Source organism: Trachypithecus francoisi, unplaced genomic scaffold, assembly GCF_009764315.1.
Source record: "Trachypithecus francoisi isolate TF-2019V2 unplaced genomic scaffold, Tfra_2.0 Lachesis_group1, whole genome shotgun sequence".
NCBI classification, from domain to species: Eukaryota; Metazoa; Chordata; class Mammalia; order Primates; family Cercopithecidae; genus Trachypithecus; species Trachypithecus francoisi.
Genome location: NW_022681454.1, coordinates 82,031,535 through 82,175,713, shown reverse-complemented (window position 1 = coordinate 82,175,713; position 144,179 = coordinate 82,031,535). Strand labels below are relative to the sequence as shown.

Here is a 144,179-nt window from a genome sequence, read left to right as displayed (position 1 = left end):
CGCCCGCCACCTCACCCGGCTAGTTTTTGTATCTTTAGTAGAGACGGAGTTTCACCGTGTTAGCCAGGATGGTCTCGATCTCCTGACCTCGTGATCCGCCCGTCTCGGCCTCCCAAAGTGTTGGGATTACAGGCTTGAGCCACCGCGCCCGGCCATACCCTCTTTATTAATAGAGGTATTTGTATGGTGCCTTTTGTCATCCCCTGTACTGTTTAACTCTTGTATTATTTACCATTTGGCATGTGAATGAATTATCCATTATCAAAGCAGATTGTAAACTCCTTGAGAAAAGAAGTCATACTTACACCAATTGCTGTTTTTTTAAAGATCACCTAATGATCACTAAAGATTACCTAACAGTTCAATTAAAAACAAGTACAAACTAGTGAAGGAATCTCCATAGACTTTAAGCATGGTTTCTCAAGCAAAAAGGAAAAAAATCAGCCAGGAGCAGTGGTGCATGCCTGTAATCTCTGCACTTTGGGAAACCAAGAAAGGAAGATCACTTGAGCCTAGGAGTTCAAGACCAGCCTGGGGAACATGGTAAAATCCCATCTCGAGTATAAAAAAAGAAATGCAAAAGTAATGACCTGGCATGGTGTCATGCATTTGTAGTTCCATCTGCTAGAGAGGCTGAGGTGGAAGGATCATTTGAGCCTGGGGAGGTTGAGGCTGTAGTGGGCCATGATCGCACCACTATACTCCAGCCTGGGTGACAGAGCAAGACACTCTCACAGAAATCAAACAAACACAAACAAACAAAAAACAAAACAAAAAAAGGAAGTAGTTTTTTAAAAAGCACAGCCCCTACTTATTTTTTCATTTCAAAAATGATGTTACATATCTTTTTTAAAATTATATTTTAAGTAATTAAAGATAATTACTTATAATCTTACTACCCTAATATTTGTTTAGATTGACACTTTATTGTGTATCCAATTTTTAATATATATTTCTTTATTTAAAATAAAATGCAGATCATTCAGTACAAACTATTCATAACTTGCTCTTTGTACGTGCAAGGAAACATTCCTTAATATCCTTACATATTTTAAGACTCTCTTTTATAATGGTGCATATGGCCTTTTATCCTAGTGCTGTATTTTTAAAATCAATTGTAAGTGGAACTTCATTGGAACATGGTTAATAATTTTAATTCTTCTCAAATATATTTTCATAAAAATTGTGCCGATTTTTATGAAAAGACTGCTTTCATTACAGTGTAGGGCATCCTCATACAGCAAGGGGAGGAGCACCCCTACCTCCCCCTACCTCCCCCTACCTCCCCCTACCTCCCCCTACCTCCCCGTATAAGAGAGTGTTTGTTTCATCCACTTATCACCAATATTCTTTAAGCCTTTGCCAATTTGGTAGGTGAAAAATAGTACATAATTATAATTCCAAATTATTTAGCAGGTCATTTGAATTTTATCATATTTTCATATTTAATACAAATATGTTTCTCTTATGTAGAATTCAGGATTATGTTATTTGTGTATTTTTATTTATGTTTTCTCATTGATTTGTAAGAGATGTTTCTATAACAAGGACATTCATATTTTACATTCTGTAAATATTTGGAAATTTTCTTTTGGAGATGTTAAACATTATTCATTTTTACTGTAAAAAAAAAGCACAGACCCATTGAAATATAATTTATATGCCATAAAATTCACCTTAAACTTTACATTTCAGTGTTTCTTTTTTTTTTTATTATATTCACAAAGTAGTGCACCCATCAACACTAGTTCTAGAATATTTTCATCACCCCCCGAAGACACCATATACCCGTTAGCAGTATTGTCCCCATGGATGTTCCTATTCTGGCCTATTCTACATACATTTAACTTCAGTAGAATCATGCAACATGTGGCCTTTTGTGACTGGCTTCTTTCACTTAGTGTGATTTTTTTGAGGTTTGTTCATCTTGTAGCATATATTCGGAAAGCATTTTTTCAAAAACCACTTATCTTCTTCGTTTGAAAAAATACAGCTTCTAGCTAGCTCCTGACAGGCACAGCAACCATGCATTCCTCCCAGAAAAGTACCTTTTCTCAGCCTTGCTTTATGGGGTAAATTCTGGCTTCTTTTCTTAGCTACCCTTCTGTCCTCTCCTCTCTCCTCCCTTCCCCTCCCCTTCTCTGCTCTCTCTTCTTTCTTTCTTATGGAAAATAACTATCTTCCTTTTCTTCATTGTTCTCCAGGTCTCAGTGTTACTGAAAAAGGGGTCTCATCCCAGACCTCAAGAGTGGGTTCTTGGATCTTGCGTAGGAAAGAGTTCAGGGTGAATCACAGAACGTAGTGAAGTTAAGAGTTTACTCTTTTATTACAGAGTAAGGCGTGCTCATAAAGCAAGGAGAGGAGCACCCCTACCTCAAACATAATGTTTGCTTACATAAGATATTAAGGTTAAGAATAATGTGCTTTATTATAAAGGCTTGTGATCAGCTTGTGACAGGCTATTAGGATTGTTCGTCTGTTGTGTCACTATTGATTTCAGCAAGAATTTATGGGTGTACTATTATTTTTAAAGCAAAAGTTATTCTTAAACTAAGAATGCTATTTATTCTTAAAATGTCAGGACATTTCCTTAAGTTCTGGGTCTTACTTAGTGAGCATTGTTAACTCATTCCCTCAACCACAACCATCTTGTAACCAAGAGTGCCTGACTTCCTGGGAATGTCACTCAGTAGGTTTGGCTTTATTTGGCCTTTATCCAGATGAAGTCATTCTGGTTAGGATACCTCTGACATTAGTACATCTTAACTATCATGTCCTTTACCTCATTCCCCTTTTTTGCTCCAGGCCTCATTTCTTCCAGGCTAATTAAAACTCTCTCTCACACACACACACACACACACACACACACACACAATCTCTCTTTTAGCAGAAAGCTTTCTCTTCTGTGTCTGCTGACTAATCATAGGGATACTTACCTTTTCTGGGCATAACAGTGAAGAGTTTCCTCTCTGGATAATGTTATGTGAAGGGCAGGTAAGCACTTTCAGTGCAAAAAGCCAGAATTTTCTTTTCTTTTCTTTTCCCTTTTATTTTCTTTATTTTCTTTCTTTCTTTTCATTCTTTTCCTTCCTTTCTCCTTCCTCCTTCCTCTTCCTTCCTTCCTTCTTCTTTTTTGAGACAAAGTCTCACTCTGTTGCCTAAGCTGGAGTGTAGTTGCTCAATCTTGGCTCTACCACCTGGGTTCAGGTGATCCTCCTGCCCCAGCCTCCCGAGTAGCTGGGACTATAGGCATGCGCCATCACACCTGGCTATTTTTTGTATTTTTAGTAGAGATGAGGTTTTACCATGTTGGCCAGGCTGGTCTCAAACGCCTGACCTCAAGTGATCCACCCACTGTGGCCTCCCAAAGTGCAGGAATTGCAGGTGTGAGCCACTGAGTGCAGCCAAAAGCCAGAATTTCTTAAATAATCTTGAAATATGCATTTATCCAGTCATGGATCTATACAATACTCTGTGGAATATAAACATGAATAAAACCAAAGACCTGCTTTGCTGGATTATATTCTAACAAGGGATCTCAAACATTCTCACGTATTTCTTCATAGCTGTTTATTGGACTACACTCCTAGATAGCAAACTCCTCAAAGGCTGGAACCATCTGTTAACCTTCCCAATGCCTACAATACTTTGCATAAAATGGCCATATTTTTTAGGATGTCCTATAGGAAGTGCACATAACGTGCTGAGGAAAGTCACAGGAGGGATGGGTTTCTTTTGGCTGGAGAAATCCAAGAAGGTTTCATGGAGAGCATGGTTTCTGTGTCAGGCTATGAAGGATGAGTAAGATCCAGGCATGAAGAGCTGGAAAGAGAATTATAGGAAAAAAGAAAATGTACAGACATGAAATAATGTGAGGCATGGAAAGGGAACCTTGAGTAAAGTTAATGACGAGTTTGAAACAGAGTTTGAAATAGAATGAGGAACATTGAAAAGGATCTCATCAGGTGGCCTTACCTTCTGAGTAAGGAAAGAAACAAGGTTGTCTTCAAACAAGGAAAGGAATAGGAGTGGAATGTGGGTCTAAAGGAGTGTGGAGAAGGTTTGGCTGTAGGATGCAGTTAGACACTCAAAGACATTAAGATATGAGGTCTTGCAGGCCTGGCGTGGTGGCTCATGCTTGTAATCCCAGCACTTTGGGAGGCCGAGGCAGGCAGATCACCTGAGGTCAGGAGTTTGAGACCTGGGGACTCGAACATGGGGAAACCCCATGTCTACTAAAAATACAAAAATTAACCAGGCATGATGGCAGGTGCCTGTAATCCAAGCTACTTGGAAGGCTGAAGCAGGAGAATCGCTTAAACCCAGGAGGCAGAAGTTGCAGCGAGCCAAGATCATGCCACTGCACTCTAGCCTGGGCAACAAGAGTGAGACTACATTTCAAAAAAAAAAAAAAAAAAAGGTCTTGATGTGTTAGTTGGTCATACAAATGGAGATGTCTACAAATAGTAGACATTCAGTTATAATTCAACTAATTTATTTGGTAGAGTGTTATGTACAATGTTTTACATTTTCATAATTTATATTCTATTAAAAATTAAAATATAGTATACATTCATTTCTTCATCTTCCAGCTGACAAATCTTATTTAAGCATTATTTTAAACTCTAGGGACACAACAGTGAATACAGTAGACAAGATTCCTGCATTTTTGAACATATCCATTCTAGTCGGGGGAGACAGAAAAAAAGTAACAGAAACAGAAGTGTGTGTAATAGTGGCAGAAACAAGTATAATTAAACATCATTAATGCAAAACTATTCAAAATAATACATGAACATAAATAATGACTATTTTCTAGCTAACTAGAAATCAGCAATTGTTTTCAAAAATTTGACACAGATATTCAAAAATTTGAATATACTGAATTTAAAGCCTAGCTTCTCTAGAAGAGAAGTCAAATTAATAAGGTTTTATTGTTATCAAGGTGTCAGAGGCATGTGAACCAGAGCAACTCCATCTTAAACAGGAACTGGGTAAAATGAGGCGGAAATCTATTGGGCTGCATTCCCAGGTGATTAAGGCATTCTAAGTCACAGGATGAGGTAGGAGTCAACACAAAATACAAAACCTGATAAAACAGCACAAAATATAAAACCCGATAAAACAGGTTGCAGTAAAGGAGACAGCCAAAACCCACCAAAACCAAAATGGCGACGAGAGTGACTTCTGGTCATCCTCACTGTTACACTCCCACCAGCGCCACGACAGTTCATAAATGCCACAGCAATGTCAGGAAGTTACCCTATATGATCTCAAAAAGGGAGACATGAATAATCCCCTCCTTGTTTAGTATATCATCAAGAAACAACCATAAAAATGGGTAACCAGCTGCCCTCGGGTTTGCTCTGTTTATGGAGTAGCCATTCTTTTATTCCTTTACTTTCTTAATAAACTTGCTTTCACTTTGCACTGTGGACTCACCTTGAATTCTTTCCTGCATGAGATCCAAGAACTCTCTCTTGGGGTATGGATCTGGACCCCTTTCCTGTAACAAAGGCAGAAAGTTTTTTTTTTTTTTTTTTTGAGGCGGAGTCTCGCTCTGTCGCCCAGACTGGAGTGCAGTGGCGCAACCTCGGCTCACTGCAAGCTCCGCCTCCCGGGTTCACGCCATTCTCCTGCCTCAGCCTCCCGAGTAGCTGGGACTACAGGCGCCCGCCACCTCGCCCGGCTAGTTTTTTGTATTTTTAGTAGAGACGGGGTTTCACCATGTTAGCCAGGATGGTCTCGATCTCCTGACCTCGTGATCCGCCCGTCTCGGCCTCCCAAAGTGCTGGGATTACAGGCTTGAGCCACCGCGCCGGCAGAAAGTTATTTAGCAAAATATGAAAGGCAATTTGAAAATGTCTGGGACACTTAAACCCAAAACATATTTATAATTAATTTCCAGATAATCATGCTGGGTCAGAAAGTCTTGGTAACAATAGATAACACTGTAATTTTTTCCTCTTCAGTGTATCTATGTGCATATTTAGATGCGTAAGATGCGAAGATATATGAGACTACTGTTACTTTTTTATTTTTACTTGCAAAGAGCCTATAGGAGGAAACAGATACATCAGAAAGGTAACAAAATACACTACGTGGTACTGGTTCCAACTACTGAGGAGAGTGTGTGGAGCCTTGCCTTGAGGGCTGGGAGAGGCTTCACCAATGTCACAAATAACTTTTGAACTTGGCTTTGAAGTGGGCTTCTTCTGCTCGGGTAAGAAAGAACCACATTGACAAAGGTGAGGAGGAAGTAGACATAGAGAAAATGAACTGATATTTGAAGAGTTTTTTTTTTTTTTTTTTTTTTTTTTGAGATGGAGTCTCGCTCTGCCTCCTGGGCTGGAGTGCAGTGGCCGGATCTCAGCTCACTTCAGCTCACTGCAAGCTCCGCCTCCCGGGTTCACACCATTCTCCTGCCTCAGCCTCCCGAGTAGCTGGGACTACAGGCGCCCGCCACCACGCCCGGCTAGTTTTTTGTATTTTTTTTTTTTTTAAGTAGAGACGGGGTTTCACTGTGTTAGCCAGGATAGTCTCGATCTCCTGACCTCGTGATCCACCCGTCTCGGCCTCCCAAAGTGCTGGGATTACAGGCTTGAGCCACCGCGTCCAGCCTGATGTTTGAAGAGTTCTAAACACACTATTTGGTACACAGTAGATACATATTTGTTCAGTGACTAGTCATCTTTGTTAGGAAAATGTCATTGTAGCCATTTTGCAGATGAAGAAACTGAGGCACAGAGAGATTGTCCAAAGTCACGTAGCTAGAAGTTGTGGAGTTAAATATTGACTCCTAAGTTGCCTGCCTAACAAGCTTATGTTCTTTCCCTTGTCCAGATGTGTGGTGAAAGTGCTCACATGTGGTTTAAAGTATCAGATGCTTAGGTGAGGGAGTGAAAGGGGATTTTATGGCCAGAGGTGAACTTAGAAACACAAGTCAGAATGGACTATAGCAGTTCTTAAGATGACATTGTAGGGAACATGGAAAGTCATTTAAGGAAGCTACCAAAGATCTTAAAGTAGGGGAATGATGTCATCAGTCTGTCTTTCAGGAAGATGAGTGTAACAGGATGGAACCTGCAGGCAGGGGTAGATGCAGGAGTGACGAGCGTAGGCTGTTGGAGGAGTTAGGAAACGCTATTGCTCAGAGCTAATATGGATGAATATGAGACTGAGTGAGGATAGTGGCAGTGGAAATGGAGAAGAAGAGGCATGAGGGCTGAAAACGTATCAGAGGAAGATGCACCACCAGTCATTGACCAAATGGATTTGAAGGAAGGGAAGGGGTGCAAGATGGTGCTGGCATTGACAGCCTTGTTGAATGATGATGGCCTTAGCTGAAACAAAGGATGGAAGAAAATGCAGTCAGTGGGCGGAAGATAATATTTTGGACATTTTGAGTGAGACATCTAAAGTGAGATGTATAAAGAACAGGGGGAGCTATAAGATGAAAACATAGAAGAGCAACTGGAATAAGAGAATGCCGGGAATCATCAGCCTCTAAGGGACAGCTGAGGCTGGAAGGATGAGAGGACCAGGGAAAGGTGTAGGAGAGAAGAGAATGGGGCGAGAAAAGGAGGGGAAGGAGGGCAAGGCATGGGTAGAGGAAAAAGAATCAGCAAATGAGACAAAGGAAGAAAGGACAGAGATGTAGGAGGAGAACCAGAGGGAGATGGGTCATGGATGCCAAGGGAAGGGCCTAGAAGAGGTGGGTTTGGCTGACTGAAGGTTCTTGGTGGCCTTGCTGAGATCACCTTCCCAGGAGTAGAAGAGGCAAAAGCTGGGTTGAGGGCTGAAGAGACAGTGGATGATTCAGTGGTAGGGAAAGTGAATTCATTCTATTCTTTCGAAGAATATAAGAGTCAGAAAAGTAGAGACTCTGGATAACCTGAGGGACGAGTGGAATAAGACATCTTTGTGAGATTCATGTGGAGTTGTAAAGCTGGCAGCTGTCTTGGTCAGTCACTACAAGAGAAAAGTGAGTGAAGCTGAGTTCTTTCTCCTCCAGTCTTGTACAATGAATACAGTATTCTTAGCATGAAGGAATCAAACTTAATAGCCACATCCCTTTTATCATTGTAAAAAGACTAGAATATTGCAATATTGCTGTTCTTGGGGTGTGTCCTACTCATTGTTTTATAAAGATGTTCTCTTGGGAAAGGAGAAAATAGGACTGAATTTGTAGCAAAATACATAGCACGGTGGTGAATTGCCCTAGTTCTTGAGCCTGGCTGCCTAGATCCAAAGCCCAGCTCTGTTACTTACTGTGTGACTTTAGGTAAGTTATTTAACTTATTTGTGGTCCAGTTTTCTCATCTGAAAGCAGCAATAATAATAGTGCCACCTCACAGGATTGAGTACTATTTTTTTTTTTTTTTGAGATGGAGTTTTGCTCTTGTTGCCCAGGCTGGAGTGCAATGGTGCGATCTCGGCTCACTGCAACCTCTGCCTCCCGGGTTTAGGCGATTTTCCTGCCTCAGCCTTCTGAGTAGCTGGGATTACAGGCATGTGGTACCATGCCTGGGTAATTTTGTATTTTTAGTAGAGACAGGGTTTCTCCATGTTGGTCAGGCTGGTCTTGAACTTCCGACCTCAGGTGATCAGCCCGCCTTGGTCTTCCAGAGAGGTGGGATTACAGGCATAAGCCAATGCGCCCAGCCAAGTACTATTAAGGTTAATAAAATAATATGTAGAATTTGGAACTATGCCTAGTTCTACATAGCCCTACATGGCCCTGTGACTGTATTCACTCTTATTACTAATAGTTATTGCAAGGATCTTGAGTATCAGCATTGGAGAGTACCCTGGGTTTGATTGATCATAATCTTTGTACCAGCCACTGGCCCTAGTTGTTGTTATGATCACGTTGGTTGTTCTTTATCAGCATGAAATTCTTTTAGTTTTGCATGTAACAGACCCTGCAAACTAATATTTGTTTTTCAAGATTTAAAGAGGCTCTTCACACATCTGGACTCTTTTGTATTATAGGATTTTTCTTGTTCTGAATATCTTGAGGTTACAGCTGTCAAAAGCAAAAACTGCTATTGTAGATTTGTTTTCTGACATCTCTTAAGCTAAAAGTCACAGGCAAGAATTGACTTCGCAGCTACTAATGTTGACACCTTTTAGATCTGTATAAAAGGGTGTTGTGTTGAAGCAAGTAATCAGTGAGTGCTGCATTTTGGATATTTAGTTTTATCTTTAGTTAAACACCATCCTGGTGTATTCATTTATACCATCTAATATATGACATACTGTGGTAGTATGTATAATTTTGTGATCTTTATTTCCCTCTGTATTCATTTTAAGCATCTGAATAAATTGCTGTATTGTGCTTAAAAGAAAAGAAGAGACTCTTCTTAGATGGAGAAATAATGGCTTATCCCACAGAAAAACAAGGCAGAAAACACCTTTTTGGAGTAAACTCTGAAGCATGGTTTCATGATGGTGTAAACTAGAAAGCATTAGACAAGTCTCAACCAATTTAAAAGTGAAGTGACATCATTCATCTGAGGTAATACCTGAGGTCATCTCACATCAAGGAAATCAAGGAGGCAGACACATAAGGAGTGAGGTTAAGAGTGGAGGTTTAATAGGTGAAAGAAAAAGAGGAGCTCTGTCCTGCAGAGACAGAGGTCCCAAGTGGGTTTTCTGGTCTGCAGTGAAATGGGAGAGGTTTTATAATGAGCCTGAGGAGACGATGTCTGATTTACATTGAGCACAAAATATTGGTTGGACCAGGTGTGCCATTTGCATAAGGCACAAAAAACTGTTTAGGCCTAGGTGTGCCATTTGCACAGCACACAAAAATCTGGCTGCCCCCACCCTAATCTTGTATTTTGCAGATGGGTTCTCTGCCTGGCCATGTTGCCTGTTTCTTTATTGTACACACGGTGAAATAGAAAAGGGGAGATGGAGCCTCCATGTTGAATATACCTGGCCCTTGGATAGCCCTTTTCTATTGGAACAGCTGCTGGCATTTACCTGTGCAAACTTCCACCTTGCTTTTCTATGTCTGCAGCTTTATTTTTCAGGCTGCTCTTTGTTAGAAAAGAATGATTTTGGGGCTGCTTTTTGTTAAAAGGGAAATTCCATCAAGGACTCTTTTACTCTCACTATCTGCCTAAATAATTTCTTTCTATCTCTTGTATCAGAAGTTTATTTTGCCTAGGTTAAGGATGTGCCCATTACCCAGCCTCAGGAGTCCTTGATGACATGTGCCTAAGGTGGTCAGGTTACAGCTTCATTTTGTACATTTTAGGGGGACATAATGTATCAGTCAATACATGTCAGATGTACATTGGCTTGGTCTGGAAAGATGAGACAACTGGAAGTTGGTGGGTGGGGGTGCTTTTAGGTCATAGGCTGATAGGTTGATTCAAAGATTTTCTGATTGGTAATTGCTTTAAAGAGTTTATCTAAATACCTAGAATCCATAGAAAAGAGTGTCTGGGTTAAGGTAAGGGGTTTTGAAGACCAAGGTTCTTATTATGCAGATGAAACTTCTAGGTAGCAGGCTTCAGAGAAAATAGATTGTAAATGTTCCTTATCAGACTTAAAAAGGTAACAGAACCTTAATTAGTTCTCTCTTGGATCAGGGAAAATACCTGGAAAGGGAAAGGGATTCTCTACAGAATGTAGATTTTCCCCATAAGATACAGCTTTGCAGGACCATTTCAAACTATGTCAAAGAAATACATATTAGGGTAAAATACTTTTATTTCTTTCAGGGCCTGCTATCTGTCATGTATGCTATACTAGAGTCAGGCTGGAATTTGGTGTCTTATTGCTACAAAAAGTCTTAAGATCTCTGTTTTAATGTTAATGCTTGTCAGTTGTGCCTGAATTCTGAAGGGAAGAGGAGATAATGAGGCATGTCTGACTCCCCCTTCCGTCATGACCTGAACTAGGGTTTTTTTTTTTTTTTTTGAGATGGAGTCTAACTCTGTCACCCAGGCTGGAGTGCAGTGGTACGAGCTCAGCTCACTGCAGCCTTAACCTCTCGGGTTCAAGTGATTCTCCTGCCTCAGACTTTCCAGTTGCTGGGACTACAGGTGTGCACCACCAGGCCTGGCTAGTTTTTGCATTTTTGGTAAAGATGGAGTTTCACTTTATTGGCTAGGCTATATTCGAACTCCTAACCAAGATCCCATCTTGGCCTCCCAAAGTGCCAGGATTACAGGCATGAGCGCATCTGACCCTGAACTAGTTTTTCAGGTTAACTTTGGAATGCCCTTGGCTGAGAGGAGAGGTCCCTTCAGATGAATGAGGTGGGAGGGGGGCGCTTAGAATTTTATTTTTAGTTTACAGTAGTAAAACCAATTAATTAAAATATGGGTAAAGACTGATATACTAGGGGCGGAGCAAGATGGCCGAATAGGAAGAGCTCCAGTCTCCAACTCCCAGCGCGAGCGACACAGAAGACCGGTGATTTCTGCATTTTCAACTGAGGTACTGGGGTCATCTCACTGGGGAGTGCCGGACAATTGGTGCTGGTCAGCTGCTGCAGCCCGACCAGCGAGAGCTGAAGCAGGGCGAGGCATTGCCTCACCTGGGAAGCGCAAGGGGGAAGGGAATCCCTTTTCCTAGCCAGGGGAACTGAGACACACAACACCTGGAAAATCGGGTAATTCCCACCCCAATACTGCGCTTTAAGCAAATGGGCACACCAGGAGATTATACCCACACCTGGCCGGGAGGGTCCCACGGCCACGGAGCCTCCCTCATTGCTAGCACAGCAGTCTGCGATCTAACACAAAAGGCAGCAGCGAGGCTGGGGGAGGGGCACCCACCATTGCTGAGGCTTAAGTAGGTAAACAAAGCCGCTGGGAAGCTCAAACTGGGTGGAGCTCACAGCAGCTCAAGGAAACCTGCCTGTCTCTGTAGACTCCACCTCTGGGGACAGGGCACAGCTAAAAAACAACAGGGGAAGCAGCAGAGGCCTGTGCAGATGCGAACGACTCTGTCTGACAGCTTTGGAGAGAGCAATGGATCTCCCAACACGGAGGCTGAGATCTGAGAACGGACAGACTGTGTGCTCAAGTGGGTCCCTGACCCTGGAGTAGCCTAACTGGGAGACATCCCCCACTAGGGGCAGTCTGACACCCCACACCTCACAGGGTGGAGTACACCCCTGAGAGGAAGCTTCCAAAGGAAGAATCAGACAGATACACTCGCTGTTCAGCAATATTCTATCTTCTGCAACCTCTGCTGCTGATACCCAGGCAAACAGGGTCTGGAGTGGACCTCAAGCAATCTCCAACAGACCTACAGCTGACGGTCCTGACTATTAGAAGGAAAACTATCAAACAGGAAGGACACCTATACCAAAACCCCATCAGTACATCACCATCATCAAAGACCAGAGACAGATAAAACCACAAAGATGGGGAAGAAGCAGGGCAGAAAAGCTGGAAATTCAAGAAATAAGAGTGCATCTCCCCCTGTAAAGGAGCGCAGCTCATCGCCAGCAACGGATCAAAGCTGGTCAGAGAATGACTTTGACGAAATGAGAGAAGAAGGCTTCAGTCCATCAAACTTCTCAGAGCTAAAGGAGGAATTATGTACCCAGCGCAAAGAAACTAAAAATCTTGAAAAAAGAGTGGAAAAATTGACAGCTAGAATAATTAATGCAGAGAAGGTCATAAATGAAATGACAGAAATGAAAACCATGACACGAGAAATACGTGACAAATGCACAAGCATCAGTAACCGACTCCATCAACTGGAAGAAAGAGTATCAGCGATTGAGGATCAAATGAATGAAATGAAGCGAGAAGAGAAACCAAAAGAAAAACGAAGAAAAAGAACTGAACAAAGCCTGCAAGAAGTATGGGATTATGTAAAAAGACCAAATCCATGTCTGATTGGGGTGCCTGAAAGTGAGGGGGAAAATGGAACCAACTTGGAAAACACACTTCAGGATATCATCCAGGAGAACTTCCCCAACCTAGTAGGGCAGGCCAACATTCAAATTCAGGAAATACAGAGAACACCACAAAGATACTCCTCGAGAAGAGCAACTCCAAGACACATAATTGCCAGATTCACCAAAATTGAAATGAAGGAAAAAATCTTAAGGGCAGCCAGAGAGAAAGGTTGGGTTACCCACAAAGGGAAGCCCATCAGACTAACAGCAGACCTCTCGGCAGAAACTCTACAAGCCAGAAGAGAGTGGGGGCCAATATTCAATGTTCTTCAAGAAAAGAATTTTAAACTCAGAATTTCATATCCAGCCAAACTAAGTTTCATAAGTGAAGGAGAAATAAAATCCTTTACAGATCAGCAAATGCTTAGAGATTTTGTCACCACCAGGCCTGCCTTACAAGAGACCCTGAAGGAAGCCCTAAACATGGAAAGGAACAACCGGTACCAGCCATTGCAAATACATGCCAAAATGTAAAGCCCATCGAGGCTAGGAAGAAACTGCATCAACTAACGAGCAAAATAACCAGGTAATATCATAATGGCAGGATCAAGTTCACACATAACCATATTAACCTTAAATGTTAATGGACTAAATGCTCCAATTAAAAGACACAGACTGGCAAACTGGATAAAGAGTCTACACCCATTAGTCTGCTGTATTCAGGAGACCCATCTCACATGCAGAGACATACATAGGCTCAAAATAAAGGGATGGAGGAAGATCTACCAAGCAAATGGAGAACAAGAAAAAGCAGGGACTGCAATCCTAGTCTCTGATAAAACAGACTTTAAACCATCAAAGATCAAAAGAGACAAAGAAGGCCATTACATAATGGTAAAGGGATCAATTCAACAGGGAGAGCTAACTATCCTAAATATATATCCACCCAATACAGGAGCACCCAAATTCATAAAGCAAGTCCTGAGAGACTTACAAAGAGACTTAGACTCCCATACAATAATAATGTTGGGAGACTTCAACACTCCACTGTCAACATTAGACAGATCAACGAGACAGAAAGTTAACAAGAATATCCAGGAATTGAACTCATCTCTGCATCAGGCAGACCTAATAGACATCTACAGAACTCTCCACTCCAAATCAACAGAATATACATTCTTCTCAGCACCACATTGCACTTATTCCAAAATTGACCACATAATTGGAAGTAAAGCACTCCTTAACAAATGTAAAAGACCAGAAATTATAACAAACTGTCTCTCAGACCACAGTGCAATCAAACGAGAACTCAGGACTAAGAAACTCAATCCAAACCGCTCAACTACATGGAAACTGAACAACCTGCTCCTGAATGACTACTGGGTACATAACGAAATGAAGGCAGAAATAAAGATGTTCTTTGAAACCAGTGAGAACAAAGAGACAACATACCGGAATCTCTGGGACACATTTAAAGCAGTGTGTAGAGGAAAATTTGTAGCACTAAATGCCCACAAGAGAAAGCTGGAAAGATCTAAAATTGACACTCTAACATGACAATTAAAAGAACTAGAGAGGCAAGAGCAAACACATTCAAAAGCTAGCAGAAGGCAAGAAATAACTAAGATCAGAGGAGAACTGAAGGAGACAGAGACACAAAAAACCCTCCAAAAAATCAATGAATCCAGGAGTTGGTTTTTTGAAAAAATCAACAAAATTGACAGACCGCTAGGAAGACTAATAAAGAAGAAAAGAGAGAAGAATCAAAGAGACACAATAAAAAAGGATAAAGGGGGTATCACCACGGGCCCCACAGAAATACAAACTACCATCAGAGAATACTATAAACGCCTCTACGCAAATCAACTAGAAAATCTAGAAGAAATGGATAATTTCCTGGACACTTACACTCTCCCAAGACTAAACCAGGAAGAAGTTGAATCCCTGAATAGACCAATAGCAGGCTCTGAAATTGAGGCAACAATTAATAGCCTACCCACCAAAAAAAGTCCAGGACCAGATGGATTCACAGCTGAATTCTACCAGAGGTACAAGGAGGAGCTGGTACCATTCCTTCTGAAACTATTCCAATCAATAGAAAAAGAGGGAATCCTCCCTAACTCTTTTTATGAGGCCAACATCATCCTGATACCAAAGCCTGGCAGAGACACAACAAAAAAAGAGAATTTTAGACCACTATCCCTGATGAACATCGATGCAAAAATCCTCAATAAAATACTGGCAAACCGGATTCAGCAGCACATCAAAAAGCTTATCCACCATGATCAAGTGGGCTTCATCCCTGGGATGCAAGGCTGGTTCAACATTCGCAAATCAATAAACGTAATCCAGCATATAAACAGAACCAAAGACAAGAACCACATGATTATCTCAATAGATGCAGAAAAGGCTTTTGACAAAATTCAACAGCCCTTCATGCTAAAAACGCTCAATAAATTTGGTATTGATGGAACGTACCTCAAAATAATAAGAGCTATTTATGACAAACCCACAGCCAATATCATACTGAATGGGCAAAAACTGGAAAAATTCCCTTTGAAAACTGGCACAAGACAGGGATGCCCTCTCTCACCACTCCTATTCCACATAGTGTTGGAAGTTCTGGCTAGGGCAATCAGGCAAGAGAAGAAATCAAGGGTATCCAGTTAGGAAAAGAAGAAGTCAAATTGTCCCTGTTTGCAGATGACATGATTGTATATTTAGAAAACCCCATTGTCTCAGCCCAAAATCTCCTTAAGCTGATAAGCAACTTCAGCAAAGTCTCAGGATACAAAATTAATGTGCAAAAATCACAAGCATTCTTATACACCAGTAACAGACAAACAGAGAGCCAAATCATGAATGAACTTCCATTCACAATTGCTTCAAAGAAAATAAAATACCCAGGAATCCAACTTACAAGGGATGTAAAGGACCTCTTCAAGGAGAACTACAAACCACTGCTCAGTGAAATCAAAGAGGACACAAACAAATGGAAGAACATACCATGCTCATGGATAGGAAGAATCAATATCATGAAAATGGCCATACTGCCCAAGGTGATTTATAGATTCAATGCCATCCTCATCAAGCTACCAATGAGTTTCTTCACAGAATTGGAAAAAACTGCTTTAAAGTTCATATGGAACCAAAAAAGAGCCCGCATTGCCAAGACAATCCTAAGTCATAAGAACAAAGCTGGAGGCATCACGTTACCTGACTTCAAACTATACTACAAGGCTACAGTAACCAAAACAGCATGGTACTGGTACCAAAACAGAGATATAGACCAATGGAACAGAACAGAGTCCTCAGAAATAATACCACACATCTACAGCCATCTGATCTTTGACACACCTGAGAGAATCAAGCAATGGGGAAAGGATTCCCTATTTAATAAATGGTGCTGGGAAAATTGGCTAGCCATAAGTAGAAAGCTGAAACTGGATCCTTTCCTTACTCCTTATACGAAGATTAATTCAAGATGGATTAGAGACTTAAATGTTAGACCTAATACCATAAAAACCCTAGAGGAAAACCTCGGTAGTACCATTCAGGACATAGGCATGGGCAAGGACCTCATGTCTAAAACACCAAAAGCAATGGCAGCAAAAGCCAAAATTGACAAATGGGATCTCATTAAACTAAAGAGCTTCTGCACAGCAAAAGAAACTACCATCAGAGTGAACAGGCAACCTACAGAATGGGAGAAAAGTTTTGCAATCTACTCATCTGACAAAGGGCTAATATCCAGAATCTACAAAGAACTCAAACAAATTTACAAGAAAAAAACAAACAACCCCATCAAAAAGTGGGGAAAGGATATGAACAGACATTTCTCAAAAGAAGACATTCATACAGCCAACAGACACATGAAAAAATGCTCATCATCACTGGCCATCAGAGAGATGCAAATCAAAACCACAATGAGATACCATCTCACACCAGTTAGAATGGCAATCATTAAAAAGTCAGGAAACAACAGGTGCTGGAGAGGATGTGGAGAAATAGGAACACTTTTACACTGTTGGTGGGATTGTAAACTAGTTCAACCATTATGTAAAACAGTTTGGCGATTCCTCAAGGATCTAGAACTAGATGTACCATATGACCCAGCCATCCCACTACTGGGTATATACCCAAAGGTTTATAAATTGTGCTGCTATAAAGACACATGCACACGTATGTTTATTGCAGCACTATTCACAACAGCAAAGACTTGGAATCAACCCAAATGTCCATCTGTGACAGACTGGATTAAGAAAATGTGTCACATATACACCATGGAATATTATGCAGCCATAAAAAAGGATGAGTTTGCATCCTTTGTAGGGACATGGATGCAGCTGGAAACCATCATTCTTAGCAAACTATCACAAGAACAGAAAACCAAACACCGCATATTCTTACTCATAGGTGGGAACTGAACAATGACATCACTTGGACTCGGGAAAGGGAACATCACACATCGGGGCCTATCATGGGGAGGGGGGTGGGGGGAGGGATTGCATTGGGAGTTATACCTGATATAAATGACGAATTGATGGGTGCTGACGAGTTGATGGGTGCAGCACACCAACATGGCACAAGTATACATATGTAACAAACCTGCACGTTATGAACATGTACCCTAGAACTTAAAGTATAATAATAATAATAAAAAAAATTAAGATTGATGTACTATTAAACGTAAAACTCCTTTGGTACATTTCAACTCTATAGGGAAGCTATATTTATGGTTCATGTCTTTCCTGTAACATTCTTCTAAAATAATCCAAAGCACCAAAGTGAAACATCTGGTACCAAGCAGAATACAAAAATAATCTTTTATTTTGCTGGTATTTTTGATGGCAAACGTAGGCATTGTTTTGAATTGCTCTACCTCACTGCCGCCTGCTGGTCATGGTGCAGTATAACTAACGTTCTGGTGGCCATACTGGTCAGCATCTGAATGAATGCCTCCTCCATGTTGCAAAAACAGGCCCCAATTTCTTCCTATTAAGTAAATACATTGCCTTTTAACTTACATCCAGAGACAGGTCCAAGTTTTTGTGGGAACTGTAGCATATTCAATTTTAGGACTCCTCTTTAAAATGAAAAAATATAAAATTACAAACATAATATCAAGTATGGAAGAGAATATGAATTTCAGAATGAGAAACAAAATTACAACAAGTTACAAATTTCAAAAAGGTGACAATTACCACGCACATCACACAAGACAGAAAAATAAATGTGTTTTGTAGATTAACTGTTTCACACACATCTTTCCTTTTTTTTTTTTTTGAGACGGAGTCTTGCTCTGTCGCCCGGGCTGGAGTGCAGTGGCCGGATCTCAGCTCACTGCAAGCTCCGCCTCCCGGGTTTACGCCATTCTCCTGTCTCAGCCTCCGGAGTAGCTGGGACTACAGGCGCCCGCCACCTCGCCCGGCTAGTTTTTTGTATTTTTAGTAGAGACGGGGTTTCACCGTGTTAGCCAGGATGGTCTCGATCGCCTGACCTCGTGATCCGCCCGTCTCGGCCTCCCAAAGTGCTGGGATTATAGGCTTGAGCCACCGCGCCCGGCCACATCTTTCCTTTAAACTTAAAAAAATTCTTTGTCTTTGTCTCATCATAAAAATGATTTTGCAATTTTTTTTTTTTTTTTTTTTGATACTGGAGTCTCGCTCTGTCTCCCAGGCTGGAGTGCAGTGGCGTGATCTTGGCTCACTGCAACCTCTGCCTCCTGGGTTCAAGTGATTCTGCCTCAGCCTCTTGAGTAGCTGGGACTCCAGTTACATGCCATCACGCCGGGCTAATTTTTTTGTATTTTTAGTAGAGAAGGGGTTTTGCCATATTGGTCAGGCTGGTCTCAAACTCCAGACCTCAAGTGATCTGCCCGCCTCAGCCTCCCAACTTGTTGGGATTACAGATGTGAGCCACCATACCCAGTCAGGCAATATTTTTTATAGTTAGAATAGAAAGACCATTTGGCTTTTCCTCTATCATGGTTCATCAAAATTTGTTTACTGTTGATAGTTGAGAAGAGTTTCCTTGAGCTTCACAATTCACAGGTAATGTCATGTACATTCTGAGGCTTGTGGTCAAATTTGGGGAACTCTGTAATTCCCTTATGAGCCATAGGATCTCAGGACGTTTTCTAGTTTTCTTATGCAGTGTCTAATATTGAATTCTGTTTGCATTGACAGCATTCATTTCCCAGTTTGTTTCCCTATCCTCCTTGTAGTGGAATACTATGATTTCTATCTTTTAAGATGGCAGTATCATGTCAAATTAGCAAGAAATTTAAATATTTTCCCAGTGTGTTCATATTGTTTGCTCTTTTTCATTAATGGGATTATCAAACAATCCAAAAACCTATTTATTATTTCTATTTGAAATGTATCTCCTCCTCTGTGCTATGATCTGAAATTTTTTGGTCATAATTTCCTTCTCAATGTTAGACTTTCTCTTGATTCCATTCTTTATTGTAACCATTTTGCTTCACATGCCATTTTTTTTTTCCCTGAATTTTCTTCCATTTCTTTAATAAGCAGATGACAAAGTTGGGCATGGTGGCTCATACCTATAATCCTAGCACTTTGGGAGGTTGAGGCAGGAGGATTGCTTGAGGCAGGAGGGAGTTTGAGACCAACCTGGGCAACACAGTGAGACCACACCTCTACAAAAAATAAAAAGCCAGGCGTGGTGGCACATCCCTGTAGTCCTAGCTACTTGGGAGGCTGCAGTGGGCAGGTTGTTTGAGCCCAGGAGTTTGAGGCTGCAGTGAGCTGTGATTGCTCTAGTGCACTCCAGCCTGGGTGACAGCAAGACCCTATCTCTAAAACAAAACAAAACAAAACAAAACAAAATTAAAAAGTCAAAAATCCAATAAATAAATAATAAGTCAAATGATGTCTGTCACTTTTCACTTGGTGAAATCAATCAATAAATAAACCAATAAACAAATAATAAGAAGTCAAATGATGTCTGTCACTTTTCACTTGGTTTACTGGAACTTTCCAAAGCAACTTTCCAAATTTCTACTAAAATGGCACATTCCCCCGTCCATTTCTCCTTAGCAGGATCCCAAAACTGCTTGCAGCCATTCTAATGCCAGAGACATCAGGCAAATGTGAAAGACAGGAAATTCTAGTGAAAGGAGACAGTTGTCTGAACCAATTGTGGTTAAATATCTTACTTTTGAAAATTTTATGTAAACATATGACCAGGTGAGCACATTGCTGGGACCCCTTGAAATGGTCATTAGCTCCACAGGAAACCTGCCACATCTCACTGTAATTCTTCTGTTCCCCAGGAAGTGCCAGAATTTGAGGATAATTTTGTATGACTTACTGGTTCCATTCTGCTGTTCTTGTCTGTACAAAAAAATTATTTTAATTTAGATCAGGTGGATAGAAAGTCAGTCTAAATAGAAAAAATTCAGAATTAGATTTTTTAAAAAATATACTCTTTTTTTTTTTTTTTTTTTGAGACGGAGTCTCGCTCTGTCACCCAGGCTGGAGTGCAGTGGCCGGACCTTGGGTAAATCACATACTAATTTATAAAATCAGAGGACTGGAGTATCTACTGAAGTAAACAAGTAGATAATTTCTAAGATCCCTTCTAACTCTAAATCTTATAAACCAAAAATAAAATTTTAAGTCACCCCGTCATTTTAATTCACGCATCGTCTGGGCCAAGAGCATTCCAAAGTTAACCTGAAAAACTTGTTCAGGCCGTGATGGGAAGGGGAAGCCAGACATGCCTCATTATACTTGCCTCACTTTTTAGAAGTATTGATAGAACAGACTCTTTAAGTCTGGAAAGAAACATTTACAATCTATTCTCTGAAGCTTGCTACCTGGAGGCTTCCCCTTATATGATAAAACCGTGGTCTCCACACCCTCTTATCTTAACCCAGACATTCCTTTCTATCGCTTCTAAGTCTTTAGACAATAACTTAACAAATCTTTCAACAAATTGCTAATCAGAAAATGTTTGAACCTACCTGTGATCTGGAAGCCCCTCTGCTTCTAGTTGCCCTGCCTTTCCTGAACAAACCAATGTATATCTTACTTGTATTGATTTACGTCATTTGCCTCCCTAAAATGTATCAAATCAAATTGTAGCCTGATCACCTTGAACACATGTTCTCAGGAGCTCCTGAGGGCTGTGTCACGGGTCACTCATATTTGGCTCAGTATAAATCTCTTAAAATATTTTACAGAGTTTGAATTTTTTCATCAACAAACTCTATGAACTTAGTATTTGTGTAGAATACACATTAGGCTGTTTCCAAGAAGACAGCACATCAAGCCTCTTTAAAATTTAAAAATGAACTTGCAGTAATTATTTGTAATTAGTGTAATTATCTTTTATAAGTGTGCTACTAGGTTGGAATATTTTGGTTTTAGTAAATAGACTAAATGTTTGAACTAGTCACTATGTCATGCATATTATTAATTGGCCTAAAACCTCACATACATCTATTATACTATGCAATTTTCATATAGTCCTATTTGTGGTGATTACTACAGATTCAGTATTGTCAAATTAATATGTGTATATGTATACATATACAGTATTTGGCAAAAGCATCCTTTGAATTAATAGACTTTCTTTTCTATTGTTGAAAATTTGGCACCTTCTAGGAAATGTATGTTTTTAAAAATAAATAAAAGATAAAAGTCATTTGCTGTCATCTACTTTGTATTGCAAAGTTTTATTGTTTCCTGGGAAAGATTGACGCTATTGTCACCATGGTATGGCAACCAGCCAGTTTCTAAGTTTTCGGATCTGTGAAAGCAGATGTTGGGCCCCATTCTTTCTTTCCCCAAAGGCTCTTATGCAAATTGACACCATCCACCGCCACCCCCCCCCCCCCCCCGCCCCGCCCAGTGACCTGCTTTGCATTCCAGAGATCTCCAAGAGGAACAGTGCTGGGATTCTTTTGTACACCTTTTATCATCCTCCAATGCCTCCTGGACAACACACTTCATAACCAAGAGGAGCTGATCAAATGATTCTTCCTGGGACAAGAAGATGTGCTGCAGCCTTCATCTGCAGAGAGTAGATCAGCTGGAATAACTGAACACCTTCTCTCAATAGGCGCCTTGTTTGAAGTTGGCCTCAGTAAGTTCCCCATTACATAGACAATGAAGCAGATGTATGGCTAGTGATGCCACACATTGGGGGAAACTCTTAGCCCCTAAGGACACTCACTAGGGTAACACTTCTGGCCTATCATACCAACTGGCTTAAGTCTCCCTTAGGAGGTATTGGTGGTTTGGGAAAAAGTTGCTGGCCTCCTGCTTCATTCAGGCCTTTCCTCTCCCTTTCTTTTTTTGGGATTGGCCTGCCCCAGAGCACACACTCTGTTCTGCAGTAGGTTATGAAATACAGGCTCTGCACCTGTGGGTGAGACCTGTGGTTTTTCCAGGGCTGCCTGTGGCTGCTTGGGTGAGTCTGCCTAATTCTTGGGTTCAGTTATCAGGACACCCATTGTTGTTGCATACCTAAGCCACATACTCCCTTTCAGCTTTTATGAGCAGTTAAGCTGCTGATTTTTACATCTTTATCTGCTTGATTCCTTTATATCTTTCAGTTTGTTCAGAGATTGAGTGGGGAAGAAGGGTGTTATGTGTATGGACACTCTCAAACCTCCACACTATGTGCTAGCCACAGGAAGCTAAATTAGCCAAGACACAGTTTTTTCGCAAGGTGAATGGACTATTTGGCAACTATGAAGACCCCAAAATGACAAACTTGCAAGGATAGCGCACACCCAAAACTGGGGAGTCACAACTCTCTACCCCTTTATTCACCCAGCACAAGTTACTCCACCCTTTGGATGAGCCATTACACAGGACTACTTGTGGACTTAACTACACATATTGAAGCTAGTGTTGAGAGTGGTATTGCAACATTTTTTTTTTTTTTTTTCTGTATGTGTGTTGGAATGGGAGAGATTAGACAGGGAGGTGAGGAAAGGGGAGGAGCAAGCAGACTGGAAATACTTCAAGGCAGACTCTGGTGCTAACTCGTTGTAACCTGCCAGGGCTCAGTGGAGTGCATTATCTCATCTGCCTGGTCCTGCTCATTTAATTCAACAAATTCCGTTTGAGCATGTGCTAAATGGCAGGTACATTTCACATTCTTTGTCCTTGGTTTCAAGGTCCCTTCATTAGGCTGTGCTGGCATGCTTGGTTAAACTTCTGATTTAGACCAACTGATTAATCCTTGAACCCCAAATACAACTTTCCTTTTCTTTACTTTGTTCCTTTTCTCGGCGTCACTCTGTTCAGCTGGAAAGGGCTTCTACCAATCCCTGCCCTTTGTGATCCTCTCCATCCTTCCAAGCCATCTGCCTTGATTGCCTGAGTAGATGTGAGCTTTTACTTTGCAGGGACCCTTCTTCTGCTATTCTTGAATCTGTTTCTTTAATGAGCATTCTGCTGAAATTCATTTTCTTCTCCAGATTCTCTCTGGTGGGGCCCCTGAATTGGTTTTTCATAGTTCTGTCATGTCAGGCATCTGATATAAAATGACTTCACAGACACAGAAGCAATCTCATACTTCTCAAAATACACATACGTATATCTATTTGATTTATAGTTTTAGATATCTTGTTTCAACTCAGATTATACACTTTTGGAAAGATGTATGTTTTGTATCTTTTAAGATACTTAACAACTGATATTTAATTAATAGCAACAAAGAATGCACAAGTTTCCCCTCAAATTCTGGAAGACACATATCAGAGAAGTCTATTATGAACTCAAAATGCTTTATCCTAAAACTTCATATGCATTTCGCATTCTTCTCTGTAGTATATCCATGCTTGTTTTAACATAAAAATGTTATGAATTGCTTACCCTGGGTAAACCTAATGCTGCAAGAAGATCTGCAATGTTGAATTGCTGAGTTGATACCATCTGATACACTGCCACCTACTCCTGTCATGTATTCCAGTTTCAGAAGCATGGATAGTAGATGCTCAAGAAATGTTTATTGAATGAAGAAATGAATGAGAAATCTGATAATACTAATGGAATTCTTGTATTTAGGTAACTCCTTCTAGAAATTTATACATCGAGTCACAGTTTTCCAAGGGAGCTAACTCACAGCATGATGTAAGTTGCACTTGGTCTGTGGTTTCTTTCAAGTCAGACCAGTTAGTGCACTGATGCAATCGTTCTCTAATTGACTTCAATTTGCAGGTGGGAAAATGGAGGCTCAGGAAGGTAAATGAGCACCACAATACACCATTCATAAGTAGACCATCGCAGCTCTGCTTCTGGGGCCCCCAGGCACACTCTGTCCTCCACGCCCTCAGATCCTCAGCTCATGCCCCCAACCCCTTCTGAAGGCAGCTCTTATCCTGATGGACTGTGATCACCTGAGCTGACTCCACTTCTGGGTCATGAGCTCCTCCTGGCTGGGACTATGTCTTGCTCATCTCTATGCACTCAGGGATGATGGCGGCTCCTCACCCACAGAGGGCTCTCAGGTAATGTTCAGGGGACGACTAAGTCAAAATATATCTATCCAAGAAACTGTTGAATGACCCACACATTTTTTTTTTAATGTAAATTTTTGATTTCCTAGACATGCCTTCTAAGTAAACCTTAAAAGAATCTGCTAGGATGGTGCTCTTGATGATAAGTCTAAGTGAAAGAAAACCTAATGTTCACATTAGGATATGAACTCAATGTTTCTTAAAACTTTCTTATTTTATTTTTACTACATTGAAAATGTTTGTTCAGGCAGACCTTCTTTACTTTAGGGGCGCCAAAGTGATTGATGCCCTTTAATTTCATTGAGAAACCCTCTTGGCTCTGGCCACAGGGATAAATTTTGTTGGCACTTCTGGCTCTGCTGCTATAGGAACATGGCTTGTCTGATCCTCTGTGGGGATATTAATGGCCATTACCACTCCTTTTTTAGGAACCGTGTTTAAATCTGCTGCAGGACAAATGGCTTTTCATATTTCCACAGAGTTGTATATTTATCATCACTTTTGGAACATTTTCATCATCCCCCAAAGAAAATCCATACCCTTTTGCCATCACTCCCTAACCTCCCCTACCGTCCCATCCTCTGCCCTCATCACCCCCTGCAACACACACTTGCATGGGAAACTAGCCATGTGCACAATAAGAAAGCTCTGTTGCAAATACAATAAGCAACTTTGAATATGAATGTCAGGATTATTATTATTATTTTAATTTTTTTTTTTTTTTTTTTTTTTTTTAGAGACAAGGTCTCACTATGTTACCCAGGCTGGTCCTGAACTCCTGGGCCCAGGCAATCCTCCAGCCTTGGCATCCCAAAGTGCTGGGATTACAGGTTTGAGCTACCACACCCGACTGCAAGGATTATTTTGTTTTCAAGTGACTAAAACCCAGACTAAATGGTCTTGGATTAAAAGGGAGAATTTTCTGACTGTAATGGTTAAGTTTATTTGTCAACTGGGCCTTGGAGGGCTCAGATATTTGGTTACATATTATTTCTGGGTTTGTGTGTAAGGGTGATTTTGGGTGAGATTAACATCTGAATCAGTAGACTGAGTAAAGCAGATTGCCTTCCCAAATGTGAGTAGCCCTCTTCCAACCAGTTGAAGGCCTGAATAGAACAAAAAGGCTGGCCCTCCCCAGTCAGATAAAAAGGGGAACTTTTCCTGACTGACCACTTTGAGCTGGCAGTCAGTCTTTTTCTGTCTTCTGATGCAAGCCAAAATATCTGGCCGTCTTGGGTCTTGAGCCTCCTGGCTCTTGGACTGGAACTACACCATTGGCTCTTTTGGGTCTCCAGCTTAGCAACTGCAGATCTTGGGGCTTCTCAGCTTCCATAATCATATGAGCCAATTTCATATAATAAATATCTCTCTCCACCCCCGTCTCCCACCACACAGACACTCACATATCACAGACACATCCTATTGGTTCTGTTGGTCTGGGGAACCCTGACTCACACATTGACTAATAGGATCCATGGAGCTATTGAACAACCAAACCATGGGAAGAGCACAGATGCAGCTGGATCGTAAAACAGAATGAGGGGCTCGAATGCTGCTGAGAGTCTTCTTCCTCCCCGCTTTTTCTTTATTTTTTATTTTTATTTTTTGAGATTGGGTGTCATTTTCTCACTCAGGTTAGAGTGCAGTGGTGAAGTCTCAACTCACTGCAACCTCAGCCTCCCAGGCTCAAGTGACACTGCCACCTCAGCCTCCTGAGTAGCTGGGACCACAGGTGCATACCATGACTCCTGGCTAATTTTCTGTATTTTTGGTAGAGACAGGTGGTCTTGAATTCCTGGGATTAGGTGATCCACTTGCCTTGGTCTTCAAAGTACTGAAATTACAGGAATAAGCCACCTTGCCTGGTCCTTTATTTTTAATTGACAAGTAAAAATTGTGTAAAGTTTTGGTGGTGCACACGTGATAGTTTTTTCTCTTCTTCTTTTTTTTTTTTTTTTTTTTTTTTTGAGATGGAGTCTCACTCTGTTGTCTAGGCTGAAGTGCAGCAGTATGATCTCAGCTCACTGCAACCTCCACCTCCTGGGTTCAAGCAATTCTCCTGCCTCAACTTTCTGAGTAGCTGGGATTAAAGCACACACCACCATGCCCAGATAATTTTTGTATTTTTTTTTTTTTTTTTTTTTTTTTTTTGAGACGGAGTCTCGCGCTGTCACCCAGGCTGGAGTGCTGTGGCCGGATCTCAGCTCACTGCAAGCTCCGCCTCCCGGGTTCACGCCATTCTCCTGCCTCAGCCTCCCGAGTAGCTGGGACTACAGGCGCCGCCACCTCGCCCGGCTAGATTTTTGTAGTTTTTAGTAGAGACGGGGTTTCACCGTGTTAGTCAGGATGGTCTCGATCTCCTGACCTCGTGATCCGCCCATCTCGACCTCCCAAAGTGCTAGGATTACAGGCTTGAGCCACCGCGCCCGGCCAATTTTTGTATTTTTAGTAGAGATGAGGTTTCACCATGTTGGACAGGCTGGTCTTGAACTCCTGACCTCAAGTGATCTGCCCGCCTTGGCCTCCCAAAGTGCTGGGATTACAGGTGAGCCACCATGCCAGGCTGATATTTTGATATATGTATACATTTTGGAATGACTAAATCAATCTAATCCAGGAAACTTCTTTCTTCTCTGCCCTTTTATTAATGTAGAATTTATTTTCTCTTGATGCAAACCACCTTACTCTGCATGGTAGGAAACACAAAACACTTCCCCTGCTTTACATTACATGACCTCCCCACCAAAAAAGATAAAAATAGTTCTGAAGCCTAAAGCTGCCAATATTGGCCAGGTGTGGTGACTTATGCCTGTAATCCCAACACTTTGGGAGGCTGAGGTGGGAGAGTCACTTGAGCCCAGGAATTCCAGGTTACAGTGAAGTATGATTGCACCACTGCCTGGGCAATATAGCAAGGCCCTGATATGGTCTGACTCTGTGTTCCCACTCAGATCTCATCTTGAAAGGTAATACCCATGTGTCAAGGGAGGAACCTGATGGGAGGTGATTCGATCATGTAGGTGGTTTCCCCCATGTCGTTTTCATGATAGTGAGTGGATTCTCATGAGATCTGATTGTTTAAAGGTGTGGCACTTGCATCTGCTCCTCCTGCCGCCATGTAAGAGGTGCCTTGCTTTCCCTTTACCTTCCATCCTGAGGACTCCTAGCCATGCAGAACAGAACTGTGAGTCAATTAAACCTCATTTCCTTAGAGATTACCCAGTCTCAGGTAGCATCTTTCTAGCAGTGTGAAAACAGACTAATACAAACCCCATCTCTACACAAAATTTTAAAAAATTATTTGGATGTAGTGGTGTATACCTGTAGTCCTAGCTACTTGGGAGGCTGAAGTGGGAGGATCACTTGAGCCTGAGCCCAGGAGTTCAAGACTACAGTGGGCTATAGATTGTGCCACTGTACTCCAGCCTCAGTAACAAAGGGAAATCCTGTCTCTAAATACATACATACATACATACATACATAAATTACCAATATGGACAAAGTTCCCTAGGAAGACAATCAGGCTAACCTTCAAAAATTATTAATGATTTGTGGAGTGAACTTTCTTCTGGGGGAGTATGATAATATTGCATTTCAAACTTAATATAGCCTACAAAACAGAAGTAATGGTTAGTGGCACCCAACATCTGGATTACTAAGTGAAGATATAATAAAAATTAATTTACATCACACCATATGTTTAAAATCTAATAATAGTAATGATACAGACATATAGGTACAATAAAATCTGTGGGAGGTGTCATTAAAGTAAGGTTAAACACAAGGGTAAAAGAAGGATGAACTGTTCATGCAATCAGATGAGTGCATTCTGGTCAATGGGTTGGAAGTAGAAGTCAGGTATGCAACTTTTAGGGAATGTCCCAAAAGGGTGGTCCCTGTCCTTGTCCTTCCTTTTTCTTATTCTTGTAAGTTAGACTGCGAATGTGAAGCTGGAAGCTGAAGTACCTATCCTGAACCATGAAACGAAGGATGCTTGTTGAGGATGGTGAGCACCCGGATAGAAAGAGCTCAGGCTCCTGACGCCTGTGGAGCAAGCACACCAGCCCTGGATTACTTATGGCAACTTTGTGTGACAGAGGTAAAACCTCAATTTCGTTCAAGTCACTGTTATTTTGGAATTCCTGTCGCACATGGCCAGACCTGGGGATGAATAATTGCAATATGGTGTTTCCTGTTCTAATAATTTTTCAATCTCAATGGATTGTACAAACATGCACAGTGTAGAATTATGACATTTGCAGCCATGAAAGGCCTCAAACAACAACAACAACAACAACTTACTTCCCATGCACTGTTTTTCAGGAAGCTGCTGGAGTAAACCAGTTAAGAGGAAGACATGGGACCCTATAAAGAGGGAGTCCAGTATAGGACAGAGATGAAGCAATGTTTCCAATGAGGCTGAAGGGAAGTTCAGGACAACACCTCTGCAGCAAGCTTGGAAAGCAGATTGCTCAGATTGGAGTAGAAGAGCAGAGAACAGCAGGAGTGATGACTCCAGGGAAAAAGGGAGCTGATAGAATACCTCATGGGCTTGACTGTCCTGAGGTTTTACAGGGCTGGAGGATAGTTTGGGAATGAGTTTGAGGTTGTCACAGTTAAGTAAACAAACAAACAAACAAACAAATAAAAAATCAATTATAAACTGAAGAGAATACAATAATTAGATGAGAAATAAAATATAATACAGCATTCTGCATGATTAGCAGTGATGCAATCTTAATATGATAAACACATTATTGATTTAATCAAAATTTGTGAAATAGTTGATACAACTATATTGAATGGGAGAAGGGGTGCGTGTGTGTGGGGGGCATGTGTGCATGTTATGTATCTGTGTGCATGTGTTTGTAGGAGAGAAGCACTATGAGAGATTTAGCCCTTCATCTTCTACAATAAAAACAATGATGTCAAAATTTTTAAAAATCAGGAAAAAGCAATATGGAAGTAAACACTGAAAAAGTAGCTACGGAGATGGTTGGCCCTGAAGAATAGGAATTAGGGATGGGAGGGGTAGGATCAGGAGAAAGAATTTTTGTCCTTACTGTGTGACTCTTAGAACTATTTTAATAAAATTAAAAATTTCACTGTGATAAAAATAATGAAATAAAATAAACTTTTTGACTATGTAATCTTTAAGCTCCTTGAAGTGATTGGATGGAATGCAAGAAAAAGAAATGAAGGGGAAAGGAGAATATTATTAGAAAGAACCAGTCTGCAGAACAAAAATCCCAGCTTAGAATGATTTATGCAACTTTGTCTTTGTTATCTATCAACAAGAAACAATGTTCATTCATTCACTCATTCAGTCATTCGCACCCACCAAATATCTGCTAAGCACCTGGTATATGCCATGCTCTGCTACTGATTATCAGAACATCAAAGATGAAGCCAGACACAGTGGCTCACACCTGTAAACCCAGTACTTTGAGAGGCTGAGGCATATGGATCACCTGAGGTCAGGAGTTCGAGAACTGCCTGGCCCACATGATGAAACCCTGTGTCTACTAAAAAAAATACAAAAATTTAGCCAGGCATGGTGGTGAGCACCTGTAGTCCCAGCTACTCAGGAGGCAGAAGAATCACTTAAACCCAGGAGGTGGATGTTGCAGTGAGCCGAGATTGTGCCACTGCACTCCAGCCTGGGTGACAGAGTGGGACTTCGTCTCAAAAAAAAAAAAAAAAAAATCAAAGATGAATGTGGTGCAGTTGCAGTACCCACCCCCGACAGAGTTTTCACTCTAATCTTGATGCTCCATACTCTGCTCACCACCAAGTAACTTTAGCACTGTTATCTTCTCAGAGCCTACTTTGGGTCAATCATTTGATGCATGACTCAAATCCTCACAACTCTGCAAAGGAGGCTTTACAGATACGGAAACAGGCTCGGAAAGGTTAAGTAGCTTGTCTGACTTCACTGGAAGGCTGGAGTCCAGATGTGAACCCAGGAGAGATTGATGCAACAACCCATATTCCTTCCATCACTCTCCCTGCTCCTCAGTGTGGTTAGTGAGGATGGCAGCTTCCATTGATCCAGCTGTCTGTTGTATGCCAGGCACAGGGCTCAGTGATTTACATCCTATAGTGGACACTCGTTTGTTTTGACCTTTTCTCCTTTGGTGCTGAAAATGCCAGTCACTTGCTTTTCTAGGCTTTCTTGCAGCAAGGACACGTGGTCTAATCTCCATCAGTTAGACTTCAACCCAGGACCTATTGATGCCAAGCTTTCCTTTGGCAGCATGGAGCTGTGCCACTCAGATATGCCTTCAAGATAACCTGCTGTGAAGAGTGTAATTAACTGACAACCTTTCGCATCTGCTGCAGCATTCATTCCATGAGTCTCTATTCTATCTAGGCAGCTCCAGTCAATGAATGGGCACAGAGAGGATACTGGAGCTGGGCCATTCCTCCCCAGTGCTAGATACTCTAATAGGCTCCCTTGCTGCCTGGCAGAGATGTTTGTAGAGGTCATTACAGTCTGAGTCTCTTCTTACCCAGTCCTCTCCTTCCCCTGCTCCTTTCTAAGGTGCTAGATCTGTACCACAGCTGAAGGTTATCCCTTCCAACTCCTGTTCCCTCCCTCTTTGTCTTTCACGGGCATTTCCCTCTTAATTCCTTCCACTTCTAATTCCAGCCTTGCAGTCTGGTCTGCTTCCTAAAGGACCAGTATTGACCCACACTCTCTGGAAGTGATGACAGAAACAGTAGCTGAAAAGGCAAGGTCGAGGGGCAGTGGTGGCTTTGGTGCTGATGGCTGGAGTAGTTTCAGGGTAGCTGAGTTCCTAGCACTGACATGGCAGTGGGGCAACTGGGGAATCTGGTGTTCAGTTCAGCCAGTGGAGATCTTTTCAGATCAGTTATGCAGCATGGTTTTTGGCCATTGTTCCTGAAAGTTAAAGCTGGGATTCAAACACAGGTTGGTTTATCTCTGAGGTCCCATTACTCATAATTGTGTCATTTCCCCCATTTTCCCACCACGTTCACCCCCATTGAAGAACGTGGTGATTTCACATGTGATCTCTGTTTAAAAATCCAACAGAGCATTCTGGGAGTGGGAAGACTGGACCCCTGCCTGTAGTAATTGTCCTGGATGGTGTTTACTGAGCAAATAGTCATCTCAGGCAGCATAACAATTCCTAGAGGAGAAATTAGTTGAAACATTAAACTCCCATTTTGTAACTTGATCCTCTTTCTCTCTTTCCTGTGCCTAGAGGGGCATAGGATGAATACTCTAAGGGATTCCCTTTAATTTTTATACCTTCTTAACCCTCTGGGGGGAAAAAGGAGGCTGGGAGTGTCGCAGTCTGGGCAATGCTAGTTCTGTAATAAGTAAACTCCATCATTTTGGTGGTCTAAGACAATCACACATGACAGCTCAAAGTCAGTGTTCCCAGCAAGGGCTCCCTTCCTCTTGCGGCTCAGCCTTTCCCTAGGGCCTTATTATCACAAGCAGAAGAGGAAACAATTTTAAATCTTCTTCTCTGGAAATGACACAATTCAGTGACTCTGGTCACATTCAGTTGGTGAGAACTAATCATACAAGACCCTGAAGACGCCAGGGGAGCTGAGAAATGTAGACCCTGGCTGGCAGTTCCTCTCCAGGAACTACTGTATAGATGATGGAGGATAAGCATGACGTTTGGTTGATAGTTAACCTCCTCTGCCATAGGGGGCTTCCACTTTCTTTCCATTCAAGGAAAGAAACCCACCTGTCTCAGTGGAGAGAGGCACACAAAGTGCATGCCTTCATTTCTTTACAGTTAGAATGGAAGTCTGCTGATTTTTTTTTTCTTTTTTTTTTAGACAGAGTCTTGCTCTGTCACCAGGCTAGTGTGCAATGGTACAATCTCGGCTCACTGCAACCTTCGCCTCCCAAGTTCAAGTGATTCTCCTGCCTCAGCCTCCTGAGTAGCTGGGGTTACAGGCACCCACCATCACGCCCGGCTAATTTTTGTATTTTTGGTAGAGATAGGGTTTCACCATGTTGGCCAGGCTGGTCTCGAGCTCCTGACCTTGTGATCTGCCCACCTCGGCCTCCCAAAGTGCTGGGATTACAGGCATGAGACACCAAGCTCGACATTTTTTTTTTTTGAGACAGTCTCATTTTATCACCCAGGCTGGAGTGCTGTGGTGTGTTCTTGGCTCACAGTAACCTCTGCCTCCTGGGTTCAAGCAATTCTCCTGTCTAAGCCTCCTGAGTAGCTGGGATTATATGCACATGTCACCACTCCTGGCTAATTTTTGTATGTTTAGTGGAGATGGGGATTTCACTATGTTGGCCAGGCTGGTCTTTAAACTCTTGGCCTCAAGTGACCCGCCCAGCTCAGTCTCCCAAAGTGCTGAGATTACAGGCATTAGTAATGTAAACTCAGATAGCATTGGGTGAGTAAACTCGGACAACACCTGGGGTCTGAGTCTGCTGATCTTAAGCAAAACCCAGGGCCCTGGAGATTCTAGCTAAAAGAGAGCCAAGGACCATCAGCTCCTTAGAGAATTTCACTACTTTTTGTTGGAGACACGTAAACTCTCTGTTTAAAATAAACTGTGTGTTCATGTTTTCTAGGTGGGCAGTCTGTTCTTTGACTATTCCCACAAACAAAACAACCTAAATAGCCCTCAAAGTGGGAATGGTTAAGTAAATTATATAATCATGCTATGAAATAATGTTACTATTAATATTTATAAGTCACATTGCAGCCAGGTACTTTGGCTCATTCCTGTAATCCTAACACTTTGGGAAGCAAAGGTAGGAGGATTGCTTGAAACTAGGAATTGAGATCAGTCTGGGCAAACATAGTGAGACCCTGTCTCTACAAAAATTTTAAAAGCCCACATGTGGTGGTGCACACCTACTTGGATTGCTTGAGTCTAGGAGTTCGAGGCTGCAGTGAGCTATGATCATGCTACTGTACTCCAGTCAAGGCAACAGAGTGAGACCCTGTCTCTAAAAAAAGTCACATTGCAGAAGAATATTTATTGACATGAGAAAATATTCTTAATGTATTAGACAAAAAAAAAAAAAAAAAGCAGGTAACAAAAGATGATCATTATTGCTTGAGCCCTGGAGGTCAAGGTTGAATTGAGCTGAGATCACACCACTGTACTCCAGCCTGGGTAACAGAGGGAGACTGTCTAAAAAAAAAAAAAGAAAGAGAAAAGAAAAAGAAAAGAACCTAGCAAAAGTAATGAACTAGATATACTCACAATGAATAATTTCTGTTATAGCCTCCTATATATCTGATCAGATATTTATAAATGGAAATCTGTGTGCTTTGTAATATGTTCTTCAGTAGAACATGAGATACAGTTTTTTAACTCAAAAAACCTCCAAAACAAAGATGATCATTAAATAACTACTAATCAATTACAAACTAACATGAAAAGAACAGAGCTATACATTCTTATTAAAAAAGAGGGCAGCAATAGATTGCCTTAATTGTTCAAAACACTTCCTGCCTCTTTTGCATAGATGCTGCCCCAATGAGGTTGTCTTGGCCACTGTATTTGCTGAGTGTGAGAGAAAGAGATGTGGTCTTCTATGAGACCTGCAAGTGGAGCCTGCCCCTTCAGCCCGAGTTCTGGATCATGATGGAGTGCAGTTGCAGGGATACAAGGGAGAAATAGACCTTTGTAACTGAACTTAGCTTCAGTGGAGCTGAAGTGCCACTGCATTCCAGCCTGGCGACAGAGTGAGACTCCATCTTAAAAAAAAGGAAAAAAAAGTATGCGAATGGTAACTTGAGGTCCAAGAAGAGATTCCAACAACAATGACAAGACAGTGGCCTTCAAAATTAAATTAAAACCAGGCAGACTCTAAATATGAAAATTGACATGGCAACAGTAAACTTACATATAATCGATATACTCACAAGACAAGTCAAACTGAATGATGCTGTTATGTCATCAGTCATATGATAACTCATATCCTGTATGTTCTAGGTAATAATTATGTAATATCAGACTGGGCATGCTGGCTTACACCTGTAATCCCAGCACTTTAGGAGGCCAAGGGAGGCAGATCACTTGAGGTAAAGAATTTGAGATCAGCCTGGCCAACATGATGAAACCCCATCTCTACTAAAAATACAAAAATTAGCTGGGCATGGTGGCACATGCCTGTAATCCCAGCTACTTGGGAGGCTGAGGAACAAGAATTATTTGAACCCAGGAGGCAGAGGTTTCAGTGAGCCAAGATCACGCCACTGCACTCCAGCCTACTAATATATAATATTAGTAGTTAAACAGCAGCGAAACTTATGGAGAGCAAGAAGTTTATATGAACATTCTATTCGACTTTATGAGTATCCTATTTGACTTATGATATTTAGGAATGAAATTATAAAGCAACTTCATAAGTAACCTGTTATAGGAACAATAATTCAAACTATACTTAAAAATTACATAGGAAAGTGCTAGAAATCATGAGAAACTTTCCCATAATGTGCCACTGAGGGACAAACTGTCAAATCTGAACAACGATTGCAAACACAGCGGAAGCATCTTGATTCCTTTGTAGAAGGGTGGGGGGTCTTTTGACTAAATTTTTCCTGGCATACTCAGTGCCATTCTTGTCTCTGCAGTTGGAAAAAAGCCAGAATGAGTTGTAGAAAGCTAGAGAAGGCAATTAAAGTGAGTGCAGGATGGAGATGCTGTTGTTATAATTACCAATTGTGTTCTGAAGACCTACCATGTGCTTGGCACAAGGCGAAACATTAGGGGTGGGGGCATACTTGTAATAATACAAGTACTATTTCCTGAATACTATGAATACCAAAGGTGCTGTGCTGAGTGCCTTAAAACTTTCTCTGGTGTGGTGGCATATATATATATATATATATATATGTGCTGGGCACAGTGGCTCATGCCTATAATCCCAGCACTTTGGGAGGCTGAGGCAACCTGAGGTCAGGAGTTCAAGACCAGCCACTCCATGGTGAAACCTCACCTCTAGTAAAAATACAAACACTAGCTGGGTGTGGTGGCAGATGCCTGTAATCCCACCTACTCCGGAGGCTGAGGCAGGAGAATCACTTGAATCCAGGAGGTGGAGGGAGCCACTGCACTCCAGTCTGGGCAACAAGAGCAAATATCCATCTCTAAATAAATAAATAAATAAAATTTAAAACAATCCTATATATAAAGCAGTTTTTGTAGCAGAGACAGATAGCTGCTCACTAAAACTTGATTTCTTTCTCTCTCTGGGACCACAGCTAGACTGCATTTTCCAGACTTCCTTGTGGTTAACTGTGATCAAAAGGTTAATGAGGCAAAAAATAAAACTAAAAACACTAAAACCAAAAATTGAGCTCTGAGTGGAGAAGAAGGCATATCGCATCCTTAGTAGAAGTAAAGTTTTTCCTAGCACTTAGCTTTGTAAAGGAACACACTTTACAAGGCACCTGCTAGGCACACACAGCACTGAGCTAGATGCTTTCTATAGGTGCATGGAAAATAAACATAAGGGCATCAGAGAAGGAAAATGCAGTGTCTGATGTCTGTAGTCACTGAAGTCCTTCACATGTTGGGGAACACTTGACACGAAAATGACTGAAATCCCAACCAAAGCATTTGAAAACTATTTAACTAGAAAGAATTGCATTTAAAAAATAGCCTTATTGAGATATAATTCAAACAGTATTTAACATATACAACACAAAGTTTTTCATGTATTCATAGAGTTGTGCAACCATTGTGCGACCATTGTCGTGATCTAATTTTAGAACATTTTCATCTCCCTCTAAAAGAAACTCTGTACTCATTAGTCGCCTTTCCTATCCCACATGTCCCCACAGCCCTAAGCAACCACTAATCTACCCTCCATCACTATCAATTCGTCTGTTCCAAACATTTCATATAAACAGAGTCATACAATAGGTAGTTTCTTTCACTTAGCACAATGTTTTCAAGGTTCATCCATGTTGGCATATATATCAGTACCTCAGCCCTCTCATTGCTGAATCATATTCGATTCCATGGATACTCCACATTTTGTTTATTCATCAATCAGTTGATGCACATTCAGGTTGCTTCCATTTTTTTAGCTATTAGTAATCAAAAAGCTTATCCACCATGATCAAGTGGGCTTCATCCCTGGGATGCAAGGCTGGTTCAACATTCGCAAATCAATAAACGTAATCCAGCATATAAACAGAACCAAAGACAAGAACCACATGATTATCTCAATAGATGCAGAAAAGGCTTTTGACAAAATTCAACAGCCCTTCATGCTAAAAACGCTCAATCAATTCGGTATAGATGGAACGTACCTCAAAATAATAAGAGCTATTTATGACAAACCCACAGCCAATATCATACTGAATGGGCAAAAACTGGAAAAATTCCCTTTGAAAACTGGCATGAGACAGGGATGCCCTCTCTCACCACTCCTATTCAACATAGTATTGGAAGTTCTGGCTAGGGCAATCAGGCAAGAGAAAGAAATCAAGGGTATCCAGTTAGGAAAAGAAGAAGTCAAATTGTCCCTGTTTACAGATGACATGATTATATATTTAGAAAACCCCATTGTCTCAGCCCAAAATCTCCTTAAGCTGATAAGCAATTTCAGCAAAGTCTCAGGATACAAAATTAATGTGCAAAAATCACAAGCATTCTTATACACCAGTAACAGACAAACAGAGAGCCAAATCATGAATGAACTTCCATTCACAATTGCTTCAAAGAGAATAAAATACCTAGGAATCCAACTTACAAGGGATGTAAAGGACCTCTTCAAGGAGAACTACAAACCACTGCTCAGTGAAATAAAAGAGGACACTCACAAATGGAAGAACATACCTTGCTCATGGATAGGAAGAATCAATATCGTGAAAATGGCCATACTGCCCAAGGTTATTTATAGATTCAATGCCATCCCCATCAAGTTACCAATGAATTTCTTCACAGAATTGGAAAAAACTGCCTTAAAGTTCATATGGAACCAAAAAAGAGCTCGCATTGCCAAGACAATCCTAAGTCAAAAGGACAAAGCTGGAAGCGTCAGGCTACCTGACTTCAAACTATACTACAAGGCTACAGTAACCAAAACAGCATGGTACTGGTACCAAAACAGAGATATAGACCAATGGAACAGAACAGAGTCCTCAGAAATAATACCACACATCTACAGCCATCTGATCTTTGACAAACCTGAGAGAAACAAGCAATGGGGAAAGGATTCCCTATTTAATAAATGGTGCTGGGAAAATTGGCTAGCCATAAGTAGAAAGCTGAAACTGGATCCTTTCCTTACTCCTTATACGAAGATTAATTCAAAATGGATTAGAGACTTAAATGTTAGACCTAATACCATAAAAACCCTAGAAGAAAACCTAGCTATTATTAATAATGCTGCTATGAACAATTGTTTCTTCCTTTAAAAATTGACGTCCCATGAAACTCACCCTTTTATTTTTATTTTTGTTTATTTATTTATTTTTGAGAGGGAGTCTAGCTCTGTCCATAAGACTAGAGTGCAGTGGCACGATCTTGGATCACTGCAGCCTCCACCTCCTGGGTTCAAGAGATTCTTCCGCCTCAGCCTTCCAAGTAGCTGAGATTACAGGCGCCCGCCACCAGGCCGGACTAATTTTTTTTTGTATTTTAGTAGAGAAGGGGTTTTACTATGTTGGTCAGGCTGGCCTGGAACTCCTGACCTCAAATGATCCACCCGCCTCGACCTCCCCAAATGCTGGGATTACAGGCGTGAGCCACCACTCCCGGGCCACTCTTTTAAAGTGTACGATAGAATGGCTTTGGCATATTCCCAGAATGATGCATCTATCACCACAATCTAATTCCAGCACATCTCATCACTCCCAAAAAGAAACCCCTTAAGCAATCACTTTTCATTCCGCCCTCCCCTGATCCCCTGGTGACTGCCAATGCTCTTTCTGCCTCTATGGATTTACCTATTCTAGACATTTCACATAGATAGAGTGACACAACATGCAAACTTTGGTGTTTGGCTTCTTTCACTTAGCATAATGTATTCAAGATAACATATAACATATATTCTATATGTTATAGCATATATCAGTACTTTGCTCCTTTTTATGGCTGAATAATACTCCATTGAATGGGCATACAACATTTTGTTTATCCAGAAGGATTATTATTATTCCAAGAAGGATTATTTCCGAGAAGGATTTTGAGGTCATCTGTGAGGGAAGCAGGGAAGAGAGCTGTGGCTGTGGATATCTGCAAGGTGCGGGGTGAGACAGTACTGTGGGGCCTCCCATGTGCTACAAATTTTCCAACCTGATAACAGAAGAATGATGCATTTGAGACTACATTCAAGTGTGACTTGAGATGTTTGGCAAATGTGTAAAATTGTAAAATTGTATACTGAGGAAAGTGGTACTTAATAGCTAAAATGTTTTCTAAGAGACCTTCAGATATGTGTAGGATCCCAAGAAGTCAGAGATACAATGGAAGGGTGGGAAGAGATGATCTGATTCTTCCTCTTTGTTTTCTCATTAAAAAAGCAATTAATGCCACCATAAATTATAACATTTCTAAAATTACATTAAAAAATTATCCAGGGACTTCTGAACACTGGGAGACATTTTCAACAGATCAAGGGAGAATGCCAAGAAAGCCCTACTTCAAATAGAGATCAAAATAAATGTGGTGGGACAGATGTGATTTAAAAATATTATCTCCTAATTCAAATAAAAACCACAATGAGATACCATCTCACACCAGTTAAAATGGTGATCACTAAAAAGTCAGGAAACAACAGATGCTGGAGAGAATGTGGAGAAATAGGAACACTTTTACACTGTTGATGGGAGTGTAAATTAGTTCAACCATTGTGGAAGACAGTGGTTCAGTTTCACAAGGATCTAGAACCAGAAATATCATTTGACCCAGCAATCTCATCACTGGGTGTATACTCAAAGGATTATAAATCATTCTACTATAAAACACATGTGCACGTATGTTTATTGCAGCACTATTAACAATAGCAAAGACTTGGAACAACACAAATACCCATCAGTGATAGACTGGATAAAGAAAATGTGGCACATGTACACCATAGAATACTATGCAGCCATGAAAAAGAATGAGTTCATGTCCTTTGCAGGGACATAAATGAAGCTGGAAACCATCATTCTCAGCAAACTAACACAAGAACAGAAAACCAAACCCCCTATGTTCTCACTCATAAGTGGGTGTTGAACAATGAGAACACATGGCCACAGGGAGGGGAACATCACACACCTGGGCCTGTCGTGGTGGGGGTTGGGGGTTAGGGGAGGGATAGCATTAAAAGGAATACCTAATGTAGATGACAGGTTGATGGGTGCAGCAAACCACCATGGCACATGTATACCTACATAACAAACCTGAACGTTCTGCACATGTATCCCAGATATTAAGGTATATTAATAATAAAAATAATCTCCCATTGTGTACATTGTTTTTTCACTTTCTTGATGGAGTCTTTTGAAGCAAAAAGCTTTTAATTTTAATGACATCCAAGTTATCTATTATTTCTTTTGTCGCTTGTGCTTTGGCGTTTTATATATAATTGGAATCCATTGCCTAATTCAAGATCACAAAGATTCACTTTGATGTTTTCTTCCAAGAGTGTTACAGTTTTATCTCTTACATTTAGGTCTTTGATCCATTTCGAGTTCATTTTTGTGTATGGTGTGAAATATGGATCCAACTTTATTCTTTTGCATACAGATAGTAGTCATAGAATCATTTTTTGAAAAGACTCTTCCCCATGGAATTGTCTTGGCAAGTTTGTGAAACTCATTTGACCCTAAAAGGGGGTTTATCTCCAGTCTCTCACTTCTGTTCCATTAATCTATATATCTATCCTTGAGATTGAGAGTACTAGCTAGTAATTAACTGATTAAGAACTCTTTACTTGGCCGGGCACGGTGGCTCACTCTGGTAATCCCAGCACTTTGGGCGGCCAAGGTGGGTGGATCACGAGGTCAGGAGTTCGAGACCAGCCTGACCAATAAGGTGAAATTCCATCTCTACTAAAAACACAAAAATTAGCTGGGCGTGGTGGCGCGTGCCTGTAGTCCCAGCTGCTCAGGAGGCTCAGGCGGGAGAATGGCTTGAACTCAGGAGGCGGAGGTTGCAATGAACCGAGATTATGTTACTGCACTCCAGCCTGGGCGACAGAGCAAGACTCCTTCTCAAACAAAACAAAACCTCTTTGCTCAATACTCCTATTTAATAGCAATGATTGCTGCTAATGTGATTCTAATACTTTTTGGGCATGCCATTATTGCTTAATTTCAGAGCAAACTTTCTGGAACTGATAAACAATAAGCTCTTCTTAAGAAATTAAAGTACATTAAAATAACTTGCTTTCAGGGGTTCTTAAACAAGTTCAAGACCTCCTGGGTGTGATACATTTGAGGGAGAAATAGCTGGCCTAGTTCATTCGCCACATTAATCAGAAAGTCTCCCACCTTCTCTTTAGGGATAAGCACTCTCAAATATCATTACTCATAAACTGGGGGAGGGCTGGGTTTCCACTCGCATCAGTTACTTTCTCTCCTCCGAGAAAATCTTGCAGCCGCTAGAATTTTGGGCCCCTTTGCTAGGAGGCAATTAACAAATTGCATTTTTACTCTCAAAGTTGAGAAAGAGTGGCCCATGCCCTGCCGGCACGCTTCCAACACGTCGCCCTGGCCTGAAGATGTCCACGGTCGGGTTCGCGCCCCGTGGTCACCTAAGGCTTCCAGAGCGCCGGAGCCGGTGTACAGGACCTGCTCCTCGAGGGTCCCCATCTGGGTCTCCAGCGGTCCTTCCTGTCTACTTTCTTCTCGCGGCGCACCCCTTTGGGCCTCGTCTAAACGAGGGTACTGCTGGTCCGGAGTTGCACTTGTTCGCTCCCTCCTGGGTTCTGGCAGCGCTACATCCCCGGGGCTGCCCCGGGTTCTGGCCAGATAGCAGAGTCAGAGTCGAGACGCAAGTCCCCTGCGCCGGCCAAGGGTGCCGCTGGGACTCGCGCCGAGTGGGCGAAGGCGGGGACCAGAGGCTCCCGAGGTGGCGCAACGCGCACAGGTGGCGCCAGGCCAGGCCAGGCTCGGGCAGGTGAGGCTAGGTGTGGTCGGGAAGGGGCGGGCGGACCGGCCCCACCTCGCCTTGGTTCAGCAAGTGGGACAGCTTGTTGGGGCTCGCTTGGCAAGGGGACGCGGGGACAAGGTGCGCGGACGCAGGTACGGGAGGACGCGGCTGCGGGGACCTGGGGGCGCAGGACTAGGGCAGCAGGCCCGGCCCGCACGGCTTTCCCGGAAAGCGCTGCCCAGAGCCGCGGCGATGCCCTCGCTGTGGAGAGAAATCCTCTTGGAGTCGCTGCTGGGTAAGCCGAAGCGCCTCGCCGCACGTTTGCTGGTGCCAGCTCTCCGGGCCCTGTCCAGAGCCGCGGTGCTAGGCCAGGTTGGCTGAGTTCGGGTAGGAGGAAAAGGGCGCTCCGTGCCCAGAGTGGAGATGCTTATCGTCCCCTGGGAACTTTTCCTACTAAAGGGAATAAAGGAAAAGACCTAGATGGAAGTCCTCAAACAGAGTCTGCGAGGCGCCCGCAGAAGACGCCGTCGCCCGAGTTCCCAGCAGCTCTGGGACTGTGCCCAAGGAGCGCTAATTCCCCTCCTGTCGGCCTTGACCCGGCGAGGCCGGTATCGTCCCCAAAGACCCCCACTCGTGGCCTTTAAGTTTAACTTAATACAATTCAGTGCTGAACTTTAAAATTCAGAAGGAAAGGGGCACCCGTTTTCCCCAGGAGCTGTAGGTGAACACCCGGCGGCAGCTGCTGCCATGGGCTGGGCCCAGGACAAGTGGCCCCGGTGTCGGCTGCACACTTGGGCATTTGGCGAAAAACATCGGACTCGAGTCTCATGTGCTCTCTCACCAGCTTTACAAAATCCCAAGGACAATTTTATTGGTGTAATTCTGTCGGAGCTGTGTGAGTAATAAAATCAAAGTTCCCAGACAAACATTTGGGATATTGCTGGAATCCCAGATTCGTTACAAAACAAAGATCCCTCTGGTCTGGGTGGGGCGCCTTCCTGAGAACTTGATTTTCTGGGAGCTAGTAATTCTCAGGAGGGCTTCAGATTATTATTATTTTTTTCTGGCTCAGCCTGTATCTATAAGTTGGGAGATTTATAGTGCCTAGCATTCAGTAAGTACCTCAGGTGCTAGTACTCAGTGCACTTGATCTCAGTTAATCCTCCCAACAACTCTGTAGGGGTTGAAAGTTTTGCAGACTAAGAAGCGGAGTTGGAAAGTCAGTTGGTAGAAAGTTCCCACACCTAGTAGTTAGAGGGGCTACCTTTGGACCCAGGCTGCTCAGAGTTATGGCAACTCTGACATTTGCTACTTGTGTAACCTTAGGTACTCATTTATCTTTCTGAGTCTCAGGGTTTTGCTTGTTGTTTTGTTCTTGCTTAGTTAGTTTTTGCATTTATAAGAGGCGAGTGGAAATACTAGCCATCTCATAGCATAGGGGGCTGTATAAGGAATGAGACAGATGCTCCGTGTTTAATACTTAGCACCAATCCTAGTGCGTGGCAAGTGCCCATAGCATTAATTATCATCATTGCTCAAGATTATACAGCGGTTGTTGGCAGAAGTGCAACTTACTTCAGATCTGGGTATTCCACTACCCTGCACTGCCTCCTAAGGATTGGACTGAAAATGGTCTACTCAAGGGAATGATTGCTGCCTCACTCAAGTGCTTTGGGTGTAGTCTGGGGTTGCAGGAGGGAGTCCTGCTGCTTGCTGCCCTTTTGGACTCTCACAATATTTTTCATTATACAGGGGACAATGTAGGTAAGAATATTTTGTCAGTCAGGGTCCTGACGGGAAGCCAAATTCAACTCAGATGGTCCAAATGAATAGGACTTAATAAAGAGATTGTCTACAGCCATATAGGCAAGGAAAAGGAACAAGCAAGGGATGCTGAGAGACTCATGGCAGCAGGAAGCCATCCTCTACCAGGGCCTGATGTGAGGAGGGGGGGAATACGTACGTTTCACCAGAAATTTCACTTCTGGGAATATATCGTACGGATATACTCAGAGTCATGCATTACATAGTGACATTTCACTAGGAAATTGCCATCACTTTTCTGTCCGTCGGTCTCTTAAGGCACAACACAGTCAGTGCAGCGAGTTCTGCGAATCCCTACACAGGTGTAGTGCTCTTGTTTTGTTTCCTGTCAGTGGAAACAACTGGAACCCAGTTCAGGCCAGAGTCATAAAGAAGAATGGCCAGCCTGAGTGGCTGGAGTGGAGGGATAGGGCTATTGTTAGAAACGATGCCGAAGTTACACTTTCTCTCTTTCACTTTTTTTTTTTTTTTTGTAGGATATATTTCTTGGTCTCTCTACCATGACCTGGGACCGATGATCTATTACTTTCCTTTGCAAACACTAGAACTCACTGGGCTTGAAGGTTTTAGTATAGCGTTCCTTTCTCCAATATTCCTAACAATTACTCCTTTCTGGAAATTGGTTAACAAGAAGTGGATGCTAACCCTGCTGAGGATAATCACTGTTGGTAAGATTTAAAAGAGTTTCTTTAAGATTTTTTGTTTTAGTTAAAAATCAAGTGAGATTATGTAGACTGTTCTTTGAAAGCTAAATGTTTGAATTTAAAAAACCAAATATTTCTCTTTCCCTTACCACTACCTTAGAAGAGCTTTAGTAATTGGAAGACTAGACTGAAAGTCAATGTGTTTTACATTTACAATGTTTTTGCCAGATTAGAAGGACCTAAAAATTATTGAAATGAGTAGGGGAAAGATACCTTAAAGAACTGATCAACTCTTGAATATATTGTGTTTTTCTTTCCATCTGTGACATAACATTCAGGAGCCATTTAAAAAAGTTTGTTAAATAATAATTCACAAGAAATGTGAAGATTATGATGACAAACACCACAGTAAGCAGTCAAACAAGAAACTAGGAAAAATACTTGCAACTCTTCCAAAGGGCTAATTTCTGTAATATATAGAGTTCCCACAAACCAATAATAAAAAGAGACCAGCAACTCAATAGAAAAGGGGGCACAGGATCTGATCAATTCACTGGAAAGGAAATACAATGATTTGATTAAAAATGGAATCAAATGTATAGATCATAAATTATATACATACAGATATGCTTATCTATAGTTTGACAAGTAGATCAGCAAAGAATAGTCTGACTGCACTGTGCAGTCAGGGTGGGGAAACAGGCACTCATACATTGCTGGTGCGTGTCCATTGGCACAACCTCTATGGAGAATAATTTAGTAGTATTATCAAAATTACAAATAAGCACATTTCACCAGAAATTCTACTTCTAGAAATATATCCTGCAGATATACTCACAGTCATGTGTTGCATAGTGACATTTCACTACGACACTGCCATCGCTTTTCTGAAGGCACAACACAGTCAGTGCATTGACTTCTGTGGATCCCCACAAAGGTATAGAGCTCTTGTTTTGTTTTGTGTCAGTAAAGATGAAGTCTCGCTATGTTGCTCAGCTGGTCTCGATCTCCTGAGCTCAAGCCATTCTCCCTGGCCTCCCACAGTGCTGAGATTATAGGTGTGAGCCACTGCTCATGGCCTAGAGCTCTTGTTTTTAAAACAACTCAGACTCAGAAGGATAGTGGTAAAAACTCCTGAAAAGTGTGCCCTTTACAAAGTTGGTGTCCATAGGAATTGAAAGACGTGTCAAATGGTCTTGAACTTTTCAGCTCCAGAAATAACAAATTAAGTTTCCTATCCTGAACTGAGTATATAGTAATTGATTTCAACTGGCATTGGCTTACAGTATCCTTCCATGACCCACCATAGCTCTGAGTCTTGCAAGATTCATTTTCTTATCACACTTCAGGTTGATTTTATGGGAGTGATCTCATAGGTGATACTTTCTTGTCACCTTTGGTGCTGCCTATGTGGACCTTACCTATACATCCACAGACTGAGTGGAAACTGGGACAGTTTCCATTACTTTAATCCATTTTTGGCCCAGTAACTTCTGGTGATTGTAAGGGATGTGATATAAAATAAGTTTGGGGTAGATATTCTATTTTATTTCTATGCTTCCTGTTCCATTTTCACTTTCTTCCTCCATGAAAACCTATCACCTTGAGCAGAAGTAGAATTATATTTGGAAATATGAAATAGGTAGGGAACATTACTCAGAGTTGAGGAGGAAGTGGCCAATCTCTGCTAAATGCTGCTCCAGGTGACCATTGAGCTTTGTTTTTGCTAAACAGAGGCTGAAGTAAGCCATGACTTGCTTTAAAACTCCCTTCAAATGCTTCTTTTTTTTTTTTTTTTTTTGAGGCGGAGTCTCGCTCTGTCGCCCGGACTGGAGTGCAGTGGCCAGATCTCAGCTCACTGCAAGCTCCGCCTCCCGGGTTTACGCCATTCTCCTGCCTCAGCCTCCCAAGTAGCTGGGACTACAGGCGCCCGCCACCTCGCCCAGCTAGTTTTTGTATTTTTAGTAGAGACGGGGTTTCACCGTATTAGCCAGGATGGTCTCGATCTCCTGACCTCGTGATCCGCCCGTCTCGGCCTCCCAAAGTGCTGGGATTACAGGCTTGAGCCACCGCGCCTGGCCCAAATGCTTCTTAAGGACATGAAACAGCTTTGTTTTTAGAGTCCTGAGATATTTTTATATAAATACAGAGAGGGTCTGAGCGTTACATGCCATCTCACTTCTGGCACCTCAGATACTCTAGGTTAATTAAATCAGTTCATACTCCTATCAATTTAGATTATTTTTGACCCACCAGGATGGCTATAATCAAAAAAGACAGACAATAATAAGTGTTGGCAAGGATGTGGAGAAATGGGAACCTTCACACATTACTGGTAGAAATGTAAGAAATGTAAAATGGCACAGCTGCTTTGGCAAAGTATAACAGAAACAGTTATCATATCATCTAACAACTCTATTCCTTGGTATATACCCAAGAAAAACAGAAGCATCTGTTCACACATAAACTTATAGACAAATCTTCATAGCAGCATTATTCATGAGAGCCACAAAATGGAAACAACCTAAATGCCCATCAACTGCATCAACTGATACATGGATAAACAAAATGTAGTATATACATGCAATGGAATATTATGTAGCTATGAGAAGTAATGAAACACTGATACATGCTACAACCTGGATGCACCCTGAAAACATTATGGTAAGAGAAAGAAGGCAGTCACAAAAGGCCACATATTGTACACTTTAATATGAAATGTCCAGAACAGGAAAAATTCGTAGAGACAGAAAATAGATTAGTGGTTGCCAGAGGCTAGGGGATGTGGAGAGAAGGGAATGAGAAGTGACCTGCTAATGGGGATGTGGCTTCTTCTTGGGGTGATGAAATTTTTCTGGAATTTGATAGTGGTGATTGTTGCACAACTTTATGAGTATACTAAAAATCATTGAATTGTATATTTTAACATGGTGACTTTTATGATATGTGAATTGTATTTCAATTAAAAATTTAAATACATATTTAAAATTATACATCAACTATGTCTTCTTGAGTATAAAGATGGTATCAGATAACATTCATCAAATGCAGATTATGGAGTTCCAATCCATGCTTGCCAGAACTGCTTAGCTCTCCCTATTTTGTTTGTAGGCAGCATAGCCTCATTCCAGGCTCCAAATGCCAAACTTCGACTGATGATTCTTGCACTTGGGGTGTCTTCCTCACTGATAGTGCAAGCTGTGACTTGGTGGTCAGGAAGTCGTTTGCAAAGGTATGGTTTCATGTACTTATAGACAAACAAGTATAGTCAGTTACTAAAGGGAAACCTGGGGCCAGGAGTTCCAGGTTATAGTTTTCACCTTCCATATGGCCTTGTTGAAGTCTCCTTTTTTTCCTTTTCCCAAAACAAGGACATGAACACTTGCCATCAATCTCAATAAGGTTTTGAAAATTAAAGAATTATAGCAAGTTGCTTAAGTTGCTATATAGAGGCTAAGTCACGTTCATTATTGCAGATTACCAACAAGACTATTTCAGCTACTTATTCTATGAAACTGTGAATTCATGATGGACATAGTACATTGAGTCCACATAAAAAGTGTTTAAGAATACTTTTGCACTTACAGGTACCTCAGAATTTGGGGATTCATTTTAGGACAGATTGTTCTTGTTGTTCTACGCATATGGTACACTTCACTAAACCCAATCTGGAGTTATCAGATGTCCAACAAAGTGATACTGACATTAAGTGCCATAGCCACACTCGATCGTATTGGCACAGGTAATATAGTAACTTTGGAATTTTCTCTTTTGCAGAGCTTACATTTCCTATGTGAATGTTCCACATCTTGGAAAGAAAATCTATAAAAGTAATCTTTCTGCATTATATCTATATTTCAGCTTTTTCTTCCTCTGAAATAATAATTGGTGCAACCAGTGGGCTATTTGCTAAGCAGGAGGCATATTTTCCTTGCCTGTACAGACAGAGGGTGAAAATAAAATACCATCACTGGTGTGTAGCACCGTGGCAGTGGGAGACGGGAACCAGGCCTTATACCCCAGCTCTCATTCGGCTCTGTCTTCCTCCTGCTTCCCCCTGGTCAGGGCTCTCTAGGATGGGATTCTCCATCCTCCACCTCCACACTGACCCCAGCACATCTGTAACACTAAGGAAAGTTTCTGTGACCTATAGCTGTCCCTGGAACTTCCTGTGTTTTTTTCTTCCAGAGTTCTGAAGCTCCAAATCTAAGACTTGAAAAGAAAGGAAACCTTGCATATGCATACCAACTTTCCAATCACCTGTATCTCCCAGGGGCCAGCTTTCTCTGACACAGAAACATGCCCAGCTTGGAGTTTGTTTTATAAACCAACCCGAGACTCTTCTAAAAAGAAGGGAGAAGTATTAGTGGATTCTAGTTAACTTGCTCCTAGCTTTTTGTGTAACTCTCAGTGAGTCACTATTCTGTAACTACAAGGTGAAATATCACAGATTAATGGAAGTTTAGAGGGTATCGGCTCACCACAAACAAAGTGCTTGTATAATTTCCCCTGTGCCCCCTAGTTTGGCATGAAATGAGAATAGAGGGAAATTATGTCAGTAAATTGGCCACATGATATTAATAGCAGAAGACTTAGAACTCAGTCTGGTCCCCTAACATATGTTTTACATTCATATCTAGAGGCGGAGACTCGGGCAGCCCATTTCACAGGTACAGCTTGATAAAGATCTGAACTTCAGGGTACTGTTCACATTTCCTGACTTTTCTTCTATCTGGCCTCTGTTTTAAATGTATGTGACCCAGTTCCTGGCTGGCAGTCCCTCCCTCCATTTCTGCTCTGTGCCTTTCTTTATAAAACTGACTGTTCATCATGCACCTTCTCAGCCTATCTGAGCATACCAAGTATTTTTTGTAGTTTCCTTTGAAGATTTGTTGGGTCCTGTGTGGGGGTGGGGTCACCCACTGTCATACACTGCATTTCACTCAGCAAATTCAGTTTAGATGGCTCTTTTTCCTCAAAACTCTCTGCTGAGCCCCCATACCCCTGGCCTCCCTTCTGTCACTACCGCCCTCTCCCACTCCATCCCATCCCCACTGCTCTCAGCTCTGCCCCTCCTCCCTCTGATCCTGTTAATGTCAGAGAAGCTTTCTTGGGAAATTAGACTGCCAGTCATACAGTCAGACCCTAAGACCTTCCTTCCATCCTGTAGAGGGCAGATGGGGGTCACAAAGTGTCTGCCCAATACGCTCTCTCTATTTCTATGAAGGAGTCCTCCTGCTGGCATCTTCTCCAGTTGTTACAGTTTTGTGTGTAAAGTCATTACTGTGATGAATTGGACCTCTTGGCTAAATAGTACCAAGGAGCTACAATGCCTAAGCTCCAATCCCAGGTTCCTAGGTTCTCTTTATTAGCTGTGTGAACTTGGAAAGGCTACCTGATCTCTCTGGGTCTGTTTTCTTGTTTTTGAGACTGAGTTTCACTCTTGTTGCCTGGGCTGGAGTGCAGTGTTGCAATCTCGGCTTACTGCAACCCCCACCTCCCAGGTTCCAGTGATTTTCCTGACTCTGCCTCCCGAGTAGCTGGGATTACAGGTGTCTGCTACCGTGCCTGGCTAATTTTTTTTTTTTTTTTTTTTTTTTTTGTATTTTTAGTACAGACAGGTTTCACCATGTTGACCAGGCTGGTTTCAAACTCCTGACCTCAGGTGATCCACCCGTCTCGGCCTCCCAAAGTACAGGGATTACAGGCACGAGCCACTGCATCCTGCCCTGTTTTCTAATCTGTAAAATAGGATTAATAGTAGAGCCTACCTCATAAAGTTGTTGTGAAAGTTAAATGAGTTAATATAAAGTCAATATACAGGGCTCGGAAGAGGGGTTGGTGCACAGTGACTGCTCAATCAATGCACTGCATCCACAGAGGGTTAGATGACAGCCCTGTTCTTTGGGAGGAAGCAGCCTGTGTACTGGAAATGTTCCACTCAATTTGTACATTTGTTCTTGGACACTTTTTCTGCAATGCCTTAACTTCACATGAAGCAAATAATTTTCTGCATTTTCACCTGTTGAATTCCAAAATGCCTTTTCTCCCTTAAACCATTCCTTATCTGGCCTGCATGGAATTATCTCTCCCACTAAATAGCTGTCAGCATGTTTAGCTTCGTAGTTTAGTTGCATGTCTCATCTCCTCTTCTGAAGTAAGCTTCTTGAAGCCAAATACCATTTCTTCCTTAATGTCTGCTAAATATAGAGTGCAAATTTCCATATAACTAAACTTTTTCCATATATGTATTTTTAAATTCTAGATGGTGACTGCAGTAAACCTGAAGAAAAGAAGACTGGCGAGGCAGCCACGGGGATGGCCTCTAGACCCAACTGGCTGCTGGCAGGGGCTGCCTTTGGTAGCCTTGTGTTCCTCACCCACTGGGTTTTTGGAGAAGTCTCTCTTGTTTCCAGATGGGCAGTGAGTGGGCATCCACATCCAGGGCCAGATCCTAACCCATTTGGGTGAGTTTGGATTTGAAAGCAATCACAAAATTGGCAGTTATACCTGGAGAAAGCAATGCCTCCTTTGTCAGACAGCTAGGTCTGTGCTAGCCAGATATTTCATACCCACTCTCCCTAGATATCAGAATATGGCATGAAATTATTGTGTGCTCTGGAGAGAAAGGCACTGGAAGGGTCTTTTCCCCTGTGCAGAAGGATTGCTGAAAAGTAGATGTGGGAGGCCCAATGGTTGCTCACAGCTAAATAAGAGGTTTCCAGAGCTTCAGCATAGACATCCTGAGGAATGCTTGCACAGAGAAACATTCTCAGTGGCGGGAGAGGAACAGCACTCCCTGGCCATTTCCTCCAGACCCTCTGGTTATGGTTATGGGCATTTAGTAGGACAAGACCACAGTCCCCTGAGGAGACTAGGTTGACTGCCTGGGGCATAGATCTCTATTCTCAGCGAAGGAGGGCAGCCACAGGATATCCCTGCATCTTCTGGTACTTTCTTGTTCCAGCCGTGGGACACACAGGGAGTTAGTAGTCTGGAGTCAAGTGCTGGTCCTTGTGTTTTGTCCTTATTAACCCTCTCTCTACTCTTCCTGACACATCTTTCTCTTGTAACTGGCTCCATCTCTTCTTGCAATAAAATTGGAGCAACTCTTAAAAGATCTGCCTCCAATATCTTTTCTCTCTTGTAGTGCTCAATTCTTACAATTGAAGGCATGCAGCTGCCTACTGGATCTTTCCCCAGCAGGGATCTGGGCATATCCCACAGGCTTGTCAACCTCAGCCTGTCCAAATCTGAACTCAGTATTTCCCAGTCCTCCACGCATGTTCTTCTTCCCCCATGCCCAGGTCCACTTTGTCTGTCCACCTCATTATCCAAACCTGAAACCAAGAGTTCGCCCAGAATTCTCCATCTTCCTCATTTTCTCCAACTCAGTTCTGTGACTTCTTTTAGATTAAACCCTTCCTCTCTATCCCTAAGCACATCTGCCTTAGTGGAGTCCTCACCATTTTTTCATTCAGGCTATTACTGTTGTCTCCTAATTGTCTCTCTTTAGCAGAATCTTCTCCACATGGCTCCAGAATGATCTCTGTAAAATGCAAATCTGATTCCACCACTCCTTTACTCATAAGCTCTCAGCAGTTTCCCCCACAATACACTGGGAAAATACTGCCCCCAATTCTCCCACATGAGGCAGGATCTGGTCCCCCTACTTACCTTTCCAAATGCGTTCTAATCTTATCCTCCTGCTTCACCTGGGCCGAACCCACTTGCGGTTCTCTGGAAGTGCCAGATTCTTCCAGTCCCCCCACTGCCTGGGCTTGCTTTACTGTCTTGATGTCCTGGTAAGCCCTACTCCCTTCAAAACCCAGCTCAAACGTTTTCTCTGTGAATTCTTCTCTTATTATCACAGGGGATCCCTTCTTTATGCCACATACTATAATACTTTGAATCAATCAATTTTTGTATATGTGTTATATATGTGTGTACACACACACATATATATGTATCTGTTAGAAACTTTATTATTCTGTATTACAGATTTTAAAAAATGTCTTTCTTCCTGTCCAGATACTAAGCCCCTTGAGGGCAGGGAATGGGAAAATGAATGAATATTGATTGCTTACTCTGTGTCAAGTACTGAACAAGGACGTTTGAAAATATTATTTCATTTAGAGTCTGTATCTTCCTGGGAGGAAGGCAGAGAAGAAAGAAAGGAACAAAAGGACAGAGGGGAAGGAAGAAGTTTATTCCTACGTGTTAAAGCTTAGTTTCCAGAGTTACTTGTGAGAACAAGCATATGTTTTGTGGCAGAGTAAAGGAAGAATTTTAATTGTAAATGGTGAGTCCTGGTAGCCAGGAGAAACTCACCATTCAACTCTGGGCCAATCATGTTACATCCCTGGCCTTGCCTTTCTCACAAGAAGAATGTAACTAAACTTAAGGGGGAAACTTTCTCACATATATAAAATGAGGGTTTGCTTTTCAGACATTTCCTAATCCTGTATGTTAGAGTGAGACATTGAAGATGGAAATGCAACTCACAAGACCAGCATTTCCCAAACTATGCTGGTTTGGGAAGACACAGTGTCTTCCCTGTGAGATGCTGGTTTCTTGAGATGTTAATGAGAAAAAGAAAATGCTTCTACATCAAATAAGTTGAGGAAATAGTACATTTCAATCTTCCTTTCTTTGTACTTCACAGTGCATATCAGCATATTAGAGACGTTTGGAGGTTTCCCAAAGTTATTTGAACATGGAATTCTCCTTTAGAACGTCTATTAATACCTGACAGAGTAGGCGTGTTTCTCAGAACCAGCTTGAGAAATGTTGCGTTAGACCATCATCGCTCACCCTCATCATAGTAGGAATTGCTTTCTGAAATTCACCAGATTATACTTAAGGAAATGGTTCATAGGTATGTTTGATGGGGAAAAGGTGAGAGGGAGGCTCCGAAGGTGCTGAAAGGCCTTGGGAAACCAAAGGAGCAGTGTCATCTGTGGCCCTGGGAGGACAAACTGTGTTTTGGTCACATGTTCTGGCTTCTCCTTAGCCCACGCCAACACTAGTGACCCCATCACTCTTAGTGTTCTGTAGCACTTTCTGCCTTCTGATAATCTTCATTATTATTAGGTCTCACTATTTTGTCCAGGCTGGTCTCAAACTCCTGACCTCAAACGGTCCTCCCACCTCTGCCTCCCAAAGTGCTGGTATTACCATCATGAGTCGCTCTGCCTGGCCCTATCTGCATTATTTATTAATGGTGTTTATTATAAGTCTCCCCCACCGGAATGTGAGCTCTATGGGAGAAAGGGATCGTTGTTCATTGATGCATCCCAAACACCTAGAACAGAGCCTGGCACATGGTGGGCACTCAAAAATATTTGTTGTTGATTTGGCAGTAGAAAAATACCCACACTGTCCTTCATGGCCTCTTCTCACATCTGGTCTTCTGTAGCCCCAGGGTCATTCTTACACAGGTAGGAGCAGGTAGTAATATGGCTACGAGCCTCACCTCAGAGCCTGAGGACCATTTCAGATTCTTAGTCCTATGTGGGCTACTGTGTTTGACCTCAAGCAGGTTACTTACATGCTCTTTCCCCCAGTATTCTCCTCTGCAAAATGGGGATAATATTAGCATTTACCTTACAGGTGCATGAGAATTAAATGAATAATAATTACAGGGGAAAATCTTTAAATAGTGCCTAGTATATAGTGTATGCTATGTTTTTGAACCTAATTTATGTGACAGCTACTTAAATGAGTCCTATGTTCTAGCTATTATTATTTCTGGGTTTCCTTCTAAAGTTTAGTTAAATTTCTTTTTTCCTCCTTTTGCAACTTTTTGCCAAAATAGCAAAATAATAAAATCATTTGTGGTTGTTTTAAAAGACACACAGCTATCAGTTATTTATCAAACTGACACTGGTCTTGGGAAGGCAGAGACTCTAGGCAAGAGCAGTATTGAGGTAGAGGAAAGAAAGAAAAAAAAGCAAACTAAATAGAAACCATTCCAATGAGCTTTTCTTTTTGTTCTTGGCAGAGTCATTTAAAATGTTACATGACCAACATGGACTGTACTTTAATAGTCTGAGAAAGCTTGGTTACTGCGTTTACATGATAAGTTGGCAGATAGCATTGATCTCATGGCGGAGTTTTTATTTCTTCTCTGTTCTGAATGTGTATAATATTGGCTCCCAGTGGGCTCTCATGATCTCACCGGTTGTTCCACACACATTATTTCTTATATGTAACCAGAGGTGGGAGGTATATTTCTATTTTATATTCGGGACGATGAAATATTACTAACGTCACATGTCTTAGAGCATGTCCTTTTTCACAGAGGTGCAGTACTGCTGTGCTTGGCAAGTGGATTAATGCTTCCAGCTTGTTCATGGTTTCGTGGTGCTGGTTTGATCTGGTGGGTTACAGGTATGTGGAATTTACCTGCAGATAGACCATCACTGAGCTTGGTTATCCAGTTTGTTTACAAGCATGCACAACTCAACTGAAAGTAGATACAACCATATAAATATGTACTGTGGCCAAATGGGCTGTTGCAACCAGCAGCAGCAACTATAACGCAGATGTCACCAAGGTCACTGGTGACTGCTTGCTCTGAGTTCCTGCTTCCTTCTACCTCCGCCTCCCCTTCCTCCTGTGGCTGTGCTGCTTTCCTGGACTACACTACCATAATACTACCTACTCTTAAAAATACATAAACAAGGCACATGTGTTAAGTAGCAGATTCATACAAATTCTTGATTTTTAATTAAAAAAATTTTATTTGTATAAATTTATGGGGTACAAGTGAGATTGATTGATAATTTTTAAGTTCAGGGGTACATATGTAGGTTTGTTATATAAGTAAACTTGTGCAATGGGGGCTTGTTGTACAGATTATTTTGTTACCCAGGTAATAAGCCTAGTACCCGTTATTCTTCCTGATCTTCTCTCTCCTTCTACTCTCCTCTGGTAGACCCCAGTGTCTGTTGTTCCCCTCTTTGTGTCCATGTGTTCTCATCATTCAGCTCCCACTTAATGAGAACATGCAGCATTTGGTTTTCTGTTCCTCCATTAGTTTGCTAAGGATAATGGCCTCCAGCTCCATCCATGTTCCTGCAAAGGGTATGATCTCATTCTTTTTTATAACTGCGTAGTATTCCATGGTGTATATTACCACATTTTCTTTATCCATTTTACCATTGATGGGCATTTAGGTTGATTCCATGTCTTTGCTACTGTGAATAGCGCTGCAATGAACATATGCGTGCATGTGTCTTTATGGTAGAACAATTTATATTCCTTTGGGTACGTACCCAGTAATGGGATTGCTAGGTCAAATGGTGATTCTGTTTTGGGGAATTTTCACACTGTTTTCCAAAATTGTTAGACTAATTTCCACTCTCACTAGCAGTGTATAGGTGCATAGATTGGGTAGTGGTCAAGTCAGAGTTCTTAGGCGATCCCTCACCTGATGGATAGAGTGGACCCATTAAGTAATTCTCAAGAATAGCAGATTTTACTGAGGAGATGAGGGCCGTGCATTGCCATGTTGCTAGTTGCCAGACTTCTTTCACTCTTCAAGATTCCTTGCTTTTCTGTGTTTCAAAAATGCCCTTTAGAATTCCATGATGAAGCTCCATTTCCCTTTCTCCTTTACATGTAACAGTGGAGCTCCCAGCCTTCCACCCAGTTTTAGGGTCCATGTCTGCTTACTCAAAGACCTGACCCATCTTTTCCCAGTTACACCCTTTAAGACCCCAGAAGTATCAGTGAAGACAATCATGTTTTGGGCCACCCTCTTCCCTCTCCCCTAGTCTTTGTGAAGAGGAGGGAGCATTGTACTTATTTTCCTATAATAGAATTATGCCAGCCCTCCTCCTTTCCCTTAAAAGGCAGTATTTAATGATTATAGTCAGGTTTGCGGACTCTAAGTAAAAAAATCACTTAATTATATAGCAAATACTATATTTGGTTTATATAGCAAATACTATATTTGGTTTATGTGAAGAGAGATGAGATGTTGTTAATACATGTTAATTAAGCTGGTGATTCAGAATGATACACTAGATGCTGTGTTTGAGAGACTCTATCAGTAATAGAAGATTTAGGATGACAACATAGCAAGTGAATTTCTGTACATCATAAGCGCCATCACATTTGCCTGGAAATGTATGTGTAATCCAGATACATGGCTAAATCGATCAGGTTAGCCAGGTCCTCTTCCTCCTGGAGCTATGTGACTACACTATTGCAGTCTTGTTGAGCTGTTTGTACTTGCTTGTGTAGTTTTTGATAGGCATTGTATTTGGAGCCTGTGGAGGTTTGTGTGTACGTAGGAGTAATCTTTCTTCTCATCAGAGGGTTTATTTGTGAGATTCCTCAGGGAAAGAGCCAGGAAAATTTGTCAATGCTGAGTTTGCATTGAGCATATACAGAAGCTTCGTAATCTGCATATAACTTGGAAAAGGAAAAAGAAATGCATTGAGCATTTGTTCAGCATTTATATCATGCCTTTTCTCATAAAATATAAGCAAAGTGCTTATTGGGCAGGTAGTTAACAGCTTCATTTTAACCTTAAGACACAGAGAAATAGACTGTCAGTTAAAGAACAGAAAAGCTGTGAACCTATCATGTTATACTTATTTCCCCAGACAAGTAAGGTCATATCCTTGAGAGTCAAACCTAATCTAGTTTTGCTGTCTCTCTGGAGTATTAAATAGTAGCTTTAAAGACTCTAAGAGAAGCAGATTTAAGGCTTCTAGAAGGCTGTTTGCAGTAGAAGAAAGCAGGGCCATAATTCACCAGCTTCATTTTCCTTTCTGATCACTTATTCACTTGCAATAAGTTGGAGCGCAAGCTTAATTATCTGGAGGTGGTGCCCACTTTTCACTGTGATTCATCTCTGGAAACCACACAATAAAGCAAGCTGTGGCCAAAGGAATCCTGTTTTCCCACTGTACAGTTTAAGTTGACAATCCCAACTGGAGACTCAGCATGAAATTAATTATGGCAGTGACTGAACAATTTCATACAAGCACAGATACAGGTGATTTAAATGTTGATAGCAGTTAAATTAGTAAAGCCAGAGTTCTATTTTTAAAAAGGGCTAGATATAGTAAACACATTGATAGGACCCCATTGTACTGTAGTGTTCGGATAATTTTACTACATGGAAAACTTGATTTATTGAAAACTTATATGTGAGTTATTATAACTGTTATTGAAATAGTTACCATTACTTCCACTTGATGTCTTTGATGTTGTACAGGTTTGGGGGAGATTATTGGGAAGGCTCAAACAAAAGCAGTTAAGGAATACAGTTAAGTGAAAAAGGTAAAGTGACTAACAGTGCATATCGCATGCTACCATTGGTGTACAAAAAGGAAGGGAAATGCATGCACATATATATTTCTTTGTATGTGTAGAGTATCTCTGGAAGGATACAAAGGTAAGTGCTTACACTGGATTGGTTGCCTTCACTAAGGGGAACTAATGGGTGATGGGACAGAAAGTCCCTTTTGTAGTATTTGAATTCTAATTTTGAATTTATAACCTACTTAAACAGTACAATTTTGGCAGCTTTAAGATATAGAGCTTATTTAAAAATAGAAATAAAAATGATAACAGTCAAGATAAATTTGAGAGATGTTTTCATTCCCTCTAGATAATTCTCTGTAGTAAGACAAAGAGAACAATATTATTCTTTTTTTTTTTTTTTACGATTTACTTTTCTTTTTTTAATTTAATTTTATTTATTTTTATTATACTTCAAGTTCTAGGGTACATGTGCATAACGTGCAGGTTTGTTACATATGTATACTTGTGCCATGTTGGTGTGCTGCACCCATCAACTTGTCAGCACCCATCAATTCATCATTTATATCATGTATAACTCCCCAATGCAATCCCTCCCCTCTCCCCACTCCCCATAATAGGCCCCAGTGTGTGATGTTCCCCTTCCTGAGTCCACGTGATCTCATTGTTCAGTTCCCACCTATAAGTGAGAACATGCGGTGTTTGGTTTTCTGTTCTTGTGATAGTTTGCTAAGAATGATGGTTTCCAGCTGCATCCATGTCCCTACAAAGGACGCAAACTCATCCTTTTTATGGCTGCATAGTATTCCATGGTGTATATGTGCCACATTTTCTTAATCCAGTCTGTCACAGATGGACATTTGGGTTGATTCCAAGTCTTTGCTATTGTGAATAGTGCCGCAATAAACATACGTGTGCACGTGTCTTTGTAGTAGAATAATTTATAATCCTTTGGGTATATACCCAGTAGTGGGATGGCTGGGTCATATGGTACATCTAGTTCTAGATCCTTGAGGAATTGCCATACTGTTTTCCATAATGGTTGAACTAGTTTACAATCCCACCAACAGTGTAAAAGTGTTCCTATTTCTCCACATCCTCTCCAACACCTGTTGTTTCCTGACTGTTTAATGATTGCTGTTCTAACTGGTGTGAGATGGTATCTCATTGTGGTTTTGATTTGCATCTCTCTGATGGCCAGTGATGATGAGCATTTTTTCATGTGTCTGTTGGCTGTATGAATGTCTTCTTTTGAGAAATGTCTGTTCATATCCTTTGCCCACTTTTTGATGGGGTTGTTTGTTTTTTTCTTGTAAATTGTTTGAGTTCTTTGTAGATTCTGGATATTAGCCCTTGTCAGATGAGTAGATTGCAAAACTTTTCTCCCATTCTGTAGGTTGCCTGTTCACTCTGATGGTAGTTTCTTTTGCTGTGCAGAAGCTCTTTAGTTTAATGAGATCCCATTTGTCAATTTTGGCTTTTGCTGCAGTTGCTTTTGGTGTTGTAGACATGAAGTCCTTGCCCATGCCTATGTCCTGAATGGTACTACCTAGATTTTCTTCTAGGGTTTTTATGGTATTAGGTCTAACATTTAAGTCTCTAATCCATCTTGAATTAATCTTCGTATAAGGAGTAAGGAAAGGATCCAGTTTCAGCTTTCTACTTATGGCTAGCCAATTTTCCCAGCACCATTTATTAAATAGGGAATCCTTTCCCCATTTCTTGTTTCTCTCAGGTTTGTCAAAGATCAGATGGCTGTAGATGTGTGGTATTATTTCTGAGGACTCTGTTCTGTTCCATTGGTCTATATCTCTGTTTTGGTACCAGTACCATGCTGTTTTGGTTACTGTAGCCTTGTAGTATAGTTTGAAGTCAGGTAGCGTGACGCCTCCAGCTTTGTCCTTTTGACTTAGGATTGTCTTGGCAATGCAGGCTCTTTTGTGGTTCCATATGAACTTTAAAGCCGTTTTTTCCAATTCTGTGAAGAAACTCATTGGTAGCTTGATGAGGATGGCATTGAATCTATGAATCACCTTGGGCAGTATGGCCATTTTCACAATATTGATTCTTCCTATCCATGAGCATGGTATGTTCTTCCATTTGTGAGTGTCCTCTTTGATTTCACTGAGCAGTGGTTTGTAGTTCTCCTTGAAGAGGTCTTTTACATCCCTTGTAAGTTGGATTCCTAGGTATTTTATTGTCTTTGAAGCAATTGTGAATGGAAGTTCATTCATGATTTGGCTCTCTGTTTGTCTGTTACTGGTGTATAAGAATGCTTGTGATTTTTGCACATTAATTTTGTATCCTGAGACTTTGCTGAAATTGCTTATCAGCTTAAGGAGATTCTGGGCGGAGACAATGGGGTTTTCTAAATATACAATCATGTCATCTGCAAACAGGGACAATTTGACTTCTTCTTTTCCTAACTGAATACCCTTTATTTCTTTCCCTTGCCTGATTGCCCTAGGCAGAACTTCCAAGGCTATGTTGAATAGGAGTGGTGAGAGAGGGCATCCCTGTCTTGTGCCAGTTTTCAAAGGGAATTTTTCCAGTTTTTGCCCATTCAGTATGATATTGGCTGTGGGTTTGTCATAAATAGCTCTTATTATTTTGAGGTACGTTCCATCTATACCGAATTGATTGAGAGTTTTTAGCATGAAGGGCTGTTGAATTTTGTCAAAAGCCTTTTCTGCATCTATTAAGATAATCATGCGGTTCTTGTCTTTGGTTCTGTTTATATGCTGTATTACATTTATTGATTTGCGAATGTTGAACCAGCCTTGCATCCCAGGGATGAAGCCCACTTGATCATGGTGGATAAGCTTTTTGATGTGCTGCTGAATTCGGTTTGCCAGTATTTTATTGAGGATTTTTTCATTGATGTTCATCAGGGATATTGGTCTAAAATTCTCTTTTTTTGTTGTGTCTCTGCCAGGCTTTGGTATCAGGATGATGTTGGCCTCATAAAATGAGTTAGGGAGGATTCCCTCTTTTTCTATTGATTGGAATCATTTCAGAAGGAATGGTACCAGCTCCTCCTTGTACCTCTGGTAGAATTCAGCTGTGAATCCATCTGGTCCTGGACTTTTTTTGGTGCGTAGGCTATTGATTGTTGCCTCAATTTCAGAGCCTGCTATTGGTCTATTCAGGGATTCAACTTCTTCCTGGTTCAGTCTTGGGAGAGTGTAAGTGTCCAGGAAATTATCCATTTCTTCTAGATTTTCTAGTTGATTTGTGTAGAGGTGTTTATAGTATTCTCTGATGGTAGTTTGTATTTCTGTGGTGTTGGTGGTGATATCCCCTTTATCATTTTTTATTGCGTCTATTTGATTCCTCTCTCTTTTCTTCTTTGTTAGTCTTGCTAGTGGTCTGTGAATTTTGTTGATCTTTTCAAAAAACCAACTCCTGGGTTCATTGATTTTTTGGAGGGTTTTTTGTGTCTCTATCTCCTTCAGTTCTGCTCTGATCTTAGTCATTTCTTGCCTTCTGCTAACTTTTGAATGTGTTTGCTCTTGCCTCTCTAGTTCTTTTAATTATGATGTTAGAGTGTCAATTTTAGATCTTTCCTGCTTTCTCTTGTGGGCATTTAGTGCTATAAATTTTCCTCTACACACTGCTTTAAATGTGTCCCAGAGATTCTGGTATGTTGTATCTTTGTTCTCATTGGTTTCAAAGAACATCTTTATTTCTGCTTTCATTTCGTTATGTACCCAGTAGTCATTCAGGAGCAGGTTGTTCAGTTTCCATGTAGTTGAGCGGTTTGGATTGAGTTTCTTAGTCCTGAGTTCTAGTTTGATTGCACTGTGGTCTGAGAGACAGTTGTTATAATTTCTGTTCTTGTACATTTGCTGAGGAGTGCTTTACTTCCAATTATGTGGTCAATTTTGGAATAAGTGCAATGTGGTGCTGAGAAGAATGTATATTCTGTTGATTTGGGGTGGAGAGTTTTATAGATGTCTATTAGGTCCGCCTGGTGCAGAGATGAGTTCAATTCCTGGATATTCTTGTTAACTTTCTGTCTCGTTGATCTGTCTAATGTTGACAGTGGAGTGTTGAAGTCTCCCATTATTATTGTATGGGAGTCTAAGTCTCTTTGTAAGTCTCTAAGGACTTGCTTTATGAATCTGGGTGCTACAGTATTGGGTGCATATATATTTAGGATAATTAGCTCTTCCTGTTGAATTGATTCCTTTACCATTATGTAATGGCCTTCTTTGTCTCTTTTGATCTTTGATGGTTTAAAGTCTGTTTTATCAGAGAGTAGGATTGCAACCCCTGCTTTTTTTTGTTCTCCATTTGCTTGGTAGATCTTCCTCCATCCCTTTATTTTGAGCCTATATGTGTCTCTGCATGTGAGATGGGTCTCCTGAATACAGCAGACTGATGGGTGTTGACTCTTTATCCAGTTTGCCAGTCTGTGTCTTTTAATTGGAGCATTTAGTCCGTTAACATTTAAGGTTAATATGGTTATGTGTGGACATGATCCTGCCATTATGATATTAACTGGTTATTTTGCTCGATAGTTGATGCAGTGTCTTCCTAGCCTCGATGGTCTTTACATTTTGGCATGTTTTTGCAATGGCTGGTACCGGTTGTTCCTTTCCATGTTTAGGGCTTCCTTCAGGGTCTCTTGTAAGGCAGGCCTGGTGGTGAGAAAATCTCTAAGCATTTGCTGATCTGTAAAGGATTTTATTTCTCCTTCACTTATGAAACTTAGTTTGGCTGGATATGAAATTCTGGGTTTAAAATTCTTTTCTTGAAGAACGTTGAATATTGGCCCCCACTCTCTTCTGGCTTGTAGAATTTCTGCCGAGAGATCTGCTGTTAGTCTGATGGGCTTCCCTTTGTGGGTAACCCGACCTTTCTCTCTGGCTGCCCTTAAGATTTTTTCCTTCATTTCAACTTTGGTGAATCTGGCAATTATGTGTCTTGGAGTTGCTCTTCTCGAGGAGTATCTTTGTGGTATTCTCTGTATTTCCTGAATTTGAATGTTGGCCTGCCCTACTAGGTTGGGGAAGTTCTTCTGGATGATATCCTGAAGCGTGTTTTCCAACTTGGTTCCATTTTCCCCCTCACTTTCAGGCACCCCAGTCAGACGTAGATTTGGTCTTTTTACATAATCCCATACTTCTTGCAGGCTTTGTTCATTTCTTTTTCTTCGTTTTTCTTTTGGTTTCTCTTCTCGCTTCATTTCATTCATTTGATCCTCAGTCGCTGATACTCTTTCTTCCAGTTGATCGAGTCGGTTACTGACGCTTGTGCATTTGTGACGTATTTCTCGTGTCATGGTTTTCATCTCTGTCATTTCGTTTATGACCTTCTCTGCATTAATTAGTCTAGCTGTCAATTCTTCCACTCTTTTTTCAAGATTTTTAGTTTCTTTGTGCTGGGTACGTAATTCCTCCTTTAGCTCTGAGAAGTTTGATGGGCTGAAGCCTTCTTCTCTCATCTCGTCAAAGTCATTCTCTGACCAGCTTTGATCCGTTGCTGGCAATGGGCTGCGCTCCTTTGCAGCGGGAGATGCACTCTTATTTTTTTGAATTTCCAGCTTTTCTACCCGGCTTTTTCCCCATCTTTGTGGTTTTATTTGTCTCTGGTCTGTGATGATGGTGACATACTGATGGTGTTTTGGTATAGGTGTCCTTCCTGTTTGATAGTTTTCCTTCTGACAGTCAGGACCCTCTGCTATAGGTCTGTTGGAGATTGCTTGAGGTCCACTCCAGACCCTGTTTGCCTGGGTATCAGCAGCAGCGGTTGCAGAAAATAGAATATTGCTGAACAGTGAGTGTACCTGTCTGATTCTTACTTTGGAAGCTTCCTCTCAGGGGTGTACTCCACCCTGTGAGTTGTGGGGTGTCAGACTGCCCCTAGTGGGGGATGTCTCCCAGTTAGGCTACTCAGGGGTCAGGGACCCACTTGAGCAGGCAGTCTGTCCATTCTCAGATCTCAACCTCCGTGTTTGGAGATCCACTGCTCTCTTCAAAGCTGTCAGACAGAGTCGTTCGCTTCTGCACAGGTCTCTGCTGCTTCCCCTGTTGTTTTTTAGCTGTGCCCTGTCCCCAGAGGTGGAGTCTGCAGAGACAGGCAGGTTTCCTTGAGCTGCTGTGAGCTCCACCCAGTTCGAGCTTCCCAGCGGCTTTGTTTACCTACTTAAGCCTTAGCAATGGCGGGCGCCCCTCCCCCAGCCTCGCTGCTGCCTTGTGGTTAGATCGCTGCAGACTGCTGTGTTAGCAATGAGGGAGGCTCCATGGGCATGGGACCCTCCCGGCCAGGTGTGGGATATATTCTCCTGGTGTGCCCGTTTGCTTAAAGTGCAGTATTGGGGTGGGAGTTACCGGATTTTCCAGGTGTTGTGTGTCTCAGTTCCCCTGGCTAGGAAAAGGGATTCCCTTCCCCCTTGTGCTTCCTAGGTGAGGCGATGCCTTGCCCTGCTTCAGCTCTCACTGGTCCGGCTGCAGCAGCTGACCAGCACTGATTGTCCAGCACTCCCCAGTGAGATGACCCCAGTACCTCAGTTGAAAATGCAGAAATCACCGGTCTTCTGTGTCGCTAGCACTGGAAGTTGGAGACTGGAGCTGTTCCTATTCAGCCATCTTGCCACTATTTAACAATATTATTCTAACGTCTTTAGATTAGAATATCAAATTCAGGATCATGCTTTTAAAAACAGTCATTGTAAGCCAGTAAGAAAAATTCAACCTCACTAATAGTCAAATAAGTGCAATTTAAAATGTCATAGCATTTTTTGACTTTAATTTGGTAAAGATTTTTGGCATTATTACATATATTTGGTAAATTTTTACCAAGTTAAAGATGAAATTTTGACAGGATTTAAGAGGTGTTGAGACTTGGCAGGTTTTCTACAGGAAGTAAAGACAAGAATTAGGTTTCCTGAAAGTTGCTTTCAGGAAAGCAACTGGTCAAAAGTCATGACCTTAAAATACTTATGCCCCTTAACATAAGAGTTGTGTTGCTAAGAATCTGTTTTAAGGAAATAATAAGTAATGTGGCAAGGGATCATTGACAAAAAAATGTGTTCATCACACTGTTGTTTTAAATGCTTGACATGGGAAGCTTCATAAATGGCCAGCAATAGGAAAATACTTATATTGTGGTGTATTTATCCAGTGAAGTATTATATGTACATTAAAATGTTTTAGAAAAAAATTATTTACACTAATAAATGTTCCTGATATAATGTTTCATAAAAAGCAGCATATATAGTCTTTAATATGTGGTACAATTCCATTTATGTAAAAATACTTCTGTATATACACAGAAGATGACTTAGAAATACACAGAAATATTGGCTGTGGTCATCTCCATCTTAGTCAATCCTAAACTGCTTCTTTTCAGTTCTGTATTTTTAAAATTTCTAAAGCAAATAGGCATTGCAGTTGTTTTATTTTAAAATGAAAAAATTCCATTGAGGATCTAGGTATTTGAAGATCTCCCTATGGAGTTAAACTCCATGGTTTGTAGAGGACCTTGGAATCTAGTTCTCATGCTCATCTGAGAGATGTTCTTTTTGAAGTGGGGAGAAATAGGCAATCAGGCAGGTGGCATTGCCCTGTGATGGTGCAATGGAGTGTACTGAACTTATTGAGCTATGGGGCATTAAGATGCTGGCTGGAGCCACTTTCTGCTTCCCACTGCTTTCTGGAGTTCTTGGCCCAAGTAGTGAAGAGTCTGCTATAGCTACCCTTGAAGGGTGGGTCCCAATTATACAACATGGATTGGAATGTTTCAAAAATGCCATATTTTCTATGGAAAGGGATTATATTGATGGTCCCAAGATGGAGTGGACCCTGCAGTGCTATTTCAAAGCTGATTTCACAAGAATTGGGGGGAAAGGTTATGTGACCTCAGCATTGGCTCAATAAACTAACACTTACAGAGTGCCTGCTGTGGATCAGACAGAATGCATAGCTACCGACACCTAGCAGGCTGTTGGGTGATGAATGAACTGATTGCAGAATTGCTCAAGCAGTGAGCATACGAATGCTACCTCTTCTCTTGGGGCTGTGTGGTTGGAAAAGTCAATGTACCTCTTGTAGGACAGGAGGTAGCATTAGATGGACAGAAATTCCTTTAAAAGCCCCTTAACAGAAGTGTTCTAAAAACCACACTCTACCTGTTTTCTAATGTCCTGTATCCAATTGGTTAAATGTAATGGACATATTTTTGGTATTACAGATAATTTTAGTTTTTATTGCTGTTAGGGTCTTAACAGCAATGACCTAAAAATGCCTTTTCCCCTCCTCCTGCCCTTTCTGAAGAAATAGCACTGAACTGAGATTTACTAGATCCACATTCTACCTCCAGTTGATACAGTAACTGGCTGTGTGACATTGGGCAAATCACATTAACCTTGTCAGACCTTAGTTTTCTCATCTGTCTGGAGATTGGATTAGTATACCCCTAAGGTCTGTTCTGGTTCTAAAGGCTATAAATTGGTCATCCTCTAAGCTCAACTGCTTTCCTGTCTGATTCATTTCTCTCTCTCACAAACAGGAACAGCTTCAGCTGCGGGGCTCCTTTATCTGCACACGTGGGCAGCTGCTATGTCCGGCTGTGTCTTCGCCGTCTTTACTGCGTCCGTGTGGCCTCAAGCACTTGGACACCTTATTAACTCAGGGACAAACCCTGGGAAAACCATGACCATTGCCATGATATTTTATCTTCTAGAAATATTTTTCTGTGCCTGGTGCACAGCTTTTAAGTTTGTCCCAGGAGGTGTCTATGCTAGAGAAAGATCAGATGTGCTTTTGGGTGAGTATATTTGAAAGGTCTGGATTAAAATAATTGCTCAAAAATATCCTTATGGACTGACCAGGATTTAGCACCTTATGTAACTGGTAGAAGAAAACAGGATGATCTAGCTTTCTTAATAAAATAGACTCTATTGATTAAAACACAAAACCTGGAGGGATGTCTAAATTATAAATTAAAAACAAATGTCTTAATTTACCAGCGCATTTGAGTAATACTTATTACTACAAAGGTCTTTTAAATTAATTAGTTGTGAAAAGATTCAGTCCATACTAAAGCATAACACTTGTGTTATATGATGTGTTAGGAAAAGGTATGATCATGATACTCATGCTGCCACTTCAGTGGTTGGCTTGTAAATATACATGGGGATTGTGATTTTTTGGGGTTCCCCTGAATTTCATTTATGAATTTTTTTTGAAATGAGATCTTACTCTGTTTCCCAGGCTGTAGTGCAGTGGTGTGATCATAGCTCACTGCAGCCTTGAGCTCCTGGCCTCAAACGATCCTTCTACCTCTGCCTCCCAAGTAGTTGGGCCTACTAGGTGTGGGCCACCACACTCCACTAATTTAAAAAATTTTTGTAGAGATGGGGGTTTTACTATGTTGCACAGGCTGGTCTTGAACTCCCGGCCTCAAGTGATCCTCCTGCCTTGGCTTCCCAAAGTGCTAGGATTACAGGTGTGAGCCACCACACCTAGACACTATCATTTTTATTTACTATATTTGTACCAAAAAATTCATATATCTTAGTGTAAATGATAAACCTCCAAATCATAGCACAAATATATTTACCATTTTAGTAGTTATGAATTTGCATACCAAAATTATAATTTCATAAACTTAGCTCAGTTTAATATTTTAAAAATTGATTCACATACCAAAATTATAATTTCATAAACTTAGTTCAATTTTAATATTTTAAAAATTGGCTTCTGGCAATAATAAAATTATTGGTGTATACCAGGCATACATAAATCGAATGTTGTGAATCATTTAGATTACATAATTTTAGCTTAAGTAACATGTCAAATTCTTCCACAAAATGTTTGAAAGATGAGGAGAAAAAAACATGTTAATAAGGGTTAAACTCGTTCGTTTGTTCAGTTATTCATTAAGAACATTAACATGATTTCACTGGTTATCTACATTTTGAAAAAAATATGATCATCTACCTTATGTTCCAGGAACAGTGCCAGATACTGAAGATTATTTCTTCACCTTTTTATCTGTATAAATTTGTGGGGTACAAGTGCAATTTTGTTACTTGCATGGGTTGCATAGTGATTAAGTAAGGGCTTTTAGAGTATCTATCACCCTAACAGGGTACATTGTACCCATTAATCAATTTCTCATCACTGCCCCCTTTCCCACACTCTCATTCTTCTGGTCCACTTTATCTACCATTCCCAGCTGCTGAAATATTAAAAACACCCACTGTCCTTGCCTACCTGGAGCTTTAGTTGAATGGGGGAAACACTATATATAAAACGAGACAAATACTTAAGAAATTACAGTTGTGTGAGTGCTACTCAGGAGAAGTGAAGGCTTCTATTTGAGTTCTGTTTTTTTTCTTTTTCTTTTTCTGTTGCTCCAGCTGGAGTGCAGTGGTGCAGTCATAGTTGTGTGTCCTTGAGCTCCCACCTCAACCTCCCAAGTAGCTGGATCTCCAGGCTCACACGACCATGCCTGGCTGATTGTTATTTTTTGTAGAGATGGGGTCTCACTTTGTTGCCCAGGCTGGAGTTGAACTCTTGGGCTTATGCAATTCTCCTGCCTTGGCCTCCCAAGGTGCTGGGATTACATCTACCTGGGTTCTACTACAGTTCCCCTGATGCCCTGACAGATATCCAACTACTCTGTACATTTTCCCATATGCTTTTCTATCCCATGAGCTAGACATCTGTCAGGACAGGCTGGTTTGAAAGCCATATTTTAAAATTACATGAAATATTTTTGAATTAACTTGGAGAATTTAGTATTTCTGATAAATACTCAAGCTTTTATCTAATGAGAGAAATACATTGCTGTCTTTCTTCTGTGGTAACCTTGGCTTTACAAACTTTGTATTTCTTCTGATTTCTTTCAGGTGTGTGTACTCTCCCCTGCTTTGTTTTCTTGTCCAATGCCCTGCTTTTTTTCTTTTACAAGCTTGCTTAGGGATCTGCCATGAGAATAAAACAAATGAAAGTAAGAGCTATTCCATGCATGAGTTTGTTTCTTTAGAATTTTATGAACGCTGAGTTTTTTTTTTTTTTAGTTTCTTCTCACTACTTATGGGATTGTAGAAACAGTGCATAATTACAGCTTCATACAACTAAGAACTTTAAAGAAAAATAAGAGTGATGTTATTTGATAAGGCCATAAAAGCCAAGAAATATTGGTAATATTTAGAGTAGCTTTTAATACAACTGAGTTGAAAATAATCTTTATTATATCAGAATTTAGTTCTAAATTTATTTTCTGGGTTCCTCCTGCTGTTTCCTGGAAAATTGGATACCGCTGTTTTTGCTTGGCTTCTGACTTTCACTTGACATTTCTTAAATGCCTTAATTTCTTAATTTCCATTTGGCAGCATATCTCTGTTTCCATTTTTAGTGTGTATGGTTTTAGATGAAGTAAGTAAACTTTAAGTGTAAGCTAGTTTGCTGTGCATCCCAATTTAGCTCTACTTTATTGTCTGGTCTGTTGGCACACTGTGACTTCCGGCATGAATCCTCTGTGAGGCCTCTGTGGCCGGAGAACTCATATCCTGGGGCAGAATTATTGCAACAAGCACTGTCATATTAAGAGCCTACATATGCTCCATTGTGATCCTCAACCTGGTGCACGGAAGGGCTCTTATTGCATCCCTATGGGAGCTCAGAAGATTTTACTGTCCCCTGCCCAATCAACAGTCAGTCAGCAACACCTTCAGCAACCTAACAACTAGGAAATACTCAAGAAATTCAAAGAAATATGCATCAGGAAAAGGCTGGGGTCCTCTCACTTAAAGCATGATTCCTAGAACCCTACCTGATATTTTCCAGTTATCAAAGGCACTACCAAAGTAATTGCTTAGGTTTTGAGATAAATTAAATCAGTACATGAATTTCCAGGGTATGTTCCTTTAAAAGAAATCTCAGCTGCTGGAATACAACATTGGAAGGATTTTTGGATCAGAGTATAACATATTCTTTCTTTCCCTTGTAACAGGGACAAACTTGTTAATTATTGGGCTGAATATGCTATTTGGTCCTAAGAAAAACCTTGACTTGCTTCTTCAAACAAAAAACAGTTCTAAAGTGCTTTTCAGAAAGAGTGAAAAATACATGAAACTTTGTAAGTATAGTTTTACATTCTTAAAAAATTAATTATATAAAATTCTAAATGTATGAAATTAAAGAGTATAATGGTCCCTCAGGTATCCTTCATCCAGTTTCAGCAATTCTCAACATTTTGCCATGTTGTTAACAGCTGTCTTCTCTACTTTTTTTAAAAAAATTATACTTTAAGCTCTAGTGCACATGTGCACAATGGGCAGGTTTGTTACATAGGTATACATGTGCCATGTTGGTTTGCTGGACCCATCAACCTCGTCATTTACATTAGGTATTTCTCCTAATGCTATCCCTTCCCCAGGTCCCTACCCCATCCATGGCAGGCCCCGGTGTGTGATGTTCCCTGCCCTGTGTCCATGTGTTCTCATTGTTCAATTCCCACCTATGAGTGAGAACTTCCGGTGTTTGGATTGTTGTCCTTGTGATAGTTTGCTGAGAATGATGGTTTCCAGCTTCATTCATGCCCCTGCAAAGGACATGAACTCATCTTTTATGGCTGTGTAATATTCCATGGTGTATATTATGCCACATTTTCTTAATCCAGTCTATCATTGATGGACATTTGGGTTGGTTCCAAGTCATTCCTATTGTGAATAGTGCTGTAATAAACATACATGTGCATGTGTCTTTATAGTAACATTATTTGTAATCCTTTGGGTACATACCCAGTAATGGGATGGCTGGGTCAAATGGTATTTCTAGTTCTAGATCCTTGAGGAATCACCACAGTGTCTTCCACAATGGTTGAACTTATTTACACTGCCACCAACAGTGTAAAAGCATTCCTATTTCTCCACATCCTTTCCAGCACCTGTTGTTTCCTGATTTTTTAATGATTGCCATTCTGACTGGTTTGAGATGGTATCTCACTGTGGTTTTGATTTGCATTTCTCTGGTGACCAGTGATGATGAGCATTTTTTCACGTGTCTGTTGGCTGCATAAATATCTTCTTTGGAGAAGTGTCTGTTCACATACTTTGCCCACTTTTTGATAGGGTTTTTTTTTTTTTATTATTATACTTTAAGTTCTAGGGTACATGTGCATGACGTTTATATCATGTATAACTCCCCAATGCAATCCCTCCCTCCTCCCCCCTCCCCCGATAGGCCCCAGTGTGTGATGTTCCCCTTCCCGAGTCCAAGTGATCTCATTGTTCAGTTCCCACCTATGAGTGAGAACATGCGGTGTTTGGTTTTCTCTTCTTGTGATAGTTTGCTAAGAATGATGGTTTCCAGCTGCATCCATGTCCCTACAAAGGACGCAAACTCATCGTTTTTTATGGCTGCATAGTATTCCATGGTGTATATGTGCCACATTTTCTTAATCCAGTCTGTCACAGATGGACATTTGGGTTGATTCCAAGTCTTTGCTATTGTGAATAGTGCCGCAATAAACATACGTGTGCATGTGTCTTTGTAGTAGAGTAATTTATAATCCTTTGGGTATATACCCAGTAGTGGGATGGCTGGGTCATATGGTACATCTAGTTCTAGATCCTTGAGGAATCGCCATACTGTTTTCCATAATGGTTGAACTAGTTTACAATCCCACCAACAGTGTAAAAGTGTTCCTATTTCTCCACATCCTCTCCAACACCTGTTGTTTCCTGACTTCTTAATGATTGCCATTCTAACTGGTGTGAGATGGTATCTCATTGTGGTTTTGATTTGCATTTCTCTGATGGCGAGTGATGATGAGCATTTTTTCATGTGTCTGTTGGCTGTATGGATGTCTTCTTTTGAGAAATGTCTGTTCATATCCTTTCCCCACTTTTTGATGGGGTTGTTTGTTTTTTTCTTGTATATTTGTTTGAGTTCTTTGTAGATTCTGGATATTAGCCCTTTGTCAGATGAGTAGGTTGCAAAAATTTTTTCCCATTCTGTAGTTGCCTGTTCACTCTGATGGTAGTTTCTTTAGCTGTGCAAAAGCTCTTTAGTTTAATTAGATCCCATGTGTCAATTTTTGCTTTTGCTGCTGATAGGGTTTTTTTTTCTTGTAAATTTGTTTAAGTTCTTTGTAGATGATAGATATTAGCCCTTTGTCAGATGAGTAGATTGCACAATTTTTTTCCCATTCTGTAGGTTGCATATTCACTCTGATGGTAGTTTCTTTTGCTGTGCAGAAGCTCTTTAGTTTAATTAGATACCATTTGTCAATTTTGGCATTTGTTGACATTGCTTTTGGTGTTTTATTCATGAAGTCTTTGTCTATGCCTATGTATTGAATGTTATTGCCTAGGTTTTCTTCTAGGACTTTTATGGTTTTAGGTCCTACATTTAAGTCTTTAATCCATCCTGAATTAATTTTTGTACAAGGTGTAAGGAAGAAATCCAGTTTCAGCTTTCTACATATGGCTAGCCAGTTTTCCCAGCACCATTTATTAAATAGGGAACCCTTTCCTCATTGCTTGTTTTTGTCAGGTTTGTCAAAGATCAGATGGTTGTAGATGTGTGGTGTTATTTCTGAGGCCTCTGTTCTGTCCCATTGGTCTATATATCTGTTTTGGTACCAGTACCATGCAGTTTTGGTTACTGTAGCCTTGTAGTATAGTTTGAAGTCTGGTAGCATGATGCCTTCAGCTTTGCTCTTTTGGCTTAGGATTGTCTTGGCTATGCGGGCTCTTTTTTGGTTCCATATGAACTTTAAAGTAGTTTTGTCCAATTCTGTGAAGAAAGTCATTGGTGGTTTGATGGGGATGGCATTGAATCTATAAATTATCTTGAGCAGTATGGCCATTTTCATTATATTGATTCTTCCTATGCATGAGCATGGAATATTCTTCCATTTGTTTGTGTCCTCTTTTATTTCGTTGAGCAGTGGTTTGTAGTTCTCCTTGAAGAGGTCCTTCCCATCTCTATTAAGTTGGATTACTAGGTTTTTTATTCTTTTTGTAGCAATTTTGAATTGAAGTTCACTCATGATTTGGCTCTCTATTTGTCTGTTATTGGTGTATAGGAATGTTTGTGATTTTTGCACACTGATTTTGTATCCTGAGACTTTGCTGAAGTTGCTTATCAGCTTAAGGAGATTTTGGGCTGAGACGATGGGGTTTTCTAAATATACAATTATGTCATCTGCAAACAGGGACAATTTGGCTTCCTCTTTTCCTAATTGAATACCCTTTATTCTTTCTCCTGCCTTATTCCCCTGGCCAGAACTTCCAACACTATGTTGAATAGGAGTGATGAGGGAGGGCATCCTTGTCTTGTGCTGGTTTTCAAAGGGAATGCTTCCAGTTTTTGCCCATTCAGTATGATATTGGCTGTGGGTTTGTCATAAATAGCTCTTATTATTTTGAGATACGTTCCATCATTACCTAGTTTATTTAGGGGTTTTAGCATGAAGCGCTGTTGAATTTTGTCAAAGGCCTTTTCTGCATCTGTTGAGATTATCATGTGGTTTTTGTTTTTGGTTCTGTTTATATGCTGGATTACGTTTATTGATTTGTGTATGTTGAACCAGCCTTGCATCCCAGGGATGAAGCCAACTTGATCTTGGTGGATAAGCTTTTTGATGTGCTGCTGGATTCGGTTTGCAAGTATTTTATTGAGGATTTTCGCAGTGATGTTCATCGGGGTATTGGTTTAAAATTCTCTTTTTCTGTTGTGTCTCTGCCAGGCTTTGGTATCAGGATGATGCTGGTCTCATAAAATGAGTTAGGGAGGATTCCCTCTTTTTCTATTGATTAGAATAGTTTTAGAAAAAATGGTACCAGCTCCTCTTTGTACCTCTGGTAGAATTTGGCTGTGAATCCCTCTGGTCCTGGACTTGTTTTGGTTGGTAGGCTATTAATTATTGCCTCAATTTCAGAGCCTGTTATTGGTCTATTCAGAGATACATCTTCTTCCTGCTTTAGTCTTGGGAGGGTGTATGTGTCCAGGAATTTATCCATTTCCTGTAAGTTTTCTAGTTTATTTGTGTGGAGTTGTTTATAGTATTCTCTGATGGTAGTTTGTGTTTCTGTGGGATCGGTTGTGATATCCCCTTATCATTTTTTATTGCATCTGTTTGATTCTTCCCTCTTTTCTTCTTTATTAGTCTTGCCAGTGGTCCATAAATTTTGTTGGTATTTTCAAAAAACCAGCTCCTGGGTTCATTGATTTTTTTGACGGATTTTTTGTGTCTTTATCTCCTTCAGTTCTGCTCTGATCTTAGTAATTTCTTGCCTTCTGCTAGCTTTTTAATGTGTTTGCTCTTGCTTCTCTAGTTCTTTTCATTGTGATGTTAGGGTGTTGATTTTAGATCTTTCCTGCTTTCTCTTGTGGGCATGTAGTGCTATAAATTTCCCTCTTAACACTGTTTTAAGTGTGTCCTAGAGATTCTGGTACACCGTGTCTTTCTTCTCATTGGTTTCAAAGAACATCTTTATTTCTGCCTTCATTATCTTGGTGGAGATATCCCTTTTATCATTTTTTACTGCATGGTGTTAGGGTGTCAATTTTAGATCTCTCCTGCTTTCTCTTGTGGGCATTTAGTGCTATAAATTTTCCTCTACACACTGCTTTAAATGTGTCCCAGAGATTCTGGTATGTTATATCTTTGTTCTCATTGGTTTCAAAGAACATCTTTATTTCTGCCTTCATTTCGTTATGTACCCAGTAGTCATTCAGAAGCAGGTTGTTCAGTTTCCATGTAGTTGAGTGGTTTTGATTGAGTTTCTTAGTCCTGAGTTCTAGTTTGATTGCACTGTGGTCTGAGAGACAGTTTGTTATAATTTCTGTTCTTGTACATTTGCTGAGGAGTGCTTTTCTTCCAACTATGTGATCAGTTCTGGAATAAGTGTGATGTTGTGCTGAGAAGAATGTATATTCTGTTGATTTGGGGGTGGAGAGTTCTGTAGATGTCTATTAGGTCCACTTGTTGCAGAGTTGAGTTCATATCCTTGTTAACTTTCTGTCTCGTTGATCTGTCTAATGTTGACAGTGGAGTGTTGAAGTCTCCCATTATTATTATTGTATGGGAGTCTAAGTCTCTTTGTAAGTCTCTAAGGACTTGCTTTATGACTGGGTGCTCCTGTATTGGGTGCATATATATTTAGGATAATTAGGTCTTCCTGATGAATTAATCCCTTTACCATTATGTAATGGCCTTCTTTGTCTCTTTTGATCTTTGATGGTTGAAAGTCTGTTTTAACTGAGACTAGGATTGCAACCCCTGCCTTATTTTTTTCCATTGCTTGGGAGATCTTCCTCCATCCCTTTGTTTTGAGCCTATGTGTGTGTCTGCATGTGAGATGGGTCTCCTGAATACAGCAAACTGATGAGTCTTGACTCTCTAATTTGCCAGTCTGTGTCTTTTAATTGGACCGTTTAGTCCATTTACATTTAAGGTTAATATTATTATATGTGAACTTGATCCTGTCATTATGATATTAGCTGGTTATTTTGCTCGCTAGTTGATGCAGCTTCTTCCTAGCTTTAATGGACTTTACATTTTGACATGTTTTTGCAATGGCTGGTACCTGTTGTTCCTTTCCATGTTTAGTACTTCCTTCAGGATCTCTTGTAGGGCAGGCCTGGTGGTGACAAAATCTCTAAGCATTTGCTTGTCTGTAAAGCATTTTATTTCTCCTTCACTTGTGAAATTTAGTTTGGCTGGATATGAAATTCTGGGTTGAAAATTCTTTCCTTTAAGAATGTTGAATATTGGCCCCCACTCTCTTCTGGCTTGGAGAGTTTCTGCCATGAGATCTGCTTTTATTCTGATGGGCTTCCCTTTGTGTGTAACCTGACCTTTCTCTCTGGCTGCCCTTAACATTTTTTCCTTCATTTCAATTTTGGTGAATGTGACAATTATGTGTCTTGGAGTTGCTCTTCTCGAGGAGTATCTTTGTGGCATTCTCTGTATTTCCTGAATTTGAATGTTGGCCTGCCCTACTAGGATGGGGAAGTTCTCCTGGATGATATCCTGAAGCGTGTTTTCCAAGTTGGTTCCATTTTCCCTGTCACTTTCAGGCACACCAATCGACGTAGATTTGGTCTTTTCACATAATCCCATATTTCTTGGAGGCTTTGTTTATTTCTTTTTACTCTTTTTTCTCTGAACTTCTCCTCTCACTTCATTTCATTCATTTGGTCTTCAATCACCGATACTCTTTCTTCCAGTTGATCGAGTCAGTTACTGAAGTTTGTGCATTTGTCACGTAGTTCTCCTGTTATGGTTTTCACCTCTATCAGTCAGTTCTTTTAAGGTCTTCTCTGCATTGATTATTCTAGTTATCCATTCATCCATTCCTTTTTCAAGGTTTTTAGTTTCTTTGCACTGGTTATGTAGTTCTTCCTTTAGCTCTGAGAAGTTTGATTGAGTGAAGCCTTCTTCTCTCAACTCGTCAAAGTCATTCTCCATCCAGTTTTGTTCCATTGCTGGTGATGAGCTGTGTTCCTTTGGAGGGGGAGATGCGCTTTGATTTTTTGAATTTCCAGCTTTTCTGCACTGCTTTTTCCCCATCTTTGTGGTCTTTGATGATGGTGACGTACTGATGGGGTTTTGGTGTGGGTGTCCTTTCTGTTTGTTCGTTTTCCTTCTAACAGTCAGGACCCTCAGCTGTAGGTCTGTTGGAGTTTGCTTGAGGTCCACTCCAGACCCTGTTTGCCTGGGTATCAGCAGCGGAGGCTGTAGAAGATAGAATATTGCTGAACAGTGAGTGTTGCTGTCTGATTTTTGCTCGGGAAGCTTCGTCTCAGGGGTGTACCCCACCGTGTGAGGTGTGAGGTGTCAGTCTGCACCTAGTGGGGGATGTCTCCCAGTTAGGCTACTCCGGGGTCAGGGACCCCCTTGAGCAGGCAGTCTGTCTGTTCTCAGATCTCAACCTCCATGCTGGGAGATCCACTGCTTTCTTCAAAGCTGTCAGACAGGGGCATTTACCTCTGCCGAGGTTTCTGCTGCTTTTTGTTTAGCTATGCCCTGTCCCCAGAGGAGGAGTCTACAGAGGCAGGCCGGCCTCCTTGAGCTGTGGTGTGCTCCACCCAATTGGAACTTCCTGGCAGCTTTGTTTACCTATTTAAGCCTCAGCAATAGTGGGCGCCCCTCCCGTAGTCTCACTGCCACCTTGCAGTTAGATCTCAGACTGCTGTGCTAGCAATGAGGGAGGCTGTGTGGGCGTGGGACCCTCTGGGCCAGGTGTGGGATGTAATCTCCTGGTATGCCATTTGCTAAGACCCTTGGTAAAATACAGTATTAGGGTGGGAGTTACCCGATTTTCCAGCTGTTGTCAGTCTCAATTTCCTTTGGCTAGGAAAAGGAATTCCCTTCCCCCTTGCACTTCCCAGGTGAGGCGATGCCTCACCCTGCTTCAGCTCTCACTGGTCGGGCTGCACCTGCGGACCAGCACCAATTGTCCGACATGCCCCAGTGAGATGAAACTGGTACCTCAGTTGAAAATGCAGAAATCACCCGTCTTCTGTGTTGCTCATGCTGGGAGCTGGAGGCTGGAGCTGTTACTATTTGGCCATCTTGGGTGCGCCTGCCCTTTCATATTTTTTGCCTCTATGTTTTGGCCTGCACCTTGAACTAATTCTCTATTCAGCTTGTCTAATTCAAGTGTCTTTGAATTTCTAATTTCAATTATTATAATTATATTTTTATTTCTAGAACTCTATTTGATTTCTTGAAAAAATTTTCTGATTGCTTATTTTTGTCTCATGTTCCCTAGTCATACTTTTGAATACCCTCCTTTATTTTTGTAAATATAATAAGCGTACTTGTTTTATATTCTGATTCAGAAAGTTCCAACATCTGTCTTTGTGGGCTTGATTCTGCAGAGTATTTTTCCTTTGTTTCCTGCTCATGGAAACTTGTTTTCTTGTATGTTTTAGAACTTATTTTTACTTTAAGCTCATAGTCCTTGGAACATTTTTAGGGAAAATTCTTGAAACCTGAGTTTAAAGAGTGGTTGATGTATACATGTCACACATGAAAATTAACCCAAGAACTACACATTTCCCCTTTGCACAAAATCATTGGCCAGTAAATTCAATGATTTTATAAACCTTGTTATTTTAAAACAGATTTAGTTTTTTTTTTTTTTTTTTCCTAGTGCCATGTGTTTATTCCCTCCCATGTGAGTGGTTCACATACAGAGCCCACACAGGAGTGGGCACCATGGAATAGGGCAGCATTCCTGGCTTCTGAGGGAAGGATCTTGGCCTCACAGTGTAAGAAGGGAGAGGATGTTTTATCTCCTGCCGTCACTAGGGCCTAGGGGACCCAGGAGCAAATTCCCCCCCTTCCAGCTCTCAGCCAAGGAGAAGCCACCTTGGTGACATTTAGTTCCAACCATTATAGTAAGTGGAGAAGGGATTGGCCTGGTCCCAACCATTACAGGGTGAAGATATAAACAGTAAAGGAAGGTATAGTTTGGATGAGGCCACAAAAGAGGGCAGACGACACCATCAGAAGCTTGTGCAGGGGAGGGACAGTGACTGGGCTTCTGGGCTGCTTAGTCCCTGGTTTGGCAGGAAGGGTATGGAAGATGGGTGGGGCTCAGTGTTTGGCATTGATATACACGAATTCAGGCTTGAGGGAAGCACCACCCAGGAGGAAGCCATCCATGTCAGGCTGGCTGGCCACCTCCTTGCAGGTTACCCTGGTCACAGAGCCTCCATAAGTGATACAAGTGCTCCGAGCCACATCAGAGATGTTGGATTTAAGACATCCTTGGAGCTTCTTTTGTACTTCCTGGGCCTTTTGGGGTGTTGCAGTTTTGCCAGTACCAATGTCCCACACAGGCTCATAAGCCAGGACGACCTTGCTCCAGTCCCTCACCTTATCTGCGATGACCTTTGTCTGCTTGAAAACAACCTTCTTGGTGATGCCAGCTTCCCTTGCATCTAGCTTCTTCCCAATGCAGGTGATTACTCCAAGTAACTCTGCCAGAGCATGGGCCACTTTCTGCCCAATCAGTTCATCTGACTCCCCAAAGACATACCTTCTCTCTGAGTGCCCCAGGACCACCCATCTGGCTCTGCAGTCTTTGATTATGCCAGGGCTGATCTCCCCAGTAAAGGCCCCATTAGTCACTTTCTAGCAGTTCTGCACAGGCACAGCAATCTTCGGATCTAGCTTCTGCTGGGTGAAGTTGATATAGGCAGTGGGGGGAGAGCAAACCACTTCAGCGTCAACTGGCACCTTGGTCACATTCAGTGCCAGTGAGCTGCCCAAAACTCTTCTTCCGCCCATTCATTTTCCAGTTCCCCCATCATGAAGAACTTCTTGGAGGGCACCGCAGCACTGGAGATGAGGCACTGAAGGTCAGTGTCAGCAAATTTATTTTATTTTATTTATTTAAAAATAAATAATTATTTCTTTTTTCTGTTTAGTTCTGTGGCTGCTTGTTGGTGTGGGATTGTTGGGGTTAGGACTACGGCATAAAGCCTATGAGAGAAAGTTGGACAAAGTGGTAAGTAATTAAAAACCTTGAAATAGAATTTTATATGGTATATATGTGTGCATATATTTGTACATGTTACCATTCTGATTGAACCTGAATCTGAAGACTTCAGAGCCCTGGACCCTATCTTCTAAACCCTTATGTGCCAGACTGATAAGATAGTGGGATTCTTTTATGAAGTTGGATTCTTGGAATAGGATAGGCCCATATACTAGGGACAAATTGTTGATGATTTTGTTTTATGGAGTTATTTCTGCCATTCATGATTTAACATATCTAAACTATGTGTATTAGTTTGTTCTTGCACTGCCATAAAGAAATACTTGAGACTGGGTAATTTATAAAGAAGAATTTTAATTATTCCATGGTTCTACAGACTGTACAGGAAGCATGGAGGCATCTGCTCAGCTTCTGGGGAGGCCTCAGGAAACTTGCAATCATGATGAAAGGCATACAGGGAGCTAATTATCTTACATGGTGGAGCAGGAACAAGAGAGAGAGGGGGTAGGTGCTACACACTTTGTTTGTTTGTTTGTTTTTGATGGAGTCTCACTCTGCTGCCAGGCTGGAGTGCAGTGGTGCGATCTTGGCTCACTGCAACCTCTGCCTCCCAGGTTCAAGCGATTCCCCTGCTTCAGCCTCCCAAGTAGCTGGGACTACAGGCAGTGTGCCACGACACCTGGCTAATTTTTTTTTTTTTTTTGTATTTTAGTAGAGATGGGTTTCACCATGTTGGCCAGGATGGTCTTGATTTCCTGACCTTGTGATCTGCCCACCTCCCAAAGTGCTGGGATTACAGGTGTAAGCCACCACACCTGGCAGGTGCTACACACTTTAAAACAACCAGATCTGATGAGAACTCACTCATTCACTATTACAACAACACCAAAGGGGGTGTTTTATCATTTATTTATTTACTGGAGAACAGTACTGAGGGTATGGTGCTAAACCATTCATGAGAATTCCACCCCCATGATCTGGTCACCTCCAGGCCCCAGAGATTACAATTCAACTTGAGATTTGGTAGGGACACAGATCCAAACCATGTCACTGTGAGATAAGAAACTATTTTGTATTGGACTTTCTGTACTCCTTGGTAGATATTGCTGAAGATAGCAATGTGAGATTCTTTAGGAAAACTCTTACAGATAATTCTTGATTTTGCACACTATGGGTAGCTTATGCCTTGACAGGTAGTAAAACTTTTCTTGTCTCTTTCTTTCCTCTCTTGCTGTCTGCAGTTTTAAATGTTTTAATATCCTTTTCTCTTTTAGAACAGTTGGCAGAAATGAGAATAAGCAATTGAATGTTGTGCTTTCTATCTGATCTGATAAAAAGTCTAGTGTATTTCATAATGCAGTCAGAGGTACAGTTTTGGTTAAAATAGAAATTGTTGAGGGTTGACTTTGAATTTTAGCAGTCTGTACTATCAGGAACATTCATTTTGATTAAAAAGCTACACTGAGAACATAGACCACGTTTCTCTTCTTGATCTTTGTATGTCCAGTAACTTACAGAGTGCTTGGTAGGTATTCAGAATTAAGTAACTATTTCTTAATAAGTAGATAATAGTAGACGATCATTACATGTTCCTTTAGTTGTTGGTCATTATTATTGCAACATAATGTCCATCAGAAAAGGATACCTAATGTCATCCAGGAATTCTTTTGGAAGGAGTTATTTGAATTGGATTTAACACCCGTTCTTTTGCTCATTTGCTCATTCATTCATTTGGCTAATGATTACTGAATGTTTCTTTATCACCTGGTGCCAGGGATACAGATATAAACAAGTTGGACAAGAACCTGCCCTGCCAGAGTTTGCATTCTAGTAGGGGAGAATGATAGTATTCAGAGAACAAATAAAGAAATGATCTCATTTTAGATCAAGCTGCCCTGAAGGAAACAGGATTGTAGAATGAAGGGTAACTGGGTATGGGGGATTAGAGAAAGCTGTCTGAGGAGAGGTGACATTTGAGATGAAATTTGTAAGCTGAGAAAACAGTTGTGAGGGCTGGGATGTTGTCAGAAGGAACACATATAGAGGACTGAGGGAGAACCACACCTGGTGTGTTTGAGGGACATCAGGGTTACTGGCTTGGCTGAAGCTTGATGAAGAGTAGTAGATGATGTGGAGAGGCTGGGAAGGCCATACCAGGGGCTTGTAGAACACAGTGAGAAGTGTTGCTTTTATTTTTTCTTATTTTCTTTTTATTATTAGTATTATTTTTAATGTCAATTTTTTTAAAAAAATTTTTTAGCTGGAATCTCACTCTGTCACCCAGGCTGGGGTGCAGTGGCATGATCTTGGTTCCCTGCAACCTCTTCCTTCTGGCTTCAAGCGACTCTCTTGCCTCAGCCTCTGGAGTAGCTGGGATTACAGGTGCACACCACCATGCCCAGCTAATTTTTGTACTTTTAGCAGAGATGGAATTTCACTGTGACGGGCAGGCTGGTCTCAAACTCCTGACCTCAAGTTATCTGCCTGCCTTGGCCTCCCAAAGTGCTGGGATTACAGGCGTTAGCCACTGTGCCTGGCCATTGTCAATAGTTTTCGGGCAGGTGGTTTTTGGTTATGTGGATAAGTTCTTTAGAGGTGATTTCTGAGATTTTAGTGCACCTATAATCCAAGCAGTGTACACTGTACCAAATATGTAGTATTTTTTTGTTATTACATTTTTGCAATAGGTTTTTGGGGGAATGGGTGGTATTTGGTTATGTGAATAGGTTATTTAGTGGTGATTTCTGAGATTTTGGTGCATCCATCACACGAGCAGTGTAATTGTAACCAACTAGTAGTCTTTTATTCCTCACTCCCTCCCACCCTTTCCCCTGAGTCTCCAAAGTTCGTTGTATCATTCTTATGGCTTTGCATCCTCATAGCTTAGCTCCCACTTATATGCAAGAATATATAAGGTTTGGTTTTCCATTCCTGAGTCACTTCACTTAGAATAATGGTCTCCAATTCCATCCAGGTTGTTGCAAATGCCATTATTTTATTCATTTTTATGCCTGAATAGTATTCCATTACACACACACACACACAACACACACACACACACATTATCTATCTATCTATCATCTATCTATCTATCTATCTATCTATCTATCTATCTATCATCTATCTAATCATATTTTCTTTATCCACTTATTGATTGATGGGCATTTGGGCTGGTTCTATATTTTTGCAGTTTCAAATTGTGCTGCTGTAAACATGTATGTGCAAGTATCTTTTTCATATAATGACTTCTTTTCCTCTGGGTAGATACCCAGGAGTGTGATTGCTGGATCAAATTGTAGATCTATTTTTAGTTCTTTAAGGAATCTCCACACTGTTTTCCATAGTGGTTGTACAAGTTTACCTTCCCACAAACAGTGTAAAAGTGTTCCTTTTTCACTATATCCATGTCAACATTTATTAGTTTTTGATTTTTTGATTATGGCCATTCTTGCAGGAGTAAGGTGGTATCACATTGTGGTTTTGATCTGCATTTCCCTGATCATTAGTGATGTCGAGCATTTTTCCATATGTTTTCTGGCCATTTGTATATCTTCTTTTGAGAATTGTCTTTTCATGTCCTTAGCCCACTTTTTGATGGGATTTTTTTTCTTGCTGATTTGTTTGAGTTCCTTGTAGATTCTGGGTATTAGTCCTTTGTCAGATGTATAGATAGCAAAGATTTCCCGCTACCTTGTGAGTTGTCTGTTTAGTCTGCCGATTATTTCTTTTGCTGTGCAGAAGTTTTTTAGTTTAATTAAGCTCCATCTGTTTATCTTTGTTTTTGTTGCATTTGTTTTTGGGTTCTTGGTCATGAAGTCTCTGCCTAAGCCAATTTTAAAAGAGCTTTTCCAATGTCGTATTCTAGAATTTTTATGGTTTCAGGTGTTAGATCTAAGTCTTTGATCCATCTTGAGTTGATTTTTGTATAAAGTGAGAGATGGGGATCCAGTTTTATTCTTCTACATGTGGCTTGCCAATTATCCTAGTACCATTTGTTGAATAGAACGTCCTTTTCCACTTCATGTTTTTGTTTGCTTTGTTGAAGATCAGTGGACTGTAATCATTTGGCTTTATTTCTGGGTTCTCTATTCTGTTCCATTGGTCTATATGCCTGTTTTTATACCAGTGCCATGCTGTTTTGGTGACTAGGGCCTTATAGTATATTTTGAAGTTGGGTAATGTAAGGCCTCTAATTTATTATTTTTACTTAGTCTTGCTTTGGCTATGTAGACTCTTTTTTGGTTCCATATGAATTTTAGGTTTTTTTCCAGTTCTGTGAAGAATGATGGTGTTATTTTAATGAGAATTGCATTGAATTTGTAGATTGCTTTTGGCAGTATGGTTATTTTCACAATATTGATTCTACCCATCCATGAGCATGGATGTGTTTGCATTTGTTTGTGTCATCTATGATTTCTTTCAGCAGTGTTTCATGATTTTCTTTATAGAGGTCTTTCACCTCCTTGGTTAAGTATATTCCTAAACATTTTATTTTATTTATTTTTTCAGCTATTGTGAAAGGGGTTGAATTCTTGATTTGATTATCACTGTGGTCACTGTTGGTGTATAGAAGGGCTACTAATTTGTGTACACTAATTTTGTATCTTGAAGCTTTGCTGAATTCATTTACCAGTTCTAGGAGCTTTTTGGTGGAGTCTTTGGGGTTTTCCAGATATACCATTATGTCATCCCCAAACAGTGACAGTTTGACTTCCTCTTTATCAATTTGATACCCTTTATTTCTTTCTCTTGTTGATTGTGCTGGCTAGAACTTTCAGTACTATGTTGAATAGAAGTGGTGAAAGTGGGCATCCTTGTCTTGTTCCAGGTCACAGGGGAATGCTTTCAACTTTTCCCTATTCAGTATAATGTTGGCTGTGGGTTTGTAATAAATGGCTTTTATTACCTTAAGGCGTGACCTTTCTATGCCGATTTTGCTGAGGGTTTTAATCATAAAGGGACGCTGGATTTTGTCAACTGCTTTTTCTATGTCTATTGAGATGATCATATGATTTTTCTTTTAAATTCTGTTTATGTGGTGTATCACATTTATTGACTTACAGATGTTAAACCATCCCTGCATCCCTGATTTCATATCCCTGATACCCACTTGATCATGGTGGATTGTCTTTTTGATATTCTGGTGAATTCAGTTTGCTAGTATTTTGTTGAGGATTTTTGCAACTATATTCATCAGATATATTGGGCTGTAGTTTTTTGTTGTTGTTGTTATCTCCTTTGCTAGTTTTGGTATTAGAGTGATACTGGCTTCACAGAATGATTTAGAAAGGATCCCCTCTTTCTCTATCATTTGGAATAGTGTCAACAGGATTAGTACCAAGTCTTCTTTGAATGTGTGATGGAATTTGGCTGTGAATCTGTCTGGTCCTAGACTTTTTTTTTGTTAGCAACTTTTAAATTGCCATTTCAATCTTGCTACTTTTCATTGGTCTGTTCAGAGTTTCTATTTCTTCCTGGTTTAATCTAGGAGGGTTGTGTATTTCCAGAAATTTATCCATCTCCTCTAGATTTTCTAGTTTATGTACGTAGACATGTTCATGGTAGCATTGAATGATCTTTTGTATTTCTGTGGTATTTGTTGTAGTATCTTCTGTTTTGTTTCTAATTGAACTTATTCTTTACTTGGGTTATTTCACTAATAGTCTATCAATTTTATTTATCTTTTCAAATAGTCAGCTTTTTGTTTCATTTATCTTTTGTATTTTTGTTCATTTGTTTTTTCAAATGTCATTTAATTCGGCTCTGATTTTTGTTATTTCTTTTCTTCTGCTGGGTTTGGGTTTGGTTTGTTCTTTTTTCTCTAGTTCCTTGAGGTGTGATCTTAGATTCTCTATTTGTGCTGTTTCAAACTTTTTGATATAGGCATTTAAGGCTATGAACTTTCTTAGTACTGCCTTTGCTGTATCGCAGAGGTTTTGATAGGTTGTTTCACTATTATCATTCAGTTCAAATAATTTTTTAAATTTCCATCTTGATTTCATTGTGGACACAATGATCATTCAAGAGCAGGTTATTTAATTTCTACATATTTGCATGGTTTCGAAGGTTCCTTTTGAAGTTGATTTCCAATTTTTATTTTTTATTGTTTGAGATGGAGTTTTGCTCTTGTCACCCAGGCTGGAGTGCCATGGCTCACTGCAACCTCCGTCTCCCAGGTTCAATTGATCCTCCTGTCTCACCCTCCCAAGTACCTGGGATTACAGGCGTGCACCACCACATCCAGTTAAATTTTGTATTTTTAGTAGAGACAGGGTTTCACCCCATGTTGGTCAGGCTGGTCTTGAACTCCCGACCTCAGGTGATCCACCTGCCTCAGCCTCTAAAAGTGCTGGGATTACAGGCATGAGCCACTGTATCCAGCTGATTTCTAATTTTATTCCATTGTGGTCTGAGAGAGAGTACTTGCTATAATTTCTTTTTCTTAAATTTGTTGAAAATTGTATTGTGGCCTATCATATGGTCTATCTTGGAGAATGTTGCATGTGCTGATGAATAGAATGTGTATTCTGCAGTTGTTGGGTAGAATGTTCTGTAAATATCTGTTAAGTCCATTTGTTCTAGGGTATTGTTTAAGTGTTTATTTGTTGACTTTCTCTCTTGATGACCTCTCTAGTGCTATCAGTGTAGTACTGAAGTCCTCACTGTTATTCTGTTGCTATCTATCTCATTTCTTAGGTCTAGTAGTAATTGTTTTATAAATTTGGGAATGCCAGTGTTAGGTGCATATATATTTAGGGTTGTGATATTTTCCTGTTGGACTAGTCCTTTTATCATTATATAATGTACTTCTTTGTCTTTTTTAACTGCTGTTATTTTAAAGTTTGTTTTGTCTGATATAAAAATAGCAACTCCTGCTCACTTTTGGTGTCCATTTGCATGGAATATCTTTTCCACCCCTTTACCTTAAGTTTATGTGAGTCCTTAGGTGTCAGGTGAGTCTTTTGAAGACAGCAGGTACTTGGCTGGTAAATTCTTACCCATTCTGCCATTCTAAGTCTTGTAAATGGAGCATTTAGGGCATTTACATTTAATGTTAGTATTGAGACGTGAGATACTATTCTATTCATTGTGCTGTTGCCTGAATACCGTGGGTTTTCTTTCATTGTGTTGTTATTTATTAGGTTCTGTGAGATTTATGCTTTCTGGAGATTCTGTTTTGGTGTATTTCAAGGATTTGTTTCAAGATTTAGAGCTCCTTTTAGCAGTTCTTGTAGTGCTGGCTTGGTAGTGGCAAATTCTCTTAGCATTTGTTTCTCTGTAAAAGACTGTATCTTTCCTTCATTTATGAAAACTTAGTCTTGCTGGCTACAAAATTCTTGGCTGATAATTTTTTGGTTTAAAGGGGCTAAAGATAGGACCCTAATCTATTCTAGCTTGTAGGTTTTTTGCTGAGAAATCTGCTGTTAATCTGATAGGTTTTCCTTTATAGGTTACCTGATGTTTTTGCCTCATACCTCTTAAGATTCTTTTCTTTGTCTTGACTTTAGATAACCTGATGACTGTGTGCCTCGGTGGTGATGTTTTTGCAATGTATTTCCCAAGTGTTTTTTGAGCTTCTTGTATTTGGATGTCTAGATCTTTAGCAAGGCTAGGGAAGTTCTCCTCAATTATTCCCTCAAATATGTTTCCAAACTTTTAGATTTCTCTTCTTCCTTGGGAACACTAATTATTCATAGGTTTGTTCATTTAACATAATCCAAAACTTCTTGGAGGCTTTGTTTATTTTTTAAATTGTTTTTCCTTTGTCTTTGTCAGATTGGGTTAACTTGAAAGCCTTGTCTTCAACCTTTGAAGTTCTTTCTTCTATTTGTTCAATTCTATTGCTGAGATTTTCCACTGCATTTTGCACTTCTCTAAGCGTGTCCTTCATTTCCAGAAGTTGTGATTGTTTTTTATTTATCCTACCTATTTCACCAGAGATTTTTCCATTCATATCCTGCATCTTTTTTTTTTTTTAATTTCTTTAAGTTGGACTTTACATTTTTCTGGTGCCTCCTTGATTGGCTTAAGAGTCAACTTGAATTCTTTTTCTGGCAATTCAGTGATTTCATCTTGGTTTGGATCCATTGCTGGTGAGCTAGTGTGATCTTTTGGGGCTGTTAAAGAACCTTGTTTTGCCATATTAATAGAATTGTCTTTCTGGTTCCTTCTCATTTGTGTAGACTATGTCAGAGGGAAGATCTGGGACTCAAGGCTGCTGTTCAGATTCTTTTGTCCCACAGGGTGCTCCCTTGATGTGGTGCTCTCCCCTTTCCCCCACGGATGGGGCTTTCTGAGAGCTGAACTGTAGTGATTATTTCTCTACTGGATCTAGCTACCCAGCAGAGCTAGTGGGTTCTGGGCTGGTACTTGGGAGTATCTGCAAAGAGTCCTGTGATGTGATGTGTCTTCAGATCTCTTGGTCATGGATACCAGCACTTGCTCCAGTGGAGGAAGCAGGGGAGTGAAGCATACTCTGTGAGGGTCCTTGGTTGTATTTTTGTTAAGTGTGCTAGTTTTGTGTTAGCTGGCCTCCAGCCAGGGGGTGGCACTTTCAAGAGCACATCAGCTGTGGTAGTATATAGGCAGGATCAGGTGGTGGGTGGGGCCATGGAACTCCTACAAAAGTATGTCCTTTTTCTTCAGCTACAAGGGCCAGTAGAGAAAGACCATCAGGTGGGGGCAGGGTTAGGTGCCTCTGAGCTCAGACTCTTGTTGGGCTGGGCTGGCTGTAGCTGCTGTGGGAGATGGGTGTGTGGATCCTAGGCCAATGGAGTTATATTTCCAGGGGAATCATCGCCGCCTCTGGTGTGTCACATAGGTTGCCAGGGAAGTGGGGAAAAGCTGGCAGCCACAGGCCTCACCCAGCTCCCATGCAACCCATAGTGCAAAAGGCTGGTCTCACTCTAACCACACCCCCACAACAGCACTCAGTTTATGTCCAGGCAGCTGGTGAGCAGGGCTAGGAACTTGCCCCAGGCTAAAAGCCTTCCAGCTGAGAAAGCAAGCTGACTGATTGTTTCTTGGCTGTCCCATGGACCCTGCAGCAGCAATCCACTTCCTTCAAAGGGTCTGTGGATTCCCTTGGCTTTCCTGGTATGTTCCTGTGGTAGTTCTTGGAGCAAAAGTTCACGATGTGGGTCTCCATGCACTGCTCTCTCTGTTGAAGTGGGAGCTGCAAGTTAGTTTTGCCTCCTATTTGCCATTTTCCTGCCATCCCCAAGATGTAGTCTTTTATCCCTTACCCCATCCCACCCATCCCTCCAAGTCCCCAAAGTTCATTGTCTAACTCATGCCTTTGCATCCTCATAACTTAGCTCCCACTTATAGGTAAGAACATACAATATTTGGTTTTTAATTCCCGAGTTACCTCACTCAGAATAATGGCATTCAGCCCCATCCAAGTTGCTGCAAAAGATATTATTTTGTTCCTTTTCATGGCTGAGTAGTATTCCATGGTGTGTGTGTGTGTGTGTGTGTATACGTAAGTATATGTGTGTGTGTGTGTGTATATATATATATATATATATATATATATATTACATTTTCTTTATCCAGTCATTGGTCAATGGGTGCTTAAGTTGGTTCCATATCTTTGCAATTGTGCTGCTATAAACATGTGTGTCCAAGTCTTTTTAACATAATGACTTCTTTCCTTTTGGGTAGATCCCCAGTAGTGGGATTGCTGGATCAAATGGTAGTTCTCTTTTTAATTCTTTAAGGAATCTCTAAACTGTTTTCCATTGTAATTGTACTAATTTACATTCTCATGGTGATTTTATTTTACTTGCGATGGAAGCCACAGTAGTGTCTCAAGCAGGAGAGTGAAGAAAAATGATATATGTCAATTTGGCTGCTCTTTGAAAAATGGATTATAGGGAGATAAGAACGGATGCAAGGAGATAAGTTCTGAGGCTTCTTCAGCTGTCCAGTAGAGAGATGATGGTGATCTTTGCTGGTGTAATGGAAATAAAGTTGGAGATAAGTGGATAGACTTAGAATATATTTTGAAAGTAGAATTGATAGGATTGGCAGAGAGGGTAGATGTTGTTGGGTGAGGAGAAGGAAGGAATCAAGGAGACTTCTATGTTTTTGGTTTGAGCAGCTGGATGAAGGGAGTGGCATTTCCTGGGAAGAATAAAGGAATAGCGTGTTTTGAAGTGATGACATCTAGAATTAATTACAGATGAATAGTTGCAAGGAAAAGGATAGCATGATAAATATAATATGCCTCATGAAATCTCTATTGATGGTTCTGCTTTCTTTACTAGATATTCATTTGATTCTTTTCTGTTTTTACCATTCTAAAAATTATTAAAAAATTTTTTTTGTCATTGCATAGTAGGAGTATACATTTTTAGGGTACATGGGATGTTTTGATAAAGGCATGCATTGTAAAATAAGCACATTGTGGAGAATGGGATATCCATTCCCTTAAGCATTTATCCTTTGGGTTACAAACAATTCAGTTACATTCTTTATTTTAAAATATACAATTAAATTATCATTGACTATAGTCACCTTATTGTACTATCAAATAGTAGGTCTTATTCTTTTGATTTTTTTGACCCATTAGCCATTGCCACCTCCCTCCCCGAGTCCCCCACTACCTTAGTAGGTAATCATTTGAGATTGATACTTAGGGTTGGGCAGTGCATTCTCTGACTCGCACACGACCTGAGGACCTCATAAAAGGGGCTCTGCTCCTGGACCTTGAGCTTTCCAGTACAGCAGGGGTGTAACATCATTCCTAACTAGGTTAGAATGAGCTGACCACTTCTTCAATATGTTGAAGGCCCCTCTGTATCCCTCTGTGTGATTCATTTCCCATGCAGGAGTAAACACTATCCTGAGTATTGTGATTGTTTTTAGCACTTTCATGCGTTCCTTTCTATTGTTACCATATATGACAGATCCCTAGACAATACTGCTTTTTTTCTAAATGACATTTGATGTATGTATTTTACAGCATACTTTTTTTTTTAATTTAAAATAATCTTTCTGAGATCCCTCCTTGTGGACCTATCTAGCCCTAATTCACTTATTAGGGTTGGGTAGTGTTCCATTCCACATATGTAGCACCATTTGTTTATTCATTTTCCTGTTTATGGACAGCCAGGCTCTTTCTAACTTTTATTATTATAAGCAGTGCTTATTACAAATACTCACTTTTCAAACATCCCTCCTAACTTCCAAGCTTAAGCTAGAAATTTACAGAAGACTAATTTGAGAATGCTGTATAGCAAATATCTCCTTATTTTCATGGATTAAATGTGGGAAAATGTCTAAGGAAATTCCTTTGCTGAAATAAGAATTTTGGTAGAGAGAAGTGGAGAAAAGTGGGTCACTGAAACTGCCATTGTTCACAGTCATCCTAAATTGTCATTAAAACAATTCCTCAGGCACCAGCCAAAGAGGTCTCTGCTGCTATCTGGCCTTTCAGGTTTGGATATGACAATGAAGGGTGGTCTAGTCTAGAAAGATCAGCTCACCTTCTCAATGAAACAGGTAAGTCTTTCTGGAATTAGTTCCAGGTTTTGAGAAACTATTATTGTTACTTTTATTTTCAGCAGGGTCATAAGCCATAACTTAACACAGGTATTAAATTAAATTTATGACCAGCAGATGGTCATAAACTCACCTCAAAAATGCTCTACTTTGGCGGGCAGCTTCAGGGGGACTGAGGTTCTGTAACCACATCTGTCTTTCTTTGAAAGCAATTACTTCAGTTGATTCTGAGCAACTCCTCATATTGAGTATCTGCAGGGGATTCGTGTTGTGTTGTTCTTAGGGATACCCCTGCTAGTAGCTCCTGTCACCTAGGGACCCACTGCTGGGGACCAGAAAACTGTTGGATCAAAAGACAGAATGGGTTGCAGGGAAAAGGAAGAGAGAACAGACTGTTACTGTGTCTATGTAGAAAAGGAAGACATAAGAAATTCCATTTTGATTTATACTAAGAAAATTGTTTTGCCTTGAGATGCTGTTAATCTGTAACTTTAGCCCCAACCCTGTGCTCACAGAAACATGTTATGTATGGAATCAAGATTTAAGGGGTCTAGGGCTGTGCAGGATGTGCCTTGTTAACAATATGTTTACAGGCAGTATGCTTGGTAAAAGTCATTGCCATTCTCCATTCTCGATTAGCCAGAGGCACAATGCACTGTGGAAAGTCACAGGGGCCTCTGCCCAAGAAAGCCTGGGTGTTGTCCAAGGTTTCCCCCCACTGAGACAGCCTGAGATATGGCCTCATGGGAAGGGAAAGACTTGACTGTCCCCCAGCCCGACACCCATAAATGGTGTATGCTGGGGAGGATTAGTAAAAGAGGAAGGCCTCTTGCAGTTGAGATAAGAGGAAGGCCTCCATCTCCTGCATGTCCCTGGGAACAGAATGTCTCAGTGTAAAACCCGATCATACATTTGTTCTATTCTGAGATAGGAGAAAACTGCCCTGTGGCTGGACGTGAGATATGCTGGCAGCAATGGTGCTCTGTTACTCTTTGCTACACTGAGATGTTTGGGTGGAGAGAAGCATAAATCTGGCTTATGTACACATCTGGGCACAGTACCTTCCCTTGAACTTATTTGTAACACAGATTCCTTTGCTCACATGTTTTCCTGCTGACCTTCTCCCCACTATCACCCTGTTCTCCTGCCGCATTCCCCTTGCTGAGATAGTGAAAATAGTAATCAATAAATACTAAGGGAACTCAGTGACTGGGGCCGGTGCAGGTCCTCCATATGCTGAGCACTGGTCCCCTGGGATCAGTATTCTTTCTCTATACTTTGTCTCTGTGTCTTATTTCTTTTCTCAGTCTCTCATCCCATCTTATGAGAAATACCCACAATTGCTTTCAACAGGCCTAGGGTCAATTTGATTTGTTTCAATGCTCCAGGGTGCTCATTTTTGTGTGAAGCATCTTTGAAATGTGAGAGTGTTTTTGGTTTTTAGACCAGCTATGGGTGTATGGAGCAGGATAAGTAAAGGACTAACCTGTTCTGGTTATTCTTAATGATAAGCATGCCTCCTGAGCAATGTCTTAGTATCTATGTGTATATAATACCATCTTTGCCCCTTAGCCCTTTTTTAGTCTGATTTCAGCCTTCCAAGGCACTCCTGGCCAAGATCTAGAAACGTCAATCAACTTAGTTCTGGGTCAGTACCATGGAGCTGTCTGTCCTGGAATAAAATGCTATGGTGCACCGTTCTCTTGTTTCTGAACATAAATTGGATATTTGAGAAATGCGTTAAGATTATTTGAAATTTTAGGAATGATGTTGAGCACATTTGAAAATTTGTATCCTTCTCGGTAGTTCCTGGAGGTGTTTCACGTTTTAATTGCATTCTAAACATGGGAAAATTCCTTTATCAGATTTGAGCCACTTCCTTCCAGTGACTTATCAAAAATTACTTTGTTTTTGGGTTAACAGTAAAGAAAAAAAGGTTAAGGGTCAAGAATAAAATGTTGCTAATTGTTTTTTGCCTTGCTGTGATTCATCACTGTATGCTACTTTTTTTTTTTTCTGAACAGGTGCAGATTTCATAACAATTTTGGAGAGTGATGCTTCTAAGCCCTATATGGGGAACAATGACTTAACCATGTGGTTAGGGGAGAAGTTGGGTTTCTATACAGACTTTGGTCCAAGCACAAGGTATCACACTTGGGGGTGAGTATACACTTGAGAATTAATCCTGAAGATAGTCCTGAAAGGCTAGACTGCATAGACTTGGAGTGGCAAGTTGATATTTTCATACCTTTGGTGAATGTGCCCCAGTGATGCTTCTTGTGGGTTGAGGAGGTGCTGGAGATATGCACATTCTGTAATTTTTCAAGTGGTTTTTCTATGACTGGATATTTCCAGTTCTTCACTATTATAAATCTAGGAACTGAGGTCATAGCACCAAGCATGTCTGGCCTGGATGCCGTCCTCATGGAGCTTACTTTCCAGTGTAAGACAGAAAATCAACATGTACACACAAAAAATAAATAAGGTACTTCACGATCATGATAAGTGCTGTGTAGAAAAGAAACCACTGAGGGAGAATAACTGGGTGGGTATTGGCCATGGGGATGCTACTATAGGCAGGGTGATCAGGAAAGTCTCTGCGAAGATGTCATAGTGAGCAGGAGCCAGGATCAGCCTTGGAAAGAGCTGAGGGAACAGTCTGGGTGCAGACTGAGGCAGGATACATCTTGGTGTGCCTGGAGCATGGGGGGCCAAAGTGCAACTAGTAAGAAAGGAAGTCAAAGATGGGTACCTGATCATAGAGGGCTCCATTTTATCCAGTTGTGATTGGAAGCCACTGAAGGATTTTAAACAGGATAGTGATCTGGAAGAACAGATTCTCAGGGACAAGAGTGGGAGCCAGGAGGCAGAAATAGCACAGATGAGAGATGACAATGGGAACAGTGGAGATGGTGACAAGAGGACAAACTCAGGAACAATTTTAGAATAGAGCCAACAGAACTTACAATAGTTTAGATGTCAGGGGAGGGGAAGGAAGAATCAAGGGCGATGTCTAGGTTTTTGACCTGAGTACCCGCTAAGAGATGATGCCCTTTAATGGAATGGGAACCATCAGGAAAGCTGTAGGTTTGTGCTAAGTGTGAGATACCCCAAGATGGTCAAGTCATGCCCAGTAGGCAGTTGGTTATGGCCTGGAGGGCTGAGAAGGACAGGCCAGGCTGGAGATGTACTTTCAGCTATCATCGTATAGAGACAGACCTGTCTCAGAGACTCCATTCTCTCAGACAGAGAATGCATCTAGCTAGAGAAGAGAAGCCTGCTAAGGACTGAGCTCTGTGGCTTAGAGTGAGGTGGAATGCCTTTTCATATGCCTATAGGACAGTTTTTCATTTCTAATTTTGTAAGTTGTTACTCCATGTCCTAGTTGGCAAGACTGTACCTTCCCATATGTGTTGATTAATATTAGAATTGTTTATGTGTTGGCAGAGTAACTGCAAGTACAATGGGTTTTGTGTATTGTTAATGCTGCCCTTTTCGTGTGTCCATAGCGCTTACTAAAACAGAGTTGATGGTGTTTCCTTAGTGACACAGTGAGACATGCTAACTAGCAGATGAAACGATCTGACAAGTGGACTGCCATATAAGTCTCTGCCACATCGCTTTGAATGTCCCTTGGTGGGATGTGTGCAGTGGGACCCATCCCTTTTTAACGCATGTACATGGTAGAGTGGGACTGACAATGATGCCCATGTCTCTTTTCATTCCAATACAGGATTATGGCTTTGTCAAGATACCCAATTGTGAAATCGGAGCATCACCTTCTTCCGTCACCAGAGGGCGAGATCGCACCAGCCATCACATTGACCGTTAACATTTCGGGCAAGCCGGTGGATTTTGTCGTGACACACTTTGGGAACCACGAGTGGGTTTCTTTGGCCTACCTAATATTACACAAATGCCAAGAAACGTTATTAACAATGTACTTTGATTTCTATGAAATCACCTTTCTCATTTTCTTCTTTTTTACCTCCCAAAGTATTTCTCCCTGTGTTGCTGGTTTTTAAAATCAGACAGAAGCATTTAAGATGCAGACAGCTGTTAGTGCTGGTGTAGGGACGGGCCATGTTAGTCTGCATTTACTGAGCTGTACGGTCAATTCCCTGTGCAGGTACTGTCCAAAGTGCATTACTGTGTTTGATCTTCAGTCTGTGCAAGGTAAGCACTATTAGAGCTCCCTTTTGCAGGTCAAGAAACTAGGCTGAGAGAGGTCAGACAACCCATCCAATGAGGAGCAAGCTCATGGTCAGGGCATAGGCAGCCCCAAACCCAGGGCTGCAAGTGCTTGCAACCACACAACAGAAAAAGAAATTCCCTTTTCCTACAGGATTACTGCTACAAATGGAAGTACTGTTGGGATTTGAGGTTATTAAATGACATCTCTTGTCTCCCTCATGTTTTTACAAACAACAGATAGGCAGAGGAATCTGAAAGAGGGAGATCTAAATATCACTTTGAATACTGATAAGCCTATTTGGACAACCTGGCTTAAGTGTCCATATGGACTTGTGAATACATCCCCAAATATACATGAAAATGACTCCCCATAAACGGTGGGCCTACCTTGCCTGCCCTGGCAAGCTCTCTCTTTGATGGAAAGAAGAGGATGGAAAACAGCCTGTCTGCAAACTGGCAGCTTCCAAGGAGAATAGAAAAGAAGGATTTGAGACAAGCACGTAAAATTAACTTCAAGATTATTGAATTAGACAAGTCCTCCCCAAAAGTAAAGAATGGGGAGAGAGGCCAATGGTGGTTTTGTAAGGAAGTCCCTCTACAAGCAACATGAAGAGTGGGGAATGAGTTTTATCACCAAAGAATAACATTTACAACCAGTGACAGTGCTGAATAAATCATGAATAATCCCAGCAATATATTGTAAAAGCAAACATAAAAGTATATAACTTATACTCTACCATATTAAACCACAATAATTTAAACATGAATGTAAAGAGCTATATGCTATGACATTCACATGCAAGCTTTGCCTGCATTAATGACACAAGAGGCCACAGAACTTTAAAGTGACATACTTTTGGAAAACAACATTGTTGTACTGTGTTTTATTTAAACAAATTGATGTGTCTGCCACTCTTATTTCCCTGGTTACCTCACTGTTTCTAATACTATTATGTGAATCTGTGAAAGCATATTTGAATATTTTCTTAAATAAGTCAGATGATAGATAATATAAATAAACCTTCCAAATATAATTAATATGAACCATTCATGAACCAGACTCTTGCTTGCCTCCTTAGAAATAAGAGGAGTGTTTGGAGGATGGATGATATAGATGGTTCGTATTTCTTAAAAAAGCTATTTGAAGAAATGCTTTCTGTTCCTCCCAGTGATTTTCATGTAGGAAGTACAGGCATTCAGAAATCATTCCCATGACCTTATGTCGTACTTAACATTGGGTTTATCATTTTTTTTTTTTAAAAGGTACTTTCTTGTTTAAAGGTCGCAAGTTCTCAACCTAAGAAACAGTTGAACTCCTTCCATTTTTCCTTTGCTTTTTTCCCCCTGTCCCCTTTAATTCTCTCCAATATATCCCAAAATGTGAAGAATAGGTTTGAAAAGGAAGAGAAAGCTAAAAGAGAGCCCCAGGAATGCGCTTGAAAAAGAGGAGGGAAGGATTGCCTTTTCTCACTTTCTGTTAACCACATACTTAAAGTTCTCTGGATAACACCATATCCTTTACTTGCTGTCTTGCTCATTTGATTCAATAATAATGATGACAACAATAGCAGTAACAATAATAGTGAACACTTACTGAGGATACATAACTCTAGGGATGAAAGCAGTGTAGTTTAATGATTAAGAGCATGGGATTCCAGAACCTGCAATCAGACAATCCGGTTTGAATCCTAATTCTTTAACTAGCTGTGTATCCTTTGCTGAGTTACTTAATTACCTAGAGCTTTAGTTTTCTCAACTGCAAATCAGGGGCAATAATCCTACCTATTTCATGGGGTTCTTGTGCCCATAGTACCTCATACAACATACATGAATGTAGTAAGTGCTCAATTAACATGGCCATTACTAAACCAAATCAGACAACTATGAATATCAGGTATATTGGGCAGCTTAAAAAATAATTCATTTTTCAAACATAATCAAGCATCTGACATGTCCCACGCACACAACTAGACTTGGTCTTTGCTTTAGGAACCACTGCTCTGAGCCACCCCCCAGAAGTACTGTCTGGTACACTGTAGCCTCCCCAAAAGTGACATAGGAAAGTTAACACCTTGAATAATTTGTGACGCGATCACGACATGTTTTGTCTTTGTTTTCTACATTACTAAATACACAAATTCTTACTGTGAAAAAATATTTAGAGATTTCATTTTCCAGTGATTATGGCATATAAATGTGAAAATCCTATTAGGAATGAATGATTCCTAATGCTTGTGCATGTTATTAGCTGATTCAAAAGATCTTAAAAAGTACTGACTACATAAGTACATCTTTTATAACCACTAAATAGGAAATGGCAGCATTTTTTAGAAGTCACACAGGCAAACACCATAATGAAAACTGATATTATTTTAGGTAATTAACTGAGCCACTAATCACCATTTAAAGAAATCTATAACATGCATCATAAACACAGAGGAGAGAGCACAGAATCCATAGTCTGACACTATGTGACAAAGAACCAAAACTGTGTTCTAGGTTTCGTTTCATTGCAGGTAAACCTTGGTAAGTTCCAATTCTTGTGTCTCTGTAAATGGGATAAAATTCTCTTTTCCAGCTTACTTTATAGGGTTATTGGACTGACAAAATATTAACAGATAAGAAAACATAAAGCAGATGTGAGCTCTCTCTTTCTTTCTGTCTTGCCCTCTTTCCTTATACATATATATATACTTTTAACTTTTATTACTCTCACTAGGTAAGATTTATCTCCTGAGAAGATGTAAAATCAAATTCACAGATTACTTCAGTTAGATGTTACTAAAATACATTGGATTGAAAACACTGCCTGTGGTTCAGTGGCTTTGGAATTTTCTAGACCTGGATTTGAATCCTAGTTGTAGGTATCAGATGGAACAGAATTCCCTGCAGACCTAATGAAAGAACTACTTAACAAGATACTGGAGGGACCCATGGAACAAATAAGAGAGGCCGAGGCACTCAGATACCCGTAACAGTGCCTGTCTTAGGGCTGAAGGAATAGGCAGAGAAAACAGTGTTCCCAGAGCCCAGTGAGACCCAGAACCAGGACAAGGGACCACCTAGCATAGAATGCAGCTACTGCCAGAGGGACTGGGGAAGGAATCCCAGAATGTTGCTTTTCTCCCACATTTTAGTCTCCTGCTGGTGCCTCCAATTGGCCAAACCTAACTTGAAACCAGCAGAGAAGGAAGTCCAGGAGATGAAATCTGCAGGGGTCAGCCTCCCAGGGCATAGAGAAAGACAGAGGATGAATGTGGGCAGGGGAGATGAAGAATAACCATAGGCATATTAGCCTCATTTGAAAATAGAGTTACCACCTGCCTTCTGTTGTGAGAATTCAGTAGCAAAGGGGTTTAACAAATGGCCGTTCTTTTCACTCTTTTATTTCTTGAGACATCTTTTAATAGCCCTCAGCTGTGTACACATATTTATCCAACTCAGTCCTGTCTTGAGATCTTAACTCAACAAGGTTTCTCCAGTCTTCTCAGTGCTTGGTGATCTTCTATTTTCTTTGTCATTTTCTCCCTTAACACTCATGTATTAGCTACCTTTCTATGTAAATACCCTGTTTGTCTACTTCCTATCTGTTCTGGGCTCCATTCCTTGCTCTTACTCTCAGCTATGCATTGCAGAGAACTGCATTTCTCACAGTCCGGTGCCTTCTGGCTTCTGGGTAGGTTTAGCCAATGGGAGGCACTAGTGCAAGGTTGGAGGGAGTACAGAAGCGAGTGTATTTCTCTCCTTCTCTCTCTGCTTCCTCTGGTGTCTATGGGAGGAGTTGAGTCTCTTCTGTGGCTCCAGTTCTTCTTTGAATGGTCCCAGTTCCTCTGGGAAACCTCCTCCATTGATACATCTCCCACTAGTCAGTGCTGGGTTCTGGACTCTGATAATATCACCTCCTCTTGTTTTCCCTGTAGCTGTAGAGGTGGTACTGGTTTCTTATTGTTGTTAATCTCTGATTGCATAATTGACTCCTATCTGGCTTCCCATCACCTGGCTAACCAGTTCTCTATATTAAATTCACTTTGTTTGAAACATCTAGGGTGTTTCTGTTTTCCTGGCTGGATCATGTAAAATATGATGTCCTATTTTCCCCCAAACAGACTGACTCTAAACTCCCCAGAAGCTAGATGTACCCACCTAAGTATCTCAGTTATAGATTTACAGTGCTTAGCATAGTAAAAGCACCATGTTCGGCTGGTGTTTGAGCAGGAGAGTTAAGAAGGCTTTCAGAAAGTGTTCAGTTGGGCTGGGCAGTGGGTCACGCCTGTAATCCCAGCATTTTGGGAAACAAGGTGGGTGGATTGCTTGAGGCCAGGAGTTCAAGACCAGCCTGCCCAACATGGAAAACCCTGTCTCTACTAAAAACACAAAAGTTAAGTCGTGCATGGTGGTGTGTGCCTGTCATGCCAGCTACTCAGGAAGCTGAGGCAGGAGAATTGCATGAACCCAGGAGGTGGAGGTTCCAGTGAGCTGAGATTGTGCCATTGCACTCCAATCCGGGTGACAGGGTGAGACTCCGTCTCACAAAAAAAAAAAAAAGGAGTGTTCAGTTGAAGGAGCTTAGGTTACATAAGCCTGATGGGCTCTGCGAATGTCAGGATTCTTCATCTTACCAGTATTCTTGGCTTTTTTTACTTTTTTAAACTACTAATTCTTTAGCTGTAACACTGATGGTGAGTTCTCACATTATTGATTTAATTTCTTCTGATGAAAAGTTGAACAAATGCTGTATTTAGAGTTTATCTTTAAATTGACTTGACTCCAAATGATTTGTGAAGAAAGGTCATGTTCTCAGCCAGATGTCTGTCTGCCTACTCATTTGAAGCACTGTATCTATGTCTTGTTCATTTGTGTAACATTAAGATATTTGCCTGAGTAGGAATGACTCTGGGCTTGTTCGCTATGTACAGATAGTCTTTGAGGTAACTAAGACTTTTTAAAGATTGTTTTACAAATACTATAAAGGGTCATATTTTTACATTTTTTAGAGATGATCTCGACAGGAAACTGCAGGCTATTGCTGTTTCAAAACTACTGAAAAGTAGCTCGAATCAAGTGATATTTCTGGGATATATCACTTCAGCACCTGGCTCCAGAGATTATCTACAGCTCACTGAACATGGCAATGTGAAGGTAACATAATCTTAATAGGATTTATAATTTATTAAGTAAAATACTTCTTTTTCTTTCATGTTTTTTAAAAAATCAACCTCATCTAACAATTTAATGTGCAGTCTGAGTATCTACTGCTGCATAGAAAATCACCACAAAGCATACGAGCTTAAAACAGCAGCAATCTTCTATTTGCTCACAAATCTGCAATGCGGACAGGGCTCAATGGAGGTAGCTCGTCTCTGTCCCATGCAGGGTCAGCTAGGTGCCTCAACCAAGGACTAGAGGATCTACTTCACAGTAGATTTATAGGTCGCAAGTTGTGCTTTAGGCTAGGGACCCTGGTTCCTCGCCATGGGCTACTTGGGCTTCCTTCCTGCATGTTGGCTGACTTTCAATAATGAGTATCCCTAGAGAACCAGAAAAAACCTATATTGCTTTGTATGACATAGCTTTATAAGTCATATACTGTTACTTCCGGTGTCATCACAAGTCTGATCACATTAAACTCTTGATGGGAGGAATATAAAAACCACATGATAAGAATACTAATGGAAAGTACGATTTTATTGTAGCCATGTTTAGAAAACACAATCTGCCACATTATGAAAGTTAATTATGGGGCTGGGCATGGTGGCTCATGCCTGTAATTCTAGCACTTTGGTAGGCCAAGGCGGGCGGATCACGAGTCAGGAGATCGAGACCATCCTGGCTAACACGGTGAAACCCCGTCTCTATTAAAAATACAAAAAATTAGCCGGGCGTGGTGACGGGTGCCTGTAGTCCCAGCTACTCGGGAGGCTGAGGCAGAAGAATGGCATGAACCCGAGAGGTGATGCTTGCAGTGAGCTGAGATTGCACTCCAGCCTGGGTGACAGAGTGAGACTCCATCTCAAAAAAATGTAAATAAATAAATAAAATAGAAAAAGAAAGTTAATTATGGCATTGAGAGTAAAAGACAAAATGAAATGCCTCTTAGAGAGAATGGCTAATCAGCCAACAGGGCCACAGCAGATGACACTGAATTACTCTCCCTTTTCAGGTCTAAAACACTTGAATTTGTCAGTGTACCAGAATATAATAATGTTCTGGGGAACTGCCACACAAAAAAATTCTCAGAAGATTTATATATATATATATATATATATATATATATGATATGTGAGATATATATATATATATACTATAATGCCAAATGAATTAATTTAGAATGAGAATATGATTGTTATATTTAGTTATGCCCTATGCAGATGTCTTGGTTCCTTTCATTCTGTTTTTTTTTTTTTTTTTTTGAGGCGGAGTCTCGCTCTGTCGCCCAGGCTGGAGTGCAGTGGCCGGATCTCAGCTCACTGCAAGCTCCGCCTCCCGGGTTTACGCCATTCTCCTGCCTCAGCCTCCCGAGTAGCTGGGACTACAGGCGCCCGCCACCTCGCCCGGCTAGTTTTTTTGTATTTTTTTAGTAGAGACGAGGTTTCACCGTGTCAGCCAGGATGGTCTCGATCGCCTGACCTCGTGATCCGCCCGTCTCGGCCTCCCAAAGTGCTGGGATTACAGGCTTGAGCCACCGCGCCTGGCCTCATTCTGTTTTATCTCATGTCTTGAGATAATATCTGCAGAGAAAAAAGCTTATCCATCTTATGTTGATTTTACTACTTTAACTCTTCTTAGGGTGTAACATTATTTACAGAGCTTGGAAGGCAGGTGAAAGAGAGCATGGCATGATGAGAATTTTCTGCATGTGACAGAAAATAACAGAGATCGTATTTCTTTATGTAAAAATCTGGGCAGGTGAATCAGCACTGGAATGGCACTCTGTGGTGTTTGGAATCTGTGTTCTGTTGTGTGCTTCCATTTGACAAGGCCTATATTTCCAAACCAGCAGCCTTTAGGTTGTAGGTAGCAGGATAGAGGAAGGGATGAAGAAGGGGCTAAGAGCATATGCTAGTCCCCTCTAAAGGCAAGTCCCAGAAACTGATCTCTAACACTTCTACTTATATTTCACTGACATAAATTTAGTCGAATGGACATACCTTGCTGTACAGAAAATTGAGAGGTACAGTGTTTAGTCCTGATGGCCATATGCAAAGCTAAAAATACTACAATTTTGGAAGAAGGGCAAGGCAGATATTAGGAAGATGATTTAGTCTCTGCATTTTTTTGGATAGGCAGAAATTAGAGTGTTAAAACAACAGCGGTCATCTATTTGCTCACGAATCTGGAGTTTAGACAGGGCTCAATGAGGATAGCTCATGTCTGCTCCATGCAGGATCAGCTAGAAGGCTCAACTAGGGACTGGAGGATCTACTCAGTAGATAATTCACAGGTGGCAAATTGGTGCTTTGGGCTGGGGACCCGGGTTCCTCACCATGGGCTGCTTGGGCTTGCTCTCTTCCTTGCAGCTGGCTTCCAACAGTGAGTATCCCAAGAGAAAAATAAAAAGCCTATATTGCCTTGTATGACTTAGGCTTGGAGCCACAGATGGATCCTTGATTTCTCACTCTGGTCAGAGGGATTATGATACTGACATTCATTTTTATAGAGAATACAAAAGGAAGAAACGTTTGACAAAGAAGATAAGTTCAGCTTTGGGCTGAGTTTGAGGCATCTGTGGAACATTAATGGAGATGTCCAATAGGTAGGTGCATATACAGATCTGGAATTCAGCAGGACAGTGAGAACTAGAGTTATAGATTAAGGGGTGGCCACCATGTAGGGAAGCGTTGAAGCCGTGGAAGTGGGTGATATTGCTAGTAATTAGAGAAGTGCAAATTAGACTGCTAGAATTAGAGAAGTGCAAAAGGAAGACCAAATAAAGCCCCGATGAAGCCACATTGAATGTGGCCATCATGGGGATGGAGATGAAGGAAGAGAAGACAGATTATTTCAGGAAAGGGAGTAAGGAGAGTTCAGAAGAGGAAAACCTGGAAAGTGTGTACTCACAGAGACTATATCAGTTGTTCATCACTATGTAACAAACCACCTCAAAACATAGTGACTTAAAACTGTAACAAGTGAATATTTTCATGATTCTTTGGGTTGACTGGGTGGTTTTCTGTTCTTGCCTGGGTTCTCCTGTGTAGTCAGCTGATGGCTTACTTATGGCAGGAGGGTCTAAGATAGCCCCACACATGTGTCTGGGCCCTGGTGCTGGACCTCTCTCTCTTCTCATGGCCTGTCATTATTTATTAGCCTAGATGATGCTGCATTTACCAGCTGTGTGACCTTGGGGCAAGTTGCTTAGCCTTTCTGGGCCTCAAGTTCCACATCTGAAAAGTGGTGAGAGCTATATCTGTGGAATCATAGGGTTGTTTGAGGATGAAATAGAAGATAACGTCTGTAAAGCCCTCAGACTTACATGACATATATTATGTGTGTCTGGCTGTATGTCAAAAATAAAATAAGAGAAATGTGTAAGTATATGGTCTATAAATCACAAAGGAATATTAGACAAGATGAAATTTGGAAAGTCTAAGTAAAAATTGCATCCTAATAAGGGCATTCTTACATTGTGTGTGTGCATGTGCATGTGTGTGTGAAGGATATACATGGTGTTAAGAAAAATTTGATTTGATTTTCACCTAATCCTCTCTTGGTTTCCACTGTCATGGTCAAAAGCTGTGTCAAAATTCGCAGTGGATTCTTATATTGCTCTTTTTAGGAGGAAGTTTATTAATGTGGAGAAGAGTTTTAATCATTAATGCTTGGATGAACAGATCTTTCTCTTAAAGAAATGAGTATTTAAATCCTGCAGTCTTAAAACTTTACAGCATCTTTATTTTTTATTTTTTTTGCAAGACTTACAGCATCTTTAACAAATTGAATAAACAAAATGATAGTTAAATAGATTTATAGTTTATTATTCCTCATACTACAGCTAAAGTTTTCTATTTTCCCAAGACAAACCAGAACAGTGCTTCTTTATTTTCTTCATCAACATTTTAAATTTAATTTTTAAAATGTATGATAATTTTTATGTATACAAAAGGTATATGCGTGTGTGTACTCTAAACAACAATAAAGGTTGATGAATAGACATCCATGTGTCTACCACTAAGCTTAAGAAAAAAATAATTATATAATAAATGGTGATGTATTCTTTTAGTGATTTAAAAATGCGTTTTTAATTAAATGTTAACAGTAAAATTCAGAAGTGGTGAAAAGTCAGGTGTATTTTTTATATATAAGGCATTTAAAAAGAAGAAAATGGAGCTTTCTTTCTTCAGAATAAATGCCTCATATTTATAGTTTCCCAACACATGATAGAAAAGAATATATTTCTGTTCTCTTTCTTTGATGAATAATAACCTTGGTCTCAAGCTCTCAACATCAAAAAGACTCATGATTGCTCCCCAAATGTTCTTATTTCCATGATTCAATTTAACAAACACAGATGGAGCACCTGCTCAACACCAGGTTTTATGCTAAGTGCCAGGTGGCCAAAAGTGATTAAGAGTCCCTCTGTGCAGGAGTGGGAGGATGGAGACGTAGAAACAGATACCTGGCATGATGGCGTAGCTAGTGTGTGTAAAGTACTGTACAGGATGACCAATGAAGGTGCGGTCAGTGCTGTTGGGGATGAGAGGCTTGGAAAGCTGCCAGGAGCCAGGGTCTATGTTGTAATCGCTGATTTACCTAAGTCAGTCTCCAGACCTCCTTCCTCTTTGTCTTCTCAGCATGTAGTACAGAAGCTAGATGGGCACATAGCAGGTGCTCAATAAATATATATAGAAAGAGCAAATAATTTGGACCAAAAAAGATCAGTAGGAGCCAGGAAGAGAAAACAGCATGTACAAAGAGAGATTTATCATGTAGGTAACACATTTTTTGGCAATGTGGAATAGAGCTTTGTTTTTTATGCTTTAAACATTCTTCTCTCTGCTCTTTATTAGGATATCGACAGCACTGATCATGACAGATGGTGTGAATACATTATGTATCGAGGACTGATCAGGTGAGCACAGGGGTTTGATTTTGTTTTTAATCTATTGTTGCTGCAATCTTTTGGGTCTATCTGAGAAGGAAGAACAACTTTATGGAGGCAATTAATTTTTGTTGCTTTTTATAAACATTGAGATGACTATACAGTTTAACATCTTTTTCAAGGCATAGTCTCATAATTTACAAAAGTAGAAATAGCTTAGCAAATTAAGCTTGTGTAAGAGGATACTGAGTAGGCTATTAAGCAAGGTGAATATGTAACTGTCAACACATGTGAGGAATGGCACCATTTTTGAATGTATGGTTTAGTGGAAACATCATGGACCATTGGATGAGAAAGTCCTGGGCTTGAGTTCCAGCCTTGCCAGCTTCTAATCAATAATCCTGGGTAAGTTAACTAATTTGATGGGGCCATTACTATACTGTAGTGAGATCTCTAGGTAAATTATATTAAAAAAAATCATTCCACATAAAAATATAACCCAAGTATATCATATACATGCATATGTGTGTGTATGATATACTTGGTTAATATACATTTGGATACATACAGTCATGTGCTGCTTAATGATATCTTCAGTCAACAACAGACCACATCTACAATGGTAGTTGATAAGATATAATATCATACTTTTACTGTACCTTTTCTATGTTTAGATACACAAATACCATGGTGTTACAGTTGTCTACAATATTCAGTACAGTCACATGTAGTACAGGTTTGTAGCCTAGGAGCAATAGGCCATACCATATAGCTTAGGTGTGTAGTAGGCTATACCATCCAGGCTGGTCTAAGTGTGCTCTATGGTGTCCACACAATGGTGAAATCGCCTATGACACATTTCTTAGAATGTATTCTTGTCGTTAAGTGACACATGACTGTATACCTACATATGTGATCCAAAATAATACAGCTGAGACTTTAAAATTCAAATATGTAACCGTACAAATCAGTTTTGAAGGCAGTATTTGTATCAATAAAGCAAGGAGCAGTTTAATACCAAAAAAGAGGGACTAACCATTCATTCATTCATTCATTCATTCATTCATCCAACAAGTATTTACTAAATCCTCTTTATATACTGGGTATTGTTCTCAGGAGTGGGGATACAATAGGAAAAAACCAAAATCCTTGACTGTCATAGAACTTACATTGCAATGGAAGGAGACATAAAATAAGCAGATAAGAAATGACAGGCTATGACAGGTGGAGATATGCATGATGAAAGAAAAACAATAAATCCAGGTGAGAAGGTAGGGTGTGCTGGGGGTGGCTGTTATAAAGAGTGGGCAGGGTATGATGGAGTGACTTCTGGGCAGCACCTCAAGTGGAAGGAGGGACCCCACCTGTGTATATACCCTGAGGAAGAGCACTTCAGGCAGGGGAGGCAGGGAAAGTTTGAGAGGAGGATGCTGGACGTTGTGGGGGTAAGATCAAGGAGGCCAGTGTGGCTGGAGTAGAGTGACAGAAGTGATGTGAGTATGGCAGCTGGTGGTAGATGATGTACACAGTGGGTCGATTCAGAGGTTCCTCTACATACAAACTTCTTCCACAGAGGGAACATGCTGGAGACCTTCCCTGAAACACTCAAGGGTTCTCCTGTTAGGACGGAATGTGTCTGGAGATATTTGATTTGAGCCCCCTAACTGCCATCCTGGGGACAATGTGAGGAGCCTTGGTGTGGGCTCCTAGGACAGACTTCTCTGACCCTTAGTCTCTTCTCCATATAGAGCAGTTCATCACCCAAAGGCATCTTGGCATCGCCTGCCTGAAGATAGGGGCTGACATTAATGGATCACTCTTTAAATAACCTTATCTTCTAAGATCTGTGGCCTACATTTATGAGAGAAAATAGTTGCTTTCTGGGATGGTATAGAATCATGGAGTCAACTCCTCTCCCAGTGGGGATATGGCTTGTTCGGTTATGAGTTACAGTCCAGTGAAAGCAAATTGTTAGTTTCTCTTGCTCTAGACCCCATTTGCCATTCAACAAGTATTGATCTAGCAGAATGGATGCCAGGCAATAGGGATAAAGCTGTAAACAAAACAGAGAAGGATCCCTATGCTGGTGGAGGGAGGATGGACAAAAATCATGATAAATAATTCCTGGATGATCTATTTTAGAAGATGACGAGGGTGGTGGGAAAAACGAAGCAGGGGAAGGAGCTTCCAGCATATAGAGGTGGGGTGCGATTGTAAGTAGGGAGCTGGGTAGGTCTTACTGAGAAGATGACATTTCAACCAAGATTGCAAAGAGGGAGCCATTTGGTCACCTGGCAGAAGATACTTCCTGGTAGAGGGCTGAGCTAGTGCTGCATGTGTTTGAAGAAAAGTGAGGCTAGTGTGGCTGGAAAGGGTTGGGTTGGAATGGGGTGAGAGGCAGCGAGGAGGGAAGGAGAGAGTGTGTGGGCAGGCAGGGAAGAGAACAAATCTTGTAAGGATCTGTGAATCCTTAGTAAGCACTTTGGACATTACTTAGTAAAATAGTGACCTTTACTGGTTCTTGGACAACTCAATGGAGCTATATGCTTACTGAGGTGGGCCAAGGAGGCCCTTGAGATGCTAAGATTGTTTCGGTTATGCCACTAACTCAGAAAGTCTGAAAGGCACATCACATGCCCAAATTGCTGTGGAACAGATAGCTTGACTATAATTTGGTGTTTCCAAAGTGTTACGGTAGGACTGAAGGTGCTAAAGGGTGAGTTTTGTATAGTATTTTATATCTAAGATTGAAAACACTATTTCTGTTTAAATATTTGTTAAAGCAATTGTTTAAATGAGATATCAGGAATTCTAGAAAATGACTTTTCATATAGGCTGAAATAGGTATAATTTCAAGTTGTAAAAAATGTTGAGAACCAAGGAACAGTGGTATTTATAGTAACTGGTGCCCATAATAGCTCATTGTTGGGCTCTGAAACCTTTATTACCTCTCCTTAGGAGAATGGGATGGCAGAGTATATATATATAAAGTATATATAAAAATATTATATCATATATAATATATATTTATTTATGTATGAATTTAATACTCTGTGACATAACAAAATACCATAGACTGGATGGTCTAAACAACAGAAATTAATTTTCTTTCAGTTCTGTAGATTCTAAGACCAAGATTAAGGTGCCAGCAGAGTTGGTGTCTGGTGAGGACTGTCCCCTTGGGTCGCAGATAACTGTCTTCTTGCCATGTGCCCTCATGGCCTTTCCTTGGGTTGTGCCTGTAGAGAGAGAGTGAGCTCTCTGGTGTCTCTTCTTATAAAGTCATTTGTCCTGTAGGATCAGGTCTCCCCACTCATGACCTCATTTCACGTTAATTATTTCCTAGGAAGACCCATCTCCAAATACAGCCACACTGGAGGTTAGAGCTTCAACAAATGAATTTGGGGGGGAACACAAAATAGGAGGATGATTTTTAAAATTCCCATATTAATGAAGTTAGGAACTAGGGTTTTTCAGTTTCTCTCCACAAAACTAATTTTGTAAGCTTTCATCTCAATCACCAAGTTCAATGCCCTACATGTAGTAGGTAGTAGGTGCTTTTTTTTTTTATGATTCTATTTATTTATTTATTATACTTTAAGTTCTAGGGTACATGTGCATAACGTGCAGGTTTGTTACATATGTATACTTGTGCCATGTTGGTGTGCTGCACCCATCAACTCGTCAGCACCCATCAATATGTCATTTATATCAGGTATAACTTCCAATGCAATCCCTCCCCCCTCCCCCCTCCCCATGATAGGCCCCAGGGTGTGATGTTCCCCTTCCCGAGTCCAAGTGATGTCATTGTTCAGTTCCCACCTATGAGTGAGAACATGCGGTGTTTGGTTTTCTGTTCTTGTGATAGTTTGCTGGGAATGATGGTTTCCAGCTGCATCCATGTCCCTACAAAGGATGCAAACTCATCCTTTTTTATGGCTGCATAGTATTCCATGGTGTATATATGCCACATTTTCTTAATCCAGTCTGTCACAGATGGACATTTGGGTTGATTCCAAGTCTTTGCTATTGTGAATAGTGCCGCAATAAACATGCGTGTGCACGTGTCTTTATAGCAGCACAATTTATAATCCTTTGGGTATATACCCAGTAGTGGGATGGCTAGGTCATATGGTACATCTAGTTCTAGATCCTTGAGGAATAGCCATACTGTTTTCCATAATGGTTGAACTAGTTTACAATCCCACCAACAGTGTAAAAGTGTTCCTATTTCTCCACATCGTCTCCAGCACCTGTTGTTTCCTGACTTTTTAATGATTGCCTTTCTCACTGGTGTGAGATGGTATCTCATTGTGGTTTTGATTTGCATCTCTGTGATGGTAAGTGATGATGAGCATTTTTTCATGTGTCTGTTGGCGGTATGGATGTCTTCTTTTGAGGAATGTCTGTTCATATCTTTTGCCCACTTTTTGATGGGGTTGTTTGTTTTTTTCTTGTATATTTGTTTGAGTTCTTTGTACATTCTGGATATTAGCCCTTTGTCAGAGAGTAGATTGCAAAACTTTTCTCCCATTCTGTAGGTTGCCTGTTCACTCTGATGGTAGTTTCTTTTGCTGTGCAGAAGCTCTTTAGTTTAATGAGATCCCATTTGTCAATTCTGGCTTTTGCTGCCGTTGCTTTTGGTGTTTTAGACATGAAGTCCTTGGCCATGCCTATGTCCTGAATGGTACTACCTAGGTTTTCTTCTAGGGTTTTTATGCTATTAGGTCTAACATTTAAGTCTCTAATCCATCTTGAATTAATTTTCGTATAAGGAGTAAGGAAAGGATCCAGTTTCAGCTTTCTACTTATGGCTAGCCAATTTTCCCAGCACCATTTATTAAATAGGGAATCCTTTCCCCATTGCTTGTTTCTCTCAGGTTTGTCAAAGATCAGATGGCTGTAGATGTGTGGTATTATTTCTGAGGACTCTGTTCTGTTCCATTGGTCTATAGCTCTGTTTTGGTACCAGTACCATGCTGTTTTGGTTACTGTAGCCTTGTAGTATAGTTTGAAGTCAGGTAGCATGATGCCTCCAGCTTTGTTCTTACGACTTAGTATTGTCTTGGCAATGCAGGCTCTTTTTTGGTTCCATATGAATTTTAAAGCCGTTTTTTCCAATTCTGTGAAGAAACTCATTGGTAGCTTGATGAGGATGGCATTGAATCTATAAACAGCCTTGGGCAGTATGGCCATTTTCACGATATTGATTCTTCCTATGCATGAGCATGGTATGTTCTTCCATTTGTTAGTGTCCTCTTTTATTTCACTGAGCAGTGGTTTGTAGTTCTCCTTGAAGAGATCCTTTACATCCCTTGTAAGTTGGATTCCTAGGTATTTGATTCTCTTTGAAGCAATTTTGAATGGAAGTTCATTCATGATTTGGCTCTCTCTTTGTCTGTTACTGGTGTATAAGAATGCTTGTGATTTTTGCACATTAATTTTGTATCCTGAGACTTTGCTGAAGTTCCTTATCAGCTTAAGGAGATTTTGGGGCTGAGACAATGGGGTTTTCTAAATATACAATCATGTCATCTGCAAACAGGGACAATTTGACTTCTTCTTTTCCTAACTGGATACCCTTGATTTCTTTCCCTTGCCTGATTGCCCTAGCCAGAACTTCCAAGACTATGTTGAATAGGAGTGGTGAGAGAGGGCATCCCTGTTTTGTGCCAGTTTTCAAAGGGAATTTTTCCAGTTTTTGCTCATTTAGTATGATATTGGCTGTGGGTTTGTCATAAATAGCTCTTATTATTTTGAGGTACGTTCCATCAATACCGAATTGATTGAGCGTTTTTAGCATGAAGGGCTGTTGAATTTTGTCAAAAGCCTTTTCTGCATCTATTGAGATAATCATGCGGTTCTTGTCTTTGGTTCTGTTTATATGCTGGATTACGTTTATTGATTTGCGAATGTTGAACCAGCCTTGCATCCCAGGGATGAAGCCCACTTGATCATGGTGGATAAGCTTTTTGATGTGCTGCTGAATCCGGTTTGCCAGTATTTTATTGAGGATTTTTGCATCGATGTTCATCAGGGATATTGGTCTAAAATTCTCTTTTTTGTTGTGTCTCTGTCAGGCTTTGGTATCAGGATGATGTTGGCCTCATAAAAAGAGTTAGGGAGGATTCCCTATTTTTCTATTGATTGGAATAGTTTCAGAAGGAATGGTACCAGCTCCTCCTTGTACCTCTGGTAGAATTCAGCTGTGAATCCATCTGGTCCTGGACTTTTTTTGGTGGGTAGGCTATTAATTGTTGCCTCAATTTCAGAGCCTGCTATTGGTCTATTCAGGGATTCAACGTCTTCCTGGTTTAGTCTTGGGAGAGTGTAAGTGTCCAGGAAATTATCCATTTCTTCTAGATTTTCTAGTTGATTTGTGTAGAGGTGTTTATAGTATTCTCTGATGGTAGTTTGTATTTCTGTGGGGTTGGTGGTGATATCCCCTTTATCATTTTTTATTGCGTCTATTTGATTCTTCTCTCTTTTCTTTTTTATTAGTCTTGCTAGCGGTCTGTCAACTTTGTTGATTTTTTCAAAAAACCAACTCCTGTATTCATTGAATTTTTGGAGCGATTTTGTGTCTCTATCTCCTTCAGTTCTGCTCTGATCTTAGTTATTTCTTGCCTTCTGCTAGCTTTTGAATGTGTTTGCTCTTGCTTCTCCAGTTCTTTTAATTGTGATGTTAGAGTGTCAATTTTAGATCTTTCCAGCTTTCTCTTGTGGGCATTTAGTGCTATAAATTTTCCTCTACACACTGCTTTAAATGTATCTCAGAGATTCTGGTATGTTGTATCTTTGTTCTCATTGGTTTCAAAGAACATCTTTATTTCTGCCTCCATTTCGTTATGTACCCAGTAGTCATTCAGGAGCAGGTTGTTCAGTTTCCATGTAGTTGAGCGGTTTGGATTGAGTTTCTTAGTCCTGAGTTCTAGTTTGATTGCACTGTGGTCTGAGAGACAGTTTGTTATAATTTCTGTTCTTGTACATTTGCTGAGGAGTGCTTTACTTCCAATTATGTGGTCAATTTTGGAATAAGTGCGATGTGGTGCTGAGAAGAATGTATATTCTGTTGATTTGGGGTGGAGAGTTCTATAGATGTCTATTAGGTGCGCTTGGTGCAGAGATGAGTTCAATTCCTGGATATCCTTGTTAACTTTCTGTCTCATTGATCTGTCTAATGTTGACAGTGGAGTGTTGAAGTCTCCCATTATTATTGTATGGGAGTCTAAGTGTCTTTGTAAGTCTCTAAGGACTTGCTTTATGAATTTGGGTGCTCCTAGTAGGTGCTTAATGAATACTTATTGGACAGTAATGGGAGATCCTCTACTTTAATGGAAGATTTGGATTGTCAGATTCCTCAGTTTCAAGACTCTTTTTGTATCTTTGAAGACAGTGTCTGTTAAATGGGTTAGAACTTTGATCTTAGAGTTGGGAATAAATAACCTAGATTTACTAAAGACAGTAACCTAGAATTAGACAAAAGTGTACAGATTTAGGACTTGAGCCCAGACAATGCATTAAGCTGTCTGACAGCTCAGAGTTGTGTCTGATGTTCAGTCACAGCTCTGCTTACCTTTCCCCGTGGGCAGACTTGCTGTCTCTGCTGGTACCACTCTGGGTTTCTGTTTCTATTTTGCATGGAGTTACAGGCATGTGGTTATAGGCTTTGTTTTAAGTGCTTCTCTTCTCCTGCCACTCAGGTCCAAGCTCCCATCATCTTTTACCTAAGTTATTACAGTGGCTTCATAACTTGTCTCCCTGCTTTGATCCTTTCCCTAAAGGTGATTTTCTACCTGATAGCTGCCACAGACCTCTGCTTCAAACCCTTCTGATGGATTCTCATCTCACTCTCAAAAACAAACAAACAAAAAACAACAAAAACAGAAATCTGAGGTCCTCACAGTGGCCTGTGAGGAAGGCTTTGCCTGTTCCCTCTTATGCACTTCACTCCAGTCATGGTGGAGTTGGGCCCCAAAATACCAAGCATATTTCCACCTCAGGACCTTTGCATTTGCTGTTCCCCTTCCCTAAACAGCATTTCTCCAGGATCTCTATGGCTTGATCCCTCCCTTCATTGAATTTTTGCTCTAGTGTCACTTTATTGCAAACGTATGTCCTGACCATCCACCATAAGATAGCAACCTCTGCTACTTATCACTGCCTGTTCTTCCTCTGCATTTACCCCAATACTTACTTATCTATCACTACTTGACTGATTGTAAACATACATATGTGTTTATTGCATCCTTCCCTACTAGAATGAAAGTTCCATGAGAGCAAGGACTTCATTTTATTCACGACTTATTCCCCAACACCCAGAACAGTGCTTGCATGTGGTAGGCACTCCATATATATACATATGTGCTTCATTGAATAAATGAATGACTGAAGCTGACCTAAGTCTTTTTTTCTGGAAGAGCACAATGTAATAAAATAAAATGAATTCTTTGTTGTTAATGATTCCCCCTGTTTTCCACGTGAGCTTCTCAAATAAGAACTCTTTGTATAATGTCTACAAAGTGATTGAATTTCCCCAGGAATTGAAAGCTCTCAGCCAAAATAGGATATGGAATTTTTTTCAGATATATAAAAATCTTTGATTTTAGACTTGAAATTTGGCTGAAAATATGCATGCGGCATTTGTATTTTTAAAAGTAAGAAAGAATTTAGGCAAACACCCCTGTCATTCTGAAGAATTCCTGTTATTAGCTCAAAACATGATTGTATGGGAGACAATTTGCATGGCTAGAATATTCATTAGTATAAAAAAAGTAAAGTAAGTTGCTAAGAATAGTTACTTAATTAAATCTATATACATATTCTTTATTCATTTATATCATAAAAGCAATATTTTGCCAATATTTAGATTAACAATTTAACTTAATTCCAGTTGTGATATTCAGAGTAGAGTCAGAAGTGGGAAACTGGCTTAATAACAAAGGTGGTATCACTTGGATCTCATTAGATTTCCATGTAATAATAAAACCTTTACAAATCATTTCTGTTTCTGCTACAGGTTGGGTTATGCAAGAATCTCCCATGCTGAACTGAGTGATTCAGAAATTCAGATGGCAAAATTTAGGATCCCTGAAGACCCCACTAATTTTAGAGACAATCAGAAAGTGGTCATAGACCACAGAAAAGTTCCCAAGAAAATTCATTTTAATCCCAGGTGAGTTCCTTTATGTTGTAGTTCAGTTATAAGCTACCGCATCCCTCTATGGAACCTACATATTCCCTCAAAATGAGCTAAAAATTATATCTTGTCCTAGAGGTTTATTCAGGGTAAGGGAGCCTGTGACAAATATGATAAAATCCAGTTGGGGTTGAAGTTATGGTGCTTGCTTTCTGGAATCAAGAAATATGTTGTAACCTCAGGTTAAAAAAGCTCATACCATCATCATCACCATCATCATAACTGTCACCCCCACAATAGCTAGTATTTGGATGCTCCTATGTCCCAGACCCTATTCTAGGCGCTTTTTGTGTTATCTCAATTAATCCTTATTGGCTGGTCTTCTTATTATCTCTGTTTAATAGATGAGGAAGCTTAAGCTTAAGAACATGAAGTAACTTCACTGGGGTCACATGGCTAGTCAGTGATGGAACTAATAAGTGGGGAGAAAGCCTGTTAGCATCATCAGGTTGATGGGATTCTCAGCTCTGGCTGCACATTAGATTCACTTGGACAGCTTTTAAAAAATATCACTGCCTGTTGCAATCCTAGTCTCTGATAAAACAGATGTTAAACCAACAAAGATCAAAAGAGACAAAGAAGGCCATTACATAATGGTAAAGGGATCAATTCAACAAGAAGAGATAACTATCCTAAATATGCACCCAATACAGGAGCACCCAGATTCATAAAGCAAGTCCTTAGAGACCTACAAAGAGACTTAGACTCCCACACAATAATAATTGTAGACTTTAACACCCCACTATCAACATTAGACAGATCAACAGGACAGAAAGTTAACAAGGATATCCAGGAATTGAATGAAGCTCTGCACCAAGCTGACCTAACAGACATCTACAGAACTCTCCACCCCAAATCAACAGAATATACATTCTTCTCAGCACCACATCACACTTATTCAAAAATTGACCACAAAGTTGGAAGTAAAGCACTCCTCACCAAATGTAAAAGACCAGAAATTATAACAAACTGTCTCTCAGACCACAGTGCAATCAAACTAGAACTCAGGATTAAGAAACTCACTCAAAAGCACTCAACTACATGGAAACTGAACAACCTGTTCCTGAATGACTACTGGGTACATAATGAAATGAACGCAGAAATAAAGATGTTCTTTGAAACCAATGAGAACAAAGACACAACATGCCAGAATCTCTGGGACACATTTAAAGCAGTGTGTAGAGGGAAACTTTTAGCACTGAATGCCCACAAGAGAAAGCAGGAAAGATCTAAAATTGATACCCTAACATCACAATTAAAAGAACTAGAGAGGCAAGAGCAAACACATTCAAAAGCTAGCAGAAGGCAAGAAATAACTAAGATCAGAGCAGAACTGAAGGAGATAGAGACACAAAAAATTCTTCAAAAAATCAATAAATCCAGGAGCTGTCTTTTTGAAAAGATCAACAAGATTGATAGACCGAAATGGAGATCTGGAGCAAGATGGCTGAATAGGAACAGCTCCAGCCTCCAGCTCCCAATGCGAATGACACAGAAGAAGTGTGATTTCTGCATTTTCCAACTTAGGTACCAGGTTCATCTCACTGGGGAGTGCGGGACAATTGGTGCTGGTCAACTGGTGCAGCCCAACCAGCTATAGCTGAAGCAGGGCGGGGCATCACCTCACCTGAGAGGTGCAAGGGGGAAGGGAATCCCTTTAGAAACTGAGACACACAACACCTGGAAAATCGGGTAACTCTCACCCTAATACTGCACTTTACCAAGGGTCTTACCAAACGGCACACCAGGAGATTATATATCACACCTGGCCAGAAGGGTCCCACGCCCACGGAGCCTCCCTCATTGCTAGCACAGCAGTCTGAGATCTAACTGCAAGGCAGCAGCGAGGCTGGGGGAGGGGCGCCAGCCATTGCTGAGACTTAAGTAGGTAAACCAAACCTCTGGGAAGCTCAAACTGGGTGGAGCCCACTGCAGCTTAAGGAGGCCTGCCTGTCTCTGCCTGTCTCTGTAGACTCCACCTCTGGGGACAGGGCACAGCTAAACAAAAAGCAGCAGAAACCTCTGCAGATGTTAATGACCCTGTCTGACAACTTTGAAGAGCAGTGGATCTCCCAGCACAGAGGTTGAGATCTGAGAACGGACAGACTGCCTGCTCAAGTGGGTCCCTGACCCCTGAGTAGTCTAACTGGGGGACATCCCCCTCTAGGTGCAGACCAACACCTCACACCACACAAGGTGGTGTATGCCCCTGAGACGAAGCTTCCCGAGCAAGAATCAGAAAGCAGCACTCACTGTTCAGCAATATTCAATCTTCTGCAGCCTCCGCTGCTGATACCCAGGCAAACAGGGTCTAGAGTGGACCTCAAGCAATCTCCAACAGACCTACAGCTGAGGGTCCTGACAATTAGAAGGAACACTCACAAACAGAAAGGACACCCACACCAAAACCCCATCACTACCTCACCATCATAAAAGAAGAAAGGCAGATAAAACCACAAAGATGGGGAGAAAGCAGGGCAGAAAAGCTGGAAATTCAAAGAATAAGAGCATATCTCCCCCTCCAAAGGAACACAGCTCATCACCAGCAATGGATGAAAGCTGGACGGAGAATGACTTTGACGACTTGAGAGAAGAAGGCTTCAGCTGATCAAACTTCTCAGAGCTAAAGGAAGAACTACATAACCAGTGCAAACAAACTAAAAATCTTGGAAAAAGAATGGAAGAATGGATAACTAGAATAATCAATGTAGAGAAGGCCATAAACGAACTGACAGAGATAAAAACCATGACATGAGAAATACGTGAAAAATGCGCAAGCTTCAGTAACTGACTCAATCAACTGGAAGAAAGAGTATCAATGATTGAAGATCAAATGAATGAAATGAAGAGAGAAGAGGAGTCTGGAGAAAAAAAGGAAAAGGAAAAAGAAATGATCAAAACCTCCAAGAGGTGTGGGATCCATGCACACCAAATCTACATCTCATTGGTGTGCCTGAAAGTGATGGGGAAAATGGAACCAACTTGGAAAACCTCTTCAGCATATCATCCAGGAGAACTTCCCCAACCTAGTAGGTGGGCCAACATTCAAATTCAGGAAATACAAAGAACATCAAAAAGATAATCCTTGAGAAGAGCAACTCCAAGACACATAATTGTCACATTCACCAAAGTTGAAATGAAGGAAAAAATATTAAGGGCAATCAGAGAGAAAGGTCGGGATACCCACAAAGGGAAGCCCATCAGACTAACAGCAGATCTCTCGGCAGAAACTCTGCAAGCCAGAAGAGAGTGGGGGCCAATATTCAACATTCTTCAAGAAAAGAATTTTAAACCCAGAATTTCATATCCAGCCAAACTAAGTTTCATAAGTGAAGGAGAAATAAAATCCTTTACAGATAAGCAAATGCTTGGAGATTTTGTCACCACCAGGCCTGCCCTACAAGAGGTCCTGAAGGAAGCACTAAACGTGGAAAGGAACAACCGGTACCAGCCATTGCAAAAACATGCCAAAATGTAAAGACCATCGATGCTAGGAAGAAACTGCATCAGCTAACGAGCAAAATAACCAGCTAATATCACAACAACAGGATCAAGTTTACACATAACAATATTAACCTTAAAGGTAAATGGACTAAATGGTCCAATTAAAAGACACAGACTGGCAAATCGGATAGAGTCAAGACCCATCAGTTTGCTGTATTCAGGGGACCCATCTCACATGCAGTGACACACATAGGCACAAAATAAAGGGATGGAGGAAGATCTAACAAGCAAATGGAGAAAAAAAAAAAAAAAAAAGCAGGGGTTGCAATCCTAGTTTCTAATAAAACAGGCTTTAAACCATCAAAGATCAAAAGAGACAAAGAAGGCCATTATATAATGGTAAAGGGATTAATCCATCAGGAAGAGCTAACTATCCTAAATAGATATGCACCCAATACAGGAGTACTCAGGTTCATAAAGCAAGTCCTTAGAGACTTACAAAGAGACTCAGGCTCCCGTACAAAAATAATGGAAGACTTCAACAACCCTGTCAACAACACTGTCAACATTAGACAGATCAATGAGACAGAAAGTTAACAAGGAAATCCAGGAATTGAACTCAACTCTGCAACAAGCAGACCTAATAGACATCTACAGAACTCTCCACCCCAAATCAACAGAATATACATTCTTCTCAGCACCACATTGCACTTATTCAAAAATTGACCACAGAGTTGGAAGTAAAGCACTCCTCAGCAAATGTAAAAGAACAGAGATTATAACAAACTGTCTCTCAGACTACAGTGCAATCAAACTAGAACTCAGGACTAAGAAACTCAATCCAAACCGCTCAACTACATGGGAACTGAACAACCTGCTCCTGAATGACTACTGGGTATGTAACAAAATGAAGGCAGAAATAAAGATGTTCTTTGAAACCAATGAGAACAAAGATACAACATACCAGAATCTCTGAGACACATTTAAAGCAGTGTGTAGAGGGAAACTTTTAGCACTAAATGCTCACAAGAGAAAGCAGGAAAGATCTAAAATTGAAACCCTAACATCACAATTAAAAGAACTGGAGAAGCAAGAGCAAACACATTCAAAAGCTAGCAAAAGGTAAGAAATAACTAAGATCAGAGCAGAACTGAAGGAGATAGAGACACAAAAACCCTCCAAAAGAAATAATAAATCCAGGAGCTGGTTTTTTGAAAAGATCAACAAAATTGATAGACCGCTAGCAAGACTAACAAAGAAGAAAAGAGAGAAGATCAAATAGATACAATAAAAAATAATAAAGAGGATATCACCACTGACCCCACAGAAATACAGACTACCATCAGAGAATACTATAAACACCTCTATGCAAATAAACTAGAAAACCTAGAAGAAATGGATAATTTCCTGGACACTTACATTCTCCCAAGACTAAACCAGGAAGAAGTTGAATCTCTGAATAGACCAATAGCAGGCTCTGAAATTGAGGCAATAATTAATAGCCTACCAACCAAAAAAAGTCCAGGACCAGACGGATTCACAGCTGAATTCTACCAGAGGTACAAGGAGGAGCTGGTACCATTCCTTCTGAAACTATTCCAATCAATAGAAAAAGAGGGAATCCTCCCTAACTCATTTTATGAGGCCAACATCATCCTGATACCAAAGCCTGACAGAGACACAACAAAAAAGAGAATTTTAGACCAATATTCCTGATGAACATCGATGCAAAAGTTCTCAATAAAACACTGGCACACTGAATCCAGCAGCACATCCAAAAGCTTATCCACCATGATCAAGTGGGCTTCATCCCTGGGATGCAAGGCTGGTTCAACATATGCAAATCAATAAACGTAATCCAGCATATAAAAAGAACCAAAGACAAAAATCCACGTGATTATCCCAATAGATGCAGAAAAGGCCTTTGACAAAATTCAACAGCCCTTCATGCTAAAAACTCTCAATCAATTCGATATTGATGGAACGTATCTCAAAATAATAAGAGCTATTTATGACAAACCCACAGCCAATATCATACCGAATGGGCAAAAACTGGAAGCATTCCCTTTGAAAATGGGCACAAGACAGGGATGCCCTCTCTCACCATTCCTATTCAACATAGTGTTGGAAGTTCTGGCTAGGGCAATAAGGCAAAAGAAAGAAATCAAGGGTATTCAGTTAGAAAAAGAAGAAGTCAAATTGTCCCTGTTTGCAGATGACATGATTGTATATTTAGAATATGCCATCATCTCAGCCTCAAATCTCCTTAAGCTGATAAGCAACTTCAGCAGAGTCTCAGGATACAAAATCAATGTGCAAAAATCACAAGCATTCTTATACACCAGTAACAGACAGAGAGCCAAATCATGAATGAACTTCCATTCACAATTGCTTCAAAGAGAATAAAATACCTAGCAATCTAACTTACAAGGGATGTAAAGGACCTCTTCAAGGAGAACTACAAACCACTGCTCAGTGAAATAAAAGAGGACACAAACAAATGGAAGAACATACCATGCTCATGCATAGGAAGAATCAATATCGTGAAAATGGCCATACTGCCCAAGGTTATTTATAGATTCAATGCCATCCCCATCAAGCGACCAATGAGTTTCTCCAAAGAATTGGAAAAAAACTGCTTTAAAGTTCATACGGAACCAAAAAAGAGTCCACATTGCCAAGACAATACTAAGTCAAAAGAACAAAGCTGGAGGCATCACGCTACCTGACTTCAAACTGTACTACAAGGCTACAGTAACCAAAACAGCATGGTACTGGTACCAAAACAGAGATATAGACCAATGGAACAGAACAGAGCCCTCAGAAATAATACCACACATCTACAGCCATCTGATCTTTGACAAACCTGAGAAAATCAACAAATGGGGAAAGGATTCACTATTTAATAAATTGTGCTGGGAAAATTGGCTGCCCATAAGTAGAAAGGTGAAACTGGATGCTTTCCTTACTCCCTATAAGAAGATTAATTAATGATGGATTAGAGACTTAAATGTTAGACCTAATACCATAAAAACTCTAGAAGAAAACCTAGGTAATACCATTCAGGACATAGGCATGGGCAAGGACTTCACGTCTAAAACACCAAAAGCAACGGCAGCAAAAGCAAAAATTGACGAATGGGATCTGATTAAACTAAAGAGCTTCTGCACAGTAAAAGAAACTACCATCAGAGTGAACAGGCAACCTACAGAATGGGAGAAAATTTTTGCCATCTACTCAACTGACAAAGGGCTAATATCCAGAATCTACAAAGAACTCAATCAAATTTACAAGAAAATAGCAAACAACCCCATCAAAAAGTGGGCAAAGGATATGAGCAGACATTTCTCAAAAGAAGACATGCATACAGCCAACAGGTACATGAAAAGATGCTTATCATCACTGGCCATCAGAGAAATGCAAATCAAAACCACAATGAGATACCATCTCACACCAGTGAGAATGGCAATCATTAAATAAATCAGGAAACAACAGGTGCTGGAGAGGGTGTGGAGAAATAGGAACACTTTTACACTGTTGGTGGGACTGTAAACTAGTTCAACCATTGTGGAAAACAATGTGGCGGTTCCTCAGGGATCTAGAACTAGAAATACCATTTTACCCAGCCATCCCATTACTGCGTATATACCTAAAGGATTATAAATCATGCTGCTATAAAGACACATGCACAGGCATGTTTATTGTGGCACTATTCGCAATAGCAAAGACTTGGAACCAACCCAATGTCCATCAATGACAGACTGGATTAAAAAAATGTGGCACATATACACCATGGAATACTATGCAGCCATAAAAAAGGATGAATTCATGTCCTTTGTAGGGACATGGATGCAGCTGGAAACCGTCTTTCTCAGCAAACTATTGCAAGGACAAAAAACCAAACACTGCATGTATCTCACTGATAGGTGGGAATTGAACAATGAGATGACTTGGACACAGGAAGGGGAACATCACACACCCGGGCCTGTCGAGGGGTAGGGGGAGGGGGGAGGGGTAACATTAGGAGATATACCTAATGTAAATGACAAATTAATGGGTGCAAGACACCAACATGGCACATGGATACATATGTAACAAACCTGAATGTTGTGCACATATACCCTAGAACTTAAAGCATAATAAATAATAGAATAAAATAAAATAAGCAACAAAAAATAATTGTTAATTAAAAAAAATATCACTGCCTGGGCCCAACCCCAGACCAATTTATCAGGACCTCCTGGGGTGGCACCTGGGCTTTGGGATTTAAAAAATTATTTTCAGTTTATTTATTTAGTTATTTTTTTATTATACTATAAGTTCTAGGGTACATGTGAATAACGTGCAGGTTTGTTACATATGTATAATTGTGCCATGTTGGTGTGCTGCACCCATCAACTCGTCAGCACCCATCAATATGTCATTTATATCAGGTATAACTCCTAATGCAATCCCTCCCCCCTCCCCCCTCCCCCCTCCCCATGATAGGCCCCAGTGTGTGATGTTCCCCTTCCCAATCCAAGTGATGTCATTGTTCAGTTCCCACCTATGAGTGAGAACATGCAGTGTTTGGTTTTCTGTTCTTGTGATAGTTTGGTAAGAATGATGGTTTCCAGCTGCATTCATGTCCCTACAAAGGACGCAAACTCATCCTTTTTTATGGCTGCATAATATTCCATGGTGTATATGCGCCACATTTTCTTAATCCAGTCTGTCACAGATGGACATTTGGGTTGATTCCAAGTCTTTGCTATTGTGAATAGTGCCACAATAAACATACGTGTGCATGTGTCTTTATAGCAGCATGATTTATAATCCTTTGGGTATATACCCAGTAGTGGGATGGCTGGGTCATTTGGTGCATCTAGTTCTAGATCCTTGAGGAATCGCCATACTGTGTTCCATAATGGTTGAACTAGTTTACAATCCCACCAACAGTGTAAAAGTGTTCCTATTTCTCCCCATCCTCTCCAGCACCTGTTGTTTCCTGACTTTTGAATGATTGCCATTCTAACTGGTGTGAGATGGTATCTCATTGTGGTTTTGATTTGCATTTCTCTGATGGCGAGTGATGATGAGCATTTTTTCATGTGTCTGTTGGCTGTATGAATGTCTTCTTTTGAGAAATGTCTGTTCATATCCTTTGCCCACTTTTTGATGGGGTTGTTTGTTTTTTTTTCTTTTATACTTGTTTGAGTTCTTTGTAGATTCTGGATATTAGCCCTTTGCCAGATGAGTAGATTGCAAAAATTTTCTCCCATTCTGTAGGTTGCCTGTTCACTCTGATGGTAGTTTCTTTTGCTGTGCAGAAGCTCTTTAGTTTAATTAGATCCCATTTGTCAATTTTGGCTTTTGCTGCCGTTGCTTTTGGTGTTTTAGACGTGAAGTCCTTGCCCATGCCTATGTCCTGAATGGTATTACCTAGGTTTACTTCTAGAGTTTTTATGGTATTAGGTCTAATATTTAAGTCTCTAATCCATCATGAATTAATCTTCTTATAGGGAGTAAGGAAATGATCCAGTTTCAGCTTTCTACTTATGGCTAGCCAACTTTCCCAGCACCATTTATTAAATAGGGAATCCTTTCCCCATTTCTTGTTTCTCTCAGGTTTGTCAAAGATCAGATGGATGTAGATGTGTGGTATTATTTCTGAGGGCTCTGTTCTGTTCCATTGGTCTATATCTCTGTTTTGGTACCAGTACCATGCTGTTTTGGTTACTGTAGCCTTGTAGTATAGTTTGAAGTTGGGTAGCGTGACGCCTCCAACTTTGTCCTTTTGACTTAGGATTGTCTTGGCAATGTGGGCTCTTTTTTGGTTCCATATGAATTTAAAGCAGTTTTTTCCAATTCTATGAAGAAAGTCATTGGTAGCTTGATGGGGATGGCATTGAATGTATAAATAGCCTTGGGCAGTATGGCCATTTTCATGATATTGATTCTTCCTAGGCATGAGCATGCTATGTTCTTCCATTTGTTAGTGTCCTCTTTTATTTCACTGAGCAGTGGTTTGTAGTTCTCCTTGAAGAGATCCTTTACATCCGTTGTAAGTTGGATTCCTAGGTATTTTATTCTCTTTGGAGCAATTTTGAATGGAAGTTCATTCATGATTTGGCTCTCTGTTTGTCTGTTACTGGTGTATAAGAATGCTTGTGATTTTTGCACATTAATGGTGTATCCTGAGACTTTGCTAAAGTTGCTTATCAGCTTAAGGAGATTTGGGGCTGAGACAATGGGGTTTTCTAAATATACAATCATGTCATCTGCAAACAGGGACAATTTGACTTCTTCTTTTCCTAACTGGATACCCTTGATTTCTTTCTCTTGCCTGATTGCCCTAGCCAGAACTTCCAACACTACGTTGAATAGAAGTGGTGAGAGAGGGTATCTCTGTCTTTTACTAGTTTTCAAAGGGAATTTTTCCAGTTTTTGCTCATTCAGTATGATATTGGCTGTGGGTTTGTCATAAATAGCTCTTATTATTTTGAGGTACGTTCCATCAATACCGAATTGACTGAGCGTTTTTAGCATGAAGGACTGTTGAAATTTGTCAAAAGCCTTTTCCGCATCTACTGAGATAATCATGTGGTTCTTGTCTTTGGTTCTGTTTATATGCTGGATTACGTTTATTGATTTGCGAATGTTGAACCAGCCTTGCATCCCAGGGATGAAGCCCACTTGATCATGGTGGATAAGCTTTTGATGTGCTGCTGAATCCGATTTGCCAATATTTTATTGAGGATTTTTGCATCGATGTTCATCAGGGATATTGGTCTAAAATTCTCTTTTTTTGTTGTGTCTCTGCCAGGCTTTGGTATCAGGATGATGTTGGCCTCATAAAAAGAGTTAGGGAGGATTCCCTCTTTTTCTATTGATTGGAATAGTTTCAGAAGGAATGGTACCAGCTCCTCCTTGTACCTCTGGTAGAATTCAGCTGTGAATCCGTCTGGTCCTGGACTTTTTTTGGTTGGTAGGCTATTAATTATTGCCTCAATTTCGGAGCCTACTATTGGTCTATTCAGGGATTCAACGTCTTCCTGGTTTAGTCTTGGAAGAGTGTAAGTGTCCAGGAAATTATCCATTTCTTCTAGATTTTCTAGTTGATTTGCGTAGTGATGTTTATAGTATTCTCTGATGGTAGTTTTTATTTCTGTGGGGTCTGTGATGATATCCACTTTACCATTTTTTATTGTGTCTATTTGATTCCTCTCTCTTTTCTTCTTTATTAGTCTTGCTAGTGGTCTGTCAATTTTGTTGATCTTTTCAAAAAACCAACTCCTGGATTCATTGATTTTTTGGAGTTATTTTTTGTGTCTCTATCTCCTTCAGTTCTGCTCTGATCTTAGTTATTTCTTGCCTTCTGCTAGCTTTTGAATGTGTTTGCTCTTGCCTCTCTAGTTCTTTTAACTGTGATGTTAGAGTGTCAATTTTAGATCTCTCCTGCTTTCTCTTGTGGGCATTTAGTGCTATAAATTTCCCTCTACACACTGCTTTAAATGTGTTCCAGAGATTCTGGTATGTTGTATCTTTGTTCTCACTGGTTTCAAAGAACATCTTTATTTCTGCCTTCATTTCGTTATGTACCCAGTAGTCATTCAGGAGCAGGTTGTTCAGTTTCCATGTAGTTGAGTGGTTTTGATTGAGTTTCTTAGTCCTGAGTTCTAGTTTGATTGCACTGTGGTCTGAGAGACAGTTTGTTATAATTTCTGTACTTTTACATTTGCTGAGGAGTGCTTTACTTCCAATTATGTGGTCAATTTTGGAATAAGTGCGATGTGGTGCTGAGAAGAATGTATATTCTGTTGATTTGGGGTGGAGAGTTCTATAGATGTCTATTAGGTCCCCTTCGTGCAGAGATGAATTCAATTCCTGGATATCCTTGTTAACTTTCTGTCTCGTTGATCTGTCTAATGTTGACAGTGGAGTGTTGAAGTCTCTCATTATTATTATATGGCAGTCTAAGTCTCTTTGTAAGTCTCTAAGGACTTGCTTTATGAATCTGGGTGCTCCTGTATTGGGTGCATATATATTTAGGAGAGTTAGCTCTTCCTGTTGAATTGATCCCTTTACCATTATGTAATGGCCTTCTTTGTCTCTTTTGATCTTTGATGGTTTAAAGTCTGTTTTATCAGAGACTAGTATTGCAACCTCTGCCTTTATTTGTTCTCCATTTGCTTGGTAGATCTTCCTCCATCCCTTCATTTTGAGCCTATGTATGTCTCTGCATGTGAGATGGGTCTCCTGAATACAGCAGACTGATGGGTGTTGACTCTTTATCCAGTTTGGCAATCTGTGTCTTTTAATTGGAGCATTTAGTCCATTAACATTTAAGGTTAATATTGTTATGTGTGAACTTGATCCTGCCATTATGATATTAACTGGTTATTTTGCTTGTTAGTTGATGCAGTTTCTTCCTAGCCTCGATGGTCTTTACATTTTGGCATGTTTTTGCAATGGGTGGTACTGATTGTTCCTTTCCATGTTTAGGGCTTCCTTCAGGGTCTCTTGCAAGGCAGGCCTGGTAGTGACAAAATGTCTAAGCATTTGCTTATCTGTAAAGGATTTTATTTCTCCTTCACTTATGAAACTTAGTTTGGCTGGATATGAAATTCTGGGTTGAAAATTCTTTTCTTTAAGAACGTTGAATATTGGCCCCCACTCTCTTCTGGCTTGCAGAGTTTCTGCTGAGAGATCTGCTGTTAGTCTGATGGGCTTCCCTTTGTGGGTAACCCGACCTTTCTCTCTGGCTGCCCTGAAGATTCTTTCCTTCATTTCAACTTTGGTGAATCTGGCAATTATGTGTCTTGGAGTTGCTCTTCTGGAGGAGTACCTTTGTGGCGTTCTCTGTATTTCCTGAATTTGAATGTTGGCCTGCCATACTAGGTTGGGGAAGTTCTCCTGGATGATATCCTGAAGCATGTTTTCCAAGTTGGTTCCATTTTCCCCCTCACTTTCAGGCACCCCAATCAGACGTAGATTTGGTCTTTTTACATAATCCCATACTTCTTGCAGGCTTTGTTCAGTTCTTTTTCTTCGTTTTTCTTTTGGTTTCTCTTCTCGCTTCATTTCATTCATTTCATCCTCAATCGCTGATACTCTTTCTTCTAGTTGATCAAGTCGGTTACTGAAGCTTGTGCATTTGTCACGTATTTTTCATGTCATGGTTTTCATCTCTGTCATTTCGTTTATGACCTTCTCTTCATTAATTAGTCTAGCTGTCAATACTTCCACTCTTTTTTCAAGATTTTTAGTTTCTTTGCGCTGGGTACGTAATTCCTCCTTTAGCTCTGAGAAGTTTGATGGACTGAAGCCTTCTTCTCTCATCTCGTCAAAGTCATTCTCTGACCAGCTTTGATCCGTTGCTGGCAATGGGCTGAGCTCCTTTGCAGGGGGAGATGCACTCTTATTTTTTGAATTTCCAGCTTTTCTGCCCTTTTTTTCCCCCTATCTTTGTGGTTTTATCTGCCTCTGGTCTTTGATGATGGTGACGTACTGATGGGGTTTTGATATAGGTGTCCTTCCTGTTTGATAGTTTTCCTTCTGACAGTCAGGACTCTCAGCTGTAGGTCTGTTGGAGATTGCTTGAGGTCCACTGCAGACCATGTTTGCCTGGCTATCAGCAGCAGAGGTTGCAGAAGATGGAATATTGCTCAACAGCGAGTTTACCTGTCTGATTCTTATTTTGGAAGCTTCCTCTCAGGGGTGTACTCCACCCTGTGAGTTGTGGGGTGTCAGACTGCCCCTAGTTGGGGATGTCTCCCAGTTAGGTTACTCAGGATCAGGGACCCACTTTAGCAGGCAGTCTGTCCGTTCTCAGATCTCAACCTCCGTGTTTGGAGATCCACTGCTCTCTTCCAAGCTGTCAGACAGAGTCGTTTGAGTCTGCAGAGGTTCCTGCTGCTTTTGTTGTTGTTGTTGTTAATTGTGCCCTGTCCCCAGAGGTGGAGTCTACAGAGACAGGCAGGTTTCCTTGAGCTGCTGTGAGCTCCTCCCAGTTCAAGCTTCCCAGCGGCTTTGTTTACCTACTTAAGCCTCAGCAATGGCGGGCGCCCCTCCCCCAGCCTCACTGCTGCCTTGTAGGTAGATCACAGACTGCTGTGTTAGCAATGAGGGAGGCTCCATGGGCGTGGGACCCTCCTGGCTAGGTGTGGGTATAATCTCCTGGTGTGCCCATTTGCTTAAAGTGCAGTATTGGGGTGGGAGTCACCCGATTTTCCAGGTGTTGTGTGTCCCAGTTCCCCTGGCTAGGAAAAGGGATTCCCTTCCCCCTTTCGCTTCCCAGGTGTGGCAATGCCTCGCCCTGCTTCAGCTCTTGCTGGTCGGGCTGCAGCAGCTGACCAGCACTGATTGTCCGACACTCCCCAGTGAGATGACCCCAGTACCTCAGTTGAAAATGCAGAAATCACCGGTCTTCTGTGTCGCTCACGCTGGGAGTTGGAGACTGGAGCTGTTCCTCTTCGGCCATCTTGCTCCACCCTCCTTCAGTTTATTTCAGTGTGCTGTTAGGATTGAGACTATGGATCATGGATAATTCATTTACATTGCATGTGAAAAATTCATTACCATGTGAAATATATATATATAGAGAGAGAGAGAGAGAGAGAGAGATGGAGTCTTGCTCTGTCACCTAGGCTGGAGTGCAGTGGCACGATCTCAGCTCACTACAACCTCCGTCTCCTGGGTTAAAGCAATTCTCCTGTCTCAGCCTCCTGAGTAGCTGGGACTACAGGTTCATGCCCTGATGCCTGGCTAATTTTTGTATTTTTAGTAGAGACCAAGTTTCACCATATTCGTCAGGCTGGTCTCGAACTCCTGACCTCAGGTGACCCACCTGCCTTGGCCTCCCAAAGTGCTGGGATTACAGGTGTGAATCACCATGCCTGGCCTTGTTTTGTTTTTAGAAGAGAAATCTATTTGCAGCAAAACATACGAGTTGGAGTATGTGCTCTTTTCTCCCCCATGACTGGGTAGTGAGAGGAAACTTCTACATAAAGTCAAACACAGAACATATAGTATACATTATTATTATTTGACATTTCTACCACTTTCACCAGCTAATAGCTATAGACATTTCTCATTTTGTTGGGGGAAGAAATAAATTTCTCCATTCTCTTTTTCTTCCTTGTCCCTCCTTACAAGAAAAAATTGTACCAAAGTGTAGGTGACGAATATGAGGAGAATTATCACCAAATCTCGATTTGTTCCAATTCCTGTATTGATCTTACCCTGTGTAAGTGTAATGTGACTAAGAAAAGCCTGGGCCCTGGGGTCATCTGTCTGGCTCAAATCCTCACTCTTGCCAGTGAACAGCTGGGTAACTGTGGGCCAGTTGCTTAACCTCTCTGAGCCTCAAGTGCCTCATCTAAAAATGGGAAAAATAGTAGTGATTACCTCCTAAGGCTATGTGAAGCATGCATGGCACAAAAAGTTGTTAGAATAGTGCATAGTGAATGCTTGTTGTTTAACAGTAGCTGCAATAGCAACATTAGAATTTGCAGTAGTAATGGTAGAAGTAAAATAGAAGGATTCCCTCCTTTTACTTATTGGGATGGCTTCTTAAATGGAAGCTGGAAAATCAGGGAAGGAAAGGATTTTCTTGTGTCATTATTCTTCATGTAGCAGGAGGGCAGAGAAATCCAAATAAAATATTTTTGGCTAACCACAATGGCAGATTGATCCAAACCAACTGTGAAGGGAGCTAGATTTGCTTTCCCACTCAGTTTAATTATGAAAATAACAAAGGCATAAGTACAAGGCATACCTTAATTTTAAAACTGTGATGAGAGTATTTAAGATCTATTCTCATAGCAATTTTCAAATATACAATACATTATTATTAACTACAGTCACAATGCTTTACAATAGATCTCCAGAAATTTTTCATCCTGTGAAATTGAAACTTTGTATCATTTCACCAACATCTTCTCAACCCTCATCTCCCCCAGCCCCTGGCAACCACCATTCTACTCTTTGCTTCCACGAGTTCAATTGTTTTCAGATTTTACATATAAATGAGATCATGAAGTATTTGCCTTTCTGGGTCTGGATTATTTCACTTAGCTTGATGCCCTCTAGGTTCATCCATGTTGTTGCAAATGACAAGATTTCCTCTTTTCAGGCTGAATACTATTCCATACATACACATGTTTGTGTATAGCTGCATTTTCTTTATCCATTCATCTGTCAATGGACACTTAGGTTAATTATATTTCTTGACTCTAGTGAAAAATGCTGCAGTGAATGTTGGAGTACAGATATTTCTTCAATACTAATTTCTTTCATTTGGATATATACCAAGAAGTGGGATTGCTGGATCATAATGGTAGTTCTATTTTTAATTTTTAAAGGAACTTTTGTAATGTTTTCCATAATAGCTATACTAATTTGCATTCCCCACAACAGTGAACAAGGGTTCCTTTTGCTGTACATCTCCTGCCAACATTTGCTGTCTTGCCTTTCTGGCCCTAGCCATTTTAACAGGTGTGAGGTGATGTCTCATTGCACTTTTAATTTGTATTTCCCTGATTAGTGATGAGCATTTATTCACATACTAGCTGGCTACTTGGATGTCTTCTTTTGGGAAATATTTATCCATGTTTGTTTTCTTGCTATTAAGATTTTTGAGTTCCTTATATATTTTGGATATTAGCCATGTATTAGATATAGGTTGAACATCTCAAGTAAAAAAATCCAAAATTCAAAATGCTCCAAAATTCAAAACTTTTTGAGCACGGACACAGTGCTCAAAGGAAATGCTTGGGGCATTTCAGATTTTGTACTTTTGGATTTGGGATGCTCAAACAGTAAGTGTAATACAAATATTCCAAAAAACGAATCCAAAATCTGAAATACTTCTGGTTCCAGTGATTTGGGATAAAGAATACTCAACATATATATGGTTTGTAAATATATTCTCTCATTCTGTAGGTTGTCTCTTCACTTTGTTGATTGTTTTCTTTGTATATAGAAGCTTAATAGTTTGATAGAATCCCATTTGTCTATTTTTGCTATTGTTTCCTTTGCTTTAGGGATCATATTTAAAAAATCATTGCCCAGACCAATGTCAGAGATTTTTCTTGATGTTTTCTTCTAGCAGTTTCACAGTTTCAAGTCCCAAAATCTTTAATCCATTTTGAGTTGATTTTTGTATATGGTATGAGGTAAGAGTCCGACTTCATTCTTCTGCATGTAGATACCCAGTTCCCCCACCACTGCTTATTGAAAAAGTTGTCCTTTCCCCATTGTGTGTTTGGGGTACCTTTGTCAAATATCAATTGACTGTAAATGTGTGGATTCATTTCTAGGCTCTCTATTCTGTTCTATTGATCTATAGATCTGTTTTTATGCCAGTACCATGCTGTTTTAATTACTACAGGTTTGTTGTGTATTTTGGAATCTGATAGTGTGATGCCCTCAGCTTTGTTCTTTTTGTTCATGATTGCTTAGGCTACCTGAGGTGTTTTGTGGTCTTATACAAATTTTAGGGTTAGTTTTTCTATTCCTGTGAAAAATGTCATTGGAATTTTGATAAGGATTACTTTGAATCTGCAGATTGCTTTGGTTAGTATGAATATTTTAACAATATTGATTATTCCAATTCATGAACACAAGATATGTTTCCATTAATTTGTGGTCTTAAATTTATTTCATCATTCTTTTATGGTTTTCAGTGTACAGGTGTTTTACCTCCTTGGTTAAATTTATTCCTAAGTATTTTTTGATGCTATTGTAAATGGGATTGTTTTCTTGGTTTCTTTTTCCGATAGTTCATTGGTAGTATATAGAAATGTTACTGATTTTTATAAGCTGATCTTGAATCCTGCAAATCTACTGAATTTGTTAATTATAACAGTTTTTCAGTGGAGTTTTTAGGGGTATATATATATATTTATATTTATATATATAAATATATATTTATATTTATATATATATAAATATATATATTTATATTTATATATATAAATATATATATTTATATTTATATATATATAATATATATATATTTATATTTATATATATATAAATGTATATATATTTAGGGGTATATATATATATATATATATTCTTGTCATCTGCAAATAGGGACAATTTAAATTTTTCCTTTCCAATTTAGATGTATTTTATTTCTTTTACTTGCTTAATTGCTCTAGCTAGGACTTTCAGTACTATGTTGAATAGAAGTGCTGAGAGTGGGCATCCTTGTCTTGTTCCTGATCCCAGAGTAAAAACTTTCAACTTTTAATCACTGGGTATTGATGTTAGCTGTGGGTTGTCATATATGGCCTTTGTTATGATGAGGTCTATTTCTGCTATGCCTAATTTGTTGAGAGTTTTTATCATGAAAAGTTCAAATTTTCAGATGTTTTCTGCATCTATTGAGATGATCACATGATTTTTGTCTTTTACCCTGTTAATACATTGTATCATATGTATTGGTTTGCATATATTTAACTATCCTTGCACCCCAAGGATAAATTCCCCTTGATCATGGTGTATGATCCTTTTAATGTACTGTTGAATTCAGTTTGCTAGCATTTTGTTGAGGATTTTCTACATGTGTGTTCATTAGGGATATTTGCTTTTCTTGTAGCATCCTTGTCTGCCTTTGGTAACAGGCTAATAATAGCCTCATAAACTGAATTTGCAAGTGTTCCCTCCTCTTCAATTATGAAAGAGTTTGAGAAGGATGGGAATTAATTTTTCTTTCTTCCTTTCTTCTTCTTCTTCTTCTTCTTCTTCTTCTTCTTCTTCTTCTTCTTCTTCTTCTTCTTCTTCTCTTCTTCTTCTTCTTCTTCTTCTTCTTCTTCTTCTTCTTCTTCTTCTTCTTCTTCTTCTTCTTCTTCTTCTTCTTCTTCTTCTTCTCTTCTTCTTCTTCTTCTTAGATAGAGTCTCACTCTTCTCACCCATGCTGGAATGCAATGGCATGATCTCAGCTTACTGCAACCTCTGCCTCCCCGGTTCAAATGATTCTCCTGCCTCAGTCTCCTCAGTAGCTGGGATTATAGGCACCTGCCACTAGCCCCAGCTAATTTTTGTACTTTTAGTAGAGATAGGGTTAACTATATTGGCCAGGCTGGTCTCAAACTCCGCACCTCAGGTGATCTGCCTGCCTTGGCCTATCAAAGTGCTGGGATTACAGGCATGAGCCACCATGCTTGGCCTAATTTTTCTTTAGATGTTTTGTAGAATTCACCAGTCAGGCCATTGGATCTGGGCTTTTTGCTTTTGAGGAGGTTTTTGATTACTGATGCAATTTCCTTAAGCATTATTGAACTGTCCAGATTTTGAATTTCTTCATCTGTCAGTCTTGGTAGATTGTTTGTTGCTATGAACTGGTCCATTTCTTTCTTTTAGGCTATCCAATTTTTTGGCATATTATTGCTCATAGTAGTCACTTATAATTATTTGTGTTTCTGTGGTATCAGTTTAACATCTCCACATTGATTGATAATTTTATTAATTTGATTTTTCTCTCTTTTTTCTTAGTAAGTCCAGTTAACAGTTGGTCCATTTTATCTTTTCAAAAAAACAACTCTTAGTTTCATAGATATTTTTTAAGTTTTCTATCCTCTGTTTCATTATTTTTGGTCTGATATGTATTATTTTCCTTTCTTTTGTTGACTTTGGGCTTTGTTCTTTTTCTACTCCCACAGGTATAAAGTTAGGTTGTCTGATGTCTTTATTTTTTCATAATGTAGGTGTTTATTGCTACAAAATTTCCCTTTTAAAACTGTGTTTGCTATATCCCATAAGTTTGGGTACATTGTGTTTCCATTTTTATTTGTCTCAACAAAATTTAAATTTTTCCTTTTGATTTCTTCTTTGATCCAGTATCTGTTTAGGAAAGTGTTGTTTAATTTCTACATATTTGTGAATTTTCCAATTTTCCTCCTGTTATTGATTTGTAATTTAACTATTGTTGTTGGAAAGGATACTCAAAATGATTTCAGTATTCTAGAACTTGTTAAGGCGTGTTTTGTGGCCTAACATAAGATTTGTCCTGGATTTGTTCAGCATTTATGTCTCAGATTATGAAAATCTGAGACAGGTCTCAGTCAATTTAGGAAGTTTATTTTGCCAAAGTTATGGATACACACCTGTTACACAGCCTCAGGAGGTCCTGACGATATGTGCCCAACATGGTCAGAGCACAGCTTGGTTTTATGTATTTTAGGGAGACATGAGACATCAATCAACATATGTAAGATGAATATTGGTTCAGTCTGGGATGGCAGGACAACTGGAAGCAAAGAAAGGACACCTCGAAGCAGGCAGGAGGCTTTCAGGTCATAGATAATAGATAAATGGTTGCATTCTTTTGAGTTTCTGATTAGCCTCTGCAAAGAGGCAGTCAGATATGCATTTATCTCCGTGAGCAGAGGGATGACTTTGAATAGAATGGTAGGCAGGTTTGCCCTAAGTGGTTCCCAGCTTGACTTTTCCCTCTAGCTTAGTGATTTTGGGGCCACAAGATTTGTTTTCCTTTCACTTGCACCTGAAAAGAATGTGTATGCTGCTGCTGTTGGATGAAATGCTCTGTCTATATGTTAGGTCGATTTGGTCTATAATGTTGTTCAAGTGTACTGTTTCCTTGTTAATTTTCTATTTGGATGATTTATCCATTGTTGGAAGTGGGTTATTGAAGTTCCCTACTACCATTGTATTGCTGTCTAGTTCTCCCTTCAATTCTGTTAATATTTTCTTTATATATTTAGGTGCTCTGATGGTGGGTGCACATATATTTATAATTATTATATTATATTGATGAATTGAGCCCTTTAGTACAATGACCTACTTTGTCTCCTCTGACAGTTTTTGACTTAAAGTCTAGTTAGTCTAAGGAGAGCCATCCCTCATCACTTTTGGTTATCATTTGCATGGAATATCTTTCCAAACCTTTACTTTCAGTCTATGTATAACCTTAAAGCTAAAGTGAGTTTTTTTATAGGCAGCAATTTCTTATAATTTATTTTTTTAAATCCACTTAGCCACTCTGTCTTTTGATTAGAGAATTTAATCCATTTACATTTAAAGTAATTATTGATAGTTAAGGACTTAGTATTGCCATTTAAAGAATTGTTTTCTGACTGTTTTACAGTTCCTTCATTCTATTCTTACTCTTTTCCCTTATGATGTGATGATTTTTTGGTAATAGTATGCTTTAATTGCTTTCTCTTTATCTTCTGTGTGGGTTTTATATTTGTAGATACCATGAGTCTTACATAAAACATAACTATTTATTTTAAGCTGGAAACAACTTTGTCTGCTGCATATAAAAACTCTGAGATTTAGCTTTTCCTCCCACTACATTTTATGTTATTGATGTCACAATTCACGTATTTTATATATCATGTACCCATGAACAAATTTTTGTAGTTATAGTTATGTTAATACTTCTGTCTTTTAACTTTTACACTAGAGTTTAAAATGATACTGCATAAGTATTAAAGTATTCATGTTTTCTGAATTTGACTGTATTGTTAACTTTACAATAAGTTTTATACTTTCATATGTATTCACATTGTTAATGTCCTTTCATTTCAACTTGAAAAACCCCCATTAGCATTTCTCACAGGGTATGTCTAATGATGACGAACTCCTGCAGCTTTTGTCTCTTTGGGAAAGTCCTTATCTCTCCTTATCCCTGAAGGACACCCTTGCTATATAGAATTATTGGTTGGCAGAATTCTTGTTTTCTTTTAGCACTTTGAATACATCATCTCAATTTCTTTTGGCCTGCAAGGTTTCTACTGAGAAATACATTGATAATCTTATAGGGTGAGATTATAAGTGTTTTTTTATACACTTTTTTATACAATTATACCTTGAGTGTTTTTTCTCTTTGTTTTTCTCTTGCTGCTTGCAAAATTTTCTTTTTGTCTTCGATTTTTAAAAATTTGATTATAATGTGTCTTGGTGGCAATCTCATTATATTTAATATATGTGGGGGTGCTTTGGGCTTCATGGATCTGCATGTTAATCTTCCTATCCAAATTTTGAAAGTGTTCAGCTGCCTTTCTTTAAATAAGATTTCTTCCCCTATTTCCTTCTTTCTCTGCTTCTTCTGAAACACCAATAAGGTGTATATTGGTTTACTTAAAGACGACCTATAATTTCTGTAGGCTATCTTCACTTTTTCACTCTTTTTTCTGTTGACTCCGGTTGGGTAATTTTGAATGAACAGACTTTGAGCTCTCTGATTCTTCTGCTTGGTTGAATAAGCTGTTGAATGTCTTCATTAAATTTTTCAGTTTAGTTATGATGTTTCTTAGCTCTAGAATTTCTGTTTGGTTCTTTTTTATGATTTCTATCTCTTTATTGAACTTCTCATTCTGTTCTTGTACTCTTTTTCTTATTTTGTTTAGTTGTCTATCTGTGTTCTCTTGTAGCTCACTTAGTTTCAAGATGATTATTATTTTATTTTATTATACTTTATGTTCTAGGGTACATGTGCACAATGTGCAGGTTTGTTACATATGTGTACATGTGCTATGTTGGTGTGCTGCACCCATTAACTCATCCTTTACATTTGGTATATCTCCTAATGCTATCCCTCCTCCACCCCACAACAGGCCCAGTGTGTGATATTCCCCTTCCTGTGTCCAGGTGTTCTCATTGTTCAATTCCCACCTATGAGTGAGAACATGCAGTGTTTGGTTTTCTGATCTTGCGAAAGTTTGCCGAGAATGATGGTTTCCAGCTGCATCCATGTCCCTACAAAGGACACGAACTCATCCTTTTTTATGGCTGCATAGTATTCCATGGTGTATATGTGCCACAATTTCTTAATCCCGTCAGTCATTGATGGACATTCGGGTTGGTTCCAAGTCTTTGCTATTGTGAATAGTGCCGCAATAAACATACCTGTGCATGTGTCTTCATAGCAGCATGATTTATAATCCTTTGGGTTATAAATCCCAGTAATGGGATGGCTGGGTCAAATGGTATTTCTAGTTCTAGATCCTTGAGGAATCGCCACACTGTTTTCCACAATGGTTGAAATAGTATACAGTCCCACCAACAGTGTAAAAGTGTTCCTATTTCTCCACATCCTCTCCAACACCTGTTGTTTCCTGACTTTTTAATGATTGCCGTTCTAACTGGTGTGAGATGGTATCTCATTGTGGTTTTGATTTGCATTTCTCTGATGGCTAGTAATGATGAGCAATTTTTCACGTCTGTTGGTTGCATAAATGTCTTCTTTTGAGAAGTGTCTGTTCATATCCTTTGCCCACTTTTTGATGGAGTTGTTTGTTTTTTTCTTGTAAATTTGTTTGAGTTCTTTGTAGGTTCTGGATATTAGCCCTTTGTCAGATGAGTAAATTGCAAAAATTTTCTCCCATTCTGTAGGTTGCCTGTTCACTCTGATGGTAGTTTCTTTTGCTGTGCAGAAGCTCTTTAGTTTAATTAGAGCCCATTTGTCAATTTGGCTTCTGTTGCCATTGCTTTTGGTGTTTTAAACATGAAGTCCTTGCCCATGCCTATGTCCTGAATGGTATTGCCGAGGTTTTCTTCCAGGGTTTTTATGGTTTTAGGGTTAACATTTAAGTCTCTAATCCATCTTGAATTAATTTTTGTTTAAGGTGTAGGAAGGGATCCAGTTTCAGCTTTCTACATATGGCTAGCCAACTTTCCCAGCACCATTTATTAAATAGGGAATCCTTTCCCCATTTCTTGTTTCTCTCAGGTTTGTCAAAGATCAGTTGGTTGTAGACGTGTGGTATTGTTTCTGAGTCCTCTGTTCTGTTCCATTGGTCTATATCTCTGTTTAGGTACCAGTACCATGCTGTTTTGGTTAGGGTAGCCTTGTAGTACAGTTTGAAGTCAGGTAACATGATGCATCCAGCTTTGTCCTTTTGACTTAGGGGTTTCTTGGTAATGTGGACTCTTTTTTGGTTCCATATGAAGTTTAAAGTAGTTTTTTTCCAATTCTGTGAAGAAAGTCATTGGTAGCTTAATGGGGATAGCATTGAATCTATAAATTACCTTCGGCAGTATGGCCATTTCACAATATTGATTATTCCTATGCATGAGCATGGTATGTTCTTCCATTTTTTTGTGTCCTCTTTTATTTCATTGAGCAGTGGTTTGTAGTTCTCCTTGAAGAGGTCCTTCACATCTCCTGTAAGTTGGGTTCCTAGGTATTTTATTCTCTTTGAAGCAATTGTGACTGGGAGTTCACTCATGATTTGGCTCTCTGTCTGTTATTGGTACTTCAAGATGATTATTTTGAATTTTTTATTAGTCGACTTTTAATTAGCATCAGTTACTTTTGCTTTATTTGTTCCTTTGGTGGTATCATGTTTCCTTGATTATTTGTGATCCTTGTGGACATGCCCTGGTTTCTGCACATTTAAAAAAGTGGGTACCTCTTCTAGTCTTTATAGATTGGCTTTGGCAGGGAAAGCCTTTACCAGTTGGCTGGTCCAAAGATTCTCGGTGGACTATCTGGCTGGGTTCATGCGTGGACTTATGCTAGAGTTCTTGGGTAGATTTGCTTGGTGCCTGGGTCAGCAAGTGGATAGGCCTTGTGTCTGGGTCTATGGGGTCAGCCTGGTGCTGGGGTCCATTGGGATGGGCCTGGAGCCTGTGTCAATAGGGACTGGACTTGAATTCTGGGTCCATGACAGCCAACCTGATTCCAGGGGTGGGTGTGTGGGGTTAGGCCTTGAGCCTGAGTCTGCAGGAGCCACCCTGGTCCTGAAATGAGCCTGGTGCCTGGGTACATTGGGATAGATCTGGAACTTGGGCCCATGAAGCCTGGGCCTCCTATGTTGAACCCAGTGCTGGGGTCTCCTATGGTGGGCCTGTACTCTGGAATTGCTGGAGCTGGCCTAGATTCTGCTACCTGGGGTTGCAGGGACTGATCTGGAGCTGGGGTGCATTAGAGCCTGGGTTCACAGGGCCCAGTCTGGAGCCTGGAACTGGCAATGCTAACCTGGTGCCTGGGGTTATGTGGGGTGGTCTGGAGCTGGTTGCATAGGGGCCAGCCTAGCGCTGGGGTGGGCTTGGAGGCTGGGTCTGTGGGTATCGTTCTAGAGGCCAGGTCAATGGGCACGGGAGTCAGGGACCATAGAGCTGGTTTGGAGCTGCGGCAGGCCTAAAGGCTAGGTCCATGTGTTCTAGCCTGCAGTCTGGGGATTTTCGGGGTATCCTGGCACTGGTACCAGTCTGGAGCCTTGGGTGGGCCTGGAGCCTGAATTTGCTAGGGCCAGTTTAGGGCCTGGGGTTGTTGGGGTTGGCCTGGTGTTTAGGTGGGCCTGGAAGCTTGTTCTGTGGGTGCCAGCCTGGTGCTGATGTTCATTGGCCTGGACTTGGTGCTGGGGCCTGTGGCAAAGTTGGGTGCTTACTTCACTCCTTTCAGCCAGTGAAGAGAATATCTATCTCTCTACTTACTGTGCTACCTAGTCTTGTGGGAGGAGTGATAGAAGTAATGTGAAGTTGTCCTTCCTACCCTTCTCAATGAGCCTTTTCTTATTTCTCTAATACATTCAAATGCTATACTCTCTCATCTGAAATCTTTAACTCTTGTGAAGAATTTTTGTGCATGGATAGTTGTTCAAATGGATGTTTCTACAAGGACAAGCACTGGAAAGTCCTATTTTGTCATCTTGCTGACATCACTCTTGTATATATCTATACATCACACAATTATCCCACCTTTGTAAATGTATGACACATATATGTATGTATGTATATCTGTGTGTACATGTGTATTTGTATTCTATTTGCTAATCTGATTATTTCATCCAACTAGTATATTATGAACTTCATTCCAAAATAAAGTATTCTTCAAATATTTTTTAATGATTGCATAATATTTCATTGTATAGATGCACCAAAATTTAGCTAATCAATTTTGTTATTTTTCCATATTTATTATTTTATCATTATAAAAAGTCTTCTAAGGACTTCTTATCTATTTGAGCATAACCTTGATTACTTCCTTAGGGTCTAGCTCTAGATGTGAAATAGCAGAATCAAAAGTTATGTTAAATTTTATATTCCGTATTATTATTCTTTGAAGATGACAAAGGAAGCTGATCTCCTGTCTTTTACATGACAGAGGTTAGATATTGTGGTTGCTTATGAAGAAAAGGAAGGAAGTGGCCTCTTATGTGCAAGTCTTAGCTTTCTTCCTAGTGTCTTTTGTATTCTATCATATCAACCAGAGCTGTGTAATTAATTAGTTATTCATGTGCAAAGTAAAGCGCTAATCTGCAGCACATTAACACATGTAGAAAATTTAGAAATTCTGCCAAAATAGATTTTTATATGAATAAATGTAACATGAATAACATTTCAGGTTTCATGACCCCTTTTGTATAAATGAATATTATTCAAATTCAAGACTAGGATGAAAATCTAGACTTATTTTTCAGCAACATTAGCCAATAATTCTTAAACAGTTGTGCTTTTGGAATTATCCATAACCATGGAAAGAGGACTTTGGGGGTTAAAATTTTACTTTGCCTTTCCCATATGCATGAATCTTTTTTATTTATTCATTTACTATTTTATTTTATGGTTGAAATTTTGCATAAGAACATACCTTTCTGAATGGTTTTTACATGTCAATGACTTTTTATTTATTTATTTAATTTTTAGATTTGGATCCTACAAAGAAGGACACAATTATGAAAACAACCATCATTTTCATATGAATACTCCTAAATACTTTTCATGAAACATTTAAAACAAGAAGCTATTGGCTGGGCGAATCTAAGAAAAAAAGTATGTACGATAAAAAGAAGAGATTAATGAAAGTGGGAAAGTACACATGAACAACCTCAACTTAAAAACAAACATAGTATCTATACAGTGGGAAATTACCTCAATTTATAAACCATGTTGCTTAATAAAAACATTCCTCCAAATTGTTTTCCCTAAATTTTGATAAAAAATAGAATGTAGGGTCATAAAAGAAAGTTTCACCATGGAGTTAAAATAATTAAAAACGTCTTATGTTTTATTTATTTATTTAATTTTATTATACTTTAAGTTCTAGGGTACATGTGCATAACGTGCAGGTTTGTTACATATGTATACTTGTGCCATGTTGGTGTGCTGCACCCATCAACTCGTCAGCACCCATCAATTCATCATTTATATCATGTATAACTCCCCAATGCAATCCCTCCCCCCTTCCGCCTCCCCATGATAGGCTCCAGTGTGTGATGTTCCCCTTCCCGAGTCCAAGTGATCTCATTGTTCAGTTCCCACCTATGAGTGAGAACATGCGGTATTTGGTTTTCTGTTCTTGTGATAGTTTGCTAACAATGATGGTTTCCAGCTGCATCCATGTCCCTACAAAGGACGCAAACTCATCCTTTTTGATGGCTGCATAGTATTCCATGGTGTATATGCACCACATTTTCTTAATCCAGTCTGTCACTGATGGACATTTGGGTTGATTCCAAGTCTTTGCTATTGTGAATAGTGCCGCAATAAACATACGTGTGCATGTGTCTTTGTAGTAGAATAATTTATAATCCTTTGGGTATATACCCAGTAGTGGGATGGCTGGGTCATATGGTACATCTAGTTCTAGATCCTTGAGGAATCGCCATACTGTTTTCCATAATGGTTGAACTAGTTTACAATCCCACCAACAGTGTAAAAGTGTTCCTATTTCTCCACATCCTCTCCAACACCTGTTGTTTCCTGACTTCTTAATGATTGCCGTTCTAACTGGTGTGAGATGGTATCTCATTGTGGTTTTGATTTGCATTTCTTTGATGGCCAGTGATGATGAGCATTTTTTCATGTGTCTGTTGGCTGTATGAATGTCTTCTTTTGAGAAATGTCTGTTCATATCCTTTGCCCACTTTTTGATGGGGTTGTTTGTTTTTTTCTTGTAAATTTGTTTGAGTTCTTTGTAGATTCTGGATATTAGCCCTTTGTCAGGTGAGTAGATGGCAAAAATTTTCTCCCATTCTGCAGGTTGCCTGTTCACTCTGATGGTAGTTTCTTTTGCTGTGCAGAAGCTCTTTAGTTTAATGAGATCCCATTTGTCAATTTTGGCTTTTGCTGCCGTTGCTTTTGGTGTTTTAGACATGAAGTCCTTGACCATGCCTATGTCCTGAATGGTACTACCGAGGTTTTCTTCTAGGATTTTTATGGTATTAGGTCTAATATTTAAGTCTCTAATCCATCTTGAATTAATTTTCGTATAAGGAGTAAAGAAAGGATCCAGTTTCCGCTTTCTACTTATGGCTAGCCAATTTTCCCAGCACCATTTATTAAATAGGGAATCCTTTCCCCATTGCTTGTTTCTGTCAGGTTTGTCAAAGATCAGATGGCTGTAGATGTGTGGTATTATTTCTGAGGACTCTGTTCTGTTCCATTGGTCTATATCTCTGTTTTGGTACCAGTACCATGCTGTTTTGGTTACTATAGCCTTGTAGTATAGTTTGAAGTCAGGTAGCGTGATGCCTCCAGCTTTGTTCTTTTGACTTAGGATTGTCTTGGCAATGCGGGCTCTTTTTTGGTTCCATATGAACTTTAAAGCCGTTTTTTCCAATTCTGTGAAGAAAGTCATTGGTAGCTTGATGGGGTTGGCATTGAATCTATAAATAACCTTGGGCAGTATGGCCATTTTCACGATATTGATTCTTCCTATCCATGAGCATGGTATGTTCTTCCATTTGTGAGTGTCCTCTTTTATTTCACTGAGCAGTGGTTTGTAGTTCTCCTTGAAGAGGTCCTTTACATCCCTTGTAAGTTGGATTCCTAGGTATTTTATTCTCTTTGAAGCAATTTTGAATGGAAGTTCATTCATGATTTGGCTCTCTGTTTGTCTGTTACTGGTTTATAAGAATGCTTGTGATTTTTGCACATTAATTTTGTATCCTGAGACTTTGCTGAAGTTCCTTATCAGCTTAAGGAGATTTTGGGCTGAGACAATGGGGTTTTCTAAATATACAATCATGTCATCTGCAAACAGGGACAATTTGACTTCTTCGTTTCCTAACTGGATACCCTTGATTTCTTTCTCTTGCCTGATTGCCCTAGGCAGAACTTCCAAGAATAGGAGTGATGAGAGAGGGCATCCCTATCTTGTGCCAGTTTTCAAAGGGAATGCTTCCAGTTTTTGCCCATTCAGTATGATATTGGCTGTGGCTTTGTCATAAATAGCTCTTCTTATTTTGAGGTACGTTCCATCAATACTGAATTGATTGAGCGTTTTTAGCATGAAGGGCTGTTGAATTTTGTCAAAAGTCTTTTCGGCATCTAATGAGATAATCATGTGGTTCTTGTCTTTGGTTCTGTTTATATGCTGGATTACGTTTATTGATTTGCGAATGTTGAACCAGCCTTGCATGCCAGGGATGAAGCCCACTTGATCATGGTGGATAAGCTTTTTGATGTGCTGCTGAATCCGGTTTGCCAGTATTTTATTGAGGATTTTTGCATCGATTTTCATCAGGGATATCGGTCTGAAATTTTCTTTTTTTGTTGTGTCTCTGCCAGGCTTTGGTATCAGGATGATGTTGGCCTCATAAAATGAGTTCAGGAGGAGTCCCTCTTTTTCTATTGATTGGAATCATTTCAGAAGGAATGGTACCAGCTCCTCCTTGTACCTCTGGTAGAATTCAGCTGTGAATCCATCTGGTCCTGGACTTTTTTTGGTTGGTAAGCTATTAATTATTGCCTCAATTTCAGAGCCTGCTATTGGTCTATTCAGGGATTCAACTTCTTCCTGGTTTAGTCTTGGGAGAGTGTAAGTGTCCAGGAAATTATCCATTTCTTCTAGATTTTCTAGTTGATTTGCGTAGAGGCGTTTATAGTATTCTCTGATGGTTTTTTGTGTTTCTGTGGGGTCAGTGGTGATATCCCTTTATCATTTTTTATTGGGTCTATTTGATTCCTCTCTCTTTTTTTCTTTATTAGTCTTGCTAGTGGTCTGTCAATTTTGTTGATCTTTTCAAAAAACCAACTCCTGGATTCATTGATTTTTTGGAGGGTTTTTTGTGTCTCTATCTCCTTCACTTCTGCTCTGATCTTAGTTATTTCTTGCCTTCTGCTAGCTTTTGAATGTGTTTGCTCTTGCCTCTCTAGTTCTTTTAATTGTGATGTTAGAGTGTCAATTTTAGATCTTTCCTGCTTTCTCTTGTGGGATTTAGTGCTATAAATTTCCCTCTACACACTGCTTTAAATGTGTCCCAGAGATTCTGGTATGTTGTATCGTTGTTCTCATTCGTTTCAAAGAACATCTTTATTTCTGCTTTCATTTCGTTATGTACCCAGTAGTCATTCAGGAGCAGGTTGTTCAGTTTCCATGTAGTTGAGTGGTTTGGATTGAGTTTCTTAGTCCTGAGTTCTAGTTTGATTGCACTGTGGTCTGAGAGACAGTTTGTTATAATTTCTGTTCTTTACATTTGCTGAGGAGTGCTTTACTTCCAATTATGTGGTCAATTTTGGAGTAAGTGCGATAAATAACAACAACAAAAAGCAGCAGAACCTCTGCAGACGCAAACGACTCTGTCTGACAGCTTTGCAGAGAGCAGTGGATCTCCCAACACAGAGGTTGAGATCTGAGAAGAGACAGACTGCCTGCTCAAGTGGGTCCCTGACCCCTGAGTAGCCTAACTGGGAGACATCCCCCACTAGGGGCAGTCTGACACCCCACAACTCACAGGGTGGAGTACACCCCTGAGCGGAAGCTTCCAAAGGAAGAATCAGACAGGTACACTCGCTGTTCAGCAATATTCTATCTTCGGCAACCTCTGCTGCTGATACCCAGGCAAACAGGGTCTGGAGTGGACCTCAAGCAATCTCCAACAGACCTACAGCTGAGGATCCTGACTGTCAGAAGGAAAACTATTAAACAGGAAGGACATCTATACCAAAACCCCATCAGTACGTCACCATCATCAAAGACCAGAGACAGAGAAAACCACAAAGATGGGGAAAAAGCAGGGCAGAAAAGCTGGAATTTCAAAAAATAAGAGTGCATCTCCCCCTGCAAAGGAGTGCGGCACATCACCAGCAATTGATCAAAGCTGGTCAGAGGATGACTTTGATGAGATGAGAGAAGAAGGCTTCAGTCCATCAAACTTCTCAGAGCTAAAGGAGGAATTACGTACACAGCACAAAGAAACTAAAAATCTTGAAAAAGGAGTGGAAGAATTGA

At 40.3% G+C, this 144,179-nt stretch overlaps 1 protein-coding gene, 1 long non-coding RNA gene and 1 pseudogene across 4 annotated transcripts; 2 read left to right on the top strand and 1 right to left on the bottom strand.

Moving 5' to 3' along the window:
- Nucleotides 1-23,922: 23,922 nt before the first annotated feature.
- Nucleotides 23,923-29,403, top strand: LOC117086395. Its single transcript, XR_004438320.1, has 4 exons — nucleotides 23,923-23,988; nucleotides 24,076-24,365; nucleotides 28,310-28,473; nucleotides 28,698-29,403. It is a non-coding gene; the product is annotated as an uncharacterized LOC117086395 (long non-coding RNA).
- Nucleotides 29,404-41,513: 12,110 nt separating this feature from the next.
- On the top strand, nucleotides 41,514-140,001 carry CWH43 (cell wall biogenesis 43 C-terminal homolog). 3 transcript variants are annotated; one of them, XM_033214710.1, is made up of 16 exons: nucleotides 41,514-41,727; nucleotides 43,733-43,924; nucleotides 47,012-47,132; nucleotides 47,678-47,730; nucleotides 50,166-50,367; nucleotides 54,204-54,292; nucleotides 65,696-65,953; nucleotides 69,149-69,274; nucleotides 78,592-78,671; nucleotides 90,065-90,170; nucleotides 92,195-92,330; nucleotides 93,904-94,053; nucleotides 99,359-99,503; nucleotides 104,372-104,433; nucleotides 113,423-113,578; nucleotides 139,652-140,001. In XM_033214710.1, the coding sequence occupies exons 1-16, from the start codon at nucleotides 41,685-41,687 to the stop codon at nucleotides 139,728-139,730; spliced, it is 1,998 nt and encodes a 665-aa protein (XP_033070601.1). In that variant the 5' UTR covers nucleotides 41,514-41,684; the 3' UTR covers nucleotides 139,731-140,001. The 3 variants fall into 3 exon arrangements, with proteins under 3 accessions (XP_033070601.1, XP_033070600.1, XP_033070602.1); XM_033214709.1 differs by lacking the exon at nucleotides 47,678-47,730 and adding an exon at nucleotides 47,488-47,642; XM_033214711.1 differs by lacking the exons at nucleotides 43,733-43,924; nucleotides 47,678-47,730 and adding an exon at nucleotides 47,488-47,642 and having other exon boundaries at nucleotides 41,522-41,727.
- LOC117086251 lies at nucleotides 77,756-78,537 on the bottom strand (annotated as a pseudogene).
- Nucleotides 140,002-144,179: the final 4,178 nt, after the last annotated feature.

Bases quoted from the DNA above. Each gene is read 5' to 3' on its own strand.
- CWH43 (XM_033214709.1), top strand. From the start codon at position 41,685: ATGCCCTCGCTGTGGAGAGAAATCCTCTTGGAGTCGCTGCTGG. The intron at 94,054-99,358 runs GTGGGTTTCTTT...TACATTTTTTAG, and splicing joins ACACACTTTGGGAACCACGA to AGATGATCTCGACAGGAAAC. The intron at 104,434-113,422 runs GTGAGCACAGGG...TTTCTGCTACAG, and splicing joins ATGTATCGAGGACTGATCAG to GTTGGGTTATGCAAGAATCT.